This window comes from Ceratotherium simum, chromosome 13 (assembly GCF_057802395.1).
Source record: "Ceratotherium simum simum isolate JZ-2026a chromosome 13, ASM5780239v1, whole genome shotgun sequence".
NCBI lineage: Eukaryota > Metazoa > Chordata > Mammalia > Perissodactyla > Rhinocerotidae > Ceratotherium > Ceratotherium simum.
In genome coordinates, this window is record NC_141912.1 from 38,601,702 (window position 1) to 38,743,799 (window position 142,098).

Here is a 142,098-nt window from a genome sequence, read left to right on the forward strand (position 1 = left end):
TTATATTGGGCTATTTGATTTTGTTGTGGTGGTGGTATAATAACTGTTAAAAAACCTTTGTCTCTTGAAGGATACAAGGTTAATATACAAAAGCCAATCTCTTTCCTATATACCAGCAATTAACAAGTGGAATTTAAAATTAAAAACAATACTATTTATAACAGCATCCTAAAAAGGAAGTATTTAGGTCTAAATATAACAAAATATGTACAAGATCTATATGAGGAAAACTATAAAACTCTGAGGAATGAAATCAAGAAGAACTAAATAAATGGAGAGACATTCCATATTCACAGATAGGGAGACTCAAAATTGTCAGATGTCAGTTCTTCCCAAATTGATCTATGGATTCAATGCAATCCCAATCAGCTTTCCATCAAGTTATTTTGTGGATATCGACAAACTGATTCTATAGTTTATATGGAGAGGCAAAAGACCCAGAAAACCTAACACATTATTGAAGAAGAACAAAGTTGGAGGACTGACACTAACTGACTTCAAGACTTACTATAAAGCTATTGTGATCAAGACAGGGTGTTATTGGCAAAAGAATAGGCAAATAGATCAATGGAACAGAATAGAGAGCCCAGAAGTAGACCCTCATAAAGACAGTCAACTGATCTTTGACAAAGGAGCAAAGGCAATACAATGGAGCAAAGACAGTGTTTTCAACAAATGGGGCAAGAACAACTGGATATCCACATTCAAAAAAATTAATCTAGAAACAGACCTTACACCCTTCACAAAAATTAACTCAAAATGGATAACAGACCTAAACGTAAAATACAAAATCATAAAGCTCCTAGAAGAGAACATAGGAGAAAAGCTAGATGACCTTGGGTATGGCAATGACTTTTTAGTTACAACACCAAAGGTATGATCCATGAAAGAAATAACTGATATGCCAGGCATCATTAAAATCAAAAACTTACATTTTGTGAAAGACAGTGTCAAGCGAATAAGAAGACAGATCACAGAGTGGGAGAAAATATTTACAAAAGGCACATCTGATAAAGGACTGTTATCCAAAATATATTAAGAGCTCTTAGAATTTAACAATAAGATAACAAACAGCCCAATTAAAAAATGGGCCAAAGACCTTAACAGACACCACCGAAGATGAAAAGATGCTCCACATCATATGTTATCAGGGATATGCAAATTAAAACAACAATGAGATACCACTATACACCTATTAGAATGGCCAAAATCTGGAATACTGACAAAGTGTATTCCAAATGCTAAGTGCTGGTATGGATGTGGAACAACAGAAACTTTCAGACATTGCTGGTGGGGATGCAAAATGATACAGCAAAATGGTACTTTGGAAGACAGTTTGGCAGTTTCTTATAAAACTAAACATACTACATGATCCATCATTTGTGCTCCTTAGTATTTACACAAAGGAGTTGAAAACTTATGTCCACACAAAAACCTGCCCATGGATGTTTCTAGCAGCTTTATTCATAATTGCCAAAACTTGGAAGCAACCAAGATGTCCTTCAATAGGTGAATGGATAATCTGTGGTACGTCCAGACAATGGAATATTATTCAGCGCTAAAAAGAAATGAGCCATCAAGCTATGAAAACACATGGAGGAACCTTAAAGTATGTTATTAACTGAAATGTATGTTATTAATCTGGAAAGGCTACCTACTATGTGACTCCAACTATATGATATTCTGGAGAAGACAAAACTATGAAGACAGTAAGAAGACTGGTGGTTGCCAGGGGTTGAGAGTGGAGAGGGATGGATAGCCAGGGTACAGAGGATTTTTAGGGCTGTGAAAATACTCTGTATGATACCATAATGATGGATATACAAGTCATTATACATTTGTCCAAATCCATAGAATGTACAAGAGTGAACTGTAATGTAAACTATAAACTTTGGGTGATTATGCCATGTCAATGTATGTTCATCAATTGTAAGGAATGTACCGTTCTGGTGGAGGCTGATAATAATGAGGGAGGGTATGCATGTGTGGGGGCAGAGAGTATATGGGAAATCTCTATACTTTCCCCTCAGTTTTGTTGTGAACCTTAAACTGCTCTAAAAAAAACAGTTAATAAAAACAAACAAAAATAACCCTTTGTCTAGGGGTTAATCTCTATAATATATAAAGAACTCACACAACTGAACAACAAAAAAACAAGCAACCCGGTCAAAAAATGGGCAGAGGAAATGAACAGACACTTCTCCAAAGCAGATATACAGATGGCCAATAGGCACATGAAAAGATGTTCAACATCACTAATCATCAGGGAAATGCAAATCAAAACAGCACTAAGATATCACTTCATGCCCATTAGAATGGCTACAATCACCAAGACAAAAAACAACAAATGTTGGAGAGGATGTGGAGCAACAGGAACCCTCATACACAGCTGGTGGGAATGCAAACTGGTGCAGCCTCTATGGAAAACGGTATGAGGATTCCTCAAAAAATTAAAAATAGAAATACCCTATGATCCAGCTATCCCACTACTGGGAATCTATCCAACGAACCTGAAATCAACAATCCAAAGAGGCTTATGCACCCTATGTTCATTGCAGCATTATTCACTATAGCCAAGAAGTGGAAGCAACCCAAGTGTCCCTCTACTGACGATTGGATCAAGAAAATGTGTTGTATATATATACAATGGAATACTACTCAGTCATAAAAAAAGACAAAATCGTCCCATTTGCAACAACATGGATGGACCTGGAGGGTATTATGTTAAGTGAAATAAGCCAGAAAGAGAAAGACAAACACTGTATGATCTCACTCATATGTGGAATATAAACCAACACATGGACAGAGAAAACTGTATTGTGGTTACCAGGGGTAATGGGGGTAGGAGGTGGGCACAATGGGTGAAGGGAGACATGTATATGGTGATTGATAAACAAAAATGTACAACCAGAATTTCACAATGTATAAACTATTAAGACATCAATAAAAAATAAATAAAAAATAAAAAAAATAACCGTTTGATAATTCCAACATATGTGTCCTCACAAGGTATGAGGCTATTGATTTTTCTTTTTTTTTTTCAAGTTTAGCTTTTATTTATTTCTTTATTATTATTATTTTTTTTTTTTGGTGAGGAAGATCAGCCCTGAGCTAACATCCATGCTAATCCTCCTCTTTTTGCTGAGGAAGACCGGCTCTGAGCTAACATCTATTGCCAATCCTCCTCCTTTTTTTTTTTTCCCCCAAAGCCCCAGTAGATAGTTGTATGTCATAGTTGCACATCCTTCTAGTTGCTGTATGTGGGACGCGGCCTCAGCATGGCCGGAGAAGCGGTGTGTCCATACGCGCCCGGGATCCGAACCCCGGGCCGCCAGTAGCGGAGCGTGCGCAGCTAAGCCACGGGGCCGGCCCTGATTTTTCTTTTACCTTAAAAAATATTGAACATTTCCTAGTTCTTTGTATATTGAGTAATTTTGGATTTTATCCTTGACATTTTGAGTGTTTCGTTATGTGACTCTGGGTCTTGTTTAAGTCCTATGGAGAATATTGATTGTTTGTTTGTGTGTTTCATAGGTTTTGTTTGTTTATTTAACAGGGAACTGACCCAGTTAGGTCTAAGCTAAAAATTCCTACCTATCTTCTGTGGGCTGTGGTTCTAATGGGTTGTGGGCTATGCTACCATTGTCACCTTGTGACTGCCTGAAAACGGGTGAAAGTGAATCAAAGAAACAAAAATCAGGGGATTTCCCTTACTTTCTCTGATCCGTAGAGACTTCTTTCTTGCTTCCGAGATGAGAAGTAGATGGTTTCTCTTGGAGCTCTATCTGCACCTTTTACACAGTTCTAGGTTTCAGGCTGCCTTTCAGTCCTGGCTGGGAGATACCAGAGGGGGAAAAATTAAGAAACTCACCGCCGATTTGGTAGTTCTGTGACTTCTTGTTTCCTTCCCCAATAATCTGGCTACCATTTACATTTTAGAATCCTCAGGTAGGCGTTCCATGCATTCTGCCCATGTTTTAAATTACATTTAGTGGGAGAAATGAGTTGGAATATGTTTTCTCCATTTTGACAGGAATTGGAATTTTCTGTTTTTCTTTTTATTATTGGGTATTATATATATATATTTTTAGCTACAAGTCATTTGTCATATGTGTATTGTGAATGTTCTTCTCTCAGTCTGTGGCTTGCCTATTCAATTTCTTTTTTTTTTTTTTTTAAACATTTTATTTATTTTATTTTTCCCCCCAAAGCCCCAGTGGATAGTTGTATGTCGTAGCTGCACATCCTTCTAGTTGCTGTATGTGAGACTCGGCCTCAGGATGAACGGAGAAGTGGTGCCTCGATGTGCACCCGGGATCCGAACCCGGGCCACCAGCATCGCAGCGCGCGCACTTAACCACCAAGCCACAGGGCCGGCCCCCTATTCAATTTCTTAACAGTGTCTTTTTTGTGTGTGTGAGGAAGATCGGCCATGAGCTAACATCCCTTGCCAATCTTCCTCTTTTTGCTGAGGAAGATTAGCCCTGAGTTAACATCCATGCCCATCTACCTCTATTTTGTGTATGGGATGCTGCCATAGCATAGCTTGATGAGTGGTACGTACGTCTGCGCCTGGGATTCAAACTCTGGGCCGCTGAAGCGGAACGTGAGAACTTAACCACTACGCCACCAGGCCGGCCCCTTAACAGTGTCTTTTGATGAGCAGAAGCCTTTTATTTTGACGAAGTCTATTTCATCAATTTTTTCTTCTGATTTTATGCTCTCTGGGTCCTGTGTAAAAAAATATTTGTCTACTCCAAGTCTCCAGAGATATTCTCCTATGTTTTCTTTCTTTTATTCTCCCCCCTGTTTTATTGAGATATAATTGACATATAACATCCTATTAGATTAAGGTATACAATATGATTTGGTATATATATATTGTGAAATAATTACCACAATAAGTTTAGTTAACATCCATCACCTCACATAGTTACAAATTTTTTTTCTTATGATGAGAACTTTTAAGATCTACTCTCTTAGCGACGTTCAAACATACAGTACACTATTGTTAACTATAGTCACCTATGTTTTTCTTTTATAAGCTTTATCATTTTAGCTCTTATGTTTAGGTCTAATCCATTATGATTTAATTTTACATATGCTGTAAGGTAGGAATCAAAGTTCATCTTTCCCCTACATATTTTTCTGGTTGTTCCAGCACTGTTCATTGGATTCACTCATATATATTAAAAAATAAATTCACCTTTAACTTTCCTATTGAAAATAAACGTATTCCCTCATTATTTAATGCTTTACATTAACATTAAAAACAAATCACAAAATATGTTAGATATGTTAACTGTATTTCAATATAATTGATTTCCTTTGTAATCCTGTACATTTTATTTTATGACCTTCAAATTATTATTTTGAGAATGGGACCATAAGCTTTATGAGATTACTAAGGTGTCCAAGGCACAACACATGTTAAGAACCCGTGGTGAGGTGGAAAGACTCAGCTTTAGAACCAAAGAGAACTGGGTTTAAGTGCTTATTTTCTGCTTCCTACTCTGTGACCTTGGGCACATCGTTTAACCTTCATTCATCTTCCATACTTCCACAGATTCAATAAACATCTGTTGAACACCTACTACCAGCCACTGTATTAAAGATTTAATACAGACAGACAGATAGAACCTTTCCTGTGCAGAGTTTACAACTGAGTGAGGGAGGCAGATGAGTCAACATGTCATTACACAATACTGGGGTAAGTGCTTTGATAGCTGTAGGACAGTGCTATGCGAGCTCAGGGGTGGGACTCCCAATCTAGACTTGTGGGGTCAGGAAAGATATCCAGAGATAAGGACAGTAAACTGAGATCTCAGAGATAAGTGGACATTAGCTAAGCAAAGAGGGGGGACGAGTAATCCAGGCAGGGGGATGAACACTTAAGAGACTTGTTTGAGAAGCTGAGAGAAAACCAGGATGGGGAGAAGTAAGGGACCAGTAGCACAAGGCACAGTTGCAGAAGGGGTCAAACTGTAGGGTCTTGTAGCCACCTTAAGGACATTAGGTTCACCCTAAGAGAAGTGGGAAGCCACTGATGGGTTTTAATCATTGATGGGTTGTGACAGGATCAGCATAAATTTTTTTTTTAATTTTATTTATTTATTTTTTTCCCCCAAAGCCCCAGTAGATAGTTGTATGTCATAGATGCACCTCCTTCTAGTTGTTCTACGTGGGATGCAGCCTCAGCATGGCCGGAGAAGCGGTGTGTCTGTGTGTGCCCGGGATCAGAACCCGGGCCGCCAGCATTGGAGCGCGTGCACTTAACCACTAAGCCACGGGCCGGCCCCAGAATAAATTTTTTAAAAAATCACTGGTTTTGTGGAGCATGCACTAGAGGGATCATGACTGGAGTCAGGCACAACGATTTGGAGATTATTGGAGAAATCCTGGAGAGAGAGGGTGAGTGCATGGGTCGTGGCAACGGGGATGGAGAGGAATGGATAGATCTGAGAGATAATTAGGAGGTGAACTCAATAATATACACTGGAGGCTCCGGGGAATGAGGACGATGGAACATCCTCAGATTTCTGGTTGGACCAACAGGATGAATGGTGGTGCCATTCATTGGAAAAAGCAGGCTTAGGGGAGAACGTAAGGTCAGATTTGAATTTATGGGTATCAAGTGACTGAGTGAGGATGTTCAGCAGACTTTTGGCCATATTGGCCTGAAAATGGGAAGAGAGTTTTGGGATGGGAAGCCACCTGTGTCCATATGGTAAGATGCCATAGGCAGCATTCCTTCTTTCCTCCCAACTTGTTCAACATCTGGTGAGGATGTGCTATATGCTGGATGTTGCGGATACAGCAGGCAACAAGAAGACTGGGTTTCTGCCCTCAACCAGTTTACCGTTTAGTCTCTAAACTTGTTCTTTATCTGTAAAATGAAGATAATAATGAAATTAAATGAGATGAGGTTGTGTGACAGCACCTGGCCCCTTCAATTTTTATATTTGTTTCTCTTCCCCAGAGCCGGAAGAGAAGACACTCCGTTACTTCTGCTTTTGCATCCGTTCCCGGTTGGCTCTTCTGCGCAGGCTCCCTGGTCCACCCGGGGGCGGGGCGAACCAGCAGCCAAGCGGTCTTCCCCGGGGCCACGACCCGGCCGGGAGGAGGAAGCAGGCTACGCTGTGACGTAATCAAGCTGCGCGGCCCGCAGGGCGGGACAGGAGCGCGACAGCGCGGCCAGCGGAGCGGGGCTGGTTGTGGGGAAACGAAACTGAGGGAAGAGGTGGCGGCTCTGGCGGCGGCAACGGCGGCCTGACCCACCCCCGTCTCCGCTCCCTGGCAGCTCGCCCTCCCCCCTCAGCGTGAGTGCCGGCGCGCGGCCCGGGGGGAGCGAGCGGGCGGGTGCGCGGGCTCGGCATCCTTCTCCCCTCCGCCGCCGCCTCGGCCCCCCAGCGGCGGTCGTGACCCTCGCCTCCCCTTCTCTCCCCCTCCTCCGTTCCATCCTCCCCCACCCCGCCCCCACGCCTCCAGCTCTCTGCAGCCCGAGCTGCCGCTGACATCCGTCTCTGCGCACATACTCACACCCTCACGTTATCGTCAGATGAAAAGCCTGGCCCGGGGAGGTGGCAGCTCGGCTCTTCCCTCTGTGGATAGGGGTGGCAGTGCGAAACCGAGGCCCAGGGAGAGAAGGCCGGAGACGGGACTTGCACCCCTTCTTGGGGGGAACGGCAGGTGGAACTAGGCCTTCTGCCTTCCACTTAGAAGTTCCCTGCGAGAGCACATTCTTCTGGCCTGTTAGGTCGCTTGAGCTGGGCAGTGGTTAGCTGTGCGGCCTTCCCCGCTCGAGCTTCAGTTTTTTCCAGTGGAAAATGAGGGGGTTGTATGAGATAATTTGGAAGGCCCAAACCTAAGGTGGTTTGGGGAGGACATCACTATCTCCTGCCTTTCACACAGCTGTTTTCTCTCCTTTTCTTACACCCACCCCAATACAGTCCACGTTCAGTTTCCCATGCTTCCAGTCTCCCCCGTAGTTGCTAAGAATCAGAGGGCCCTTTTTGCTTTTGTTATGAGCCTTATTGGGGGGGATTTAAGACTGTGGTTTAAAGTGCAGTGTGGCTCAGCCTGGTCTTGCTTTTTGTTTGTTCAGTGTCTCCCCTTCTTCCTACTTCCCCAGGATACCCCAGCCTGTGCCTAGTTAGAGGCTGCCTCTTTCGGAAGTATGAGATTATGTATGGGGTTGACTGGCTCATCCTTGAACTGTAAAGAAGAGAAACATGTGACTCAGGGTTTTGTGAGGTTGAGGGATCAGATATCTTTGGATTTCATTGCTCTGTTGCTGCTGTGACCCATGTTGTAAGCCTGTTCTTGTGCCCCTGCACCTCTCCTTCCTCAAGGGATTGCAGCCCAGCTGGTCACCCACCTGTTTGCTCCTGTGTTTTGAGTCCTCTCTTTCTCCTGAGTCCTCGTAGAGCCAGTCAGTTATGTGTAAACCCACACTGGATTCATGACTACTTGTGCTTGCTCTTTAGCTTGAACACTCCTTAAGATTTCAGGGGCTCATAGTCACTTTATTCCATCTCATTTTTTCCCCTCATGCTTACCTTTCATGTACCTACTCATGGTGCCTGTTTCCATTCTTTTTTGTGGAGGTGGGTTCCTGTTCTTAAAATTATTGTTTTTGTACCTAAGTCCTATGATATGGCTACCTCCAGTCCCAGTGACTTTCCCACTCTTCAGTTTCCTCAGTCCTAAGTCAATCACAGCTTCCATTCCTTTCTCTGGTTAAAAACTTTCCCAATTCTTTCATGTTTTCAAATTTCCTGAAGTAAACTAAAAACCAGTATTTGTATTATATTATGTAATCTCTTCATTATCCTGGTAAAATAATAATGGTGATGGAACAGTCATTCTGGGATGGTCCCTTTACCTTGGAAATATTGGTTGATGTTCATTAGGTTTCATAATTAATTTCCAGTGTACATTGTTGTCATGCTTGGCCAGTACAGTGTTGCATCAAAAGTATAGAATAACAAGTACCCAAGGCCTTTTTTCCCCTGTGGCTTGTGGAGTTGATCCATGGCTTTTTGGTATCTGATACCAGTGGCCCCAGAGGCCTTTGGGTCTGTGAGCACTACATTTTCCAGTAAAACGAACAGCTATTATTGAAAACCAGAGCTTGGCTAGCATCTTTCCTGGATCTCATTCTGAGGAAGAGGCTATTCAAGTGCTGGCACCAGAAGCTGTTTGGAGTTGCCTAATCCCATCCCATTGATGATTTATGCTTTAGAGTCCCTGTTCTGATCCTAGGGCAGCTGACTGTCTGGATTTATGGTTACAGTAACAATGAAGAGGAGAAATGATCCAGAATGCACTGCCCCTATCAAGAAACAGAAGAAAAGAGTTGCAGAGCTTGCCCTGAACCTCAGCTCTACGTCTGATGATGAACCTCCCTCCTCTGTCAATCATGCAGCAAAAGGTATACTTGCCGGTGTGGTCTGAGGCCACTGGCCGGCCCTCTGGTTATTTGAATTCCTGGTGCCTGAATTGGGCAGAATGCAGTACACTGCCCTTTGAGGAAATAAGGCCAATTCTACAGAGGGATGTTGGCTGTAGACTCTCTTCCCTGTTGCCATTCTCCTACTACGAATGGGGAACTTGTTTTAAATAAAAAATTGGAATTTTTACGAAAGTACCTTGGTACTGTTGCGAGTGCTTCAATAGGTGGCACTGTTTTGCTGCCTCAAGCCACTTAGAAATAGTGGTGAGCACTGAGTGCCCTGTGCTCTTAATAGCTGTTAATGATCCTGGGGCTCTTTCACAGGGGATGGACTCTTGGCCACGGTGTTCGGGCCTAACTCCCCTCAGGTTTTTGCATTTTTGTCTTCTCAATTCCCTCAGCAGTTGTGATCACAAACACCCAAATGAATTGGAGCATCCTTGTGTTCACTGTTTACATTAAGCTCAAAGGATTTCACTGATCTGGTTGAGTAAAACTAGCATTTTACTTTGCCTGTTTTTTAGGGTTATGGATATTCACAGTTTCCATAGATGCTTTCAATGAGGAAATTGTAAAGTGTCTAGGAGCTTGCCTCAGATAGCAAGCAATTAGAAGTAGCTCCGTTTGCATTTGCCTTGACTTGCCAGCTGTATTAATTTCCTAGGGCTGCTGTAACAAATTACCACAAGCTGAGTGGCTTAAAACAACAGAAATTTATTCTCCATGTTCTGGAGGCTAGATGTCTGTAATCAAGGTGTCAGCAGGGCCATGCTCCCCCCTCCTGCTCTTGGGAAGTATCCTTCCTTGCCTCTTCGAGCTTCTGGTGGTTGCTGGCGGTCCTCGGTGTTCCTTGGCTTATAGCAGCATAACTCTAGTCTGTGCCTCTGTCTTCCTTCTCTGTCTGTGTTCAAATTTCCCTCTTCTTATAAGGACATCAGTTGTTGGATTAGGGCCCACCCTAATCTAGTATGACCTTAATTTGATTACATCTGCAAAGACGTATTCCAGATGTCATGTTCCCAGGTGCTGGGTGGACATGACCTTTTGGGGCACACTGTTCAACCCAGTACACCAGCAGTTTTGCATTTCAGATCCTCTGCTGCATCACTGGTAAATTGGAATGAAATTTGGTAACAGATTGGTGATGGAAAGAGTGTGAAGCATCCTTTGAGGGTGGAAAATACAGTTTATTTTCACAAGTGGTACGCTAATTGAAGGGCAGTTACTCATCAGCTGTACCAAGAAGCTGGTCCAGAGAGAAGAAGCTTGATAGGCAGTACAGCTAATGAAGCATTTGGTGCGGCTGTGGTCCCAGCTGGATAAGAGACTGTCTTATAACCTTTTTTTGGAGATATGTGTGCCTTTAAAATTGTCACGGTGGGTTCCAGAGTAGGTGAGAGAGGCTATATGTAATTGAGGTTACTAAGTGAGAAGGCAAAAAAATTTTGGGTGCATTGGTTCTAGGGACTGTTGAGGAAAGGGAGTTTTGCTTCTCACCTGGGATTTGAGCAGTATTGGGAGAGATGGCCTGCAAGGGAAAGAGGGAGACCATGTGTGGGGGAATAAGTGATAACCAGGTGGTGGAGGTAGCTAGCTCTAAGCGGATCTTGGGGGACATTGCTCTCAAGTAACATCTCTTTGAAGTAAGGAGAGGACAACTCCCAGGTAGAGGTATATGGTTAAGGATCTTTCAAGGGAACCAGTCTAATTTAAATTTCAAGCTTTTAAAAATATGACTGCAATTGGAGATTATCCCCTCCCCCCTACAAACTCCCTTTAATTGTACCAAATAGCTTTCACCTTTTCTGGAAGTAGCACCATATGACTCAGTCAGGATTGACTGTTGCTGGTGTGTGTACAGAATAGAAATCTAGAGGTGGCCAGTACCTTGTATGTGTCTGGCAATAGGCCATTTGGTCCCTTTCGTTTGCAGAAAGTGAGGTAGGAGGCAGAGGCAAACAAACATTGCTAGATTTCCCTGGAACGGCTTATTTTAGCAAGGAGCAGCTCCATATTGACACAAAAACTCTGAGGGCTAGAGTCTGGTGTCTTTATCGGTAAGATTGCTCTGTGGCCTTCCCCTCCCAATCTCATACTTGGCACTGAGCAAATGCTCAGTAAATATTTACTGAATAGAATGGATAGAAGGCAACAAAAGTATCTTTTCCAAGAAGCTTAAAATGCTTCACCTCTTGCATTTTGCCTATCCCTCCATCTCTGCAGAAGGTCATTTCGTTAAGTATTTAGCATTTATATCAACTCTGTTCTGTGTTGGCTCCTCTTAGACGTCCCCTGGACAGTGTGCCCTGGTAGTTTACTGTTTGACCAGAGACTACATATCCTCTGAGATCTATATGCAGCTTTCCTATTCAAGTCATTGCACTTAAGCAGGTGTATTTCCTTTTGCCTCAACCACTTCTACCTGGGCATACTGTTGAACAAATGATTGAAAAATGCTCTTTAGGGAGTACAAGTAGAAAAACAAAAAAACGGTAGTTACTATTTCTGTCTACGCCTTTTTTGTGTTTCCTCTGCTAGATCAATGTGATGACTCATTAATAGATCTATTTAGTTTAATCAGTTTGTTTATTTTACATTATTGACAAGGTAGCTGCTTTGCCAGGTCAGAGACTGACATCTGACCAGAGTACGGAAGAGATGGGATGTAGTTGTCATGGTCACTGTGGCATCATGTGTTCTTTTGAGTATTTTAAGAGGAGTTTGAAGGCATTTTCAAGCCTAAATAATAAACTCTTGGAAATTTGCTATTAAATAACAACCTTTTTAAGTAAGGAGAGGCAGATGGAGGTCGTTTTGTTCTTTTTGGTTGTTTCCCATAGGGAAACTGTGGTCTACACGCCAGACAATTTCCTTTTCTTCTTAGCTGTGCATCCAGTGTGGGCTCTTGCCCCTCCCAGAGGGTGTTGCTTTGGAAGTTGCCGGGCTGCTTCCCCTCCACCAGGTTTAATTCTTCCCTAAATAGGCTATTTTCCCTGAAACACCATTGCTTTCCTGTCAGCCCAGATTCATGACCTTAATCAAAAACTTCCTTTATCGGTATCTGTTTAAATTGCTCTAACGAGTTACCATTTGTCTGGCATGAAGGAAAAATTGAGTCTTTAAACAGGAATGAGTGTATTCCACAGCAATTGTTAGGCAGGATGTGATGTTTATTAAAATCCATAATTTATTCTTCTGTATCTGTGTGCTGCTCACCTTGGCCATTAGTGGTTGGAGCTGCCCCTCCCTGTGTGTTGTCATTGTCATTTTTAATCTTGGCATGTTTGCCCTACTGTTCTGTTGCCATGTGAAAAATTTTGCCAGTGTCTGGGAAACCTCTGATTCTTTTATAAAGTGGACATTTCTTCTTGAAAATGATTTCTGTCAGGTAGAGAATAAATCTTAAATAAAAACTCTAATGTTTTGGGCTTTCTGATAGGTTTTAGAAGGGAAGCTCCTGGGGAGGTAAATGGGAATGCCACCTAGCTTTGGCAACTTCTTAATGAAACTAATGATTTTAATAGACTGACCTTATTACTTCTGTTAATTTATATCCTCATTACAAGATTGTCTGCTCAATGTTTGTTAAATTCTTATCAATCTTGGGAGGCTAAACCTCCCGTTTAGTTCCTGCTGCGGCCACAACAGTTATCTCCCTTTCATCTAAAAAGAGTGGCCCCAGTGGCCCGGGGGTAAAAATAAGTAGTGGCTGTGGCAGTCTGTGGACATCAGGACTAATCTAGGGAACTTTGTCTTAAATCATGTCAGGCCAAGAATTGGCTTCAAATACCACATGAACTAAAAGAGAGAAATAAGGCTTATTGGCTTATCCAACACACTTCTCAGTATCACAAAGAAATGTTAGTAGGATGTATTTTAGCTTTCATCAGCCTCACTCTCAGAACCTAGACAGGACAGCTGTACACTAGGTAACACCTAGGGAAGAGGAATGGAGGGAAAGATCTTTGTGCCAGAGTCTGGTGCTGGAATTTTGCACCTGAGTCACCACTGATTTGCCTAATGAGTCTTCTAGCCAAATTTGGTTCTCCCTGTCATTTTGGTCCAAAAATGTTATAAAGACAAAACAAAAGATCTCTCTCTGAGATCTGAGGGTGGCAGGAACCTGTGTGCCCAGGATTATATTCATATCATTGTACTCAAGCAAACCTAACAGCCTGATACCTCCATAAAGCTGGACCAAGGGCACACTCTCCTTTGAGAAGGATACCAGGTTTTACTAATCTTTGCATGGATAGACCTATGAATCTCCACATAGCTGGTGAAAGGAATAATAACTGATTTAGCATTGTAGCTTCTGCTTAGTTAGGACCATGGATCCTGGGCTGCCCAGAAGGAAACATTAGGGCCACGCTCTGGTTGCTGCATGCGTTCCTGGTACCACCTGTTTCTACAGAAAGCTGTACAGGTTGAAGGCATGGAAGCAACTGCGTGAAGAGAATCCATATCTTTGGAAGCACATTTCTTTAGCATGTCGGCACTCTGTTGCAGAGTGCATCTCTCCTCCGCATCGGAGATAATAGATTAGAGGCCCAGGCTTAGGCTTGAGCCACTCAGGAGGTCTTTCCCCTCAGAGCTGTCGTCTGAAGATTTCTCTGGAAAGGAGCCAAATTCTTTGCAAGACTTGGAATGGTACTTTATTTCTTTATCCTGATTTTCAAACTAATATATTATCCTTTCTCATACAGAATATTCGGAAAAGTGCAAAACAGAAAATAAATATCACCTCACCTTTCCGTTTCCATGGTTACTCATTGTTAATGTTGTGGGTCTCTCCTGAGTGGTACTCTCTAGTGCTCTGTGACGTGTGCTGCTTGGTCCATGTAAATGAGTCAGCTCCTTATTGAGGAAATTGGATAGCCACCTTAAGAGGAAAGGGCAGATTTTGATGCCTCTCATATAGGGATATTCTTTTTTTTTTTTTTTTTTTATTGCAGTCACATTGGTTTATAACATTGTATACATTTCAGGTGTACATCATTATACTTCTATTTCTGCATAGATTACATCATGTTCACCACCCAGATACTATTTACAGTCCATAACCACATACATGTGCCTAATCATCCATTTTGCCCTCCTCCCTCCCCCCTCCCCCCTTCCCCTCTGGTAACCAGTCCAATCTCGGTCTCTATATGTTTGTTGTTGTTTTTATTGTCTACTTATGGGTGAGATCCTACGGTACTTGACCTTCTCCCTCTGAGTTATTTCGCTTAGCATAATACCCTCAGTGTCCATCCATGTGTCACAAATGGCTAGATTTCATCGTTTCTTATGGCTGAGTGGTATTCTATTGTGTATATATACCACATTATCCATTCGTCCCTCGGTGGGCACTTAGGTTGCTTCCAAGTCTTGGCTATTGTGGATAACGCTGCAGTGAACAGAGGGGTGCGTGTATCTTTACGCATTGGTGTTTTCATGTTCTTTGGCTAAATACCCAGCAGTGGAATAGTGGGATCATATGGTAGTTCTATCCTTAATTTTTTGAGAAATCTCCATACTGTTTTCCATAGTGGCTGCACCAGTTTGCACTCCCACCAGCAGTTTTTGAGAGTTCCCTTCTCTCCACACGCTTTCCAACACTTGTTGTTTCCTGTCTTGTTAATATAGCCGTTCTGATGGGCGTGAGGTGATATCTCCTTGTAGTTTTGATTTCCATTTCCCTGATAGTTAATGATGTTGAACATCTTTTCACGTGCCTGTTGGCCATCTCATACGGGGATATTCTCTACTAAAATCCCTCCTTGCTAACTGCTTAGGAGTCAGAATTTTGGTTTTAAGTTTATTCTAATTTTTTTGCACATGTTCACCTTCCTTTTCTTTTGTAAAACGTTATATCCTTAAAAATGCATATTTGTCTTAGCTGTTAGATTTTTAAGCTCTCTGAGGGTAGGATTGTTACTTTTGCATAGTACCCTATTGTATATAGCATACACCTTTTATAGAACAGATCCTGAACCCAAGTTGTCGTCTCATCTATTAAATCAGTGTTTTGTTCTCTGAGAGATGACAGATGTCCTATTTCAGCCTACGGGGTGGGGAAGGTGCTAACTAATAGTTCAAGGAGGGCCCAGTCCTCTATTTGGATATGTAGTCCATCCTCATGCTTAAACTTTTTGTTGTTGTTCAACCTTTTTTTTGGTTTTTTGTGAGGAAGATCAGCCCTGAGCTAACATCCATGCCAATCCTCCTCTCTTTGCTGAGGAAGACTGGCCCTGAGCTAACATCCATGCTGATCTTCCTCCACTTTATGTGGGACGCCACCACAGCATGGCCTGACAAGTGGTGTGTTGGTGCGCACCTGGGATCCGAACCCGGGCTGCCAGCAGTGGAGCGTGCACACTTAACCACTACGCCACGGGGCCAGCCCCTCAACCTTTTTTAAAAAAAATTTTTAGACTTCATTTTTTTTTTTTTTGAGGAAGATTAGCCCTGAGCTAACATCTGTTACCAATTGTCCTCTTTTTTTTTTTTGCTGAAGAAGATTGATCCTGGGCTAATATCCGTGCCCATCTTCCTCTACTTTACATGGAACACTGCCACAGCATGGCTTGATAAGTGGTGTGTAGGTCCGCCCCCCAGATCCAAACCTGCGAACCCTGGGCCGCTGAAGTGGGGTGTGCCAACTTAACTGCTGTGCCACCAGGCCGGCTCCTAGACTTCATTTTTTTAGAGCAGTTTAAGGTTCATAGCAAAATTGAGAGGCAAGTACGAAGGTATTTTCTATACGCCCTGCCCCCACACATGCATAGCTCTCACCAGAGTAGTACATTTATTACAATTGATGAACCTACAGTGACACATCATTATTATCCTGAGTCCCTAGATTACATTGTGGTTCACTTTTGGTGTTGTACACTCTATGGGTTTGGACAAATGTATGACATCTATCCTTATACTTTTTTTTTTTTTTTTAATTTTATTGAGGTCATATTGGTTTATAACATTGTAGGATGTCAGGTATACATTATAATATATCAGTTTCTATATAGACTGCATTGTGCTCACCACCAATAATCTAGGGGCACTTGTGTGCCCCTTTACCCTTTTTGCCCACCCCCCAACTCCCTTCCCCTCTGGTAAGGACTAATCTGTTCTCTTTGTCCATATGTTTATCTTCCAAAGGCATTTCTGTTTCTCTGTCTGGCTTATTTTGCTTAACATAATACCCTCAAGGTCCATTCGTGTTTTTGCAAATAGAATGAGTTTGTCTTTTTTTATGGCTGAGTAGTATTCCGTTGTATACACGTACCACATCTTTATCCGTTCATCAGTCGATGGGCACTTGGGTGGCTTCCACATCTTGGCTATAGTGAATAATGCTGCAGTGAACATAGGGGTGCATAGATCTCTTTGTATTGTTGATTTCATGTTCTTTGGATAAATACCCAGTAGTGGGATAGCTGGATCATATGGTATTTCTATTTTTAATTTTTTGAGAAATCTCCATACTGTCTTCCATAGAGGCTGCACCAGTTTGCATTCCCATCAGCAGTGTATGAGGGAGTTCCCTTTTCTCCACATCTTCTCCAACACTTATTTCTCGTCTTGTTAATTATAGCCATTCTGACTAGTGTGAGGTGATAACTCATTGTAGTTTTGATTTGTATTTCCCTAATAATTAGTGACGTCGAACATCTTTTCATGTGCCTGTTGGCCATCTGTATATCTTCTTTGGAAAAATGTCTGTTCATATCCTCTGCCCATTTTTTGATCAGGTTGTTTGTCTTTTTGTTGTTGAGTTGTAGGAGTTCTTTATATATTTTGGAAATTAACCCCTTGTCAGATACATGATTTGCAAATATTTTCTCCCAGTTGGTGGGTTGTGTTTTTGTTTTGTTCATGATTTCCTTTGCCTTGCAGAAGCTTTTTAGTCTAATGTAGTCCCATTTGTTTATTTTTTCTTTTGTTTCCCTTGCCTGAGTAGACATGGTATTCGAAAAGATACTGCTAAGACCCATGTCAAAGAGTGTTCTGCCTATATTTTCTTTAGGAGTTTTATGGGTTTGGGTCTTACATTCAAGTCTTTAATCCATTTTGAGTTAATTTTTGTGTGGTGTAAGATAATGGTCTACTTTCATTCTTTTGCATGTGGCTGTCCAGTTTTCCCAACACCGTTTATTGAAGAGACTTTCATTTCTCTATCCTATGTTCTTGGCTCCTTTGTTGAAGATTAGATGTGTGGTTTTATTTCTGGGCTTTCAGTTCTGTTCCATTGATTTGTGTGTCTGTTTTTGTACTAGTACCATGCTGTTTTGATTACTGTGACTTGGTAGTATATTTAAAGTCAGGGATTGTGATACCTCCAGCTTTGTTCGTTTTTCTCAAGATTGCTTTAGCTATTTGAGGTCTTTGGTTCTTCCGTATAAATTTTAGGATTCTTTGTTCTATTTCCGTGAAGAATGCCATTGGGATTCTGATTGGGATTGCATTGAATCTGTAGATGGCTTTAGGTAATACAGACATTTTAACTCTGTTTATTCTTCCAATCCATGAGCATGGAATATCTTTCCTTTTCTTCATGTCTTCTTCCATTTCTTTCAATAATATCTTATAGTTTCAGTATATAGGTCTTTCACCTCCTTGGTTAAATTTATTCCTAGATATTTTATTCTTTTTGTTACAATCGTAAATGGGATTGTATTATTGACTTCTCTTTCTGCTAGTTCATTATTAGTGTATAGAAATGCAACTGATTTTTGTAAGTTGATTTTATACCCTGCAACTTTGCTGTGGTTGTTGATTATTTCTAATAGCTTTCTGGTGGATTCTTTAGGGTTTTCTATATACAGAATCATGTCATTCCCAAACAGAGTTTTATTTATTCCTTTCCAATGTGGATCCCTTTTATTTCTTTTTCTTGCCTAATTGCTCTGGCTGGAACCTCCAGCACTATGTTAAATAGGAGTGGTAAGAATGGGCACCCTTGTCTTGTTCCTGTTCTCAGAGGGATGGCTTTCAGTTTTTCACCATTGAGTCTGATGTTGGCTGTGGGTTTGTCATATATGGCCTATATCATGTTAAGGTGCTTCCCTTCTATACCTGTTTTATTGTGAGTTTTTATCGTAAATGGATGTTGGATCTTGTCAAATGCTTTCTCTGCAACTATTGAGATGATCATGTGATTTTTATTCATCATTTTGTTAATGTGGTGTGTCACATTGATTGATTCACGGATGTTGATCCATCCCAGCGGGCCTGGTATAAATCCTACTTGATTGTGGTGTATGATCCTTTTAATGTATTGATGTATTCAGTTTGCCAATATTTTGTTGAAGATTTTTGCATCTATGTTCATCAACAGTATTGGCCTGTAATTTTCCTTCTTTGTGTTGTCCTTGTCTGGTTTTGATATCAGGGTGATGTTGGCCTCATAGAATGAGTTAGGAGGCGTTACATCTTCAGTCTTTTGGAATAGTTTGCAAAAGATAGGTATTAAATCTTCTTTGAATATTTGGTAGAATTCTCTAGAGAAGCCATGTGGTCCTGGACTTTTGTTTTTTTGGGAGGTTTTTGATTACTGTTGCAGTCTCTTTACTTGTGAGTGATCTATTCAGATTTTCTGTTTCTTCTTTATTCAGTTTTGGGAGGTTGTATGAGTCTAAGAATTTATCCATTTGTTCTAGGTTGTCCAATTTTTTGGCATACAGTTTTTCATAGTATTCTCTTATAATCCTTTGTGTTTCTGTGGTGTCCATTGTAATTTCTCCTCTTTCATTTCTGATTTTATTTATTTGAGTCTTCTCTTTTTTTCTTAGTCTGGCTAAAGGTTTGTCAATTTTGTTTATCTTCTCCAAGAAGCAGCTCTTAGTTTCATTGATCCTTTCTATTGTTTTTTTAGTCTCTATTTCATTTATTTCTGCTCTGATTTTTATTATTTCCCTCCTTCTGCTGCCTTTGGGCTTTGTTCTTCTTTTTCTAGTTCTATGAGGTGTATTTTAAGATTACTTATTTGAGATTTTTCTTCTTTGTTGAAGTAGGCTTGTATTGCTATAAATTTCCCTTTTAGCACTGCCTTTGCTGCATCCCATAAGAGTTGGTATGTTGTGTTTTCATTTTCATCTGTCTCCATGTATTTTTTGATTTTTCATTTGATTTCTTCATTGATCCAGCGGTTGTTCAGTAACACGTTGTTTAGTCTCCACATATTTGTGACTTTCCCGGCCTTTTTCTTGTATTTGGTTACTAGTTTCATGGCATTGTGGTCAGAAAAGACGCTTGATATGATTTCAGTCTTTTTAAATTTATTGACGCTTGCTTTGTTTCCCAACGTGTAGTCTTTCTTTGAGAATGTCCTTTGTGCACGTGACAAGAATGTGTATTCTGCTGTTTTGGATGGAATGTTCTATATATATCTATTAAGTCCATTTGGTTTGGTATTTCATTTAAGGCCACTGTTTCCTTGTTGATTTTCTGTCTGGATGATCTATCCATTGATGTCAGTGGGGTGTTGAGGTCCCCTACTATTATTGTGTTGCTGTCAGTTTCTCCCTTTTGGTCTGTTGATAGTTGCTTTATATATTTTGGTGCTCCTGTGTTAGGTGCATATATATTCATAAATGTTATGTCCTCTTGGTGGAATGTCCCTTTTATCATTGTATACTGCCCCTCTTTGTCTCTCATTGTCTTTTTTATCCTGAAGTCTGCTTTGTCTGATATAAGTATGGCAACACCTGCTTTCTTTGCTTGCTATTTCCTTGGAGTATCATTTTCCATCCCTTCACTCTGAGCCTGTGTTTGTCTTTATAGCTAAGGTGTGTTTCCTGGAGGCAGCATATTGTTGGGTCTTGTTTTTTAATCCATCTAGCCATTCTGTGTCTTTTGATTGGAGAATTCTACCCATTTACATTTAGAGTGATTATTGAAATATGAGGGCTTAATACTACCATTTTATCTCTTGTTTTCTGGTGGTTCTATATTTCCATTGTTTCTCTTGTATTTCTGACTGGCATTTCAGTTTGGTGGTTTTCTGTGATCATTTCCTCAGTTTTATCCTTATTTATGATTTGTGGCTTTGCACTGATTTTTTGTTTTGTGGTTACCATGAGGTTTGTATAAAAGATCTCATAGATGAGATTGCCCATTTTCTGATAGCCTCTTATCTTCATTAGCCTAAGCAGATTCCTTCCCTTTCCTCTTCCTTTTCTGAGTTATTGTTGTCATAAATTGTTCTTTTCTGTGTTGTGAGTTTGTGACTAAATTGAAGTGTTTATAGTTATTTTTGATGCTTTCCGTCCCATTGTCTTTTATGTTATAATTAAGTGTTTACTAACCTATTCTGATATAGAACTACAATTTTCTGACTCTGTCTATTTATCTCCTTGCTCAAGGTTTTGTAAACCTTTTTTTTTTAGTTTCAGATGGAAGGACTCCTTTCAATGTTTCTTGTAAGGCAGGCCTAGTGGTGATGAACTCCCTCAGCTTTTGTTTACCTGGGAAAGCATTTATTTCTCCATTGTAACTGAAGGATAGTTTCACTGGGTAGAGTAATCTTGGCTGATAGTTTTTGTCTTTCAGTCTTTTGACTATAAGTTCCATTCTGTCCTAGCCTGTAAGGTTGCAGTGGTTTCCATCTGCTTAAAGCCTGATAGAAATTCCTTTGTAAGTCATTATCTTCTGCCTTGCTGCCCTTAATATTTTTTCTTTGTCATTGGCCTTTGACAGTTTTGATGTTATATGCCTTGAAGAAGGTCTTTTTTATTTATTTATTTATTTATGTCTTAATAGTTTAAAACATTGTGAAATTTTGATTGTACGTTTTTGTTTGTCGATCACCATATACATGTCTCCCTTCAACCCTTGTGCCCACCCCCTACCCCCATTGCCCCTGGTAACCACAATACAGTTTTCTCTGTCCATGTGTTGGTTTATATTCCACATATGAGTGAGATCATACGATGTTTGTCTTTCTCTTTCTGGCTTATTTCACTTAACATAATACTCTCCAGGTCCATCCATGTTGTTGTAAATGGGACGATTTTGTCTTTTTTTATGGCTGAGGAGTATTCCATTGTGTGTGTGTGTGTGTGTGTGTGTGTGTGTGTGTGTATATACACCACATCTTCTTGATCCAGTCATCAGTTGAGGGACACTTGGGTTGCTTCCCCTTCTTGGCTATAGTGAATAATGCTGCAATGAACATAGGGGTGCATAAGCCTCTTTGGATTGTTGATTTCAGGTTCGTTGGATAGATTCCCAGTAGTGGGGTAGCTGGATCATAGGGATTTCTATTTTTAAATTTTGAGGAATCTCCATACCATTTTCCATAGAGGCTGCACAAGTTTGCATTCCCACCAGCTGTGTATGAGGGTTCCTGTTGCTCCACATCCTCTCCAACATTTGTTGTTTTTTGTCTTGGTGATCATAGCCATTCTGACGGGCGTGAGGTGATATCTTAATGTTGTTTTGATTTGCATTTCCATGATGATTAGTGATGTTGAACATCTTTTCATGTGCCTATTGGCCATCTGTATATCTTCTTTGGAGAAGTGTCTGTTCATTTCCTCTGCCCATTTTTTGACCGGGTTGTTTGTTTGTTTGTTGTTCAGTTGTGTGAGTTCTTTATATATTATGGAGATTAACCCCTTGTCAGATAGATGTTTTGCAAATATTTTCTCCCAGCTGGTGGGTTATCTATTCATTTTGATTCTGGTTTCATTTGTCTTGTAGAAGCTCTTTAATCTGATAAAGTCCCACTTGCTTATTTTTTCTTTAGTTTCCCTAGTCTGAGTAGGCGTGGAATCTGAAAAGATTCCTTTATGACCAATGTCAAATAGTGTGTTGCCTGTATTTTCTTCTATGAGTTTTATAGTTTCAGGTCTCACCTTCAGGTCTTTGATCCATTTTAAGTTAATTTTTGTGAATGGCCATAGCAGATGGTCCACTTTCATTCTTTTGCATATGGCTGTCCAGTTTTCCCAACACCATTTATTGAAGAGACTTTCCTTTTCTCCATTGCATGTTCTTAGCTCCTTTGTCAAAAATCAGCTGTCCTTATATGTATTTATTTCTGGGCTTTCCATTCTGTTCCATTGATCTGTGTGCCTGTTTTTGTACCAGTGCCATGCTGTTTTCATTACTGTTGCTTTGTAGTATGTTTTGAAGTCAGGGATTGTGATGCCTACAGCTTTGTTCTTTTTTCTTAGGATTGCTTTAGATATTCGGGGTCTTTTGTTGCCACATATGAATTTTAGTATTCTTTTTTCTATTTCCGTGAAGAATGTCATTAGGATTCTGATAGGGATTGCATTGAATCTGTAGATTGCTTTAGGTAATACAGACATTTTAACTCAACTGTTAATTCTTCCACTCCATGTGCATGGGGTGTCTTTCCATTTCTTTATGTCGTCATCGATTTCTTTCAGTAATGTCTTGTAGTTTTCATTGTATAGGTCTTTCACCTCCTTGGTAAGATTTATTCCTAGATATTTTATTCTTTTTGATGCAATCGGAAATGGTATTATTTTTTTGAGCTCTCTGTTAGTTTGTTATTAGCATACAGAAATGCAACTGATTTTTGTAGATTGATTTTGTACCCTGCGACTTTACTGTAGTTGTTGATTATTTCTAATAGTTTTCCAGTGGATTCTTCAGGGTTTTCTATGTATAAAATCATGTCGTCTGCAAATAGTGAGAGTTTCACTTCTTCGTTGTCTATGTGGATTCCTTTTATTCCTTTTTCTTGCCTAATTGCTCTGGCCAAAACCTCCAGTACTATGTTGAATAAGAGTGGCGAGACTGGGCAGCCTTGTCTCATTCCTGTTCTCAGAGGAATGGCTTTCAGCCTTTCCCCGTTGAGTATGATGTTGGCTGTGGGTTTGTCATAAATAGCCTTTATCATGTTGAGGTACTTTCCTTCTATACCCATTTTGTTGAGAGTTTTTATCATAAATGGATGTTGGATCTTGTCAAATGTCTTCTCTGCATCTATTGAGATGACCATGTGGTTTTTATTCTTCGTTTTGTTGATGTGGTGTATCACATTGATTGATTTGCAGATGTTGAACCATCCCTGTGTCCTTTGTATAAATCCCACTTGATCACAGTATACGATCTTTTTAATGTATTGCTGTATTCGGTTTGCCAATATTTTGTTGAGGATTTTTGCATCTATGTTCATCAGCGATATTGGCCTGTAATTTTCCTTCTTTGTATTGTCTTTGTCTGGTTTTGGTATCAGAGTGATGTTGGCCTCATAGAATGAGTTAGGAAGTGTTCCATCTTCCTCTATTTTTTGGAATAGTTTGAGAAAGATGGGTATTAAATCTTCTTTGAATGTTTGGTAAAATTCACCAGAGAAGCCATCTGGTCCTGGGCTTTTATTTTTGGGGAGGTTTTTGATTACTATTTCAATCTCTTTACTTGTGATTGGTCTATTCAGATTCTCTATTTCTTCTTGGTTCAGTTTTGGGAGGTTGTATGAGTCTAAGAATTTATCCGTTTCTTCTAGATTGTCCAATTTGTTGGCATATAGTTTCTCATAGTATTCTCTTATAATCCTTTGTATTTCCGTGGTATCCATTGTAATTTCTCCTCTTTCATTTCTAAGTTTGTTTATTTGAGCCTTTTCTCTTTTTTTCTTAGTAAGTCTGGGTAAGAGTTTCTCAATTTTGTTTATCTTCTCAAAGAACCAACTCTTTGTTTCATTAATCCTTTCTGTTGTTTTTGGTCTCAATTTCATTTATTTCTGCTCTGATTTTTATTATTTCTCTCCTTTTGCTGACTTTGGGCTTTGTTTGTTCTTCTTTTTCTAGTTCTGTTAGGTGTAATTTAAGGTTGCTTATTTGGGCTTTTTCTTGTTTGTTAAGGTGGGCTTGCATCACTATGAGTTTCCCTCTCAGGACCGCTTTTGCTGCATCTCATATGAGTTGGTATGGCATATTTTCATTTTCATTTGTTTCCAGATATATTTTGATTTCTCCTTTAATTTCATCAGTGATCCATTGGTTGTTCAGTAGCATATTGTTTAATCTGCACATCTTTGTAACTTTCCCAGTTTTTTTCTCATAGTTGATTTCCAGTTTCATAGTATTATGGTCTGAAAAGATGCTTGTTATGATTTCAGTCTTCTTAAATTTATTGAGGCTTGCTTTGTTTCCCAACATATGGTCTATCCTTGAGAATGTTCCATGCGTGCTTGAGAAGAATATGTAGTCAGCTGTTTTTGGATGGAGTGCTCTGTATATGTCTCCTAGGCCCATCTCGTCCAGTTTTTCATTTAAGTCCACTGTTTCTTTATTGACTTTTTGTCTGGATGATCTATCCATTGATGTAAGTGGGGTATTAAGATCCTCTACTATTATTGTGTTGTTGTTAATATCTCCTTTTAGGTTTGTTAATGGTTGCTTTATGTACTTTGGTGCTCCTATGTTGGGTGCATATAAATTTATAATTGATATGTCTTCCTGGTGGAGTGTCCCTTTTATCATTGTATATTGCCCTTCTTTGTCTCTCTTAACCTGTTTTATCTTGAAGTCTACTTTGTCTGATATGAGAATGGCAACACCTGCTTTCTTTTGTTTGCCATTAACTTGGAGTATTGTCTTCCATCCTTTCACTCTGAGCCTGTGTTTGTCTTTAGAGCTGAGATGTGTTTCCTGGAGGCAGCATATTGTTGGGTCTTGCTTTTTAATCCATCCTGCCACTTTGTATTTTTTGATTGAAGAGTTCAGTCCATTTACATTTAGAGTAATTATTGATATATGAGGGCTTAATGTTGCTGTTTTGTATTTTCCGGTTCTTTTGCATTTCCTTTGTTTCTTGTCCCTTCTGTTTCAGACTGCCAGTTCAGTTGGGTTCTTTTTTCTTGTGACTTTTCTAGTTTTCTCTTTATTTATCATATGTGGTTTTGTTTTGATCATTTGTTTAGTGGTTACCTTGAGGTTTGTATAAAAAAATCTTGTGTATGAGATAGTCCATTAACTGATGGCCTCTTATTTCGAAGAAGGTCTTTTTGCATTGATGTAATTAGGAGTTCTGTTGGCTTTGTGTACTTGTAAGTCCAGTTCCTGATGTAATTAGGAGTTCTGTTGGCTTTGTGTACTTGTAAGTCCAGTTCCTTCCCCAGGTTTGGGAAATTCTCAGCCATTATTTCTTTGTACAAGCTCTCTGCTCATTTCTCCCTCCCTTCTTCCTCTGAAATACCTATAATCCTTATGTTGCTTTTCCCAATTGAGTCAGATATTTCTCAAAGAATTTCTTCACTTTTTTAAAATCTTAATTCTCTCTTCTCCTCCACCTGAAGCATTTTTGTATTTCTTTCCTTTAAATCACTAATTCTGTCCTCCATAATGTCAGCTCTATTTTTTATGGTTTCTAGATTATTTTTTATCTTATTAATTGTGTTCTTCATATCCAGAATTTGTTTGTTGTTTTTTAGAGTTTCAGTCTCTTTGGTGAAGTATTCCTTCTGTTCATTAATTTTATTCCTGAGCTCATTGAACTGTATTTCTGAGTTTTCTTGTAACTCATTGAGTTTCTTTATGATAACTATTTTGAATTCTGTCATTTAGATTGTAAATTTCTGTCACTTCCAGATTGGTTTCTAGAGGCTTGTAATTTTCCTTCTGCTCTGATGTGTTAATGTAGTTCTTCATGGTGTTTGACGAATTGATCCTTCGTCAGCGCATTTGTGGTAGTACTGGGTCACAGATTCTACCTGCCACTGCTGGGGTTGGCAAGAGCTGTATTTTCTGATCCTGCCCCCTCTGCTGGAAGTCGTGCTGGTAGGGCTTCTCCCCATTTGTGCACTGGCTGTGGCCGCTTGGCGCATCACACATGCGTGCGCAGGTGGGGGCCTCTGTGCTCCACCGGTGGGTCGCTCTGGTGTGGGACCACTGCATTCAGCAGGGGACCAGCCAAGCTAGTGCGCTCAGCAGGAGGAGAGGGGCACTTGCTTTTGTGCATGGGCCGGCTCTGTGCTGGTCGGCAGCTCAGCTGAGCTACTGCACTTGGTGGGTGATCCTTTGTGGGGGCTGAGCCACGCCACTCAATGGGGAGCGTTCCCATGGGCGGGGCTGCCGCAGCACAGTGGGTGCTCCTGTGGGCTGGGCTACAACTCTGAAAGCATTTGTGTGGGCCAGGCTGCCCCCACCTCCTCTTACAGTTGCACCAGCTGCTGTGTGAAGACCTGTGACCTAGATTGCTGCTGCCAGGGAGGAGGAGTGGTGTGCTCATCTAGTTCCACTGCCTCCCAGGGATCCATTCCACCTACCTTCAGATGCATGGCTGTGTGGATCTCTCAGACATCCAGTTGTGCTGTGTAGGGAGTCCTCCGCTGATCAGTGAGTGTCTATTTAGTTGTAACTTAGAGGGGGGAGAGAAAGGAAACAACTCACGCCACCATGGTGCTGATGTCACTGCCTATCCTTATACTTCTGCAGGCTGAAAGTCTTGCACTACTTGTACGAGTTGTTGTAAGAGGAAATATCTTAAGGAGCCATACACTCAGTAGGTGCTTAGCAAAGATGACAACTGGGTAACAGTTCTTTAAATTCACTACAGTGAGCACTTAATTAATTTCTGTTAAATGAAAAGCCACTGTCCAGATGTTGGAGATAGTTTACTGTGACACAGTTCCTGCTCTCTAGGAGTGACCCTGTCCAGTGGGGTAGCACGTGGCAGTAACTGGCTCTCAGGCAGTGTGATGAGTGGTGTGCTGATGGGTGAGTACTGGTGCTTCGGGAGCACAGTGGAAGGGAGAATCAGGGCAGGGTGCTGGGGACGGCTTCACTCTTCTCGAATGTCAGCCCTTAGTGAGTTTGTGTTCTCGGAGGGAAATGGATGGATCAGTGCATGTAGGCTTTAGAATTCTGATGTAATCCTCAAGTTATGAATACCTGAATAGTGACTCTCGGGCAGATAAAGAATTGTTTTACATAAAGAATTGTTTTACACGGCTGCCTTCTATGCCTTTCCTCAAGCAGCCAAGCTTTGACTTAGCATCTCTTCTCAGAGACTTCCTTTCTTCCTTAAAGGAACTGGGCCACATTGCTAAGTCATTTTTTCATATTTATTTTAAATTTTAATATATAATATATTCACATGGTTCTTAAATCAAAAAATATAAAAGATTGCCAGCATAAACTCTAGGGATATAAAAATGTACATCAAGTTTCACTTCTTTCACTTTCACTTGTTCCAAGTAATCATTTGGTATTGTCTCCATGCCTCAACCCCACATGTGAGGATCATCACTTCTCTTGGTCTTCTTATGTATCTTTCCTTCCAAATGCTTTTTTGGCAATTACAAGAAATAAAAATATATATTCTTATTTTCCCTCTTTAATACACAAGAGTTAGGATGCCATGCTCATGCGTATGGGCTAGCTCTGCTATTATTCATTTGACAGTGTGTCTTGGTGATCTATCCATTTCTGTATATAGACCAGAGGTTCCCAAGTTTTCTTGGTTCTTGGCACCCTTAGTATTGTCCTAACTTTTTTCTCCATGCCCCTAGGCCAAAAGAAATACCTGACAGTTCAGTTTATTAAGTATTTAGGTCTAAATAGCAAGCATTTATATCTTAAAATCTAATAGATGTTTGAAAGAATAGTGTGCATAAATTGAAAAAAATTTTTATTTTATTCTTAAGCACAATTAACTTATTAATGAGATGTGTATGCTGGTGAGCATGGAACAACTTCTCAAGCTTTGGGATTAGACTGCATACCACCACCCTCATTTCCTGTTCTGCATTCCTCGTGGCTTGCAGTTTATACCATTTTCGATGGGAATATGCAGAAATTGTTGACCAAAATTTTGAGATATAGTCTATTTCCAAATTTGGGTGGGTTTGCTTGAGAAACTACATGAATAAAATTACACTGGATTGAAATAGCTTTTAAGTTAAGAGATTGATGTATCTATAAAGGGGAGGGAAAGAGCCAGTCACAGTGAATATCTAGACTATGGACCATCCCACTTTTGGACAGGAGACAGGTAACCTGCCACTTCTGGCAGGTGCTAAAGTGGGTCTTATTTGAAGTCCTTTGGCAACAAGGTTGTTGACCATGAAGATAATGGCTTAGCTCAGTCAGGCCACCAGCACCCTCCTGGAGTGTTTAGTTGCAGTTCCTCTACTCTCCACCTCAGTAGGTGCTGCTGCCTGAGCGTCTCCCCTCTTTCCTGCCCTTCCTTTCTTTCCTCTTCTTCCTTCTCTCTTTTTTTTTTTTTGGTGAGGGAGATTGGCCCTGAGCTAACATCTGTGCCACTCTTCCTCTATTTTGTATATGGAATGCCGCCATAGCATGGCTCAATGAGCAGTGTGTAGGTCCATGCCCGGGATCTTAACTTGCAAACCCAGGGTTGCTGAAGCAGAGCATGTGAACTTAACCACTGTGCCACCGGGTCGGCCTCCCTTCTCTCTTTTCTTCCTTCCCCTGCCTCTTCTCTTCTCCCTGCTCTTCTCCCACTTCTCCCCCTATGAGCTAGCTTTTCTCTGGGGCTGTGCTATAGACCCACCCTCTTACCTGTAAGTCTGAAGGACTGTGAAAACAAAGGAAACTAGATTAATCAATCAGAAACTGTTAGTCCGATGATAGAATTGTTGAAAGTGGAACCAGGCACCAATGTTTGGAAATTGATGTTCAACTAATAAACAGCAGCAGCAAAAATAATCCTATCTTCAATAAATACGTTTTGTATTTGACAGTATACTTTCAAATTTGATAGTGTTATTTCATTTAATCTTAAAACAACCCCATGAGGTAGGTATTACCATCCCAGTTTTGTAGGGAAAGAAATTGAAAGAATGAAAAAGGAAAACTGATATTTTTGAGCTCCTGTTGGGTATCAAGTACCATTTGGAACTTTCAGTGACTTGCCCAAGATGTACACAGTAAAAGGTAGAGAATACATTTGACCCTGGGTCATTTCATCAACTTTATGTGTGCAAGGCGTGTACCGAACACTACTAGTTGAATAAATGAAACTTAGAGGCTATTTTATGCCATAATTTCACCTAAACATTTTCATTTTTTCTTTTCCAGCATCTACCACAAGCCTAAGTGGGTCTGACAGTGAGACTGAGGGGAAGCAACACAGCCCTGACTCTTTCGACGATGCATTCAAAGCAGACTCCCTTGTGGAGGGAACTTCTTCTCGCTATTCCATGTATAATAGTGTCTCCCAGAAACTTATGGTATGTCAGCACTTGGGTTGAGTTTCTAAGCTCCACTAGCAGAGTGAGAGAAGGGAAATTGGCTTGGTGTGAAAAGAAGAAAGGGGCATGAATTTTTCCTCTGCTTTTCAGCTACTGAAATTTAGTAGACAGAGTATGGCCCCCTTCTTGATAGATGCATCTATCACATTTGAATCATCCATAGGCAATGGCTGCTCAGGCCTGCTTCTCCTGTCCTGTCCACAGCTGGATCACCCTTTGGTCTGCTTAGTAATGAATTCTTATTATGAGCACGTGTGAACATCCTTACACATGGATGTATGTTGATGGGTAAAGAGGCTTCATGCTGTGCATTTTTGCTCTAGTGAGTGATCTCAGAAGAAATGACTAAAATTCTGCTCACTCCCAGATGCCTAAAATAAGTGGGAGTAGTACAGTTTTATGTGTTATTTCCAAAAGAAGGCCCAGTTCTCCTTCTCAACTTCCATACCCTATTGATATACCACAAGAAGGAAAGTAAATAGGAAGACCTGCTCACTTTCCTCATCAAATTTTAGTATATGTTCAAAGGTTAGGGAAATCCAAGTTTGCCTTCCATCTGGCTTCAGGAATATTATAGTTGACTCCTCCATTTTCTGTTGGATTCATTTAAGAATGAGAACTGTCACTTTTTTTTTTTTTTTTGTGAGGAAGATAAGCCCTGAGCTAACATCTGCCAATCCTCCTCTTTTTGCTGAGGAAGACTGGCCCTGGGCTAACATCCATGCGCATCTTCCTCCACTTTATGTGGGACGCCGCCACAGCATGGCTTGACAAATGGTTTGTCGGTGTGCGCCCGGGATCCAAACCAGCGAACCCAGGGCTGCCGCAGCAGAGCACACGCACTTAACCGCTTGCGCCACCGGCCTGGCCCGGAGAACTGTCACTTCTTAAGTCATAGTCAAGATTCTAGTTTGGGGGCCACAAAATTCGGGGAAGTAGAAGATGGAGAGGTGTGTGACTCAGTTAGCCTCTTTGACCTAGGAGAAGGATTTGTGTCTATTGTAGGAATTCCACCCACCTCTTGAGCTGGTATTGCCCCTTCCAAAAGCAATATAGACTCTCTAGGGGGAATTAGATCTTAGGATTGGAGTTCTTTTATTAGGCAAGGGTCTGTGGGGTTTGGGATTCGTGTCTCTGATTTTTGGAGTCTGCAACTGGGCCCATGACTCTAGAGTTTAGTGTGAGCTTATAGACAGTTGTGACATTCAAAAAAATATTTCTGGAAAAATAAGCAAGTGGGACTTTATCGGACTAAAGAGCTTCAACGAGACAAATGAAACCAGAATCAAAATGAACAGACAACCCACCAGCTGGGAGAAAATATTTGCAAAACATCTATCTGACAAGGGGTTAATCTCCATAATATATAAAGAACTCACACAACTGAACAACAAACAAACAAACAACCCGGTCAAAAAATGGGCAGAGGAAATGAACAGACACTTCTCCAAAGAAGATATACAGATGGCCAATAGGCACATGAAAAGATGTTCAACATCACTAATCATCATGGAAATGCAAATCAAAACAACACTAAGATATCACCTCACGCCTGTTAGAATGGCTACAGTCACCAAGACAAAAAACAACAAATGTTGGAGAGGATGTGGAGCAACAGGAACCCTCATACACAGCTGGTGGGAATGCAAACTGGTGCAGTGTCTATGGAAAACGATATGGGGATTCCTCAAAAAATTAAAAATAGAAATACCCTATGATCCAGCTACCCCACTACTGGGAATCTAGCCAACGAACCTGAAATCAACAATTCAAAGAGGCTTATGCACCCTATGTTCATTGCAGCATTATTCACTATAGCCAAGAAGTGGAAGCAACCCAAGTGTCCCTCAACTGATGATTGGATCAAGAAAATGTGGTGTATATATATATACAATGGAATATTACTCAGCCATAAAAAAAAGACAAAATCGTCCCATTTGCAACAACATGAATGGACCTGGAGGGTATTATGTTAAGTGAAATAAGCCAGAAAGAGAGAGACAAACACTGTATGATCTCACTCATATGTGGAATATAAACCAACACATGGACAGAGGAAACTGTATTGTGGTTACCAGGGGCAATGGGGGTAGCGGGTGGGCACAAGGGTTGAAGGGAGACACGTATATGGTGAGGGACAAATAAAAATGTACAAGTGGGGCCGGCCCGGTGGCGCAAGCAGTTAAGTGCGTGTGCTCCGCTCTGGCGCCCCAGGGTTCGCTGGTTCAGATCCCGGGCATGCACCCACGCACTGCTTGGCAAGCTATGCTGTGGCGGTGTCCCATATAAAGTGGAGGAAGATGGGCATGGATGTTAGGCCAGGGCCAGGGCCAGTCTTCCTCAGCAAAAAAAAAAAAAAAAAAAAAGGATTGGCAGAGGTTAGCACAGGGCTGATCTTCCTCACCAAAAAAAAAAAATGTACAACCAAAATTTCACAATGTTATGAACTATTTTTTATTTATTTATTTATTTATTTCCCCCCCCCAAAGCCCCAGTAGATAGTTGTATGTCATAGCTGCACATCCTTCTAGTTGCTGCACGTGGGATGCGGCCTCAGCATGGCCGGAGAAGCGGTGCGTCGGTGCGCGCCCGGGATCCGAACCCAGGCCACCAGCAGTGGAGCGCGCGCACTCAACCGCTAAGCCACGGGGCTGGCCCCATGTTATGAACTATTAAAACATAAGTTAAAAAAAAAATTTCTGTCCAGGATTTTATAGTACCTTCCATACCTCAGTTTTACATGGAGCAATTTTTCATTTACTCTCTTAATCAAGTGGGCTTCTACAAGCCCTCATTGTCCTTGCCTCGTAAGGCTGTTTGAATTGGTTGAGGGTAAGGTAGAAGTTGCCGCTTAAAGCAATTCCATTTTAAATTATGTTCGCTTTGTCAACTCTACTCTAGATCTACTTCTCACTTAATCAGACAAATTAGCTAGAAGGGTAGTTGTGCAAATGTCCACTGAGATTCATTAGGTACTCTTGGTGCTTTTAATTACAGCTGTGAGGTCCCTTCTCATTTATCTAGCTTCTGGTTGCCCTAGACTTTTGCCTCCAGAATAGATAGCCACTGGGCCCACAGTTAAATTACAGTTATTTATTTCTACTTTTCTTCTCTAGGCTAGAAGGAAAACTTTAGACCTTACTCATCTGCATTTTTCAGGGCTTAGCACAATGTCTGGCACATGATAGGGGCTACACAAATGTCTGCTTATTTATGTAAATGCTCATTACTTCTCTTTTTCAGGCCAAGATGGGCTTCAAGGAAGGTCAAGGATTGGGTAAATACAGCCAGGGTCGGAAGGACATCGTTGAGGCCTCTAATCAGAAAGGTCGAAGAGGCTTGGGTCTGACACTGCAAGGCTTTGACCAAGAGCTGAATATAGACTGGCGAGATGAGCCAGAGGTAACTGGGGAGGAGGAGACTGGAAAGCCACTTGTGTTTCTGGGTGCACAGCTTTAAGTAACCATATTAACAAACTAGAAGTCTCCAGAAGCAGTATGATCAGGGTGGTTAGTGGGGATTAAAACTAGTTTCTTACATGGAAGGTAGTGGAGATGTCCAGAATGGAAAACAGAAGACTGTGGGAGATATGATAGGGTGTGGATTTGTTTCCTGTTGCTTCATATAGGACTTTGTAAGACCGATGGGAAGAAGATGCTGGAAGGCAGAGTTTGGCTCCACAAAGCAGTTTAATAGATAGATACAGCTTTCCACTAGTGACTGAGATACCTCACTAGGTGGTGAGTTCACGAGGTACTGAGCTCCCTCTGCTGAAAGCATTCAAGTGGGCTGATTGAGGACCTGCTGTTTCATTGTGTGAGTGATTGGATAAGGTGCCCTCTAAGGTCTTTGAACCTCCACAGGTTTATGACATCCCAGTTGTAAATAGGTGTTTGTTTATGCCATATAGCTTTTCCGTTGTGGGTTTAGTTTGGTTGTCTGCTTGGGTACCAGTTTGATTTAACCTGGAATACCAAAAAAGACTCTTATCCCTTTTCGTGGCACAGATAACGTTGAGATTTTATTTTTATTCATTTATTTATGTCCTACTTTATTCCACGAAGGATGTGAAGTAGGTGTAATAAAAGCACCTGAAAGTAATGGTGAAATATTACAATTACAGAGTCATAACTAGAGAAAATAGAACACAAATGTCTAGCCTTCTACATAGTTGCTATAGTTGAGCTTCAGATGTGGCTTTGAATTCTGGAAAATTCATATTTTATTTGTCTCCTTGATGTTCCAGTTCAGAAAAGAACTCCATGAACCTGTGCCTGATAAAAGCCTAATAAGGCTTCAGAGTAAAATGCTGACAAGCCAGGAGCTAATGGGTTCTGGGAGTGGTCCTGCTGTGTTGCCTTGTAGTTATGAGGAGATAAGACCAGCAGAACAGCAGATGAGATAGTGTGGAATAGGGCAAATATTTGTAATGGGGTGCTAGATGTAGGTTTTCACCTCAGAAATGCTTGGTGCATTTCCAGAAATACTTGGTGGTCCTCATTTGTGTGAAAACAAGTAAAGAGTCCCAATCCTCTCAGTGGGTCAGAATTAGAACTAACTTTGCCAAACCTGAAATCTGAAATTTCCCCATGAAATCTCTGTTTTTAATGGAGACAGGCTATTGAAATTCCTTTTGGAGGCAAGGCTATCCTAATTACCATTTACCATAATTCAATTTTTCTCTTACAAAAGATACCCTATCTTTTGGTTAAGACTTTGGCTCAACTATTAGTTGGTGGCCACTTCTTTAAGGTAGATGAGTCTGGGTGTCCTGAGCTGAAGATATTCAATTCCTGGAGTCACTGCAGGGAAGGTGCTCAGTGGCTGCTACAGCCCGGGAATGTAGAGTGCAAGGTTTGACCTTTCAGACAAAGTCCACTTTGCAGGTAGCCTAAATGTTCAGATGTCCATGGGGAGACTGAGTCTGCTTTTTCTCTCCAAAGGGGCATCCAAAGTGTATATGAGCTTCTTTTTTTCTAGAGTTTATAATTTGCAATGATTTATGCTTAAAGGTGATGGATTTGATCGGGGGAGAAGCCATGATTCACTGCCAGATTCATTGACAAAAGGTTGCAATAATTTTTCTTTTAAATTTTGTTGATGGTAGTTGGCTTGCCCTCAGACCTTGCATTGTGTTACCATTTTATGCCTTTCAGAGCATGTAATATTACCTTTAATCATGTTGCTTCAGTTTGCAATGGTGAATCGCTTCTCCACACTTGCTTGGGAGGCAGTGTGTGAAGCTGCTGTGCAGGTGAGCCACCTGTTTAGGTTTTATAATCCATGTCTCTCTAGCCCAGTGAACTTAGCCCTGGCTGCACGTTAGAGTCATCTGGGGACTTCTAAAAAGTTCTGAGACTTTTAATCTTTTGATCTGAGGGTCCCCACCTCAGACCAAGAGAATCATATACTCTGAAGGTTGGGCCCAAGCATCAGTACTTTTTAGAAGGACTGCAGATGATCCCAATGTATAGCCAGGATGAAAACCACTGTTTTAGCTTGATAAGGAAGGTAATTGAAAAATGAAGAAGCAGCAGCGTTAGAGATGCCAGTTTCTGCTCTGTTTTGGAATGAATAGGTGAGGAATCCTGTTCATTTTGTGAATAACACCTTGAAAGGCATCAGGAGGTGAGACTCACTGCCATTGAGTCTTCCTGATAAAATTACCTCATCATAGACGTATCCCCCGTATGTACTTCTCTGTGTCCACACTGCTCTGATTGTGGGCCCCTCGGGTCAAGGACAACGTCTTTTAAACTCTACATTCTGAGCACTTAGCCCATAGTAGGTATTCATCAAATAATGTTGGAACAAATGAAAGAAACCTTTAAGATTTGGGAAGTTTCTAAGTATTCAGACTAGAATTGAAGCTGGCCTTCAGAAGTGAAACTTTAGAATTCTGGCTCTCAGTTCTCATGTCTGACCACTGCATTTGGCCTTAGCTCTCCAGACCCTTCTCACTTTAAGTGTCTGTTGATTGTTTTGGGGAAGCCCTGGTGAGTTGGGGCATAGCCCTCAGGGTCTGTTTTACTTGACTTACTTGCCTCTCTTTTGTTTGTAGCCCAGTGCCTGTGAGCAGGTGTCTTGGTTCCCAGAATGTACCACTGAAATTCCTGACACTCAGGAAATGAGTGATTGGATGGTTGTGGGAAAGGTAGGATTTCAGGAAAATGTACCCTGAATTCTTGGCACTTACCTCTGCACTTTCTCCTCTTAAAGTCCGGTATATATGTATGTATACTCACAGTTTGAAAAAACTATGACTCTGACCATCCTGGCAGGAGCAAAGCTGTGTCAAGAGGATACGTCAAGAGGGTTTACAGATATGCCCCTGGGAGATGTGGCAGACAGGATTTTTTTTCTGCTAGTCATTTAACTTGCAAGGCATCACAAAATGCCTAGTGTCTGTCTTCCTCATGGATGCTTGTTAGAGTAGCTTATTATACATCTGTGTGTATTCTTGTAATTGCTGGGCACTGTTCCAGGTAGATGAAAAGATACTGTCCCTGTCCTCAGTAACGAGGGAGTTGTTACAAAGGAAATTTTTAATCTCCTTCTGGAAAATTGTAAGAATAAAGTTGATAGCTACCAAATCAGTGTGGACTAGAGAGCAGTTCTCAAAGTGTAGGGGCCCTCAGGGATCTTCAAGACCCTTTCAGGGGGTCTACAAGGTCAAAGTTATTTTCATAATGATGCTGGAAAGTTATTTGCCTTTTTCACTCTCATTCTCTCACTTGTGACCAGTGGAGTTTTCTAGAGGCGATAACACACATTATCACAGCCAACTGAATGCAAATGCGGAGAGGAGAATCTAGCCATCTTCTAATGAGCCAGATATTAAGAGATTTGCAAAAATGGAAAACAGTGCCACTCTTCTCACTAAATTTTTAAAAATGTAGTTATTTTTCATTAAAATATTACTTAACGTTAACATGTTGTTCTTTTACACTGAATTAATAAATATTTTTAAATTTTCTCAGTTTTAATTTCTAATAATAAATATAGATATAGATATACACGCCACATAAAGAAAAGCTCTTTGGGGTCCTCAGTGATTCTGAAGAGTGTAAAACCTGAGAACACCAAGTTTGAACCTCATTGGTTTAGAGGTGGCCTCATTCAGACATGAGGTTGGACTTGATATCTCCGTGAGGCTCCCTTGAGCCGTTATTTACTATGACGCTACCAGGTCAGTTTCTAGTGTCCTGCATTCATACTCATCACAGAGCAAGAGGCCGCCTGGTTGAAGGGCAGGCTTCTGTCATTTGGGGCAGTCCCTAGCCTTCTGCTTCCACGCTCTAGGGGTAGACAGCTTGAATGTCTCCTTCCTGTTTGCTTTTCTCAGCCCCAGTATTCATGAGTCTTGTATCCATATGGTGCTCTAGTCAGAGCACCCAGGGGGCTGCTTCATCTCAGAGCCATCTGGAGTATAGCCAGAGGGACTGAGGATTTTCTCTTTCCTGCCCCTCAGAGATTGATGTTTTTTGGCAGGGACTCAAGCCGCTTCTTGCTCTACTCACTTGAAACCCTAGTTTCTCCATTCATCCCCCCTAAATGCAGTTGCACGTGGTCATTATCTATTGTTTTCTTCTCCCTGTAGAGAAAGATGATTATTGAAGATGAAACAGAGTTTTGTGGGGAAGAGCTTCTTCACAGTGTGTTGCAGTGTAAGGTAAGGCCTTGTGGCTAGAGCTGGAGTTGAAAACCATGTGTGAGGGACTGTGCTGGGCTTTTCCAGTTCTTCTGAGTCAGTCGTGGGGGAATGAAGTTTAACTAAGATTTTTCCTGGAGGTCAGATGTGTAGTTTGGTACATTTCTCCAAGGTGTCCTTTTTCCTGGTGACTGTCCCACCCTGTAGTGTTGTGCTGTCCCTGTGGTCAGTAGCGAGGAAAGGATCCAGTTAACCTCAGTGAGTCGATTTATTGTAATCCTGAGGGGGCCTGGCATAGTGAAAGGTTTGGAATCATTCTTTAGCATCAGATAGACCTGAATTCAAATCCTAGTTTTGCAACTTTTTGCTGCGTGACTTTGAGCTAGTTGCTTTAGCTTCTCTGAGATTGAGTTTCCTCATCTATAAAACGGGGAGAAAATACTTCCCAGGGTTGTTGTGAGAATTAAATGAGATAGTGGGAGTGAACCTCTTAACATGCTGGGTGAATGTCAGCCTTCCCTTGATATCTTTTGGCCTGATTTTGGGTCAGGAAGTGCATTGCCTGGGGCAGAATGAGCCAAGGAAACTGAGGAGGAAAAGGGTTGGCGAAGAAGCAAGGCCTCAGACCAGGCTCACAGAGCTTATTTTTTGGCAGGCAGAGGGTTGGGAATATCCTTAAGGTGACTGGAACTCAGGTGAAGTGAGGCTTTCTTTTTTCAGAGAGAAAATTGGAGAAGGGATCCCTGCTGTGTGGTAGGTGCCATCAGAAAACCCTAGTCTTGTTCACCCTCTTTCTGAGTAAGCCTTAGTATCAGAACTCTGTTCCCTTGGAACGTTGCTGCTGGAGAGGAGAAACAGATTTGTCATGAGGATTAGCAGTGCCAAAAGGTGGCTCTCTGCATAGCCACAGGTGCCATTTGTTAACCACTTACTATGTGCCAGGGACATGTTTACATTTTATTTTCTACCATTTTGCAGGTGAGGTAGTTGAGGGTCAGAGTGATGAAGCAACTCGTCTAGGGTCAGACATAGGGTCATTCAGGGCTGGGACACAGCAGGAGCCTAGCTCTTCGGAGGGCTGTGAGTTGAGCTCGTCAAGCTCTTAAGACCCCTGTCCCGTCCCAGAGGGTGATGCTCACCTTGAGGTTCTGATTCTTTCTGGGCAGAGTGTGTTTGATGTCCTGGACGGGGAGGAGATGCGGCGAGCTCGGACCCGGGCCAATCCTTACGAGATGATCCGAGGAGTCTTCTTTCTAAATAGGTTTGCTGACATTTCCCTCCCCTCCCCTGACATGCCCTGTTCCACTTTTTCGTTTGAGCCTCAGCTTTCCATATGTCTGGTACTGAGTTGCGCTTTTCTGTCTTGCTTTGTTGCAGGGCGGCAATGAAGATGGCTAACATGGATTTTGTGTTTGATCGCATGTTTACAAATCCACGAGATTCCTATGGGGTAAGAACAAGATTCTGCTTCTGAACTCATAGTGCTAAATGGGCTTAAGCTTCAGTGGCTCAGAAATTGCCGTTTGTGCAATGCTAGTTTTCCTGCTATGTGATAGAGATATATTTTATGATAGAGATATGTTTTGCTTTGAGCTCTTCAGATGAGGTCCCATCTGTGGTCCCAGAAGTGCCCAATAAGCAGTTGTCTTTAAGGCTTCAGGCCCAGAGTCCCAGCCCCCGTCTCTGCAGATCCTGCTGCTTGATCCACGAGGAGGTAGGCAGGGCTTGCAGTAGCGGCGAAGGGACATTCCTGGGCAAAATCAGCAGCTGTGGCATCTATAGGCCTAGGGAGCAGGGAGGAGAGGCCGTGAGTTAGAGCATGGGCCCTCCTTCTGCTTTCATTAAACATGTGTTTATCCAGGGCCGGCCCTGTGGCTTAGCGGTTAAGTGCGCACGCTCCGCTGCCGGCGGCCTGGGTTCGGATCCCTGGCGCACACCGACGCACCGCTTCTCCGGCCATGCTGAGGCTGCGTCCCACATGCAGCAACTAGAAGGATGTGCAGCTATGACATACAACAATCTGCTGGGGCTTTAGGGGGAAAAAATAAATAAATAAAATCTTTAAAAAAAAAATAAATAAACGTGTTTATCCAGCCCCGACTTTGTGCCAGGCACAGTGCTAGGCACCAGTATAGGAGTATAATCTTGAATGAGATAGATGTGATCCCTTCCCCCATGGCGCTTAGGTTCTGGACAGTCTAGTGGACTTGAGAGCTGGTAAGGGTGCAGGATTGGGATGTTTGTAAAGCCTTTCTGTGCTCACTGGAGTGTGGAGGCCAGTTGCCACCAGGGAGCTTTAGCCTGCTGCCTTCCTACTGGATGAGGTAGAGTATAAGGGTGAGTATGTAGTCCTTAGAGTGAGTTTATTTTCCAAATCAAAACTTCTCACATTATCTGATGTGGGTGCTGTTTCTGGAGTGAGAGGGGAGTGCTCTGGGAAATGTTTGAGTGTTGAATGAAAGGCAGGCATCTGGGTCCTTTCACTGGTCTATTTAAAATCAGTCTCATGTCTGAAAATCTAGGCTGTGTTGTTCAGTGGGGGTGGGAGCACAGAGAGTGCAGCACTTACATCACAGGTGGTGTCACTTAAGTTCGTACCTTCTTTGGGTCTCAGCTGCCTCATCTCTGAAATTAGCCCTGCTAACCTGCCAGAGGGCCAGGGTAGGACCAAAAGGCGCTTAAGATTTGTTCCAGCTCTAAGATCTGTGATTTCAGATGTGGCCACTTTCCCTTTCTGCCTCTGAATGAGCTTTGTGTGGGATCATAATTATCAGGTTTTAGCCCTTCTCAAGAAGTGGTAGGGCAAAATGATTTTCTTTTTTTTTTTTGTGAAGATGATCATCCCTGAGCTAACATCTGATGCCAATCCTCCTCTTTTTTCTGAGGAAGACTGGCCCTGAGCTAACATCTGTGCCCATCTTCCTCTACTTTATATGGGACGCCACCACAGCATGGCTCGACAAGCAGTGCGTCGGTGCGCGCCCAGCATCTGAACCGGGAAACCCCGGGCTGCCGCAGCGGAGTGCGCCCACTTAACCGCTTGCGCCACTGGGCCGGCCCTGCAAAATGTTTTTCTACTCTGCTACATCTCATTTCTCTGAACACAGGCCCTCCATAATGATAGAGGAAGAAAAAGAGAAATTTCATTCTAGCATTCCCTTCAGGGTTTCAAAGCATTTTTACCCGGTCTTAGAAAGTTAGTTCCCTTTGACAGTGAAGGGGCCAGGAGCCAGCTGTTTCCAAACCTATTTCTGCTTCACTCACCCTCCTTCCACTAGGACCCCCCTGATTATCCACCCACTAAAGAAACTTATTTTCCAAATTCTTTAATGTTTCAAGCTTCACCTGCCTAACTGCTTTCTCTGTGCTGGCAAAACTCGCATGTAGACCCCTCCTGCCTTTGGTCTTTTCTCTCTTCCAGGTCTACCTCCCCATTTTCCAATACCAGCAGGCAGCGCAAAAGGGCTCTTGGAATTAGCGTCTTGAGAAAATTAGGTTGATATAATGTTGGTTTAATTTTCTGCGCTCCAAATGATTTCCTTTAAACCTCTGCCTGGCAGAGGAGCTCTGTCAAGCTGATGGGAAGTCACAGCGTCATTGTAGTGTTTTGGATATAAACACCTTCAGCAGCTGGTATCTGGTTATTGTCTTTTGCTGTCATGAAAATGAAGTAGGCACCAGAGTTGTACCATTCAGGTCAAGAGTGGAGATGTTAGTTACATAGGAAAAAGCAGCCATGTTTGTAATGCCTCAGGCATCTCCTTGACCTGAATTGATTGTTAGTGGCCATGGAGAATTGCTGTTTCAGGGATGTTTCTCTGCACTCCACTATACAAAGTAATTTCTCTCCAGCCCCTAGAGTTTTCTTCTCTCTTTTCATCTCTTGTTTTCTCCTGAGGACCAGAGTGACAGCCGAGCCCAGCAGGCTTGGTGTGTTTTTCAGGCAAGCAGAGACACTTTGGAGTAGTCCCCAGCAGAGATGGGAGTGGCTCAAGCCCCAGGCACACACCCAGGTTTGCTAGGGTCTCAGTGGCTCTCGGGTCAGGCAGATTATAGAATGAGAGCATAGAGAGCTTGAAGCTTAGGAAGTGTAGAGAGGTAGGAGGTGGGTGGAGAGGGACTCTGAGGTTTTTCAATGGGTTTCTGGTTCTGCAGGTTGTGGTAAAAGGAGAAAGAGTAGGGTAGGGAAATAAAGAAATTGTAAACAAGAATTGAAAGAGGCAAGGGAAAGAAGAGAATTTAGATTCTTTGGGTAAATGGAAGCATATTATAAACCATAACATTACGTGAGGGATTTATGTGCCTGGGGATAGGCACATAAATTGACTGTGAAGCATAACAGGAAACAAACACTGAATGTAGATCTTTAAGTTTCAGTGCTGTCTTAGAGCAAATTAGACAGCACTTACAGACTGTCCACTGAGTGGGGAATACTGCACTAGGCATTGGAAAGAGAAAAAGATGGAAAAGGACAAGAGTTTTGACTCGAAGGAAATTGATCTAGTTGAATATAGTATCATCTTTCATTTGTTTAGTATTTTGCAGTTTATAAAGATCTTTGACATATGGTACTTTATTTAATCCTACAACAGTCTTGAGAATAACCTACATTTGTGTCAGTTTACAGTTGAGGAAGCTCGAGCTTAAAGACATAAATTGTGTGCTTGCCCTTGACTGCACAGCCAGTAAGTGGCAGAGGTGAGAACCCCAGCTGTCCTTTCAATGAAAAGACCTTCTGGCCATGGCCATGTGAAGGTTACATGTCTTGAAATCGCAGAATGAAATCGTATTTATGCCCTCTTTTTGGAAGTGAGGTACTTTTATTGATTCATCCCCCTTCCCTCCCCAAGTCTTCCTTTGGGCCATTGGCTTACCCGGGGAGCCACTGGCATGGCCAGTGGTGAGAAACATTGTTTTCCCTCTTTCCATGTGTGCCGGCCTTAAACTTGTGACCCCTGCCTCATTCCCAGTGTGCTGCCTGGAAAGTGCTACATAATGTTCTCGCAAATGTCATTAGGTCTTTTTTTGTGTGCAAATGAATGTAATCCAAAAATATGAATAATTGATGGCTCAGGAACAAAGAATGCTCGGGTGGAGTGGTGGGAAAGGGGAGAAAGAACTGATATATCCCAGCATGCCTGGGTGGGCTTGTCACAGGATGATGAAGTTTACTTTTAGCTAAAGTCACTTTCTCCAGAGACTTTTTCACTGTTTTGATAAAGCTAGGTAGCTATCATCAGAGGCAAGGCCCTTGTCACCTAGAAAGTGACTGGATTGTAAACATTAGTATCTCCATTTCTTTCTAATAACTGTTTCCCTTAAAGCTTTCTGATCTTTATCTAGCAGTTACAGACTTCTGGATAAGCACTCAGCCGTGCCACACCTGTAGAAAGGGAAGGGTGAGCTGCCTGAGCCCCTTCCTGCTGGATATTTCTCAGAGTCCTCTGCAGTCCCCACTCTAGAGCTCAACCTCTTCTTGTCACCAATGCAGTTGGTACATCCTCCCTGCTGTGGAGGGTCGGGACAAGTAGAATTCACCATCTAGGGCCCAGGTGTGTGAGAGAGAAACGTAAACACAATCTGGGCCAGCGCTGGGTTCAGCATAAATTTTAGATTGAGAGTTAAAGCTACTCAAGTGGCCAAAACTATGATAAATAAGACTTCAAATGACTCTTGTAATTTAGTTATTCCTGAGGTGGCTGGGGGCTCTGACGGCTGCCTGGAAGCTGCATACCAGTGTCTCCTGCCCTCTCTGCCTTGTCAGCTCCCAGCTGTGTACTGCCCCAGACCTCGGCTAGCAGAGGGGCAAAGGCAGGAGAAGAAGGGAGTGCAAGAAGGAGGCAAAATGCACTGTGATGTCTTGGATTGGATCCTGGAACAGAACAAGGACTCTAGTGAAATCTGAGTCAGGTCTGGAGTTTAGTTAATAGTAGTGTACCAGTGTTGGTTTCTTAGTTTTGACAAATGGCAACATAAGATGTTAACAAAACTGGAAACTGGGCAAAGGCTATGACTGTCTTTGCAACTTTTCTGTAAATCTCAAATTATTCCAACATAAAAAGTTAATTGGGATAAAAAAGGAGAGCCAAGGAGGAAGGGGAGAAAGGAAGCAGAGGCTGTGGTTTGGAAAGATAGGCCCTGTGGCTGGGAGGAGGTGATGTTAGAGCCCCAGACTTTGGTTGGACTGGAAGACCTGAGTCTAGCGGTCAGGCCGACTGGATTCTGATTTAGCTTTGTTGCAGACTGGCTGTGAACAGGTCACTTTGTGTCTTGGTTTCTCTTTTTCCCTATCTGTAACATGGAGGATACAACATCTGTTATTCTCAGTAGGACTCCTGTAAGGCTGGATATGGTGAGGAAAAGATGCTGAGAGATAAAAACACACACACGCAGATGCGCCTTAAGATGTTTTCATTAAGAGTCTGAACTAGGCCTGGTGGTGTGAAAGGCGCCCGAGGTATTTTGAGGTGGGGGTGGGCATTTCCAGAGGGCAATGATCACAGAGGATACATTTCCTGGGTATTGTGGCCCTGGAGGGAGCTCTGCATTATACTTGCTGAAAGTCTTATTTTATCCTCCTGCTTTCCCCTTCCTGCTCCCCATTGAGCCATCTTTTTTTCCCTTCCTTCCCTCTCCTCCACTTGCCTTGCAGAAACCACTGGTAAAGGACCGGGAAGCCGAGCTTCTATACTTTGCTGATGTTTGCGCAGGCCCAGGGGGATTCTCGGAGTATGTGCTGTGGAGGAAGAAGTGGCATGCAAAGGGCTTTGGAATGACTCTGAAGGGCCCTAACGACTTCAAGCTAGAGGACTTCTACTCGGCCTCCAGTGAGCTCTTCGAACCCTACTATGGTAGGGACACCAGGGGCTATGAGGGACAGTCCTCTGTGGGGACTTGAGGTCGGAAGCAGTTATTATCCACTTACCATGTTTTCTTTCCTAGGTCTCTCAGCCTGGGGTTCTCAGTCCATGTCAGGAAGGTCTCGGTTCCCTCTAAATGGTCCCTTTTTACCCCAGGCCTGCAGAATACAGGTTAAACACTCCACTAGGCAAACTCTCATCAAAGCCATATTAATTCCTCCTTTCTTCTCCTGTGGTGACAGGAGATAATGAGACTGCCTGATCTCTGGCTGAGAACTGGCAGGGTTATTAACAAATACAAAGCCCATCTCTAGCCCTGTGTGCCGGGTGTGGAATGCATTGGGTAATAGAGCTCAACAACTGTACAGATGTCCCTTCCACTCTATCTTGATTGTTATGATTTGGCAGCAAATCCTAAGTCCATTCGTAACAGTTCTTATTAAAAAATTGATACTAGTTCCTAAGTGTAGGTGCTTTCAGTTTCAGTTGATAACTCTTGTCTGATCAACTCCTTTTGGACTCTGTGGTATTACAGCAGGGCCTTGTTTTTGCTCTTGGTCTGTTACTACAAGGCAGCCTTGCAGTGTGGGCCCTGCAGTGGGTTGCTCCTCATGGGGGCTTTTCTGCTGGACCTCAAGGCCCACTTGGTACCTGTGCTCCGTCTCCCAAAGAGCTCATGTCCCAGCTCCTGGGATGCACAGGGCACGTGAGCTCACTGTGAATTTTGTGTCCTGCTAGGTGAGGGTGGGATCGATGGAGATGGAGACATCACCCGCCCAGAGAACATCACTGCTTTTCGGAATTTTGTCCTGGATAACACAGATCGCAAGGGTGTCCACTTTCTGATGGCAGATGGGGTAGGTGACCTCTCCGTAGGGTGATGCTTTAGGGATTTATTATGTTAGACGCTTTTTGTTTTGTTTTATTTGGTGCTTTAGCTGCCCCGTAAGGTGGTAGCTCACTATTCAGATAGTAGGGATGTATGTTTTTATTCTTTTTGTACATATTTTCAATGATAACTTTGTAAAGGTTGTGATATTGTCGACACCTTTGCTTGGAGCAAGTGAGTCTTCTCAGCTCACTTCTTCAAAGGGCCTTGGTTGGCTGTGAGACATGGTGACGGAAGGACCATGACTAAAATGAACGGATCGGGTACTGACTGGGAAGAACATTTCCATCATTTGTTACCGGGTTGACGCTCCTGGCAGAGGCTCTCTATACGTGGCCACTCCTATGCCTCTGGATGGGCTGACAGGGGACCACATAACCAAAGGCGGCAGCTCAGGGGAGTCCACAGGAGGCCCTGTCAGTGGCTGGGCTAAAGTGGATATTCAAGGAGCTTTGTTCCTTGGCCCACTGCAGCTTTCTCACCCAGTATCTGACGCTGCATGTAGTTGTTTCTGGAGCGAGCCACAACTTAGTCTTGAGTAGGGACAAAGAACGTGGCAATTGCTCCAGGGTCATGTGGCTAGAGTTGAGAAAAGCCTCTGGAGCTCCTTGGGTGGCCTCTCAAGCAGTAGCCGTGTGGAAAGGTAAAAGAATGTGCAGTATGTTAGTTAGCACAGCATCTGAAGAGGCACTGGCTCACCAAAGCATTGTGCACAGCAGGGAACAACAGATAGGCTTGGGGGAGGGGGAGGGAGGGGCTGCTCCAGCTGAGCAGCTGTGGGGGTCTGATAGTGCTTGGGAGACAGCAGTTGCAATGTAGCTAGAGTGGCAAACTCAAGGTTGTCTTTCTGCTTAGGCAATGTGGACTGGTGACCTGGGCTTTTTTTTTTTTAATTGACCCTATAAACAGGCATGCATTTTGAGAAGCATCTATAAATCTGGAAGACATTGCTAAACATTTTTGATTCTGAGTTGTTTAGCTGTTACCTTCGTAGGACTGAGTCAGGGAGACCTGGTGTGGCTGGGGCCAGCTTAATGGAGGCCAGCCTCCTTTACTTTTTTATTATTGTGATTTAAAAAACGCATAGAATTTACCATCTCAACCATTTTTAAGTATACAGTTTGGTAGTGTTAAATATATTCACATGGTTGTGAAACAGATCTCCAGAATTTTTTCATTTTGCAACATTGAAATTCTGTACCTATTAAACAACTCCCCTTTCCTCCTCCCCCAGTCCCTGGCCTCCTTGATTTTTATGTGAGCTTGGCTCTCTGCTCCCTGCTGGGATCTCACAGGGAGGGAGACCACTCCAGGTATAGCCAGCTGGAGGGAGAGGCTCTGTGCTCTTGGGACGCAAAAGGGGGTTTGTGACTAAAGCCTTGGTCACTAGAGCAAGAGAGATTACTGTGACTGTCAGAGTTGTGCTAATTTTTCTCCTCTTGCCAGACTGGGGCCTCTTCAGTGGTCAGCACAGCACCTGCATGAGCCCAAGCAGGGTATTCACGCTGCACGTACTTCCCTGGGACTCACTGGATTCATCAGAGCATTTTGTTTCCCGTCTTGTAGTTGGCCTGTGACTAGCCAGTATTTTGCCTCTGTTCTACCTTACTCTTTCCTTGGATTCCCACATGAGTTTTACAATTTTCTGGACCTTCTCCTTGGAAAAGCAGACTCGGTTCCATCCCCTGGGAGTGATAGAGCAGGAAAACAGCACTGGTCCAGTAGTCAGGCCTGTGTCTTAGTGCTGGCTTCATCCATGATGAGCCATATGACTCTGCCAAAGTAATTTAAACACCAAGCTGTATCTGTATCAGTCAGATTATGGATCAGTGAAAACGCTTCAAGAAATCTCAATGAAGATGAGGTAGGGATGGCTCTTTTCATTCCTCATCATTTCTCTTTCCCACCCCGATCCTTGTGCTCTCATTTCAGGGTTTCTCAGTGGAGGGGCAGGAGAACCTGCAAGAGATCCTCAGCAAGCAGCTGCTTCTCTGTCAGTTCCTCATGGCGCTGTCCATTGTCCGGACAGGTGACACTTGCTCAGCTGTCTCCCCACCCCAGGACCCACACTAGAGGCCCTACTGGACAAGAGCATGTATAGGGATTAGCTTGGAAGTTAAAAAAAAAAAAACCTGTTTATATCAGGTAACAGGTGGCTGAATGAGGAATTTAAGGAAGAAACAGCTATAGAATCCCCAGAGTTGCCTCTAAAGCTGAGACCCCTTAAATTGCCTCTGACTTTTAATGGACCCAGGTGTTGGGCCCTTGACTTTGTCATATTTACTTCCTGAGATTACCTTACCCACCCCCTGGAATAGAACCCACTGACTGCTACTGGTGTTTTCTTTCTAATCCAGGAGGCCACTTCATCTGTAAAACTTTTGACCTGTTCACACCATTCAGCGTGGGGCTCATCTACCTGCTGTACTGCTGCTTTGAACGAGTATGTCTCTTTAAGCCGATTACCAGCCGTCCTGCCAACTCAGAGAGGTGAGGCCTTCCTCTCCATTTTAATCAGACTAGTTGGCTAAATGTCAGTACAGCAAATCCTGGTACATCTCTCTGGCATGACTGCTCAAGCTACATTAACATCCTTGACTCTAAAGAAGTGCTTAGAGCCAGTAGGAGTCAGGATTCTTGGATCTTATCGGTCCTGTGATGTGCCAGTTGAGCCTCTGCCTCCTCCACGATCCTCCACACTTATGTGGGGGATCTTTGGCTTCGCCCAGGAGGGAGAAGGTGACCAATAGTAGGGACACCTGGAGGAACATGGGCTGGGAAAGGGCAAGGGGGCTGCCAGCCAGAGGCACTGTTGGCATTCCTGGTGGACACAGTGCCTATGCGCTATGTGAGAGAAGATGAGGCCAATCAGAATTGCCAGGTGGCTTGTTAAAAACACAAATTTCTGGGCCCCATCCCTGGAGAGTCTAATTTTTTTTTTTTTTGGTGAGGAAGATTAGCCTTGAGTTAACATCCATTGCCAATCCTCCTCTTTTTGCTGAGGAAGATTGGCCCTGGGCTAACATCCGTGCCCATCTTCCTGTATCCTCTACTTTATATGGGACACCACCACAGCATGGCCTGACAAGCGGTGTGTTGGTCCACGCTTGGGATCCGAACCCACAAACCCTGGGCTGTCGAAGCAGAGCATGTGAACTTAATCGCTATGCCATTATACTGGCCCCTGGAGAGTCTAATTTAACAGACTCCCCGATGATGGTCTTGAAGCCAATCTGGCACAGGGCAGTTGGGAGCCACTGCCATAGAGAGTAGAGATACAGCCCAATATATGAAGGAAAGATTTGAGGTGACCTTTGCAGCACAGAGTCTCTGCTGTTCTTTGTGTATAGACTTGAGGCTGAATGGGGAAGCTCTTTAGCTTCATGACTCAGCAAGGGGTTGGGGTGGGGGGAATGTGGGAGGGGGAAGCCCTTGGTCAGTAGAGTAACAGGGTATCTCCTGCCAGGTATGTGGTGTGCAAGGGCCTGAAGGTGGGCGTAGATGACGTGCGGGATTACCTCTTCTCAGTGAATATTAAACTCAACCAGCTGCGGAACACTGATTCGGACGTGAACCTTGTGGTCCCCTTGGAGGTGATCAAGGGAGACCATGAATTTACTGACTACATGATACGGTCCAACGAGAGGTAAACAAACCAGGTGTTTTTTTGCTGGCACCACTGGGGTATCAAGGTGGACCAGAGAATGAAGGACTAAATGACTAGCTCTTGGTATCACTTCGTCAGCCTTGACGAATTGGTGACTGGGATTGGTCTGCTGGTGCCACGGCTCCCTGGGACTTTGGGTACCTTGGGATCCTCTTCCTGCTCACATGCCCCATCGCAAGGGTGGCTGGTGGGTGCCTGGCTGGCATAGCCTTGCCCACGGGAGCCTGATATGATAGCGAAACTACCCGACACAAAACAGCCTTGTCCTGTGTCCCTGGAGACAGGAGTAATTTCCCTTTCATTGCTTCTGTTTGTAAAAGGCCAATATGGTTGTTGCCTTGGGAAATCCCATTTGGAGACAGGACATGGCTGGAAAGCGAGTATACAACATGCTTTGGAAGTTTCTGGTACCAAAGCTTTTGCCATTTGGAGTTCCCCAGATGGGTGATCTGAATGCTGTTTTGTTTTTTTTTAACCTTCTTTAATTGTTTCCCCTTTTTATTATTATGCCTCTATTATTAGTGGCAATAATTTAAAGTTGTAACAGTTGGCTCAGTTCTCTAAGTGGGCGAGCCTTAGAGAAAAGTTTTTTGAAGTGGGTTGGAGAGTTGTATAGTAGCAATGAATCAGTAGAAGTGCTTTCTTAAGGGGCCAAACTGGTGTTAGAAAGGTCGTTTCTAAGGATGTAAACCCAAGTCTCCCAGAGAAATTTGAAGGTATAGGTGGCCCTAAAGAATCAGAGAGAGGAAATCTTTATCCATCTTATCCATTATCTCACGGTATTTTAACTTTCCACAGTACTGCCGCATAACCTCTCTTATCTTGATAGTGCTAGGCACCAAGGTGGAGCAGATACCAAGCTTCATCATGTTACAGATGAAGAAACAGGCCTGGGGACCAGCCTAGAATCAGCAAAGCCAGGGCTTTGTAGTATTTCTGGACTTCCTTTTGCTGAGCCATGCTACCGTCTGCTATGAGTGTGTGTGGATGCGTGACAAAACTGGACTTCTTAATGTTCCCGAAAGCACAGGATGTTTAAGCAACCCTATAACCAGTTTCCTTTCTTTTTTTAAAAAATTGAGGTATAATTCCGTAAGTGAAATGCACATCTTATGTGTGCACTTTAATCAGTTTTGACAAATGCATATATCCATGTAGCCTGCATCCCTCTTAAGATAAAAAAAAAATTACCATCTCAGGAAATTTCTTTGTGCTCCTACTTAGTCAACCCTGAAGTAAACACTCCTTTGATTTTTATTACCATGGATTAGTTTCGCCTGTTCAGAACTTTGTATAAATGGAATCATACATATACACTTTTGTGTCTTTTTTTCTCCTCACCTTGTTTTTGAGATTCATTCATATAGTGTTAGTTTGTTCCTTATTATTGCTGAGTAGTATTCAGTTGTGTGGATATACCATAATTTACTCTTTTGGTGATGGACACATGTAATATTTCCAGTTTGTGGCTGTTATGAATAAAGCTAATAAAACATTCTTGTACAGGGCTTTTGGTAGACAAATTATTTTAATTTCTCTTAGATAAATACTCCAGAGTGGAAATTCTAGGTCATAGGGTAGATGTGTATTTAACTTTTTAATAATGCCATATGGTTTTCTAAAGTGTTTGTCCCGGTATACTCCCTCCGGCAAAGTATGAGAGCTCTGATTGCTCTACCTCCTTGCCACATTTGGTATTGTTAGTCTTTTTTATTTTAGCCATTCTAGTGGGGTGTAGTGTTATATCACTGTGATTTTCATTTGCATCTCTGTGATGACTAATGATGCTGAGCCCCTTTTCGTGTATGTATTGGCTCTTTGTATATTTTCTTTTATGAAGTGTCTCTTCAAGTCTTTTGACCATTTAGAAAAATTGATTTGTCTTTTTATTGAGTTGTAGGAATTATTTATATATTCTGAATACAAGTCCAGTGTCAAATATATGTGTTGTGAATATCTTCCCTAGTCAGTGACTTGCCTATTCATTTTCTGAATGGTGTCTTTTGATAAGCAGAAGTTAAAAATTTTTTGAGTCTTTATTGTGGTAAAATATATGTAACATAAAATTTACCATTTTAACCATTTTAAAATGTATAATTCAGTGGCATTAAGTCCATTCACATTGTTGTGCAACCATCACGTGTATACATTTCCAGAGCTTTTTAATCGTCCAAAATAAAAACTCTGTACCCATTAAACAGTAACTCCCCATTCTGCCCATCCCCAGCCCCTGGTAACCTCTATTTTACTTTCTATCTCTATAAATTTGCGTATTCTAGGTACTTCATGTACATGGAATCACACAATATTTGTCCTTTTGTGTCTGGCTTCACTTAGCATAATGTTTTCAAGGTTCATCATGTTGTAGCATGTGTCAGCATTCAGTCCTTTCTAAGGCTAAATAATATTCCATTATATGTACTTACCACATTTTGTTTATCCTTTAATCTGTTGATGGACATTTGGGTTCTCCCCACATTTTAGCTATTGTGAATAATACTGCTATGAATATTGGTGTGCAACCACCAACACTTGTTATTTTCCTTTTTTTTTTTTTATAGTAGCCATCCTAGTGGATGTGAAGTGGTATCTCATTGTAGTTTTGATTTGCATTTCCCTAAGGACTAATGATATTGAGCATATTTTCATGTGCTTATTGGCCATTTGTATATATTCTTTGGAGAAACATCTGTTCAAGTCCTTTGCTCATTTTTAAATTGGTTTGTTTTTTATTGTTGAGTTGTAGGAGTTCTTTATATATTCTGGGTATTAATCTGTTATCAGATACATGATTTGAAAATATTTTCTCCCATTCTGTGGGTTGTTTTTTCACTGTGTTGATTATGTACTTTGATGCACAGAAGTTTTTAATTTTGTAGTCCAGTTTATCCATTTTTTCTTTTATTGCCTCTGCTTTTGATATCTTCTTCAAGAAATCATTGCTAAATCTATCATGAAGCTTTTCCATATGTTTTCTTCTAAGAGTTCTATAGTTTTAGCTTTTATGTTTAGGTCTTTGTTCCATTTTGAGTTAATTTTTGTAGATGGTGTAAAGTAAGGGTCCAGCTTCATTCTTTTGCATGTAGATATCCAATTTTCCCAACACCATTTGTTGAAAAGACTGTCCTTTCCCCATTAAATAGTCTTGGCACCCTTGTTGAAAATCATTTGATCATATATGTGAGGATTTATTTCTGAGCTCTCTATTCTATTCCATTGGTCTATATGTCTGTCTTTATGCCAGTACTACACTGTTTTACTGTAGCTTTGTAGTAAGTTTTGAAATCAGGAAGTGTGACTCCTCCAGCTTGGTTCTTCATTTTCAAGACTGTTTGGGCTATTTGGGGTCCCTTGAAATTTCATATGAATTTTAGGATAGGTTTTTCTATTTCTGCAAAAACTACTGTTGGGATTCTGATAGAGGTTGCATTGAATCTGTAGATTGCTTTGGGTAATATTGTCATGTTAACAATATTAAGTCTTCCAATCCATGAATACAGGGTGTTTTTCCATTTATTTATGTCCTTCATTTCTTTCAGCAGTGTTTTGTAGCTTTCAGTGTACAAGTCTTTCACTTCCTTGATTTAATTTGTTCCTAAGTATTTTATTCTTTTTTATGCTATTGTAAATGGGTTTGTTTTCTTAATTTCCTTTTCAGATTGTTCATTGTTAGTGTATAGAAATGTGACTGATTTTTGTGTGTTAATTTTGTATCCTGCAAATTGGCTGAATTTTATAAGTTTTTTGTGGAACCTTCAGGATTTTTTGCATAAAAGATCATGTCATCTGTGAACTGAGATAATTTTACTTCTTTTTCAATTTGGATGCCTAGGAGTTTAAAATTTTGCTGATGAAATCCAATTTATCAATTTTTTCTTTTTGTTAGTGATGTGTGTTTTCTTTCTAAAGTCTTTGCCTATGCTAAAGTCATGAAAATATTCCCCTGTTTTCATCTACAAGTTTTATAGTTTCAATATGTTTAGGTCTATAGTCCACCTGAAATTAATTTTTGTGTATGGTGTGATGTAGCGGTCGAAATTCTTTTTTCCTTACAGGTATCCAATTGTTCTAGCAGCATTTGTTGAAGATACTTTCCGTTTCCTATTTAATTGCTTTGGCACTCTTGTTGGAAATTATTGACTGTATATGTGTGATTTTATCCAGGGCACTATGTTTCATTAATCTGTTTGTCTGTCCTCTGCCATATTATCTTGATGACTATACCTTGAAAAAAGTCATCTTCAGGTCAAGTAGTGTATGTTCTCTAGCTTTGTTCTTCTTTTTCAAGATTGTTTTGACTAGTCTAGGTTTTTTGCATTTCTATGTAAATTTTAGAATCAGTTTGTCAATTTCTATAAAAAGCTTTTTGGAGTTTTGATGGAGATTACATTGAATTTATAAATCAGTTTGGGGAGAATTGACATATTAACAATATTGAATCTTCCCATCCATGAACAAAAAAATATCTGTATATAGTCATGCACAGCATAATGACATATCAATCAGTGACAAACTGCATATACAATGGTGGCCCCATAAGATTAGTACCATATAGCCTAGGTGTGTCTTAGGCTATACCATCTAGGTTTGTGTAAGTACACTCTATGATGTTCACACAGTGATGAAATTGCCTAATGACACATTTCGCAGAACATATCCCCGTCATTAAGTGATGCATGATTGTATTTAGGTTGTTTAATGTCTCTCAGCAATGTTTTAAAGTTTTCAGTATAGAGGTCTTACACATCTTTTGTCAAATTTATCCCTAAGAATTTTATGGGTTTGGATGCTATTGGAAATGATATTTTATTTATTTATTTTATTTTATTTTATTTTATTTTAATTTTTTTATTTTATTTTTCCCCCAAAGCCCCAGTAGATAGTTGTGTGCCATAGTTGCACATCCTTCTAGTTGCTGTATGTGGGACATGGCCTCAGCATGGCCAGAGAAGCGGTGCGTCGATATACGCCCGGGATCCGAACCCGGGCCGCCAGCAGCGGAGCGCGTGTGCTTAACTGCTAAGCCATGGGGCCGGCCCGGAAATGATATTTTTAAAATTTTATTTTCTGATACTTTTTTTTTTTTTTTTAATTTTTATTTATTTTTTCCCCCAAAGCCCCAGTAGATAGTTGTATGTCATAGCTGCATGTCCTTCCAGTTGCTGTATGTGGGACACGGCCTCAGCATGGCCAGACACGTGGTGCGTCCCTGCGCGCCCGGGATCCGAACCCGGGCCGCCAGCAGCGGAGTGCATGCACTTAACTGCTAAGCCACCGGGCCAGCCCGGAAATGATATTTTTAAAATTTTATTTTCCAATTGTTCATTGCTAGTATATGGGACTATAATTGATTTTTGTATATTGACTATATATCCTGTGAGAATGCTTGATTTACTTATTAGTTCTAGTAGTTTAGTAGATTTCTTAAGATTTTTTATATACGTAATCATGTCTTCTGTGAATAAACAATTTTACTCTTTCCTTTTCAATTTGTATACCCTTAAAAAATTATTTAAAATTTTTAATTGTACTATAGAAAGAACGCTTAGCGTGAGATTTACCCTCTTAACAAATTTTTAAGTGTACAATACAGTATCGTTGACTAAAGGTACAATGTTGTACAGCAGATCTCCAGAACTTATTCATCTTGCTTAACTGAAAGTTTATGCTCATTGATTTAAGTATCTCCCCATGTGCCCCTCCCTCTAGTCCCTGGCACCATCATTCCACTCTTTGATTCTGTAAATTTGACTATTTTAGATACGTTGTATAATTAGGATCATGCAGTATTTGCCTTTCTGTGACTGGTTTATTTTACTTAGCATGATGTCCTCAAGGTTCATTCATGTCACATATTGCAGAATTTTTTTTTTTTTTTAAATCTGAATAATATTCCATTGTACGTGTATAGCACATTTTGTTTAATCATTTATCTGTCAATGGACATTTAGGTTGTTTCCACGTCTTGGTTGTTTTGAATAGTGCTGCAGTGAACATAGGGGTGCTGCTGTCTTTTTGAGATCCTGATTTCAGTTCTTTTGGATAAATACCCAGAAATGGAATTATTAGATCATATGGTAGTTTTTTTCCCTCGCCTTATTGCACTGACTAGTTCCTCTAGTACGATGTTGAATTGAAGTGATGAGAACAGACATCCTTGCCTTGTTCTTGAGTTTAAGCGTAAAGTGTTTAACCATTAAGTATGATGTTAGCTATAGATTTTTTGTGGTTGTCCTTTATCAGACTCAGGCTGACAAAGTTTTGTTCAATTCCCAGTTTGCTGAGGGTTTTTGTCGTGAATGCATGTTTAATTTTGTCAAATACTTTTTCTTTTTTTGTGAGGAAGATCAGCCCTGAGCTAATATCTGCCAATCCTTCTTTTTTTTTTTTTTTTTTTTTTTTTGCTAAGCAAGACTGGCCCTGGGCTAACGTCCATGCCCATCTTCTTCTACTTTATATGGGACAACGCCACAGCATGGCTCAACAAGTGGTGCGTCGGTGCATGCCTGGGATCCGAACCAGTGAACCCCGGGCTGCCGCAGTGGAGCGTGCGCATTTAACCGCTTGCACCACCGGGCCAGCCCCCGCAAATACTTTTTCTTTATCTATAGAAATTATTATATTCTTTTTTTATTCCATTAATACAGTGAATTTCATTGAGTGATTTTTCAAATGGTAAACAAATCTTGCATTTTTTGGATAAACTCCAGTTGGTCATGAATATCACTTTTACATATTGCTATATTTGATTTACTAATATTTTATTAAGAATTTTTGTGTCTGTTTTCATGAAGGATATTAGTCTCTAAGTATGTATTCTTTCGAAGTCCTTGTCTGGTTTAAATATATATATATTTAAATGCTATAAATTTCCCTTTATTACTCCATTTATAATCCCTTTATTATATATATATTAAAAGAAGGGATCTAAAATCAAAGAAGCTAGAAAAAGAAGAGCAAATTAAGCCCAAACTAAGGAGAATAAAGGCAATAATAATTTCCTTTTATTTATTTATTTATAGCATTTAAATAACTATATATAATACATGTGTGTTTTTTTGTGTGTGTGTGAGGAAGATCAGCCCTGAGCTGACATCCATGCCAATCCTCCTCTTTTTTTTTTTGCTGAGGAAGACTGGCCCTGAGCTAACATCTATTGCCAATCCTCCTCCTTTTTTTTTCCCCTTTTTCTCCCCAAAGCCCTAGTAGATAGTTTTGTGTCATAGTTGCATATCCTTCTAGTTGCTGTATGTGGGACACCGCCTCAGCATGGCTGGACAAGCGGTGCGTTGGTGCATGCCTGGGATCTGAACCTGGGCCGCCAGTAGCGGAGCGCGCGCACTCAACCGCTAAGCCACAGGGCTGGCCCCTACATACATGTGTGTTTAAATGTTATAAATTTTCCCTTAAGGACTGCTTTAGCTGAATCTCCCACATTTTGGTATGTTATCTGTTCATTAATATGGTTCAAAATATTCTCTGAATTTCCCTTATTATTTGTTCTTTGATTCATGGATTACGTAGATGTGTGGTATTTGATATCCAGATATTTTGAGATTTTCAAGATATCTATTTGATTTAGTCCTGTTGTACTCAGAATATACTCTGTATGATTTTGATCCTTTGAAATTTATTGAGGCTTTTTTTTTTATGGTCAATCACATGGTCTATCTTGGTGAATATTCCAACTGCTGTTAAGTATAGTGTTCTATAAATGTTAATTTGGGGGCCGGCCCCGTGGCTTAGTGGTTAAGTGCACATGCTCCGCTCCTGGTGGCCCGGGTTCGGATCCCGGGCATGCACCGATGCACTGCTTGTCTGGCCGTGCTGAGGCGATGTCCCACATACAGCAACTAGAAGGATGTGCAACTATGACATACAACTATCTACTGGGGCCTTGGGGAGAAAAAGGGAATAAAAGGAGGAGGATTGGCAATAGATGTTAGCTCAGGGCCGGTCTTCCTCAGCAAAAAGAGGAGGATTGGCGTGGATGTTAGCTCAGGGCTGATCTTCCTCATAAAAAAAAAAAAGTTAATTTGGTCAGGTTGGTTCCTCGTATTTTTCAGATCCTCTATATCTTAACTGATATTTTGACTCCTTATTCTGTCAATTGCTAAAGGAGGGCTGTTCAAGTCTTCAACTGTGATTGCCTATTTCTTTAGTTTTGTCAGTTTTTACTCCATATATTTGGGATCTTTGTTATTAGGCACATGCACATTTAAGATTGTTTTGTCGTCTTAATGAATTTTGTCATTATGAAATATCCTTCTCTATCTCTGGTAATACTCTTTGTCTTGAAGTCTACTTTGATATCACTGTAGCCACATTGGCTTCCTTTTGCTTAGCGTTTGGATGGTTTATCTTTTTATGTCCTTTTATTTTCAACCTGTCTTCGTAAATAACATATGATTGGGCCTTAACCTTTTTATCCAGTGTGACAGTCTGCCTTTTAACTGGGGTATTTAGTACATTTTATATATAGAATGTAATTATTGATATGTTTGGGTTTAAATCCTCTCTCTTGGTTGGTTGATTTCTGTTTATCTTGTCTTCTCTTTGTTTCTCTATTCCTTCCTTCCTTCCTTTTTTTGGGGGGGTGAATTCAGTATTTTTTAGTGTTCCTTTTTATCTCCTTGTTTTTTTTTTCTTTTTTATGCCTTTTGTATTATGTTTTAGTTGTTGCTGTAGGGATTACACTATGCATCTTTAATTTATCATTGTTTACCTTCAAAAAGTATTCTGCTGCTTCATAAACAATGTAAGAACCTTACTACAGTAAACATGCATTTACAGTCCTCCTGCCTTTGTGTTCTTGTTTTATATAAACCCTATTTTACATTGCTATTATTTTTATTTTAAACAGTCTATAGCCTTTAAAGAGATTTAAAGATACACCTATATATGTACATCTAATTCTTTTAAAAAGGTCCTTGATATTTACTGACATATTTATCCATTTCTTCATTCCTTTCTGCAGAACCAGGTTTCTATTTGGAATCATTTCCCTTCAGCTTAAAGAATTTCTTTTAACCTATTTTTGTAGTGCAAGTCTGCTGGAGACTTATTCCTTCAGCGTTTGTCTTTTGAAAATGTATTTATTTCCCTTTCATTTTTGAAGGGTATTTTCATTGGATATAGAATTTGAGTTGGCAATGTTTTTCTTTCAGCACTTTAAGGATATTGCTCCATTGTTCTCTGCCTTCCTTGTTTCTGATGAGAAATCAGCCATTGTTTCCCTGTATGTTAGGTATTCTTTTTCCTCTGGCTACTTTCAAGATTTTATCTTTATCTCTTGTTTTCAGCATGTTGACCATGATGTGTTTATACAGTCATGTGCCGCATAACGACGTTTCTGCCAACGACAGACTCATATACAGCAGTGGTCCCATAAGATTAGTACAATATAGCCTAGATGTGTAATAGGCTACACCATCTAGGTTTGTGTAAGTACACTCTGATATTCGCACAACGATGAAATTGCCTAATGACGCGTTTCTCAGAATGTATCCTCGTCATTAAGCGATGCATGACTGTATATGGCTTTCTTTGTATTGATTCTGCTTGGGATTCTCTGACCTTGAATCTGTGGATTGATTTCATTCGTCAGTTTGGGACAGTCCTTGGCTATTATCTTGTCAATATTTTTGTCCTGTTCTTTCCTCTGCTTCTGAGACTCCAATTATATTTACGTTAAACTGTTTTTTATTGTCCCACAGAGCTCAGATGCTCTGTTATGTTTTTTTCATGTTTTTCTCTCTTTATGTTTACTTTGGATTTCTGTTGACCTGTCAGTCCTCAAGTTCACTGCTTCTTTTCTCTACTGTGTTCAGTCTGCTGACTGATAAGCCCATTAAAATCATTCTTTATCTCCAATACCATATTTTTCATTTCTAAAATTATTTGCTTTTTTAAAATATAGTTTCTATATCTCTGCTGATATTCTCATCTTTTTATGCATGTTGTACACCTTACCACTAGATCCTTTAAAATGTTTTTTACAGTTATTTTATTTTATTTTTTGTGAGGAAGATCAGCTCTGAGCTAACATCCATGCCAATCCCCTTCTTTTTGCTGAGGAAGACTGGCCCTGGGCTAACATCCGTGCCCATCTTCCTCTACTTTTTTTCATATGGGACGCTGCCACAGCATGCCGTGACAAGCGGTGCATTGGTGTGCGCCCGGGATCCGAACCCGGGCCGCCAGCAGCGGAGCTCGCACACTTAACTGCTATGCCATGGGGTCGGGCCCTACAGTTATTTTAAAGGCCCTGTCTGACAATTCCAACATTTGGACCATCTCTGGGTCTTGTTCTATTGGATTGTTTTCCCTCTTGTCAATGGGTCACATTTTCTTGCTTTATCACATCTCATACTTTTTTATTAAATGCTAGACATTGTGTGTAAAAGAACAGTGGAGACTAAAGTAGAAGGGGTAGCTGTTAGTGTAGGTAGTTGAGTCAGTTTAGTCTGTAGTTGAACTGGGTCTGGGCTTTATTGTTGGCTTATTTAGGATCAGTTCACCACTGCTTTCAAATTTTTAAGGATGGGATCAAAACCTTCATTTTAGTAGGACTTGAGATCTGAGTGTCTGGAGGGTTTGACTCAGTTCTGCTTTACCCTCAACCATCGGCAGGCCCCATGTAACTGTACCTTGGTGTGTGGTTGAGGGGATTCTCTTTCAACTTGCCCCTAAATACAGATGGCCACTGCTCCAGCTCAACTTCGCTGTCCTGATGTCTTTGGGTTGTCTTTTTTGGTAATCCTTCTGAAAGCAAATCATTTTTTTTTCTTCTAGCCACTGTAGTCTGCAGATCAAAGCTCTGGCCAAAATCCATGCCTTTGTTCAAGACACGTGAGTGTTGCCCACTTTCCAGAATTCATCTATTTCAAGGGAAGATCTTTTCATTTTGCTCCTCCCCCTGAGCTCTTTGTTTATTTCATTTCAACATTTAAAATGCCTACTCTTTTATCTCATACTCTGCTGTAGTCTGTGAAGGATCCCAGAACCTTGCCCTTAAAGACTTTACAGTGTCTTTGGGCAGATAAGAGTAACCCAGGAGAAGGATATAGGAAAAGTTACTGACAGTGCATCAGAGTTGTGGAGTGGCATAGCGCGAGTAGAATACATAATGTTCAGGGGACACAGCGTAGAGTGATCAAGAGAGGAGAGGTAGGACTGGTCAAGGAAAACCTCTGGTAGGGGGCAAACATAAGCTAATTCAGCTTTCTGGGGCATAGTGACATCCCCTGGATGGACTTAATGTGGCCCGTATTAGCAGAGGAGGAGCCAGAATGTGCTGATGGGTAATTGGAAGAAGGGTATATGGCATCCAGGGAGGTCAGGAGGGCAGTCTTCTCCCTTTCCTTTGTGGTGGGAAGGGGAAGTCCTCCCATTTTGTGTACATCTGAGCTCCCATCTTCAAGAGGTAGAGCCATGTGAGTGTTAAAAGCACCCTAGGCTAATGGCAGCATGGTTGCCAGGTGTGCACAAACGTTCATTCATGCAGGCTTCCTTTCTAGGGTTCTGAGGGGTGCACAGGAGGCACACTCCTTGTGCCTCTTGGAGGTTTTAATCACTTGCTGGCTTCGTTTTCCCAGGACCCTGAGTGAGCCTCGGCAGGCAGAGATCCGGAAAGAGTGCCTCCGACTTTGGGGGGTGAGCATCTCCCCAGGCCATTGTTGCTTCAGGGCAGGGAAGCTGTAGAGAAGAATGGGATTGACTCCCAACCCTGTCACCTTAGGGTCTCTCCCTGTATGAAAATGTCTGTCTACCCTCACAGCATTTCAGAGCTGGGCGTCTCAGCATTGTTGGGAATGATCTCCATGGCCCTTTCACTGTCAGTTTGATCCTGCAGCTGGGTCAGAAAGGACAAGGGTGGTGGGTGAACAGGCCTCATTTTGCTGCTGGTGGCCCTGTGTTGCAGCACTGACCACAGAGAGCCCCAGAGAAAGGGAAGTGGCCTTTGGGGTATGCACCACAGGGCCTGAAAGGGAGCGGTAACTGAAGTATCCACCTCCATCCCCCCTTTTCTAGCCTCCTTTGTTACATGCCATTTCCTCTTCCCCAGTTTGAACCTGTCCCCTCACCTACATAGATTCACACATAGCCTTGGTCAGAAGCGCATTTGAAAGTCAAAGCTCTGGGCTGTCTCGTTTCAGATCCCAGACCAGGCTCGAGTTGCTCCTTCTTCCTCAGACCCAAAATCTAAGTTCTTTGAGCTAATCCAGGTAAGTTTGAAAATAAAACTTCAGAGAGGCCTAACCCTAGATGTGGAAGGGATCACTGAGACCTGCAGATGCCTGGCCTCTAGAGGGCTTGTGCATCCACCACCTGAGCTCCGAAGGGCTGAGCTGAGGCCAGCACAGGTGGGAACCTTGTAGGGTGTTGAGTTCCCCGAGAGCCCGTCTAGCTGCCTGAACATTCTTGTCCTGAGATGTGTTGTGCTCAGCATTCCTACTGCCCAAAAGGAGGTGCTGGCTATTACTCCGGCAAGTTCAGGGTCCCATGACATTTGCCTGCAGGGGAGACATGAAGTGTAGGATGATCTTAGGTAGGAGCTGGGCAGAGGGCCAAGAGAGGCTGCCAGGAGAGCTCTGTAGTGGGGCTGGCCTAACCCTAGGCTCCCTGTCCTGTTTCTGCTGAGCTGGTCCTCAGAATTCTTCTGCCCTGTTTTTTTCTACTATCTGACTTCCAGCTTTTCCCTGGGCTTCATGTAAATCTGGCCCAGATCATGGGCCATTGTGCTGGTTTTGTGGGGTCAGGGACTGGAGAATGAGGTTCAAGATGGCCTCAAAAGAATAGCGTGTGTACATTTTTCTGAATGGGGTGGAGAGAGAACTGCTGTCAAACCAACTGCTGGTGAGAAGTGGCTTTTATATTTTGGTGGCATTTCCTTATAGCTCTGCTAAATCAATCTGTACTCGGGGACTAGGTGTTCTTTCCTTTCCCAGCCTCGCCTAATCGGTCCTAAAGGAACACTCCAAGCAGATGGAATTAGATACCAGTTAGTGCATGGTTATATAGAGCAGCGGGCACGGGGGCATGTTTCAGAGGGCAAATACTTCCTATCTTCGCCTTTCCCAGCCTGCCCCTACCACCGATTCAGGCACCCATGCTGAGCACCTGTCCCTTGCCCCAACCCAGCCGTGTTTTCTCTGACCTGGGTCTACAGGGCACTGAGATTGACATCTTCAGCTATAAGCCCACGCTGCTCACCTCCAAAACCTTGGAGAAGATCCGCCCAGTGCTCGACTACCGCTGCATGGTGTCTGGCAGCGAGCAGAAGTTCCTTATCTGCCTCGGGGTAAGTCTGCAGCTGGCTTCCTCTCCAGCTTGGGGTGGTGGAACCTTACCCTCTGTCTATGGAAATCTGAACAGCTACCTGCCACACTCAGTGTGTGTTCTCTTGGCACTAAGGAGCTGGGCTTTGACCCTAGCTTTGAAATTTCACTTCCTGGGCCTGCCCCGTGGCTTAGCGGTTAAGTGCGCGTGCTCCGCTACTGGCGGCCCAGGTTCGGATCCCAGGCACGCACCGATGCACCGCTTCTCTGGCCATGCTGAGGCCACGTCCCACATACAGCAACTAGGATGTGCAGCTGTGACATATAACTATTTACTTGGGCTTTGGGGGAAAAATAAATAAATAAAATTATTAAAAAAAAAAAAAAGAAATTTCACTTCCTTTCTTCCTCTGAGTTAGCCAAGTGTCATTCATTCATTCATTGTTTCATTTATACGTGTGTTTGCTTATTCATCCCTGTGCATTGCTAAAGGGAACACTGCCTCTTTTCTTGTGATGTAGAATTTCCTAAGCTAGCAGGATGGTAAGCAGGCTAATCTGGCTGGAGCCCATGCAGCTGTTTCTTTGCAACACCCCCACCACCCCATGTCATCCCTTGTCTTGCAAAGACACCACCTATCCTTATTCTGGGGCCCTTGGAGTCTAAAATGAGGTGAGGGAAAGCCTTGGCAGTTCTGTATCTTACTTAATTGGGTAAAGTCATCATTGCTTTCTTTCCACTCTGACTTGTCTTTCTATATAATTTTATCTCTTCTTCCTCACTTACTTTCTGTGTCCTCTCACACTGTTTTTCTCTTTTTACTTTGTCTCCCCCTCTACTCTATGGACCCTTCACCAAACCCACCTCAGACATACACCAAGCTGGATCTTTCTTGAGGGCCACTAATCACAGACTTAGGCCTTTTGAATGGTGCCTTGGGCCTGTTACCGACCGCCAGGACCAAGCCAGATCTCTAATTCTCTTCTGCTGAGGCAGTGGAGGAAGCCCTATCTTTATCACTGAAGTAGAACTGGCTAGTCTCTCCTAGACATTTTCTTCTTACATTTTCCAGCCCTATCAGCTTGTAGCCGCCAACTAAAAGCCCTTTTGAGGGGCTGGCCTGGTAGCCCACGCGTGAAGTTTGCGTGTTCTGCTTCGGCGGCCTGGGGTTCGCCGGTTTGGATCCTGGTGAAGATAGGCGCAGACCTACTCCCTGCTCTTCAAACCATGCTGAGGCTGCATTCCATGTAGAAGAGCTACAAGTCTACAACTATGATACACAACTATGTACTGGGGCTTTGGGGAGAAAAAAGAAAAAAAAAAAGAGGAAGCTTGGCAACAGATGTTAGCATAGGGCCAATCTTCCTCAAAAATAAAATAAATGAATAAAAATAAAAGCCCTTTTGAGAACTAAGCCTCTCACCCCTGACATTCCATGCCTGCCTGACCAGGCCCTTTCTCTCTGTCCGTAGAAGTCCCAGATCTACACATGGGATGGCCGCCAGTCAGACCGCTGGGTCAAGCTGGACCTGAAGACAGAGCTACCCCGGGACACTCTGCTCTCTGTGGAGATTGTCCACGAGCTGAAAGGGGAGGTCAGAGGTGGTTCTGCTCATGTGTTCTGGCCCTGCCAGCCAGGGAACTGGGGCACAGCTGAGCCTGGCCTTTTTCCCTGAGTTAACTGGGTTACATTGCACATGGTGCTTGACAGGGCCCAGGGCCTGGGGAACGCTTTGTAATTATTCCTTCTCTTTGAGCAGTTGCTCTAAGCCACAGTATATTCAGGTAGGAAGGACCATAGTCTCTGTATGTGTAGGAGAAGACCTTGATCATCTCTGTGCACTGAGGGTCCTGGTGGGCCTACTGGGATTTTAGCTGCTGATTTAGTCTTTGACCAGGGATCCCTTAGGAAAGAAGCAACTTGTTATTTCCCATGAGCTTTGGGTATTACAGGCATTCAGATGACTTTCAGAATAGTCAGTGGAACAGTCGGCAAGGGTGGGAAGCCAGGCCCTGGCTGGAACACCATGGTGGCAGCCTCACTGGGTTTGAGGTTCAAGGGGGCTCATCACCCAAAACCTCAGGTCTCTGCCTGCTCAGAAGCCTGGGCCAATTTACTGCTGAGAATCAGTTGAGAGAGGCAAGAGACATATCCTGTGTTTAGAGTCCTTCCCTCCCCCCAGCTGTGGGTAGAAAGGAGGCCAGCGTGCATGGTGGGCAGAGTGGGCCCCAGGCCGATGCCTAGCAGTGTGGGCAGTGTACTTATCTTTCTAGGGGAAGGCCCAGCGGAAGATTAGTGCCATCCACATCCTCGATGTCCTCGTGCTGAATGGCAGTGACGTGCGGGAGCAGCACTTTAACCAGCGGTCTGACCTGGGCCCTGGGGAGGGTGGGAGGGGTGGGCCAGGGCAGCTCTATGGCAGCAACTTCCGAGGGTTGGCCCTCCACCCAGGCCTTCTCTGCTTAAGTTTCCCTCTCCTACCCACTGGCCGGTTCCAAGGACAGGGTGAGAAACTGGTGTTGGCACTTCAGAGTTGGCTAGGACGTGGGCCGTGATTGTCATAGATATCAGCATTCTCCATTTTGCCATAGCTGTTCAGATCAGAGGTGATGTTTGTGTTAAGGTTGAGCAAGAGGGCAGCCTTATGGGGGGAGAGAGGGTCTTCTCCTCTGAAGAACATCTTGTGCTTGGGTGGTCCCATTTAAGTTGGTTCATCTGGATCTCACAATTCCCACAGAGGCACTTTTGTTGGTGGATGGATGCCTAATCAGTTGCTAAAAAAGGAGGGACGTCTTACATCACCATGATGCTGCTGTCACTCCTGAGTTGGTTCATCTGAGTGGGTGTACTGTGGTATTTGTGGTTTGGGGTGATGGAGTAGACATATATAGTAAAGATGATACTTGAAGTTCTAGCAGAGGTGATTGAGCACAGCTGAAGGCACACTTCAGGAAAACCAACCAAGATGTAGCGAAATTTAGAGGTCAGAATCCAGAGAGAGGGAGAGGACATGCATCAAGACGGCAGTGGAGCAGGGCAGGGTGGGCTTCTGGGGCATATGAGCAGTTTTGCTGCAGATTCAGGCGAGTTCTCTCACTGGTGCCGTAAATATGCCCTGGGGACGGGTGCTGGTGGAGGCACCCTTGCTTGCCTCTGAGAGACTCTGTTTGGATTGTAGAATTCAGCTTGCTGAGAAATTTGTGAAAGCTGTTTCCAAGCCCAGTCGGCCTGACATGAATCCCATCAGGTGAGCATATTGTCTCTCTCTCCCAAATCCCCCTGCTTCATTGCTTCTTTCTGGCCAATGCTTGCTTCCCTGTCTTGTGGGGGATGGGAGGGCTCAGTGGAGGGGACCAGGCAAGGTTGGCATTAGAGGTAAGACTGCCCTTGAGGGATGTTTAGGGGTGCTAGGTAGGTGGCTCCTTCATCCCAGAATATCTCCCCATCCTGCCTGCCACAGTGGGTGAACCTCGACAGGAGAGATTCATTCCTAGGGGTTAAGGCGTCCTCATTTAAGATGCACGTGCTTCTGAGAGCGCTAACACACCTTGGGAGTCACACATTCACTCTTGAGTATCATTAGCATATCACCTGGCCTTTTCCTTTTTTTTTAAGGTAAGAAAAGGGTACTGAGGGAATGGGAGTTTTTGAATATGAAGAAGAGAAGGATCGTTTGAGGGAGTGGGATCCTTGATGCTTGGGAAGAAGGCCAGGGTTTGTTGCCATGATAGGTAATGTGAAAGTTCTAGACCCCTGAGGGAGGAGAGGAGGATGAGAAGTTAGGGAGCAGACAGGTGGAGAACAGACTTTTCTAGGCTGGGCCAAGGTCTGAGATTATTGCCTTTGGGGCTTCATGGGACTAGAGACTGAGATGTCTATTTATACTTTATCAAAATCATTTTTAGTTACAGTTAAATCCAGTAGTGAGAATGCACTTTATAGATTTCTTCTAAAAGTCTAAAAGCAGTTTTTTCCTGTGCTTTAAAATGGCCTGTCAAGGCCGGCTCCGTGGCTTGGTGGTTAAGTGAGCGCGCTCCGCTGCTGGCGACCCGGGTTCGGATCCCGGGCTCGCACCGACGCGCTGCTTCTCTGGCCATGCTGAGGCCGCGTCCCACATACAGCAACTAGAAGGATGTGCAGCTATGACACGCAACTATCTACTGGGGCTTTGGGGGGAAAAAATAAATAAATAAAATCTTTAAAATGGCCTGTCTGCCAGGTCCTGAGAGGCAGCTTTCAGGAACCCTGCCTCTGTTGCTTGTGGTCTGGTTGCTGGGTCTCTGGGGACCTTACCCAGTAGCAGTTGCAAAGGCGTGTTCAGGGGCTTCCATTGGTGGAGGGCTGGGCATCAAACAGGAGCCCTGAATCCTGGGTAGGGGTCCCCCCACCCCTGATGGTAATTGGCCTAATAGGACTATTTGGAAGTAACTCTGCTACAGGAAGGCCTAAAATCGATGTAGACAGACCTGGGCAAGAGCCTGGCCCTTGGCCTCTGGCCTCTGGTAATGGTGAAGACCTGGGTGGGAATGCTTACAGAGACATCTGTGTCTGCCAGACCTTCCTCTCTCCCCCTCCCGTCTTCCATAACCATAGTTATGGTTTGAGGGGCTGCCTGGCCGCTCTGAAACCTAGAGCTTGTCTTGGTAAGACATCAGTGCAATGGGCTGGGGGTCCTAGTTCTTGGTAGGTTGGGTGGTGCAGGGGCCCGAGGCTGAGGGTTAGGACAGGCGCAGCCTCCTGCCTACCAGCTGCTGCCCAGACAGGAATGTCCCCCCAGGAAGCCTTTGTCCTCTCTCCATCCCTCTGCCCACAGGGTGAAGGAGGTGTACAGGCTGGAGGAGATGGAGAAGATTTTTGTCAGGTGAGTGACTCAACCGGGGTAGCTCAGGATTTGAGAGCTGTTGGGGTGGGGGTGCAGCAGTGTCCAGGATTCATTCTCTACTTTTTTGTAGAGATGGTTTGGGGGTGGGGCAGTGAGATGGCCCTGGTTGGTTGCCTCTACCCCCCACCTCCTTTGCCTCAGCGTGGCTTCACTGCAGCCAAGAGGCCCCTGGCTGAGAGCTGATTCAGCACCCTGTCAGGAGGAGAGCAGGGCGGGTGTGTGTCTGGCAGAAATACGGGCTCATTGATGCCGTAATAGTTACGATTGTCCCTGCGAGGAGCAGAGCAGCAGGCTGCTTGAAATACTATAAATCCCAGCTCCTGGTGCTGACAGAGAAATTGAACCTGGAGGGGCAGAGGGGGCATAACTGCTTCCTCGCATTCTTAGTGGTGTGCGGGGTGCTCAGATCTGTGGGTTTCATCCTGGGTGTGTGCCCGCTGTGGCCACCGGAGCTGGGCCAGGTCTCATGCTCTCATGTTAACTCTTTAGTGGCCACAGTGATGCCATGGGTGGTAGACTGACCCAGTGGCACCCGTGGTCTCAGATCTTGTCCTTACTGGTTCACCCTGAAACCCCTCAAACAGCAGCAACATAGCAGGGGCATCTGTCACTCCCCTGCCTCCAGTGCTTGGTTGGGAGTGCAAAGCCCGAGTTCTAAACCCAGTGCTGCACTAACTCACTTGCTATGTGGCCTGGAGCAACTCACTTACATCTCTGCCTCAGTTTCTTATGTCAGAACAAGATAAAATATTGTGGTTGGTGTGATTTTGATATTAGCCAGAGACTAGTATTAGGGCTTTCTCTCTCTCTCATGCACACACTCATACTACCTGTTTGCACGCCTGCTCGGGAGATCAGGTTAGAAATGAAGATCATCAAGGGCTCCAGCGGCACACCAAGGCTCAGCTACACAGGGCGGGACGACCGGCACTTTGTGCCTACTGGCCTCTACATCGTCAGGACAGTGAATGGTGGGTGATGAGTGAGTGTTCCCTGTCCACCCTTCCTCAGCCAGGATGAGTGGCCCAGACCCTGCCTGAGCTAGAGTTAAGGGCTCCCTACTAAGATGGGTAGCAGCCAGGCTGGCATTTCTTTGAGGTGTATCTTGGGAGGGACTTTGTTCCCTGAGCTTTTTCTGTACTTTGGTGGGTTCCGGGGATTGGGTTGGGGCTGGGGAGAGAGGAGCCCAACTTACAATATATGCATGCGTGGTGTCCTCATGGTAGGAAAAGGGCCTTCTCAGTGGGCAGCAGCACATACAGAAAGCCAAGCTTGGCCATTTGCATCCCCTGTAGAATTCCTTTTTTTCAGTGCCCTCTGGCTAACAGTCTTGCTACCTCTGCCAGGGTCCCAGAGATGTTAACCTGGTAGCAGGTTGGCAGGACTGGGGTAAGGTTGTTGAGAAGTAATTATTTTAGTTGTCCTCCTGGAGCCCATTTGGGCTGGTGATGAAGGCTGCATCCTCACAGGCTGTTCTCTGCCTGCTTTTTTGGGAGAGGGGAATAGAAGAATGGGAGTGGAAGAAGGCACATCCTTGCGTTGGCCTGGCCTGTCCCCCATGGGGATTTTGTGTCCTTTCTGGGCTTCTTCCCCTCTTCCCCCTGTCAGAGCCGTGGACTATGGGATTCAGCAAAAGCTTCAAAAGGAAGTTCTTCTACAACAAGAAAACCAAGATCTCTACCTTTGACCTCCCTGCAGACTCCATTGCCCCATTTCAGTAAGTAGCCCTCCTCCAGACCTGCCCCCTCAGCAGACCTGGGTACTCCTGCCAGGATGCCAGCCAGCGCTCTTGGGGCACCCCCCGGGTCCTGAGATTGTTCCTCCTGCAGGGGCTCCCCTGAGCATGGGCTGGGCTCCTCCCCACAAGGGTGGGGATGGTGGTCCCCTCCAGGGTGTGGCTAGGCCTGGGTAGTAAGCTCGGTGAGAGGAGAGTGATGCCAGGACCTGCTGTGATGGCTGGGGGTCCTGGGTGTGAAGGGCCCCACCCAGGCAGGGCATTTGCTCCGTGGAGCAGCCACTGCTTACATGACTTTCTGACACTGGCCTGGTGGTGGGAAGTTGCTGAGGGCCCCCAGCGCTGCCCCTCAGGACTCAGGGTCCTAGCTGTCCCTCCTCAGGACCCGGTGTCCATTTGCCAGATTGTTGGTCATAGGTTTTGACAGCAGCCGGCAGCCCTAACGTGCCTGTAATTAGCCAGTGACACTAGTTTCTGTCACCACACTAATATTGTTGTATTAGAGCAGCATAGACAGATAAACCAAGAATATCAGTAATTGTAGGAATCCAGGTGGATGCAATTAGCAGCAGCAGCTATTTGTTGGGAAAAGCTGGTTCTGGAAGGCAGGGAGGAGCGGCCAACTGGGTACCTTTTGGCTGCTCAACTGGAGTCATTGATAGACCTTCCTCTCCCCACCTCTTAACACCAATCCCCTAAGTCATAGTTGCGGGGGGTGGGGTGGTGATCTCTTGGTCCTACTCCACCCAGGTGCAGCCCTCTGACCTCCTTTCTCCTCCCCAGCATCTGCTACTATGGCCGGCTCTTCTGGGAGTGGGGGGATGGCATCCGTGTGCATGACTCCCAGAAGCCCCAGGACTCGGACAAGCTGTCCAAGGAGGATGTCCTCTCCTTCATCCAGACGCACAGCGCCTGACAGCCTGGGGACGCCCGCCCTTGCCGAATGCCCCGTCGTTCCCTGTCAGGGTGCTCTGCCTGGGCCCACAGTACTGGTTCCATCCCCAAAGCGGAAAGGGACTGAGGAGCACAGTCACTGCAGCCTGGCCGTGAGGGGAGGGTGGTCTCCTCTCCATCTCCCCTGAAGAGCTGTCGGGGGCCTTCAGAGGACACTCACGTACCTTCTGGGACACGTTTTGGACTTCCCTCCCTGGAGTCCTGCCTGGGAACTGTCTCCCCTGCCAGGACTCAGCCTGAAGGACGCTGCTCCTACGGTGGGTTTGAGGTCAGGGCCCAGGGCACGTGGGGCCGCTGGAGGATGTGTCAGAGAGCAGCAGGGCTTTGGCTCTGCCTGTCTCTCCTGTATCCTGTAGACTCACTTTTCTGAGTTCCGTGCACTGCCCAGAGGGCGGCCATGCCCCTGCTTTACCCAACTTTTTATTGGGCCAACCCTGATGGGTGGAAGCCCACTGTAGTGAGCTGGCCAGGAGCAGCTGCTGTACAAATCAAGGTTTTGTTGCTTTGAACTTGCTCTGTTTTGATGCCAAGTTGGAGAAGATTTTCTTGTCTCCTCCCCCTAGCCCTGTCCTGTTCTTCCCTGGAGTTCTTCCCAGCCCAGACCTCTGACAGTCCCGCAGGCCGGGAAGGGAGGCATGTGGGCCCCACATCCCTGGCACCACAGTGGGATGCAGTTGGATGTGACTGCCTCCTGGGGTTGTGGAGCCTTCCTGGGCCCCATCCCCTTTTGATCTGAACCTTGGGCAGCTCTAGGCGGGGAGGGAGCGGCCTTGAAGACTTGCCTTTTTCTATGCGCCAGCAGCAATGGCCCCACTGTAACAGAGGATACCTCCCGGGTTGGGTCAACCCAGCCCTCTGGCAATCATGGCACCCCCGTTTGCCACAACCACCTTGCTATACACCCCCCCTTGTTTTTCTTCCCCAGTAGGAGGTACAGTTGCTTTTGCTCTTTTGTGGTCTCTCTATCTCCTCTGCCTTGGTGGAGGGGGAAGAGGGGAAGCTGGGCAGTAGCTTTGGGTGGGGGAGGGCACCTGTGGTTGTTTTTAATGGAAAATACCTCTCAGAGATGCTGGTACAGGCTCCCCAGGGCCCCATGCCAGTGCTACACTGGTTTCCATGGAGACAGGGCACTGAGGCTCCCTGTGAGGTTGGAACTGACTCCACCTCAGGGGTCTCCAGCCAGCATCCAGCCCCTCCCCTCCAGGTTGGCAGCAGCACCGCTAAGATGCTGTATTTCCACCCAATTCTGGGTATATCAGTGTGTCTTGCAGAATCCTGAATCATTAAAGATAAACATATTTTTAATGCCTGTGTGGCTCTGTGCTGGGGCTGCTGCTGTTTGTCCTCGGTGCTTTGTGGTCTGGGACTGGCTTGGATGCAACAGCTTGGGCTGGAGGTGAAGGGGAGGAAGCTCTACTTGAAGAAGAGGGGAGAAAAGAGGGTTTGTTTAATCAGAGCCTTGTCCAAGCTCAGGCCTCCTGGGGCTGCTCCTTGCTGCTGGAGAGGGAGCCCAAGGAAGAGTTGGGAAATTATGCAGCTCCTGTTAGAAGCAGGGACTGGAGAATGAATGAATGAACCGACAGCCCAGCAGGGCAGGGAGGTACCTTCCCCCTTACATAAATCACACAACTTACTCCATGGTGGCACTGTGACAATCCAGGATCAGTCTGTGTGACTAAAATAACAGAGGTGTCAGACCAATTAGTGTTACTAGACTGGGGGAAGAGAGGGAGGGAGAGATGGTTTTGCGGACCCCTGGCCAGCCTCCCCTCAGTTCCATGCCTGCACTGGGGCTGCACTAGGAGTGGGGGACATGTAGGTGCTGATGGCGCATCCCTGTCTGTTCCAGGCTGGAGTTTCTCCACCAGTTCCACAACTCTGGTGCAGGTTTTCCCCTGGAGCCTGCCTACACTTTGCTTGGCTCCTTCACTCTGGCCCTGAGGGTCCATCCTTTGATGTTTCATAGCCTTAGCTCCCGGGCAACTCCTTTCCTTGTTTTTACTTACTTAATTGGTGTAATCTCAGTCCCCAAGCCCTTCATCCTTTTGGTTGCTCTACTCTGCTCTGTCTTGCCCCAGCCTTCCACTCCCGACTCTCCTGGCCCCTGTGCTGGGAGTAGAGTTGGGGGCGCGCTCAGGGGCAGCGGGTGATGTCTGTGCTGCTCCTGCCTCCCCCTCCCGTTGGCCCCGCCCCTACTGCTTCTGCCTCCAAACCCCACCTGATTTACTGGCCACTGTCACCATAAGTCTGCCTGGTCATTACAGTGACTCTTGCTGGCCACTTGCTCTGCCAGGCCTCACTAGCCCTGCCTGCCTCTTGAGGATGGATTAACTCCTTGCTCCTGTGGGACTGCCACAGGACCACTTCAAGTCAAGTCGCCCTTTGCTGCACAGGCTGCATTTTTTTCTGCCATAATTACAGGCAGTGGCACTGACTGGAGGGCAAGACAGTGTGTTTGGTGGGGGTGGTAGACAGGTGGTGCAATGTGTGCCTCTTGGCCCCAGCAATGCCCAAGCCTTGAACATGGCTCCCAGCATAGTTTTGGCTTGGAAACTGCTTCTCGCTGTCTCCTTATTCCCCACTTAAGCTGGGGGCTCACCTTCACAGCCCCCCTTCTCCCTTCCTTCTGAATTCTAAGCCAAGAGCTTTCCCTTGAACATCTCTTCTTCCTTGATTCCTGATTGCTGCCCCCACCGCCCCCCAGCTGCAGGCAGACCATGACATTTACTCAGCAGACAGGAGCAGCCTGGATGTTCTTTATTGCCTTTTCCTTGGGTTAAGGGAAGAGCCAGCACAAAGTCCTTCTGGAGACTCAGGCCTCATAGCAGGACCAGGAGACAAGAGGGGCTGGGCCGACAGGAAGTCCTGCTCCAGTGCCTGGGTCGGGGAGGAATGCCCCTGTATCTTGGTTTTCTTGTCTTGAAGGGCCTGCTTGGTCGTGATCAGGGGGCTGAGGGGAAGTGTGTGCTGACTGGAGAAATCCCAGGCTCACATGGTCCAGTAGGCATAGACGAGGGTCAGGAGGATGAAGATGGCCACAGAGAGCAACATGTTTTGCCGGTTCTCCTGCCGAAGCAACTTCAACTCCTTCTCTGGGAGGACGCAGGGTGGTAGACAGGTAGTTTGGGCCCATCTGCCTCTGCCTCTCCCACAAATGGGTACACACACTGCTGAGGACAGAGGTGTTCCTTCCCAGCCACTTCCTTATCTGTAAAAATGACTCTGTCCTCCTGCCCAGATCCTTACAACCTTTTGGCCACAGATCCTGGCCCCCAAAAGTCCCAACACTCAATGCTGCTCTCTATTCAAATGCAGTTGGAGTTGAGGATGGAATGTGTGAGGGGGTCACCAAAAAGGACACACCTGAAAGCCAAGCCAGGTGGTGGTGTGGTGTCACCAGGTGAGTCCTCTGACCTGTCACTGGTCATCCTCCTAGGGTGTCTCATCTGGCCTGCTAGAAGCTCTGAGGGCAGCTTGGGACCACCTTGGGCCTGACACTGGAGTAGGTACAGGGTGGGGCCATACCACCAGTGCTTCCAGTCCTGCCCGCTGCTGGATGCCCAGCTAAGTAGGAACTAGGGTTACTAAGAGGAGGCAGTTTGTGCCTATGAGGTAGTCGGGCTTGCCTCTAGAGGAAGCCAGTCCTGCTATTCTGCAGCCACACTATACCCATCCATCCCCTCGTATGACACACAGATGGTTGGTGCTCTGTGAAGGCTAAACTGAGTGGCGATTCTGCGATTTTGTGAGAAAATTGCTAGGCTTCAGGGGGGACTGATGTCCCACCCCTCCTAGTGTGGAGTGGGGAAATACCTGCAAACCAGCTCTGGGCAGTTCAGATGGCCCGTGGCCCAGGCTGGTATGAAGGGATGTGTGTGTGTTTACACTATTGATTTAAACTGGTCCCTCTAGGAGGTTTTCTGCCATCTAGACTGTTCTGGGAATGATTCGTGGCCAGGTCTGGCCCCTCAGGAGTAGAACAGAACAGACAAGTCTGAAGAGCCTCTGCAGATCATTTTCCTCCTAGGCTGGTGGTGGTGGAGGAAGGATGATGGTGGACCCAGCAGCCTCCCTCCAGCTCCAGGCCCTGCCTGGGCTCTACCTGGCTCTGCCCCCAGCGCCCAGAAGGTGGCAGCATTGCTCCATTCACAGTAGTCCTTCACGCACCCTGCACCCAAGTGGGAGGTTCATCCTCCTTCACTCTGGCCCCTACAGCCCCCACTCCCATGGCAGAGTTTTCATGGGAGGGAGTGGAGGTTTGGGAGGAGGGGGCAGGGAGGATAGACCTCCCAAGTCAGGGTGGATGTGGGAGTCTCTTCTGGACCGGGCTACAGCCATACCCTTTCATCCCACAGGGGAAGAACAGACCCACAGGCCTCTCCATCTCCCTTGGAACAAAGGAACAAACCTGCTCTTCTTCCAGGCTGCTGGGCCTACAGTGCGTTCCTGCATCCTCCTGGGGGCTGGATCCCTCCTGAAGAACCTCCCTGATCCCTGGGCATCTGCCCCCTCCTGACCCTGGGACTAGGGAGTGGGGCTGGGAACAGAAGGCCCTTTCTTACCGTAGTTGGCAGCTTTGTTCATCAGGCTGTTCTTCTCCTTCTCCAGAGACCTCCTGTGAGGGGGAAGGAGTTATGGCTCAAGCCCTTTTCCTTCATCCCACCTGAGGGGCAGCTGGCACACCAGAGCAGGTTGGACAAGGCCCAGGTCTCCAGTGACAGGGGCAGGAAGAGGGGGATGGAAGCTCAGGGCCAGGGCCCCAGGATAGATGAGGGGCCGGAGGAGGTTGGGGGGGCAGGAGCATTACCTGGCCTCTGGGCTCAGCTCCGCCCCATGGAGCCTAGAGTTCACAGCCTCCAGGTCTCTCCGACAATGCGACAGCTTTTCCTCCAGCCCATCGATCTGAAACATACAGTACATGGGGCAGATACAGATGGGCAGCAGAGCCTTTCAACTTTCAAAACAGTTGGGATCCTGGGATGGGGAGGAGGGAGCCTTTAGGAGGCTTCTTGGACAGCTCCCCTCCACCCAGCATCATTGTTTTGTTGTTCTCGACCTCTGGGCCCGGCTGGAAACGGCTATGGCTGTTGCTCAGGTTCTCACAGGTGCCCGGACCCTCCAGGCCAAGCACGGGTTGGGGACAGATAGGAGCAGCCCTCAGTCAGCTCTGTCTCCCCAGCACACGCCCCAGTTGGAACACACAACAGGAGCAACCAGAGCTCTGAACATGCAGGCGCCTGCCACGCGGGGGTACCATAGAATGAAACGAGATGCTGCAGCGAGGCTCCGCCTTTCCAAAGCACTCCATCCGTGAGGGACGGGTGATTAGACATCTGGGGGCCAAAAAACAGAGGTATTTTTCGCATTGACACACTTCATCTTAAAGTAGTCTAAGTTGTAAAAAAATATACGTTTTCCCATGAGAATCAATAAAAATTACTGTAAAAAACTGCAGCTCAAAAACACTTCTATTTTTTTTGACTTGGTTCTTGTGCAAAAACATTGCCCATCACCAAGGTAGCTGTAACTTGTGGAGCAGAATAGCTAAGCTCCTGAAAGGCTGGTTGCCAAAGGTATCAGTTTTCCCATTTGTTTTGATTACAGCTTCAGAGATGTGTTCTTGGGGAAATAATTTGAGTTGTGAGAAAATGTTCTGTACAATACTGGACTGGATCATCCAAGTCTGGGTCCTGGTGTCACACGTTTGGCTTTGACAGTTCCTCTGTCTCTCCATGTGTCTCCACGTGTCCGTCTAATCAGCCATCTCTGGGCCTGCTCTGCTTGCACCGCCACCCTGCTGGCGCTGGCAGGAGCCTAGATTTCAGTGGGTGGGAAGGTTCAGAGGACCCTGTGTCCCTCAGAGCAGCTGACTGAATAGTGCCTTGGGTCCCCATAATGCTTGATTTTCCATCTGACTTCACTCATTCTCACCACATCCCTGCGAGGGATGGCAAATATGACCTTTATTTCACGAATGGGAGAACACGTCCCCCAAATGGAATGACATCTGAGGAGTCAAGAGTGGAGTACCCCTCTCCTTATCGGTCTCAGCCAGTTTTCTGCTCCAATCCCTTCTGGAGTAGCCCCTGCAGAGACGGCAATTAATGATCGCAAGTACGAATCCCAGAGTCCCAGGCAGGTGTTCTGGGGCCAGAGTCAGGAGAATTGCACTTCTCTGGGCCTTTTACCCCTCTCCCTGGCCACCACCCATCGCGGCCACTTCTGGGTCAGCCACTTTCCCTCATCCCAATGCCTGGGCCAAATGACACACCATCTATCCCCTTCCCTGCAGCCGCAGCCCACTGCCAACTCCAGCTCTGGAAGCAAGGCCCTGTGGGAGGGAGCAACTGCAGAGCCTTGAGTTAACTGCCTGGTTAATTGTGTCATTTCTCTACTAATGGGCACCAGAAGGAGAACTGTCCTGGCAACAGTCCCAGCCAGGACCTGGGGCCTGTACCTGGGAGGCCAAAGGCTGTCCTGGGACCTGTGCTGTAGGGAAATGAGCGCTGGGGAGCCAGGCTCAGGGAACAGCAACAGCCTGATGCCACCATTAGTGGAGCCGAACTGGGAGGAGCAGGTGCTTCAGGCCCCAATGTGCCCACCCTTCACAACAGCACCCCCAACACACACAGCCCAGCCCCTCAGGACCCTGAGACTCACTGTTTCCACCCCATGGTACAGAAACCACAATCAGGGTACCAAATTCCATGCTGGGTCCCAAACAAAGGCTAATTCTTGAAGCTCTCCCTCCTCCATAAGGCCGCCTCTGCTGCCCTTGGCTGGAGGGGTACTGCCTCCTTCCCCTGGGAAATTAATCAGTCCTTCTCTCACGAGGCTGAGTGCACACTGTGTCATCCCAGCTATGTGTGTCCAAACCTCATCTTCCCAAACTCTGGGAGTCCCTAGGGCAGACATTGTAAACTTGCAGCCCAGGGGTCAAGTCTAGCTCAGATTGGCTCATTCCACTTATGAATGTGACTGCCTAGCCCCTAAGGATGCCTGACTTTGTCACTCCTGTCCTAGAAGGCATGGTGGCCATCATTCTCTTCTTTGTGCCCACTGCAAGGCCTGGCCAGCTGCAGTCTTTGTGTTTGTAGCCATGGAGGAATGGGTAGAGTCGGGTGTGGGGCCGAGGGGCTGAGAACAGATTTAGGCCTCATGTAGCAACTGGAGTCTGAAACACTCCCCTCGTGCCCACAGAAGCTGGAAGAAGCTAGGAGAAGTAACTATACATGCACATAGATTATGTATTTTGTGGATTACCCAATGCAAGCCTTAGTCCTAGGTTAGATTCCTCCCTGTCACCCCTTGGGCCAGACCCTGGTTTGCATTCTGGGGAGGAAGCAAGTTGGGGATTTCTATCCCTAAGCACTTCTGGAAGGCTACCAGGTGCCCAAACAAGTGGTAATTGGCCCAGAGCAAGGCCAGGAACTCATGCTAAGCAAAATCTTTAAATTGAGGTTGGCAAACCACAAGTGGCCAAGCCAATCTGCTGTCATGCCCTGGGCAGGGCCTGTGGAGCTGGCAGTCAGAGGCCTTTATCTGAACAAGCCCAATTTATCTGTAGTTCCACTGAATATCCCCACTTTCATTTACCACTTTTTAATGAGGCTTAAACGGACAAACACAAATCAAGGTTTTAGAGACTCCAGTTCTAACCTCCCTCTATGAATATTTATGTCCTGCTGACAGCTCTCTCTGATTCCTTTCTAAACAGCAAGCTCCCCTTCTTTATAACCCAGCTGCTTGATGTGGGCTGAGTGAGGGGAGGCTGAGACTGTCAGGAGGCTCTTCAGTAGGTCACAAACCCATCCTCAGAAGGTGACTCCGCTGGCAGTCAGACACCCTGCAGCATTTGCTGAAGCAGAAGCCGGCTCCGAGCAGCTATAATAATGGGTGCAGAGAAGGCAGGGAGGGAGGGTCAGGATGCATCTTTTAGTTGTGACTGGGTCAGGAGTGGTGGCTACAGAGCGGCACTGGCTCAGCAAGATGGGCCCAGAGATGGGGGAGAGGACTCAGAAAGGGGGTCTTAAAGGAAGCCCCTAGTTGGATTTTCAGTCAACTCTCAATGACATGCACGTGGATTATGCACTTTGCAGATTCCCCAGTGCAAATATATAGTCCTTGGTTCGCTTTCTCTCTGCCACTAGGCTAAAAGCAATGGAGGACAAGATAGCCAGGACCAGGAGAGAAGACATAGGAGTTAGGACCAGAATAAGGAGACAAATGTCAGGAAGATTCTGGAAGCATAATGGTCAGAGCTGGGCAAGAAGCTGGGAGCCCAAGTGCCCAGAAGACTGCAATTGTGGTTCCTGAAAAGTGTGGTAGTGAGGAGTGTGGGCTGTAATCAGGTGCTCAGCTTGCCGCTCACTTGCCGATATCTAGGTGACTTCCTTAATTCTGTGCGTCAGTTTATACATGTGTAAAACAAAGATGATAATGTTTCATATTTCAGAGAGTTGTTGTGAGGATGATATGAGGCAATACGTGTAAGGTGTTTAGAACAGTGCCTAACACACACAGTAAGAGTTCAATAAGTGCTATCATTATTATCAGAGAAGGTTTTCACTGGATCTTTGGGGAATAAAAAGAAAATTGAGTTAATTTGTGGCGAGAGTAAGAGAAGGAGATAGAAGTGGGGGTATGCAATGGAGAGAAATCTCCATTGGTCACTGGCTGGCAGTGGTGGGCAGGGGAGCCTCTCTGGCTCAGATATGGTCATCCTCTGAGTCTATGGAGGGATTCGGCAGCGGGGGAGGAAGGGAGCTGCAGGATAGACCATCAGAACAGAAACGCCTCTACAGGCCAGCCCATCCAGCTGGCTCAGGACACAGCGTGCTGGGAACCTCGTGATCCTGCAGGGGATGAAGGTTGGTCCAGAACCAGCACCAAATTATAGAGGCTGGGCCTGGTGGAACCTGAGGATGAGGCCTAGAGCAGTGTCCAAGGGCAGACCGGACTCAGGTGTGGTCTAGGCACCAGTGGGCGTCTGAGGATACCTGGAGCAGCAGGAGCCTCGCAGTTGGAGACTGGATTCACCCACACCATAGCTCATAGATGCCTGGCATCTAGCTCAGCTGGGAGCAGGAATGCGAGGTTCTAGGACTAAGGCAGAAAGAGGCCCCATCAAACAGATGGGACCAACTCCAGTGGGAAGAGAAGGTTACACTCTGGAGGCTACGGAGGCTCCCAGGACTCGTGCCCGACAGGCTGGATAGAGGGTCAACTGGCAGAAAGAACGTGGCTGGTCTGAGACTGGCTCAGGCGCTGGGACTCTCCTGGAGCTGTAGGGGGCAGCACTGCTGGTTGTGACTGTCACTGGCAAATGGTTACAGCCAAGGTGGGGACTGAGACAGGGCACTCATTCAGGCACAGTGTGGGGACAGAGAATGGATGCCCCTGATGTACAACAACATGAGAAGTGTCCCTGCATTACGTTTATATTCACAAGACCAAGTGTCTGTTTTTATACAGGGTAAAAGAACATTGTGTCTAAGTCACTGAGATGACAGTCAGCAGGTGAGCATGGCTACAAAGGGACTCAAGGAAGTCAGAAAGATGGTGGTGTGAGCTCCCTACAAGTTAGCTAACTGTGCCCTCTGGCACCTCACACAGAGCTGAGGACCTGGTAGGTGTTGTGTAAACCCATGGGCAAGCGGTTCTGGGGACCGAGAAGTAGGGGGTGAGCATGCAGGATGTCCTGGTGGGAAAGTCTGTTCTTGACCCCAAGACCAGCAGTGGCTAAAACCTGCCCGTGGGGACTGCTGGTCTGAGCCTAGGCAGGGAAGATGCAGAGCATGAGGGAAGAAGGGAGGAGGAAGAGGGAAAAAGAGGTTCACAAGGTAGGGAGTGCGAAGGAGCGTCCAAGTAGGAGGGAGTTAAAGGTCCCAGGGAGGCTCTGGAGACGGGATCCAGGAAGTCTGTACTTTAACAGGAAAGGCCCAGGAGGGATTCCACCATAGTTAAGGATGAAAACTGCTGCCTTTTTATCCAAGCAGACTGGGGAATCGGAGCCTGCTGGGTGGCTTCAAGAGTGGGCAGAGGAGCGGGCTCAGTGACGAGAAGTATAAGACCAAGGATTCTCCACAAAGGTGGGGATGTTTCCTGCAGAAGAATGTGAAGATGTGAAGTCAGCCTGGCAGTCAAGGTTGGCAGAGGCCTAACCCCAGCCAAGCAGGGCCCTCGCTCATGCTGGCAGGTACCAAGGGAAGAGAGGGCTTCTTCATTTCCAGTCTTCAGGGGCAGAGACTCTTCCAGTGGCCTTCCTCGAGGGCCCCTCCCTCAGATGCAGCTCTGAGTGCTGTGTGCTCCATGGTGCTCCGCTAGCAGATCAGCAGCCCTGAGCCAGCTAAGCAGAATCCCCTCTGCCACCTGACTTGGGGAATAACACCTTATTCTCAGAGCTTTAGGGAAGTCTCCCTGGGGTCCTATACGCCATAAAACTACTGTGTTAAGAGAAACTGTAAAATTCGTCTGAAATCCCCATGAGGCATCTTTTCAGGAGTATGGAGCCTCCTGGAATTGAAGCCCCGAATGAGGCCTCTTTGGGGGCAGGGAACATGAGTGCCAGCTCACATACAGATAACTGCCCAGCACACCGGTCAGGTCAGGCCCCTTGAGGGGCCAGCTCCAGGTCTGGCTGCTGCTGCAGGGGCCTCACCTGCAGCTTTTATTCTGCCATCAAGAACGAGCCACAGGCTGTCGCTCTCCTGCTGAAGGTTCTCCTCTTGAAGGTGGCTGAATGGTGCTACCACAAGCATCCTGACAGCCTGGGAGGTGGCTCTCCACTCACTCCCTAAGGAGCCACTGTCTAGGGCCAAACTTTCTTCTGGGAAAGGGCAGAAGGTACCCACGGGGCTTGGCTCTGGGTCACGCAGGCCTCTCTGCTTTCTGGTTTAGGAAGTTGTTTCCAGTCTTGCTGGCCTTGATCTCAGGAGCTGCTGCCTGACGAGTGATAGAAGTTGCTGGAATGGGTTAATCTCAGGAGTCAGGGAGCAGTCATGGGGCATATCCTCCACCTGCCTGGCTAGGTCCTTGCTGGGCACCAAGACCTAATAAAAAGCATGGTGTTGGGGTATCTGAGTCCAACTCAAATCACAGAGTTTCTTGTGTCTGGATGGGACAGCATGAGTCAAAGCAGCCTCCTGAAGCCAAAAGTCCATGCAAAACTAGACCACAACAATCCCAGTAGCAGCCAGCACTTCTGGAGCATGCACTGTGCCAGGCACTGCTCTCAGCGCTTCACACCGATTCACTCCCAGAATGCTCACACTAACCCTGTGAGGTGAGAAGTATTCTCAGTACCCAAGTTTTGCAGATGAGGAAACTCAGGCCATGGAGATGAAGTAATTTGTCCAGGGTCACACAGCCAGTACGTAGGGGAGCTTGCCAGTCCAAGTCTGTGCTATTAGCCACCACCCCACATCGAGAAAGCAGAGACCCACCAGCTCTGAGCCACTCTTAGCCCCTGGGTGCAATCTCCACTCCTATACCCTGGGCTGGGCAGTCTGTGGGCAGCTTCATGTATGCTACCAATGTCTCCATCAACTCTGTGGGGAAGGGACAGTCTCTGTCTTACAGAGGAGCAAGATCCCTGCCTAAGGTCGTGTAATTCGGAGGTGGCAGAATTGGGGTCTAAATCTGGGGTTTTCTGCTTCAGAGCTTATGCTCTTTCTTTCCAACACTTGAAGCTCTTTCTCCAAAATCCCTCATGAAAACATTCATGACAAAGAAGGGTTCTGTGGAACTAAGTCATTCCACATCCTGGTCAAAGCCCATCTAAGCTTGTTGATCTGGCTTCAACAGATGCTCTGCTCTGAATAATCTTGTACAAGGGCTTTGCTTGGTCTCTGTCGCATAACCGATACTCTCCGTGAGGGAAGAACCTGATTGAAATCTGCTTGCTTGGAGACAGGGAGACAGGAGCCGAGTGTCCATGCTCACATTGAAGGCAATTACCTTCCCACTCCCAGCTTTACAAACATCCCAGGCACCCTCCTCCAAATCGCCTAAACTACCAAAGCACCCTCCAAAATTCACAAAATAGACCCAGTTTCTAAAAGGAAAAAGGTGGGCTAGCTGGGCCTGAGAAGCCCTTCTTTCCCCAATGGGTATCAAAGCCTTTTTTTTTTTTTTAATAATTTTATTTATTTTTCCCCCCAAAGCCCCAGTAGATAGTTGTATGTCTGCACATCCTTCTAGTTGCTGTATGTGGGACGCGGCCTCAGCATGGCCGGAGAAGCAGTGCGTTGGTGCACGTCCGGGATCCGAACCCAGGCTGCCAGCAGCGCAGCGTGCGCACTTAACCACTAAGCCACAGGGCCGGCACTAAAGCCTTTCTTTTCACTTGCTAATTCACAGCCCAGAGAGTGGTGTCAGCTGTTTCATCTCCAGCCCCAGCAGCCTGGGAACTGGGTTTCTGGAAATCCACTCGTTTTCACACGTCAGGGAAGCCCCAGGACGTTTATTATAACGGGTAAAGCAGCCAGAATGCCTGCCCAGATGGTCTCTGGCAAGAGCGCTGGGGCTTTCCATCTGGGGCCTTCAGGCCACGTAGCCAAGTCACACGGGGGTCATGGGCCCCGGTTTTCCAGATGACCAGCCTCAAACCCCAAAGGGCTGATTACTCTGACTCCGCTTAAGGGGTGTTTTTCTGTGGGGGCAGAAAACAAACCTCTGCCCACGGCTCCCCAAATCATCAGGCCCCATGAGAAGCTCCTCTCCCGGGCTGAGCAGACGAAGACAGTAAATCTTCCCAGTTTTTAATCAATGACCAATTTTCAGGAAAAGCAGAGAGTCAAGGGGCTTGTCATTTCTCTGGAGAGTCACCCCTGCCCCAGGTCAGGAACATGAGGGGCCCTGCTGAAGCCCAGGCAGGCTCCGAGACATTCAGAGACGCGCTGGCGCGCTGAGCAGCTGTGCGAGTAGAGCCACGTCCGTCCTCGCCTGAAGCCTTCAGCTGTCCCTGGGCCAGAACGTTGTTTGGGGTTTGTTTTCTCTTCTTTCCTCCAATATATATTTTTTGATAAATTAGCAAAAGCTTCTTCATCACTGAAAGGCTCAAAGCACTTTTCAAGAACTGGCATCCACCCCGCACCTTATGAATTCATTAATTAAGATGCTGGCAAACAGCCACTCCACACACGCTGACATCCAGCCACGTTAGGTAATGAGGTTTTAGTCTCCTGACCCCCGTCAAGTGGAGCGGAGCCAGACCCAGGCTGCCGAGAGAAATCACCAGCCCAATGGCGACCTGTCGCTTGCGCCTGGCAGCAGGTGAGGCTCATTTATTGGTCAGTGGCCCTTGAACAGTCTCCACACGCTGTGAGCCTTTCCCCAGCCCCTGGCCGGGCGGCTCCCCAGCAAGGTGGCATCCAATCGCCGGCTCCACTGTGGCCACCTAACCTATGACCGGCAAACCACTCAACTGGGCTCAGATGTCAGGGGTGAAGGTTCAAGTGCCTCCTCCAGCCACTCAAGCCAATTCAGTAAATATTTATTGACGATCCACTAAAGCTGCTTCTCTCCCTTGTCTCAGAAAATTGGTAGTTCCCCTCAGCCTTGTGCACAGCCTGTTCCAGAAGTGAGACTGTCTGCATCCACACTCAGTGCTGCTGCCACCCCATGCCCTCAGGGAGCCGACAGCAGTGGCTGACATTAAACAAATAATCACAAGTGTCCTTTCCTCCGGGTGCTCACCCACCTAGGCCATCTTCTTCCCTCAACCTACCACCTCTCCTTAACCGTCACTCAGCCGGGCCCCTTTTGCTGATAAGGATTCCAGTGAATTTTACATGACTCCCATTAACCTTTATTCCTTATAGCAGATACTATTAGATGGCCAACACATCATCAATTCCCCACCCCTCCTCCTTTGCCTGCCTCCACTATAGAGGCTAGAGAAGCTCAACAGATGCTTTCCCAGCCTCACTGTAGCTAGGGGTGGTCATGACCCAGTTCTAGCCAATGAGATATTCCAGAAGTCAGCTGGGAGACTCCTGGGAAAGCTTATACTTTGCTGATAAAAGGGACAAAGAGTGTTGTAGTTCCTTTCTCCTTCTTCCTGACTTAAGGTTGGATATGATGACTGGAGCTGTGGCAGCTATCTTGTGACTAAAAGGAAACAGCTAAGAGAATGCAGCAATACCAGCCCTGAAATAGCTGAGCTTTTCAACCAATACCAGTAGCCACTTACCTCCAAATTTCTTGTTATGGGAAAATAAGTATACTCCTATTTGCTTAGGTCACTGAGGCCAGTTTTCTGTAACCTGTAGCCAAAAGCTTTCCAAACAGATAGATTTTTGTTCTAGGGACCAGATCTAACCAAGGTATCCCCTTTAAGATGTCAGCTAAGACACTGGGCACATCTGTCAACTTAAAACCAACTGGCTTTTGAAACATCTAAAGACAGCGAGTTGAATGGGCCAGCTGTGAAAGAGAAGTGCAATAACCAAGTAACAGCTCCTTACTATCAGAGATTAAAAAACAAACAAGTTTTACATCAGCCAAAATCCTACCAGTTTAGACTGAAATGCAACTTTTCCCTCAGCCAGAATTCTTCTATCAGTTTAGACTGAAATACAATCTTTCCCTCCTCCCACATAACATTAAAATCAGTACCAGAGCTGGTGATTTCTCATCTGAATTGCAATTCTCTCTTGTTATTCAGAATTAACTCTCAGAAGCTAAAACTCATAGCCAGCTTTTTCCAACTCTGAGATCTCACAAGGTGGCAAATGAGTTGGATAAAAAGGCCTTGAGAGAAGGCACGAGTGGAGGAGGCTAGGAGGTGCTTGGTTGTCCTGGGAGGTGACTGCCCGGTACAGCCGGCCTGAGCCAGCCCTCAGGGTGAGCGCCGCCTGCTCAGTAATTGCTTCATTATAACAAGTGAAGGCTGTTTGCAGGTGCCGAGATCACCCACTTGTGGGGGTTTTATTGCACTCGTCAGATTAACAAACATTTTTGATTAAATCACCACTTCACTGGCTCTGAGCACATGACTTTTAATAAGAGGACAGTATCTACAGCTACTGAGCATCAGTGCACATTCAATACTCAGATCCTCTGGGGGCGATGGAGGAACAAGGTGGAGAGACAGCCAGACGTCAAGATTTTTCTAAGGCGCACAGTTACAGATCTCAAATCTTAGAATATCCAAGCAGAGACCAAGACAGCAAATGTAAATGTCTATATTGGTATTGATAGGGTAAAAAAAAAAAATGGGCAAATGTGACCAGTAAAGGCACTAGGAGAGCACATGCCCCACCAAATTCAAAACGCCTTTAAAACCCATGTCAGCCAAACAAGACATCTGTGATCTGTATTTGACTAGTCAGTGAACATGTAACCCCTGGTGAAGTTCAAGTCTTTCATGTTACGGATGAGGAAACTAAAGTCTAAACAAGAGGGTTGACTTAGCCATGATGGAACTCTGAAAAAAAACTACAAAGGCTACTAATGAGAAAGAGCACTGTTCGTTCATTATCCACCCTGTGCCAGGCACGTGCCACGCATTTCACACATACCATCTCATTCAATCCTCAAAACCACACTGGGAGGTAAGCTGCAATCTGCGGTGGAGACTGCAGGCCACCCACTAAAACACGCTAGCCCCTTCTTCCTCAGTGACAGAGCTGTAGCTGAGCCTGTGGCCTCCTAGCCAATGGGCGCGTTTCCCAGCACCCCCTGGCAGTTAGGTGAGGCCTCACATCTTGGCTCACATCTTTGCCAATGGAAAGTGGGCACTTTGGGCCCAGGACTCTTAAGACAGTTGGTGTGCTTCCTCCACTTTCTCTCTTTCCCTGCCAGTGGACACATCAATGGGGGGTGACCTGGTTTCATTCATGAGGTGACAATAAGGCCCCGAGGATGGCAGAGCCACAAGATGGAAGGAATATGGAAGATAGTCCTGGTACTCTAGACCAAGGGCTGGCAAACGACGGCCTATGGGCCAAATACAGTCTACTGCCTGTTGTTACAAATAAAGTTATATTGGAACACAGCCACACCATTAATTTACATACTGTCTATGGCTACTTTTGTGCTAAGATAGCCTACCTGAGTATAGCTGATTCTCCTTATTCGTGGTAGTTATGTTCTATAAAGCTGCTGCCAACAATGAATTAGCAAATACTGAACTGGGTTAGGTTCCTGCGAGCCTCTGGTCACAAAACTTTTATCAACTGATCGATACAAAACCTTGTTTTTTTTGTGTTTCTGTTTAAAGATACCTTATTTAATATATATTGTTGACTCATTAACCTTGAACTCACAGCCAACAGCACTATAAGTCACCACTGAACAAAGCTTACCTAACACACTTTCTCTGTAAGGCATGTACGGCCTTCCTGTACTTAGGAAAATGAGATAGTACTTCAGCACTACACTTGAGGGCCACTTTAAACAGCAAAATCACCAACATAAAGCACAAAAATGCAAAAAACATGAGACTAAGTAGACCACAAAAAGGACATGTTTATAGTATAAGAGCTGAAACAAGAAGGCAGAGCATTGCCTCGTTCGACCTTAGCTGGATATGCAGGCGTTGGCTTTGAGTTTGTCCGTGAATTACTACAAAGGCGTGGCGATTATCGATTTTGGGGTTACAAATACATGTTAGCAAGTAGGCAAATTCACAAACACAGAATCCATGAATAACGAGGCTCAACTGCAATGTAGTTGCAACACAGACCATACGGCCTACAAAGACTAAAATATTTACTATCAGACCATTTACAGACATCCACCAGTCCCTGCTCTAGCCTGTTAGACAGAAAATATACTTTCTTGTTCTTGAAGCCACTGAATTTTCAGGCTTCTCTGTTATAGCAGCTCATGTGTCCTCATACAGGCTATAAAGTCTCTGCTCTTCTCACTACATAATGCCATCTCATTTTACCATGTGCATTCTTTTAGGAGATTGACATTTCCATCAACCTTTTTTCCTACCAAGTAGGCCAATATTTCTCAAGGGGTGGTATTAAAACCTCCTGCATCAGCACAGGCGTGTGTAGCTTGTTAAAAGTGTAGATTCTTGTTAAAAATGCACACCCAAGTCCTACTGACTTACTCAGGGTGGGGGAGAATCCAACTCTTCATTTTTAACAAGCCTACAAATGATTCTATTCTTACTGCATTCTGAAGTTTGAGAACCACTGAACTGGTAGTAAGCTGAAGACGACTGTTACCCTGTATGCTCTAAGGGAACTGTCACACGGAGACAAGGCGCACTAGGAGGCAAATTGCCCGTGTTTGATTCCCAGCTCCTCCACCGCTCCAACCTGGGCTCTCCTTGAAACCTCGGTTTCCTCATCTGTAAGAATCTCACAGGCTTGTAGTGAGACTTAACTGAGATGCAAATAAAGCAGCATATAGCAGTTGCACCCTATGCACCAATTTTCTTTCCTTTCCATATGCGGTACATTATTTTTAAGCTCTTTGGGAACATCACCATTCCAGATTTCTCTACAAATTCCCACAGGTCCCAAAGTAATTTTCAAGCAAGGAGCTTCAGGACGCCAGAGGAAAAATTTCCCATCTCAGGGGACATTTAAGCCACTAGTAATATACTAACAGTATGGGCTCCCTCACCTTTGGGGGTCCCCTCATCTACAGGTGTCTACCCCTTGAGGGTCCCCCTCACCTCCGAGTACCGCCCCTTTTGGATCTTCTTCATTTACACTTCTCCCCTCAGGGCCTCCTTATTCTCGTGTCCCGTCCTCTTTGGGACTCCCCTTCACCTCCCAGTCCCTTCCCCTATGGAGGTCCCCTCACTTCCCGCTCCCACCTCTGGCGCCCCCTCGGGCTCTCCAACCTTCGGGTCCCCCACCGTGCCCCTCACCTCCGGGTACCACATCGAGCCCTCTCACGAACCTCGCGTCCCTCTCCCAAACCCGCGTCGCCCTCACTTCCTCCCCTCGGCCCCTCCTCCAATCTGCAGCCCGGCCGACCCATTACCTCGCCACGGGGAGAAGGCAACTAACCATATGGCCACCTCCCACCTCTCCCCTCACCTCTAGAGCGACACCCAGATTCTCCCGCTTCTTTTTAGTCATGTTACTTGCCGGGATCCCCCAGTCATTATTGGACTCTCCCACTGGTGGCACCACGCATGCGCAAATACTCGTGCTTCTCCCTCATTGGCCACCGAGGCGGCGGGAGGTGGGGTTACTGATGGTCGCCATCTTGGTGAGGGGCGTGGCTAGCTTAGACCGGCCATGTTTATGAGGGGCAACCGGTAGTTTGAGGCTTCAGCTTAGGGGTGGGGAGAGAATAGCTGGATTGGTCTAGGGGGAACAATGACCCGCCCAAGGGGTGGGGCTGGCCCTTTCTTTACTAATTCAAAGCCACTTTACAACACTGAGAGTCTTTTTTTTACCCCATGTTCTGTGCCCTTCATCCTTTTAGTGACCACCCTGCCCAGTTTGAGGCCAATCCCCACCCCAACATTCAAATTCTGCCCAACCTTCAAGGCCCATCCTGAAGGACTGTTCCTCCGGGAAGCCCCACCTTTAGCCCCTTGGCCCTTTGGGATCTGATAATGACCTTCTATTGTTATTCCTCCGTTTTCTCTTGTGTTCTTACTCATTTTTCTTGTTTTATTGTAAGAACAGCCTACAAACATCACAGAAAACTTCTAAATGAAAAGCAGAATCTGTTATCAGACCGCTCTTAACGCGGTTCCTGTGTTTGTTTCTGTGTATTCCCTTCCAGGCTTGGTCTCAGACATAGTATCTCATCCTGTTGTAATCTGTTATACTGTACATTATAGACCCAGCTCTTCGAAATGTTTTGACTGTGACGCCCTGATAAAAAATATTATTCTGTATCATGGCCCAGTTACCCATATAATGGAAACCAAAGTTTCCTGATACAAACACCTTTAACTACCTATGATGCACTCTGATATTTTCTATTCTAGTCTATTTCATCAAAAAAAAAAAAGTTGGTGGTCGGAGACCTATTAAGTTTATTTCATGACCTGTTAATGGATATTGAACTACAATTTGAAAAACACTGTCATAGACATTTTCCCATGTCTTTGAAGTCATCATTTGTGATGGCTGTATATGCCACCGAGTGAATACATCCCATTCTTGTATTGGAAATTATTTTATTGGACATTTCATCCAAATAATGCTAAAGCAAACCTCTTTGCATACATAGCTCTGTCCTTCTGAATTCTTTTGTTAAGATAAATTCATACAAGTGGAACTGTTGGGTCAAAGAGTATGAGACCAGAATCAAAGCTCCTTATTTTCTGACCAGTTATCTCTCCGTTGGAGCCTGTGTTTCTGTGTGTGAATATTAACCCCGACTCAGTATTTGGGGGAAAAAAATGCTTTCAGATCTGTGTTCTCTTCTTGATAGAGTCATTGAATGATGGAGCTGGAGGGGACCTGAGATATCATCTCGCCTGGCCACCTGGCTGAGGCCCACAGAGGGAAAGTGCAGTAAATTCTGTCTCAACAGGAAGCAGGCCGTTGAGCAGTTGTTTAGTGCAGTTCTCAGTTTAACACCCAGCACAGGAAAAACTTACTCAAGATCATTGTCCATCAACTGTCAACCAACAGCATTTATTGTCAGAACACTCTTCGTAGCATTGGTTCCAATCCCAGAAAAACCAGACTCTGTGCTTCCCAATTATCACAAGGCATGGGCCCAGAGGAGGTGAGAAGAGGAGGAAAAACATTGTGTTCTTTTCAAAGTGGCTCCGTCTGCGTTTGTTTGGCACCGAGAAAAAGCTACGGAGATCTGGATGCGCCTCATGTTGGTCCCTCGTCTCTCTCCTCCATTACCCCCTGAAATGATGGGCGAGCTGTCGTCCTTCTCCTGGAAGAGACTTGGATTTTCCAAACTAAACCTTGTCCCATGGTTCTTATAATGCAACGAATGCTTGAAATGGGGCTGGAATGAGAGCCTACGAGGATTGTAGTGAAAGAAGGGGCTTTCAGAGTGAGACTGACCTGAATTCCAATCCCAGTCACTTAGCAGCAGTGTGATTGGGGCATGATACTTAAGCTCGCTGAGCCTCCCTTTCCATGTCTGTAAAACAAGTTTGTTGGGCCAGGCTTGCAGGGTCATCGTGAGAATTACTAAGTGGTGTGTGCTGTGGCTTGTGAGTGACCAGGAGAGCTCAGCGGACTGATGCACTTGCTGCGAGCTTTTCATTATAGGATTTCACTTAGCAATTGTTGCCATTTGTACTTTTTGTTATTATTTTGATATTGGTTTCTATCAGTTTTGACACTATCGTAAAGTATCTGTAGTTAGGAGTTTTGAGCAAATACTTGCATTATTTCCTGCTACCAAGGGTGCCTAGTTCACTGCAAAAGGCACCCCCAACACACAAGCATCTCTCCGTAGAGAGGAGACCCTCTCTCCACCTCTCTACTCGTCCTTCCAGCTGAGACCATCATCAAATCATGGGTTTCGTGTGCAGACAGTGGTGACCCCCCGTGGTGTCAGAGAGGCTGAAAGAGCCCCAGGTAAGCCACTTTCATCCCCCTGGTACATACAAAGACCAGCTTTGATTCCCACAGGGGCTGTTTGCTGAGCCTAATGCAGCTTGGCCTGGCTTCATGCTGGAAATTCTGCCCACACACAGATGGATTACTGTGGGCTGTCTGTCTGTCTGTCTTTGTTCTCCAGTGAGCTGTGGTTCTGAACTGGCTATTTGGGAGTTTTAGAGCTAAGTGTTTAAGGGAAATAGAGCACTGCATTGGCACACGGGAGAACTGGGTTTGTTCCCAGCTAGGCCAGGCTCTCGCTGCATGACCTTGGGCAGGTCAAGCTTCCTCTTTGGTTCTCCATTTCCAAGTCTGTGAAATGGGCACTGGCGGGGGTGGAACTAGACTGCTTAGACACCCTAGAATTCTGTTTTTAATGACCTTGTTATTTGTAAAGTGCCCAGATGTAAGGCACCCTCGTTGGCTGTAAGGTAGACATATAAAATAAGAACCAATCATTACCCTCAAGATATCTTCAGTCTAGTTAGAGAGACAGACTGACGACAGGAAATAGTGAATGCCAGACATCATACAATTAAATGCCAGCTGTCTGGTACTTACTGTTGATGCATTAGGAGCTCAGAAAAGAGAGAATGCTGTGGGTATTGGGGGCGGCTCTATGGAGGCTATGGGTCCTGGAGGATAGACAAGATTGGGTTAGGTGAAGAACAGAGCGAAGGTACCCCAGGTGGGAACCCAGGGGGCTTCCTGTGCCTACAGGGGGCACCCTTTTCAACTTTGCGCAAAAGCACTGCATAGGCTCGCCACAGCCCTGGCTTATCGGTCACGGAGACCCCTGGGTCCATTCTTCTCTCCCTTGTCCCATCCTGGGCTTGCCTGACCTGTGGGGCCCAGACCTGGACCCCCACCATTGCCCCGAGGGCACCTCAGAGCAGGAGTGAGGGAGAATGGAATTGTTCACCATCAGAAGCATTTCAGGCAGGAAATGAAGAATTTCGTAGGTGGTTAAAAATACAGTGGAGGCTGATTTATGTTTGAATTTTGTTCCAGGGCAGCAGATTATAGCCCAAGTGCTGAGGCAAAGGCAGCAGTGTCTTTATGGCCCGCTTGGATCAGTTTTATGTCTTCGTGATTTTTATATGTTTCAGCTAAGCCAAGATGAACTTTTTTGTCCCATACTTTGCTGGGGACCTCACGTACCACCCCTTGCACCCAACCGCATTTTACCATAAAAAGAAAACAAAGTAAAATAGATGGAAAAATGTTTCTGCCTGCTGTTTAGTTGGTATCCAGTACTTTTAGCTAAATTAAATCAAATCATAAATAGGTGATGAATCCACAAGAGACCCTGAAGTAGAGGTCACATGACATTTGGAAACAAAAGTACAGGGATCTAAATATTGCGAATATGCAGGTCACTCCATCCCATAATATCTTCTTGATGAGAAGAAATTTCTATCCGACATTAGTGCCAAGGTAACCTACGTGGCCTTTCCCAGCGTGCTGATATATTTTTACCTTATGGCTACTGGACCGTTGGTAACTGATCATGCTTCCCACTTTTTTGTTCATGAGGAAGCTCAGATCTGATCTTGTTCAGGGATTCTGAGCACAGGTTTCCATGTACTAGCATTTTCCCTGGCTTTATTTTATTTTTCTACCCTTGTTTTCCCTTTGCTCTATCACTTTGTCTATTTTTATCTCACTGTATTATGTGCATTTTGGTAAACTACCTCAAATCCCTTTTTGGAACACAAAGGAGCATAAATAAATCAATAAATGCATCCTGTGTTTGTAAATACGGCACTTTGTTCTTTCTAAAGCAATTTTCACATCCATTAGCTCTTGGATCCTCACACAGCTCTGTAAGGAAAGTCGGGCAGGCTCGATCACCCCCATTTTGCAGATAAGGGAGCTGAGGTACATCTGTGAACGAAGTGGCTTACAGAAGAGCACGGGCTCACCCCTCCATCTGTATAGACCACCTGAACCCCTCTGAGGAAAGAGACAGGAATATGAAACTAACAGCCCATTTGGTGATTTTTATTAGCAGATGTGGATTGAGAAGGAGGAAACGAAGGTTGGAGTCGCCAGTTGGAGAGGACACAAGTGCGGATGACCACTGGCTTCAGAGATTCCCCCAGAGTCCATATCTGTGTTGCCATCTCCATACCCCCCTCCTTTCAACAACAGACCCACTCCCACTGATCACATGGGTGGCATATGACCCAAGCTGGGCAGCCAATCATAGAACTACATGCTCCTGGCCAGAGTGATTTGTTCAGAGGGGAGAACACATGACCCGAGGTGGACCAATAGGAGTTCTTCACTGAGATTTTTAATCTCTAGCTGGATATGAAATCCCATCTAAGGTCTGGTTGCAGAGCTGTTGGGATGTGATCCTGGAACTGCTGGTAGCTGTGTCCCCTTCCATGAGAAGAAGCTCGTGTGGAGTATGAGGGAGGCAGGCAGCATGCATACAGCAGCGGCTTCGAGAGACGGTGAGAGAGAGTGCCCTGTAGATGTTTGCAGCTCGGGTTCCAGGTTCCTCACCCTTGCCCCTCCCAGGAGGGGCCAACCAATCCCGTTTTTTGAATAAGCTATTTTGAGCTGGGTTTCTTTCTCTTAAAGCCCAGAGAGTTCTTAATTTGTATAGTTTTTAGACTGAGTTTTTTGGGTTTTTTCCCTCAGGGAATAAGCCCTGAAGTTCTGCTTCCCTGGAGTCAAAGTTTTGGTCTTCTAGGTCCATATGTCTGGAACCTCAATGTTTAGCTTATCCAAGGGGGCTTAGGCCCTGGGAAGTAATAATAATAATTCCCACCACATGGTTCTATGTCTTTCTCCAATTGGGCCACAAACAAAGGCAGTAGAGTGTAATGGTTCAGAGTGTGGCACCTGGCTCTGTTGCTCATCAACTGTGTGACCTTGGGCAAGTTACTTTACCTCTGGGCCTCAATTTCCTCATCTGTAAAATGGAGATAATAATAGTAGGTAGCTCATAAAATTTATGTGAGTATTACACAAAATAATCTATTTTGGCCCATAATGCTATGCCTGGCACCTAGTTAGCACACCATAAATGTAGTTCAATTATTTTGGATAATTTTATCCACAATATCCTTCAAGCACTCCTATGAATGAGGCAGAACAAATATTCTCATATCTGTTTGGCCAATGAAGACTCTGGTATTCAGAGGGGTTAAGTGATCCACTCAGGTCACATAAGTCTGGAAGAGTCTGGGATTCTAGACATTGGTGTCAATCCAGGGTCCTCTCCTTTGGACCATGTTTACCAGATGGCACTGTGCTGGCTACTGTCAGGAAACAAATTTAACTGCTAATAAAAGGCACTATCCGTCTAGGCACAGAGTCCATTAGAGAAGCCTAATTCCATCCTGAAGGCTGCTTGATGAGGACAGAGGATTGGCACTGGAGGGATGCCCAGAGAAAAGACTGCTGAAGTTCGCTTCCCTCGGCACCTGCAGCAAGTGTCTGTCCACCCTCCTCTCCCTTTTCTTCCTCACTGTCAGCTCCCAGCACCCACACATCTCACACAGAAGAATTCTAGAAGACAGATTATCAGAATCAGAAGGCAATATAGAGATCACTCAAGTCTGTTCATTCATTCAACAAACATTTGTCAAATATCTACCATGTGCCAGGCATAGTTGATGTAATGGTGAACAAGACATAGATAAAATCTATCATTTTACAAATGAGAAAACCAAGCCCCAGGAAGGAAGATGGCTTCTCTAAGATCTACAGTGAATCAATAACTTTGTTAGACACCTTCTAGAGATATCTGCCTAGCTCACAGTGGCCCCCCTTTCCTGAGGTTTATATGATCTCGCCTTCCTCATTACAGCTGATTGGACCAGAGAAAAACACCTAGCTGAAGCTGGGGCCAATCAGATTTCATCCCCCAGGAATTTGACCCTGGAATGAGATGCTGGTCTTAGCCCAGAGAGAAAGGGACAGAATGCATGCGTGGTCCTATCAATGATCCAGTTCTTGGATCAACCTTTGAGTGTCTGATCAGCACCACCCATCGCTTACAATACATCTTTCCTCTTCATTTTGGAGTTATTAATGATTTTTTTTCTTCTTGTAACAAAAATAACCTAAACTAAGACTGTGACTGAGCTTGGATTAAAACCTAAGTCTCCTGAATCCCAGACCTGTGTTCTTTCCATCACGCTGCCTGGCAGCAGAGATGCCCTTCCCAAGGATCTCTCAGACCTCTGACCTTTGGATATGACCTTGATATAATATATCAAACAAAACCATGCCATCCAGTCGAGTTCTCAGCGTTCAGAGAAGGGGTCTCTGGAAGGTGCCAAGTTCCTTGATCTCTAAAGCAATTGCCTTGTGTGCGTGCGTGTGTGTGTGTGTGATGGTTTCCAGAACAGCAGCAGAAGATGGTGATTAAAAGTTCAGGGCCTGGCGGGGCCGGCCCCATGGCATAGCGGTTAAGTGTGCGTGCTGCCCTGCAGCCGCCCGGGGTTTGGATCCTGGTCGGGCACTGATGCCCCCATTGTTCAGGCCATGCTGTGGCGGTGTCCTGTATAAAGTGGAAGAAGATGGGCACGGATGTTAGCCCAGGGCCAGTCTTCCTCAGCAAAAAGAGGAGGATTGGCATGGATGTTAGCTCAGGGCTGATCTCCCTCACAAAAAAAAAAAAAAAAAAAGTTCGGGCCCTTAAGCCAGACTTGCCTGAGTTCAAACCAATCCAGGTCATCCACTCACCAGCTGGGTACCTTGGGCAAGTCGCTTTTCTCAGTTTCCTCCTCTGATATTTACCCCCCTAGGGTTGTTGTAAGGCTCCATATATGTATAAAGCTCCATATATGTATAAAGGGCTTAGAACAGTGTGCGACAAATGCTAGCTCTTTACTATGTGAGTAACCTGCTTTTTTAATGTTGCATTTGCCCACAAAACATTCCCAGACCCTCAGGGTTCAGCTTTCACTCACTTCTCTAGCTACTGCTAGTCCCCTGAGATCCACCTTGGTCTGATCACATTTTTAGCATAAAAACAAGTAGCATTCAAAGCCCAAGTCGGATACCCACAGGAAAAGCAATCAGTCTCTGACATCTTACACACCTTGATGTGTGGATTCTACCTGTGATGAGTGTGTTGTGTCAGCTCGTACACTCCCCCAGGGCAGGGGCTGACCAGCCTGATTAATGTTTCTCATCAAACCTTCATTCAACAGTTATTTGCTAAGTGCCTACTATGTGCTGAGCTTTGTACTGAGGCTGAGGGACAGGGGTTTTCTGGCGACAGGCTAAAAGACAAGTGCTATATTACTAGCACTGTGAGAGAGGCAAGCATAAAGAGCTACGGATTTGGGAATGTGGCGCTAGTTCAGAGCGAGGAGTTAGGGAAGGAGGCTCAGAGAAAGGGAAAGATGAATAAGAGTTAGGCAATGCGATTTCATACCATCAGATCAGCAGACATCTGACAAAACCAAGTGTTGACAAGGATGTGGAGCCGTGGAAACTCTGATGCACTGCTGGTGGAGTGTAAATTGATATAAAACTTAAAAAAACAAATCAGCGTTAACTAGAAAAGTTGAAGATGCACTGGTGCACCAGTTGATGTATTCCAGGCATGTACTTTGTTGCAATAGCAAAGAATTGGAAACAACTTAAATGTCCATTGTATTCGTCAGCTACTGCTGCAATAATGCTGTATCACAAATAATTCTAAAAATCTCAGTGACTTACAAGCACAAACATTTACTTCTTGTCACTGGATTGCAGGTTAGCTAGAGTGATTCTGCTCAAGTTCACATCTGCTCCATGTGTCTCTCATTCAGGGACTCAGGCCGATGAGATAACAGCTTGCTGGGAGCTTGCTCTTCTTGTGGCAAATGGCAGGACTGCAAGAGGCCAAGATAAACCATTTCAAACCTCTGATTGCATCACATTCTTGAGCATTCTGTTTGTTAAATTCCATTAGACCAAATCCAAAGTTCATGGTGCAGGGATATATTCTCCATCTACTCCACATGGCAAAGGGTGTGAATGAATAGTTCTAGACAGCCATGGGGTAAAGCGTTAGGAACAATAATTCAATCAACTATATCCATCAATAGAAGAATGGATTGATAAATTGTGGTGTAGTCATAGAAAGAAATATGCAGCAATGATGGTCTAAAGCAGTGATCAGAGAACTGTGGCCCACAGGCCAAATCTAGCTTGCTGCCGGCTTTTGTCATTACAGTTGAATGGGAACACAGTCACGCTCACTCATTTACATATTGTCTATGGCTGTTTCTCACTCTAATGGCAGAGTTGAGTAGTTGCAACAGACTGTTGGGCCCACAAAGTTTAAAATATTTACTATCTTTCCCTTCCAGAAAAGTTTGCCCACCTCTGATCTAGAGCTACACACATCTACACGGATAAATCTCACAAACATAATGTTGTATTAAAAAACAAGTTGCAGAGGCATGTAAACCATCTGATACTATTTCCCTAAAGTTTCAAAACATTCAAAATATTCAAAACAATACTGTGTATTGCTTAACTATTCAAATATATGCTGTATAAACAGTAAACATCAAAAGCAGAAGAATGATCATCCTAGTAATTGGGGAGAGGGATGAGACAAGGGCCAGGTGCCAGGGGACTTCTACTGTATTGGTGATGTCTTATTTCTTAAGCTGGGTGATGGCGGCAGTACAAGGGTGTTAGTTTCATTATTATTTATACTTTTTATGTAGGTCTTAAATATTTCACAATAGAAAAAATAGAGTTAGGGGAGCACAGAAGATGGGTAAAGGGTGTTGTAGGATGCACCCAGGGTGCAACGAGGACGGCGTGAGGATGACTAGAATGACTGAAGCATGACGTGCATGGGGAAGGAGGGAATGGGAGAAGAGGCTGGGAAGACAGGTGGAGTCTGCAGATTGTTCTAAGGAGTTTGATTTCTTACCAGGGCAGAGGGGAGCTCCTGGGCAGTTCTGAGCTTAAATGGCCTCGTGATCAGATTCGTGTTTTAGACGAGTCAGCCTGGTTGCAGCGTGGAGGATGGTGGGGAGCAGAGCTGCAACGCGACCCTGTGACTGGGCACTTCCTTACATTTTGCCCCCTAGGGGCCTCGCTCACCTCACTTTACTCCCAGCCCTAGTGTGGAAGGGGGAGAAACTGGAGGCAGGGACCAGGTTAAGAGGCTGTGGCAGTGGTCCAGGGCCTGAGCCAAAGTAGTCACAGTAAGGATGGAAAGAGAGGTGACATCTTGAAGAGCTACGAAGAAAAAAGATTAAAGAGGGGATGTGGAGAGTAAGTGAGGGGGAGAGTCTAGGCAGCCACCTACTTTTCTGCTCAGACTGATGGATGGTGCCATTTGCTGGGACAGGAGAGCCAGGGAGAGTGCCTGATTTAGGAAGAACGATGGTGAGTTCAGTGGAGCGGTAACCTGAGGACTGGGCTCCAGGGTGCAGCTGGAGGGATCATAGATGGGGTGGGAGGTAGGTGGGCGGTTGAGGGAGCCTGAGGTCTTTGTTTCCCTTGTGTTCCAGAAGGGGAGCAGTGGGGATTGGGGTGGGCGTGGCAGATACGTCCACCACCTACTCCACAGCATTCCTTCTCCCTTGCTAGCAGAGCCCCAGTTTTCTCCAGGAGTCAATGCTCCCAGCCCCAAGATGAATCATGATTGGTACAAATCAGTTATGACCATCTATTCCCCTCTGCCAGTGATTGGCTTAGGAGTAGATGTGTGACCCCATTATGGGCAATGGGATATAAGGAATAGTCTGCTGGGTCTTCTGGGAAACCGTTTTCTTCCATGATAAGAGACATACATGAGGAGAAAATCTTCTGTCTTCTCACTCTACACATACGTTTTTCTCTGCCTGACCCCTTCATTTCTACTTGGGAAGTTGTTGGGAGAGGGTGTGAGGCTTGGAACTGCAGCAGCTGTCTTGTCGCCATGAGGAGACACTTAAGGACGGCAGAATGGAAAAACAGGAAAAGCCTGGGTCCTTGATGACATCTGTGAACTGTTATACTAGCTTTGGGACCCACTACCTTCAGATACTTTTCCAGTACATAATATATGTCCTGATGGTTTGAGCCACTGCCAGTTGGTTTTTCTGTTACTTATAGCGGAATGCACCATAATTGGTACAGGGAATTTGAAATTTTGAAATAATTGAAGTGTGGCTGGAAAGAAGGAAACCAAACACAATGTTGAGGGTCCAGTTGAGGATGAGGATCTTACAATAGACTACAAGGCCCTCCACGACTGGATTTTTCCACTAACTCTCTGATGTCACCACCTATTACTCTCCATTCTCACTCTACCCCAGCTACACTGGCCTTTTGTGTTGCTCAGACGTGCCAGGCACACTCCCACCAAGGGTCTTTGTACCTGCTGTTCCCACTGCCTGAAATGCTGTCCCTCCAGATGCCTACATGGCTCCCTCTCACCTCCTTCAGGTCTTTACTCAGAAGTCACTTTCTCCATGAGATCCTCTCCGACTCCTCTCTTTAAATTGAACCCTCTCCCAAGGCCCCTTTTTCTCCTTCCTTTTCCCCCATAGCACTTACCATATATTTTGCTTATTTATTTTGTTTATTGTGTCTCTACACTAGAATGTAGCTCCATTTAGTTTACTGATGTGTCCCCCAGGGCCTAGAATAGTGGATATAAATAGTAGATGTTCAATAAATATTGTTGAATGAATGAATGAATGAATTTTTTTGTAGGGACTCCAGGACCGACAGGAAGGTATCATTTTCTCCTGCTGATCTCAGCATCCTGGAGAATGAAAGCAGATGGCTGGACCGATTCAGGGATGGGGCTCTGCTTGGAGTGGGTAGCAGAAAGACAGCAAGAGGGGCAAGGGCTTGGAGGGGCTCCTGTGGGGTAGGGTCTCTTCCTCTGTGGTCTCTTCCTCTATCAAGATGCATGGTGTGTATTTGAGAGCACGGACTCCGGGAACCATATCCGGCCCTTCCCACCAGATCGCCCCAGCACACAGAGCTCCCTGCCCTGCCTCCCTCCTTGGGGGAGGCTCCTGCTTCTACCTGGTGACTCCTCTCACTTGGAATTCTGACCTCTCCAGCCCTGCTTAGCCACACTTCCTGCCTCTCCAGCCCAATTCCCCCCTTCTCAGGATTCCTATAGGCTGAAACTATCCTGCTCCCCTCACAGAGTCCTCACGCTCTTTCCCATCCGGGTTTGTTTGATCTCCAACCCATCTGCCAGCCTCCATCTCCTCCGTGCTCCAGGGCAGCCCGCAAGGCGGTTTACACTCAGCAAACCCTTGGGCAGGGAGGGAAAGGTCCTGTTATTTCAACAAGACACATTTGGAAATGAGTATTCCTTTTGGGTATTCCACGAAATGGCACTAGCCCACCATCCTCCGTTTCTTCTGGTGAGGAACATATGCTTTCACACATGTTGTCACATTTGCTCCCCTAAGAACCCCGGGAAGTGGGTGCTATTCTTGCCACTTTCCAGATGAGGACACTGCGGCCCAGAGAAATGCAGGAACCTGCCTGGAACTACACGGTTAGAAGGAAGCAGAGTGGGTCTGAGCGGTTCTGAGGGAGCTCCCCTCCCCTTCTCCACCAGCACCTCCGCCCCTCTCCCCACCTCGTTCGAAGCCATAAACACCAGAGCCGCCTGCTCCGGAGGGGAAGCAGAACCTGATCTGTGTGTTTTGCAGTGAACAAAGGCTCAGGGAGCGTGGAACCGGCTTGCTGGAGGCACTAGCGATTTTATCCATGGCCTCCCGTCTCCCTTGCCTCCTCTCTTTGAGGCTGTAAGGAATCGGAGAGAGCGCGCGCCCCTCCTTCCACCTCCTGCCTGGACTCCCTTGTATGGTGGGTGCCGGCTCAGGCCTGGAGTCAGCTGGATCACTGCCCAGCTGCCTACACTGCTCTGCCTGCGGGGAAAGCTCAGACTTCCTCTGACATCCCACGTGCGCCTGGATACCCCAGCTCACTCCTCCAATCTCCTCCAATTTCTCTCCTCTCCTCTTGGGGTCAGAGTCCCTCCTGCTCCCGATACCTGAAGGAGGGTTGTGTGGAGCTGGGCTGTGGTAACCTCTGAGGGCCTGAGGGACAAGGAGCCCTCTGGGTGGAGGCAGGGCCTTTCCCAGCAGAGGTCACTTTCCGTGCTGTGGGGGAACCCTTCCTTTTGTCCCTCCAGATCTGCACCCCACCTTTCAACACCCTGCTCCCTGCTGCCGGGGATGTGATGTTTCGACACCCTGTTCCCTGGCCTCCGGATGCATCCAAGGGTTCCCTCGTCCTCTGGCTTCCAGCGGGGTTTGGAGGAAGGGAGGGGAGTGAGGACCAGGAATGTATTACTTCACCTCCGTCGCGGTGGGTTGGCTGTGACACAGGTACCTGCCGTCAGGCAGCCCTCTCTCCAGCTCCCACTCTCCTAGCCCTTGTCAGTTTCCTTAAACCCTGCCTACACTTTTGTAAACAAACCCTTAATTAAACGCTCCTCATGTTATCCAGGGTGAGGCTGTCATCACGCTGCTCCCAGGACCCTGAATGAATGAGTGCAGCCACTTGAGAAAGAGCGAAATCCCCAACAGGAAATGGGCACTGGGAGAGCACCTCACACCTCAGGGAGCAGAAAGGTGTGGCCACCACTCCCAGGGCTGTTGGTCTTCCGGAAGGAGGAGCCCCTGGTGAGCCACAGTGGGAGTTCAGTCAGCTCCGTCTATAAAGCCGACTGTTTGAGTCCCTGCTGCTTCCAAGCGTGGAGGGGAGAGCCAACGCTGAAAATGCGGCCTCCCCTCCTCCCCCAGGAAGAGGAAGACTGTCCTCAGGGGTCCAGATTCCAGGGCGCCAAGCCCTGGGCTTGGGCACCAGACTGTGCAGGAGACAGTGAGCTCCAAATATTTCCATTACACACCCCTGTGGGTAAAACATTTTTGAGGAGGGTCCCAGCAGGCAACAGATGTCTCATTTAGATTAGGGTAATCCAAGAAGGTTTATTTACAAAGGACTCTGTGAAGGTGTGGGTGTAGAGGAACCACAAGGGACGGTGCACTACGCAGAGCTGTGACCACCCCTCAGTCCAAGGCGGGGGGGGGCGTGGGAGGCGGGAGGGAGTGGTTATCAAAATTTGGAAGGAGAGAGCCTACCTGTGAGGAGCTTCCTGGTAAAGGAACACAGCCACCTGAGGTGGCCCCAGGGAGGGAGCCGGTGGGGCATATTCCCGGACTGCATCTTCCTCCTCCCAGCCCTAGCCACATCGAACCTGAAACCCCATGGCAGGGAGCCCAGGTCACCTCCCGGCAGAAAGCCTCAGGTGGAGGAGGGCCCAGGGAGCCTGAGGACAAGCAGGAGATATTCAGCTCGTATCCCCAGCAAATGTATGTTTATTTATTAATAAATTCTAAACATGCACAACTCTGCTAATATATTATGTACACTATAAAGCACACACAAAAGGGAAACTGAAAAGGATAAGATAAAATAGATAGAAGTGGGAGTTCGATTAGTTTCCTCTGGCGCCCCAATAGATTCTTTCATGCGCCCTTGGGGTGCATGCTCTTTGCTTTGATGAAGACTGTTGAAGACCAGTGTCCCTGAAGGAACGTTCTGGGGTGATGGAAATGTTATCTTGACCTGTGTGGTGATTACATAAGTGTACACAAAAAAAAAAAAAAAAAACAAAAAAAAACTGATCAAGCTGTACACTTAAGATTAGCGCATTTGACTTGTGTAAATCACACATACACACATGCATGCGCGCACGCGCGCACTCACACACACACACACACACACACACACACACTCACACACAGAGGTCTGGGCCCAGCCAGTTCCCACTTTTCTTCCTTTGTTCATCCAGGAGGCTGGAGCAGTCTGTTGCTCCCTTTCTTCTCTTCTCTCTTTCCTCCCTGTCCCCACACTGCTGAATGGCCGGCCGAGGGCACCTTCCTCCTGGAGGAAGCCGGGCCACCCTGTTCTCTCACAGTAATAACGAGTCCCACTTACGTGGCTCTTACCACCTGCTGGGAGCCACTCAAGGTGCTCAAAATGCATGAACTCACTTGATCCCCACAACAACCCTGTGAACGTTGGTACTATTTTTACCTTCATTTTACAAACGAGGAGACTGAGGCACAGAGAGGGGAAGTGACTCACTCAAGCCCACACAGCTAGTAAGGGGTAGAGCTAGGATTTGGCCCCAGGGTCTGTGCTCTGACCCACAGCTATGCAGCTTCTCTTAGCTTCTCTGGGGCCAGGAAGGAAGCAGACTCAGGCCTGTCCCCTCCAAGCTGACCACTTTTTCTCCCTCATTTTCTCCACATCCCTGCTCTCTTCCTCTCACATGGTAATTGGTATGGGACCTGAGTCCAGGCCCGGGCTAGCGTGGCAGTTAATGAGCAGCAGACGAGGGCGAGTGGCCTGGGAGGCAGAGTCAGGGCCTGGGCTGGGCCTTCTGTCGTCCCACCAGGCCTGGAACTCACTCTCCAGCAGGCTGGCCTCCTCTTCTCCCTCCCTGGCTGACTGGCTGCTCTGAGCCCTGCCCTTTGCCAGCCCCCTCTCCCCCTCTGCAACGTAATCCTGTCTCCGGCCCAGCCAGACCCTCTCTGGCCTTCCAGGCCCAGTTGAAATCCCATTCTCCCTCTCGAGAGTCTCCTGCCCACCCACCTTTCGAATCTGAGCACCACGTCCCTCCTCACTGCAAGCTCAGGGAGGGTCGGAGCCGCCCGTCCTGCTCACTGTCACCACCTGGACGCTTTCCTCAAAAGTACGTGGGGCAGAGCAGGCATCCAATGATTGCTTGAATCAACAAAGGAGTGTTGTGATGTTCATGAGTTTTGACACTGTTCTGTGGCCAACAGCGGGTCATCCGAGGGTTTTCAGCACATGCATTTCATGATCAGAATTCTCCAGATTCCCCGGGTGTTTGGGGCTGGCATCTTCCCTCCTCTCTGAAGAGTGTTTGCCTGTTTGCCGAGAGCTGTAGCAGCTTGACAAGACCCCTCCCCAATGGCTGCAAAAGAAATGGTGGGCCTAGGCTCATTAGCAGCAGCAGCGGTGAGCAGCCAGACAGGGCAGCGCTGACAAGGCCGGCTTCGCTGACTGCAGGCACCAGAGTGCCCACCCAGTGGGGGAGAGCCCCCGGCACGGGCCTCGTGACAGCCTCGTGTCAGAAGGCCCTGGGCAGACGGAACTGTTGCCTCACAAGACAGGTCATTTCCCTCCCCGGCTTCCAAGCCTTTACCGGAGCTGTTTCCTTGTCCCCTCACTCTGTTGGTATTGCAGTCGGGGCGGCCTGACAGCCCTGGCAGACAGCCCAGAGGCCAGCGCCCCAGGCAGACACCCGCTCTGCCTTATTATTCAGCTTCAGTGGCCTCGCGGCACCACTCACAAATGGGTGGCATTTGTGAGCACAAAAGAGAAGACGTGGGCAGTCAGGAGACCCTTTCAGAAAAGGGCTCCTCAGGCCCCCTGGCTGGAGAGTCTCCTGAGGTGCGGTTGAGGCTATATTTCCATTTGCGTCCTGACCCTGGCTCCCCAGGCACTTCTGGGGGTGGGCCTCTGCGTGTGCACGGGGAGGGGCTGGTGCGGAGAGTTTCGCCAGGGCCTCCCTGCCCGGAGGACCCGGTGCTGGCTGCCTAGAGTTGGAGTCATGGTGTTCTCCAGGCCCAGGTGCCCTGCTTGCCCACTGTCTCACAAATGGGGTGACGGGGTGGCATCCACGGTCAGTCCCCTACCACAGCACCTGCATCCACCTGGCCTCCAGGTACCTGCCAGGCCCTCCTCTCCCCTTTGCAGGCCCTGCTGAGAAGTGAACAGAAGCAGCTAGGCTGTCACCACAGTGTAGCTGCAAGTCAGCATTAAAGGGCCAACTCCCTTAATTGGTGCCTCGTGTGATTTGGGCTCCTTTGTCACCCACACCATCATCTGTGGTACCCAGATCAAAGCTCCTGCCAGCTGCGCACCGAGCCTGCTCTCGGCAGAAACAGCGGACAGGAGCAAGTGAGGATGAAAGATGAAGCTCAGAATGGAAGGCGTTTTCCCTGACAACAGCCTCTGTCCCCCTGCTGCTCCCTGCTGGCCCCCACCCCCAACCTTGTTTCTAGTCCTGGGAGCAATGGGGCTTTGAAAAATCCCACGCAGAAATGGTGCCCTTGTTCCCGGCATGCCCTGTAGCTCTCTGTTGTTGGTTTGAAATCTGTTCGCCCGGGAGTCCCAGCTCGGCTCAGCAGACAGCAGTATTTGCTTATTAATTTGTTTATTGATTTACTGGGCAGGACTTGGGGCTTCTCCCGGGAAGAACTCCAGACGTGTGGGCCACCCAGCATCCAGCCATCAGTCAGACTCAAGTTTGGGCTTAAGATGCCACAGGCCTGGAGCAGGAGGGCCTGGAGCCAGTGCAAAGGCCCAGAAGGGCTGACAGGCTGCGCTGTGGGGCACTGGAGGGCTGAGGCCAGTGATGAGGAAGTGGGCTGACTGCAGCAGCCAGGGGCATAGGCACGCTGCGCTATGTGGGAACAGCGCCCCCTGGAGTTGTGCAATGTGGCACTCCTGCTTTGGGCCTCTCCCCATGGAGAGGTTATTACAGACCTGTGGCCAGAGAGGGGGAAGCGCACATCTCCATCCAGGGAGAGGCCCTTCCAGCTCAGCTGGTATTTAAGAGGCCTCCTTCCCAGAGGCAGGGGGTGGAGGAAAGAACTAGTCCAAGGTCTTCGGTGCCCGAAGGCGCTCAGATTCATGTCTTAGGATGGGTTTTCCGAACGTGCCAGGACTGAGTAAGGCAAGGGGTGTTTCTAGCAACGATTCTCTCAGCTCTTGCATAATAATACTACATTTTTAAAAACCTCTGAGGACGTCTGCAGCTTTGTCGCCTTTTCAAGGCATATGTTGACTACAGATTGTGGTAGCAGAATGGAAGGGGGAGGGGAGGACAGGGAGGGAGGAGGCGGCAGCATCTGAACAGAATTCTGTCATGGATATAAAGATCCCTGACAGAGGACTGTAAGAGTGAGGCGACCGTGAGTGAGGGGCTGGGGGTCACACAGACTGGGGGCCATTCCCGGCTCCATCATTTATGAGCTGCGCCACCTCAGGCAAGTTGCTTACCATCTCTGTGCCTTGTCTTGTCTGTAAAATGAAGGTGAAAGCGTCAGCCTCATAGAATTGATGTGAGTTATAAATGAGATAACATAGGAAACATGCTAATATATAGATGGTTGTTATCTCCCTAATGTATACATGAGATTAGAGACGCGATGTTCCCCAGGGGAAATCTCACCCCTAAAAGGAAAGGAGGCCCCTGTCTGAGTAAATCCGGGCCTCCATTTTCAGACATGCCTTTTTCCAGCAGCTCTGGACTCCCTGGGCCTCCCCGATGCCCCTTCTCTTCCCTTTCCCTTCAGGACCAAGATCAAAATCTCCCCGTATCGCTGTAAGCCAGCCCTCAGAGGATGCCGGGTGTGCGCAGGGGTGAGGGGCAGGGCAGGCGGAAGGAAGGGCTGAGTGGACCCTCTGTGAAGCCCACAGCCCTGTGAGGGTGTTGGGTTCTCAGGGGAGCGTGCAGGCTGAGGAGACCCACTGCTCAGACTCCAACCCCAGCCCTGCCTCTCACTGCTGTGCAGCCTGGAGCGAGAGGTTTCATCTCCTTGGGCCTGGTTTCTCCATCTGCAAAAGAAGATTCTGAGAGTACATGCCTCATAGGGCTGTTGTGAGGTTAGGTGAGTTTATACATGTTATATACACTTAAAACACTAGGTGCCTGGTACACAGCTTCCAAGTCTTACTCCATACAGGGTCGAAAACACACGTAACTCATCTTCCATTATTCCCACCCAATCCCTGTGCACACGATGCTCAAACCACACCAGACTGTCCCTGCCGTTCACTCACGGCCTCTTTGCCTTTGCACTTGCTGTTCCTCAGCCAGGAATGCCCTTCCTCCCAGCCTTGGCCTGTCAAACTCCTTCTCATCGGAGTCTGGCTGCACTCACTGTGGAAAACCTTTCTTGGTCGCTCAGGACAAAATTTCTCTCCCTCTATCTCTGCAGACTCCCCAAACTCTCAGCATATGTCTCAGTTACAGCACATTCACCACTCTCCCTCGACTCCCACCATCTTGAAAACTCCTACCCATTCTTTGAGACTCGATGTAGGTGTCACTCCCTCCAGGAAGCCTTCTGGGATCTCTTCCCCACCCCCCTTCCTCCTCTGTGCTTCTTCCCACAGTGCCCTGTGCATATCCGTTACCACCACACTTGGCAGAGTTGGTCTGTTCCTTGTGTCTCCCCCAGCTGACTGTGAGCTTCCAGTGATGTGGTCAGTATCAGTTAGGATTGAGATGAGCTGCAGATAACAGTAAACCCCCAAATATTGGTTTATAGGATTTAAAAGTTTTATTTCTTTCTCTCTTGAAAATCTGGAGTCTGGGGCTCATATGGTGGCTTTGCTCTTGGGCCTCTGGGACCCGGGCTCCTACTATCTTGTTGCTCTGTGGTGGGTGGATTCCATGACCAAGGTCCCCTCACAGTCCAACATGGTTGTTCCAATTCCAGCCATTACATCCACTTTCCAGTCAACTGAAGGAAGAATGAGTGTGAGCTATCTCTTAAAAGAGAGTTCCAGAAGCTGTCATTTGACGCTTCCCTTTACACTTTATTGGTCAGAATTTAGTCATACGGCTATGTCTAGCTGTAAGGGAGGCTGGGAAATGTAGTCTTTATGTTGTTTGGAACCCAAAGTTCCAGGACTAGGGGAGAAGAGCAGAATGGAATGGAGACAACTAGAGCCTCTGCCACAGTGCCCTGACGTCCTTCATCCCTGAGTTGTGCTCGTGCCACCCCATAGCACATTGCCCGGCACGCAGCAAGTGCTCAGTGTTTGGGAAAGACAGACCTGTTTAGACAGTCAGTGTGTGTTTGGCTCCCCCGCCAGAGGGGGCGCGTGGCAGCCTCTGATTGATCTGTGTGCTCCCCCACCCGCATTCGCTCATTCAGAAATATTTATTGACGCCTCCTCCTTGCTGGGCGCTATTCTACTAGCAGGGATAAAGCAGAGAATAAGAGACAGTCTGCACCCTCCTGAACTTACACCCCAGGGGCTTCTCCAGTGATAGGAAGCCCTACACTAAGTTCTTTCTGAAGATTAACTCGCTCGAGAGGGGTACCCATAGTAGTCATCTCTGTTTACAGATGAGGAAACTGAGCACAGACAGGTCGAGTGAGTTGCCAAGGTCACGCAGGTGGGAAGAGACAGAGCTGGGATTTAAACCCGGGTGGTCTGGCTCCAGAGCCTGTCCTCTTAGCTTCTACTGGACATGGCCTCGCGATGTTTCCACGCTACGGTGCTCATACTGCACGTACTGTGCTGTGTCCCGCTTTCTGCACTTACCTGTGCCACACACATTTTCCTGAGATCGTTTGTGGTGGCCACATGGGGATGGCGGGGCAGAGCAGCTGCGGTCTGTGTGTCTGGGGGGAATGGAGAGGGTTGTGGTCCCTGTATGGGGTCAAGAAGGGTCTTCGCGCATGTGACTGGGAGGGGCCGTGACTTATGGCCCCAGGGCCCTGCTGGCCTGGGTGACCTTTGCTCCCTATCCCTCTTTGACCCTCCAACTGGGGTCTGTCTTCTCAGCCCCTCTCCGCTTGACCCCCCTTCTCAGGGAGGCTGCTGAGCCTTGAGCCTCCCCACCTCCCTCGTCTGATCCTGTGACTGACTTCCAGGCCTCAGAGGCGTCTCCCCCATCAGCTGGTGGAAGCCTGAGGCCTCCCCCACCCTCACCTTGTGGGCCCTGTAGAGCACATCTGTCTCCCCCAACCCTTTCCTAGCCCAGGGGGAGAGGGGAGCGAGTAAGAGAGCTCTGAAGGCAGGGGTACCAAAGAGAAGATTCTGGGGCCCACATCTCTCCCACTCATCGCCCTCTACTGTGCTTCAGGGAGTGGAACCAAAGAGAAGAGAGCAACACCTAGTCCCCATGAGAATGTTACAGTTTACAGGGGAGGACACTGGCTCAAGGATGCCTGGTCCCTGGCCCTGTGTCCCTGGCTGGTTGGTGGCAGGGTGAAGATTGATACTCTGCCCCTTGCCTGGTGGGCAGGGAGGGAGGGGGCAGAAAGTGGCTGCCCATTTTGCAGATGTGCACATCAAGGCCCAGAAATTTAGTTAAGTTGCACCCAGGCTACCGGTTGCACAACAAGTCAGGGATGAAACTTGGGTCTTGGGGACTGCGGTTCAGGGCAGGTCCATCTGCCTCCAGGTTCAACCCCCCAGGTTTGGTTTCCCAGACCCCAGAGATCTCAGAGCACCTGTTTAACCTGTGGAGGGCCTCGTAAGCAGCAAGTGCTGGTGGCCAGGCTGGGTAAGGGCAAAAAATGTGTGAAGTGCTGGGGGGATGCAAAAGAAATTAAGATGTGATTCTTATTTGGAAGAGATGGTGGGGGGGGCATTCCAATTGGGTTGGAGAGATGAGCACTTGGAAATAAGAATTATGTCTAACACTCAAATATTTCAATATACATAATGCCCTTGAGTGCCTGGAGAGGCAGTGTGACTGAATCTATAAGAAAGCTTAATGGCAGAGGAGGATTTGAGCTGGACCTTAAGAAGCAGTAGGAATTAAACCATACGTGAAGGATGGAGAGATGGCAGGAGGGTAGGGGTACCTGCTTGAGTAAAGGCACAGAGGCTGGACTGAGGGGACACATGCAGGTACAATGTGAAGCCTGGCGTGAGTGGGGTGGCCTTGGAGAGGAGAGGGCGATAATGCTGGAGAAAGGCCAGACAGTGGAGGGGTTTGAAAGAGCAGCAAAGGTATTCAGACTGAGTTCCGTAATCCAGGGAAGTCAGCCTCAGCATGGGTGCCTCCAATTCCCCTCCTTCGCCCGTGGCAGACACTGAGAATCAATCACTACACTCTCCCTGCTGAGCCACACAGGGCCTTAGAGTCCTTTTCAACCCAAAGCTCCAGGCAGCCCATGCCTATGGTTTGTGACTAAGAGGAAACTTAGTTACTGTGGGTAATTGGGAGCCACCGCAGGTTCTTGAGCAGGAGAATGAGTGCCAGAACGGGTTTTGTATTCCTGGAGCCTGTGTGGACTGCTTGCCGTGATCCCAATCAGCCTTGAGTCACAATTGTGGTGAGGTCGGGGCCTCTGATGACCACAGGGCAGTGGGGCCTCTGCCTTCACCCCTCCAAACCCACCTAGCCCAGGCTTGCCCCCCTGGGGAGAGGGCCCAGCTTTTCTCATCACAGGAACTGAGCAGAGAAGAGAAGCAGTCGCACCACTCAGGAGAGATTGAATTCAGAATGAGGCCCTGCTTGGCTGCTCCCCTGCCGAGGGAGAGAGGAGGCCAGGCCAGGGCTGGGCGGGTGCCACCACCGACCCACATTCTAATTTAGTGAGTTTAAATGCAACTTTAAAATGCATAGAGGTCCGAACAAAACCCATCCGTCTTGGTTTTCAGGGTGAGAGGGATCCATCCACCACCATATATATATGTGTATATGTGTGTGTGTGTGTATATATATATATATATTTTTTTTTCTCTTTCCCAAAAGTAAGTATCGATTCTCAGCGACTATAAACAGGCCATAAGAATGCTCTCAGGAGTCCCGCCCTCTGATTTCAACCATGCAGTTATGACTCTGAGATGACATTCCTCCTACAGTTCTGGTTTGTTTGTCATCGCTGGTGTGTGTGTGTGGTGGGCTGTGAGAAGCACAGAGACTAGAAAGATGGGGATAAAAGGGGAATCATTCCGCTGCCCAGAGCTGCTGTGGACGCTGAGGGCAGGTGTCTGTCCGTCGTGGGTCTTAGGAGGCTGGTGGATGGGAAGGGAGTGGGGAGCTGAAGGTCCCCTGCTGAAGGTCCCGGGACCCCCACCCCACCTCCAGCCTGCAACTTTATCCCTGGCTGGGGAGGCTTGTTGATAACCCAGCTCCCTGGTGAGCGCCAGGTCCGGGAGCGGCTGAGAGATATGTTTATTTCCTTTTAATGTTGTTCAAGGTTCAATTTACCCAGTGGCATGCTAGTAAATAAATAAGAAAACCAAACCTTTGACAGGGGGAAATATAGAGTTTTCTTCCTACATTCCTGCATTCCTGAGTAATATCTCAAAACTTTTGTGACTCACGAGGGCCTGCAATGTTTGGCTAAAGGAAAAAAAAAAAAGAAGAAGGAAAAGAAAACCATCTCATTTCATATATATTTGTCAACAGCTTTACAGCAAGAGGAGAATATTCTATATAATGTAGCCCCACGCACCATCTGCACTGATGCCAGGTTCCCCAAGGTCTGTGGCTGTGTCTGAAGCCAGAGAAATGTAACCTGTATAACTGTATCTCTGTAAAGGGGGTCGTTTCCTCCTGCCCAAAACCCATTACCCACAAAATCTCCTGACACTAATCTCCCAGGCCTCCAAGATCTAGGCATTGGGGATGGGGAGTTATTGCACAAAAATGGTTCAAATGCTCTGGCTCTGAACACAGCGGCAGTTAAGAAAAAAAAAAGCAAATGAGGGAGAAGTCGTTACAAGTGAATGAGGCGGTAGGAGGCGAGACCAGCAAGGTGAGAATGACAGCTCTGCATCCCATTACCTGTTTACTGGGAAGACTTTATTGAGACCCTATGTGCCCAGCACTGGGCAAGGCACAGGGAGAGGAGGTAACAATAACAACAACAGTACAATCATGATAAGTGTAATAAAGGGGCTGTTTACTGAGCATTTACTAGGTGCTGGGCGCTGCTGAGCATATTACCTCGGAGTGGAGTAGTCCAGCTCCCTGTTCTCAGGAAGTTTACAATCTGGTGGAGGAGAGGGGAGCTGGATCAGCTGCCCACTGAAAATCTAAGGAGGGTTCTGGTCTTGAAGGATAGTTGGGAAAACCCCCAATTGCGAAATTTTTATAAATTTTGAAATTTGGTCTCTGACTGATGTCAGCCCTGTTTCTTTGAGAAACTAAAGGCCAAGGTTACCAGGAACTATGGTAATTTAGGTTTTCCTGGGAGAGAGCACCAAATTTAGCATAAATGGGATGGGCTAAAGGGTGAGGAGGGGAGGGGGCCTGGGAAATATGACAGGGAGAGAAGGGGACATTCAGAGCTCAGAGAAAGGCAGGGGGCAGGAAGAGAAGGAAGGGCTGGGGAGACATCTGACCACCAGGGTGTGAAATGAACAGGGCCTGTGACATGCGGATGAAAGCTGGGGACATAGAATCCCCCAGCCCAGGATAGTTTTGAGAAGGAGGGAGATGAAGGCTGTCAGCTGGCTGGATGGGAGCCGGGTGCAATGGTAACTTGGGTCTTCTGCATCCTGAAAAGAATCAGTGAAGGCAACTGAGAGTGAGGTCTGAGTGGAATCCAAGGGGTGGTGGGTGGAAGGAGTTGGTGGGGAAACGGTTATACTCAGTGGGCTCCCCCGTCTCAGGCCTGGGTGGAAGATAAACACAGAAGGGAGATGCTGGGAGCTGTCCAGGATCCCAAGTGCTGAAATAGATTCACCGAAAATAGCTCTTTGGGCCATAGAAACTGAAACCCTCCCACCCAGTGGTTCTCAAAGTGCGGTCCCAGGCCCAGCAGCATCAGCACCACCTGGAAATTTTCTAAAAGTGAAAATTCCCAGACCCCACCCAGATTTACTGAATCAGAATCTGTGGGGAGGGGGTGTGTGTGCAACAGCAATCCGTGTTTAATGAGCTCTCCAGGGGATTCTGATGCCACTGGCTTTGGAGTACTGCTGATCTAATTGATAGCTTTTCCTGTTCCCATTTCCAGGCACCCAGTCCTTTCCTCCATGGTCAAACCCTGAACACAGCTCTACCATGGCACCTGTTACCCTGCCTTTAAAACAGCTCTGTGTTTGTTTTCTCATCAGTGCTGGGCTCCATGAGGGGAGGGTGACATCCTACTCAACTATGAACCGCCAGTGCCTGGTACCGATGGCACACAGTAGGTGCATAGTAAATATTGTTAGTGAACAGATGGAAGGATAGATGGATGGATCATAGAGAGGCAGCTAAAGTGACCCTTAACAACATAAGTGAGATCAGGTCACTTTCTTGCTTAAAACCCTCCAAAGGCTCCCGGCACATTTAGAATAAAATCCAGCTCCTTTACCACGGCCTATAAGGCCTTTTGGTCTGGACCCTGTGGCTTTGCCACTCTCACTTATCCTGATATCCCCCTCGGCCACTGCTCTCAGTCTTCCAAACACCCCAAGCTCATTCCCACCTCCAGGCCTTTGCATAACTGTGCCTTCTATCTGGAGTGCTTGCTGCTCAGATGGTCACAGAATGGGCTTCCTCTCATTTCTCAGGACTTGGCTCAAATGTCACCTACTCAGAGAGGCCCTCCCTGACCACCCATCTAGAGTATTGCCTCCCTCCCCATTCCATTACCTTGTTGGTTGGTTGGTTTTCCTCTTCATGGCACTTGTGCAGGTTCTAAGGGCGTATTGAGAGGGATTTCTCCACTATTTCCATATGTCCTTCCATATAAAAGAAAAATCATCATTCATGTAGACAATCGACATTTCCACAATTTTAAAAAACTTTCCTATATTTATTTAGATTTTAAGTAAAATTGTTGTGTATACTTAGCAAACCCATCTTTAAGATGAGTTTCCTTCTAATCATCATGCTGCCTCTAATCATCATACTGCCACTCCTTTGGGTGGGACTTCTGGAATAGCCAAGGACTGAACCCCTTGAATCCCACCATGGTGGGAGTTATAGACTTAGGGCAAGATGGGCCCTGTAATCTGGGGTGTTCCACTGAGCAAGAAGAAAAATGGGCCACCTGAAGAGGACACAGAGATTATGGATGAAGACTTCAACACATTCGGAGAACTAAGGGAAGGATGGGTGCTTTGGACTGGAGCGCAAAGTGTGTTACGGCTAATCAGAGAAGGCTTCCTGTGTGACCGGGCATTTGTGTTGCACTGGGAAGATTTTAAAGGGATCAAGATGACTAAGATAACCATAATAATATTTATTCTGTATAGAGCTTGACTTCAGGCCAAGCACTGTTCTAAAGGCCCAAATTCATTTAATCCTTATAAGAACCCTATGAGGTGGGTGCTATTTTCACCCCCATTTCACAGATGTAGAAACTGAGGTACAAAGAGGTGAATCAGCCTCTCCAAGATATCCAGAGAGTAAGAGGTTGAGGCAGGAAATCTAGTTTGAGTCTTAACCATCACACTCTACTCCCTCTCCAATAATGACGTCAGTAGTACTTTAAGTTTCTGAGTTTCTGTAGGTCTTTACAGTTTCCCAAGCCTGTCCTCACACTCTAGCTGGTTCTGAGTGCCTACGAAGTGGCCAGGGCAGGCATTTCATCTCCATTTTTCAGGCGAGGGTGCTGAAGTTGGTGAGCCCAAGCAAACCACCTGAGGCTCCACAAAAAGGAAGAGAGGCTCACATCTCCGCCACAAAGCCTGGCCACCTGCCTGCAAGAAAGCCTTCGGGGTGCCCGTCCTCCAACCACAGTGAGCAAGCCCTGGCCTGGGTGAGCGGAGGGCATTTGGGAAATGACATTGACAAGCCAGCAGGCAGGCAGCATTCCTGCTCCTTTCCCCAGCCCACCCTCCTCTCCCAGCCATAAGATATATATAGCGCCAACGGAGAAATGAATCCGTGTTTGTCTGCAGCCCCTTCTGCAGATCCATCACGGAGCAGCGCTCGGTGCAGATTTTGCAAACAGCTTGAGATTACTGAATTAATTAGAATAAAATTAATCAAAACACCCACCACAAAGGAATCTGAGTGTGTGGAGTGTGACTTGGGTGAGGGAGGAGGCGCAGCAGAGAGATGGCACTACAGGCTGGCCTGGCTGTCCGCCCAGAGCCCACTGGGGCAGGCCAAAAGCCGCTGGGGTGGGCCTCCAATTCCTGCCAGCACTCCCACATGCTCCCCAGCCCCCACTTCTGTACGTTGGGCCTCAAAAAGGAGAGGACTCTGCCCCTTCTGTCCAGGCCGTACATTTTGCAGCGACTGAAGCTTGGGTCCTGTTGGAATGTTCAGGGAGGTGATGAATGGGAGGGAGGTGACCAGGCAGGGATAATGTAACAGGTTAGAGGTCAGAAGACCTGTAGTCTTTGAGTATCATTATCCCAGGATGAATGGTTTTGACTTGACTCACCTGTTTCAGCCCTTGTAAGTTGTACAAAACAGACAAGAGGTTAAGAGCATGGACCCTGGGCTGGGCTGTCTGGGTCCAAAGCTCAGCTTTTCCACTTACTAGCTGTGACCTCAAGCACTTACTGCCTTTGTAATCTCTCCGAGCCATAGTGCCCTCATCTGTCGAATGGGGATAAAAAATAGTACCTCCCTTATGGGGTCTGTATACAGTAAGTGCTATATAAGTGTAAGCTGTTATTATTATATCTAACTAGTCAAGAGGCCTTGTCCATCCTCTTTCAACTGACTTCACATTTCATTTTTCTTCCTGCTGCCACTGTCTCAGTCAGGCCTCCATCACGCCATTCATACATTCATTCGTTCCATAAGCATTTGTGTTGCTCCCTCTGTGCACCTGACGCTGGACCAGAGTCTGGAGATGCAAACAAAGATAAGACCCACTGCCTTCGAGGGTCCCCCATCTAACGAAGGGTGTGGCTGCACCTGGTCAAACTCTCAAGGGTCAGGAAATGCTTCACAGAGAGCTTTCAGCTATAGTTCTCGGGGTATACGAGCCTGGGAAAGGCATTCCAGGCAGAGGGAACAGCATGTGCAAAGCATTGCCACCAGAGTTAGTGTCGTAAAACACAAATTTGATCACATCATGTCCTGGTTCAAGAGCCTATAATCAGCCCTGTCAGCTCACTGCAGTCCATGCCCTAGTCAACGGAAAGCCCTCTACTTGGGTTTTGGGCTTCTCCCCAAATCTGCTTCCACTTACTTACCCCCCTGCTCTCCAACTCCCAGCACACCCTCTTTAGCTGGAGACTGTAAAACAATAGGGTTATGATGGAACTTAAATGATTATGTGTATGTAGCAGGTGCTTAATAAATGACCCCCCTGACCCCCGACTCCCCCCCCCACACACACCAAGCTGCTTGCTCTGGTTCTCTTTGTTTTAAATGTGTGTGGAAGGCGGTGCCATGCAGCGTTCAGAGCACCTCCAGAGCTCTGCTCCAGGGGTCAGCAGAGCGACTTCCAGTCCTTACTACCTCTGAGTGGACCGACCAGCTGTACTCCCATCCCTGCCCCAAGCGGACCCTCCCACTAGCTCTTCATCTGCAGAATGATACAGTCCCAGAGTTTCCCAATAGGGCTGCTGCGGGTATCTTGGGGGGAACAATTCTTTGTTGTGTGAGACCCTCCCATGCAGGCAGGACAGTTTAGCATCCCAGTAGGGCCCCCAGGCATCGAAGCAACCAGAACCAGCCCCTCACATTTCCAACCCTGGGGCAGAGACCCCTTTTTGAAAAGCATTTTTGTGGTCTTTTCCAGCTCTGACCTTTTTGTGTGTGTGTGTGAGGAAGCTCAGCCCTGAGCTAACATCTGCCAATCCTCCTCTTTTTGCTGAGGAAGACTGTCCCCGGGCTAACATTTGTGCCCACCTTCCTCCACTTTATATGGGACGCCGCCACAGCGTGGCTTGACAAGCGGTGTGTTGGTGCGCGCCCAGGATCCGAACCCGGGCTGCCCTCAGCAGAGCATGCGCACTTCACCGCTATGCCATGGGGCCGGCCCCTCTAGCTCTGACCATCTATCGGTCTCTGGCTCCTCAATTATATGTCTAATGTCTCGAGGGGACTCTGCTTGTGCACCACCCACAGTGCCTAGAGGAGCTGGGGACACACCTTAAGGCAGTAAACAGGGAGTCAGGGATAACCTCTTGGGAGCAGCTGCAGCCCATGCTCTGAAGCCACAGTGAGAAATTTCAAATCTGTCTCTGTCACTCACTGGCTGTGTGATGCTGGGAAAGCTTATAACCTCTCTGAGTTCCAACACTTGGTTCTTCTGTAAAATGAATGATGAAGGTAAGAGTACCTGCCTCGTAGTCTTATTAAGAGGGTTAAACAAGATATTAAATGTAAAGCACTTAGCACAGCGCTGGTGATTAAATGCTCAATAAAAGGTTTATTGGGTCATCTTGGGCAAAATTGAATCTCTCTCAATTTTCCCTTCAGACAAAGATAATAACGCCACCTTCCCAGGGTGTTGTGAGAACAAAAGTCAGCAATGCACATCCATGCCTGGCACAGCGGGCCCTCAGCAGGGCACATGACTGGTCGGGTGTAAATGATTCCCCATCTTTGGAAGTCAGTTGGCAGCATCTTTCAGAATTACAAATGCACATATCCCTCGTCCCAGCAGTTGCATCTCTAGCTATTTTTCCCATAGACATACTTCCAAGTGTGAAAGATAACTATGTATAAGGTTTGTATTAGCAAAAGACTGGAAATAACTCAAAATATCCATCCATGGGGACTGGTTAAATCAAATACGGGACATCAATACATAGGAATATTAGACAGCTGTAGAAAGGAACGAGGAAGTTCTTTACATGCTCGTATGGAAAGATCTCCGAGATGTACTGCGCTGGAATGCTTACATCTGTGTGTCTGTCTATCCGTAGACTACCTCGGAAGACTTCCCAGGAAATCAGCAGCAGCGGCTGTTGTCTTCAGGCAGGGAAAGCGGGGTGCAAAGAAGGGAGGAAGGCTTTTGTGAATTTGGAACCACGTGCATATAAAAGCTATTGGTAAGCATGAAACCTGACTTCGAACATCAGGGACTGTAATGAGCCCAAGTCTGCAGTGAGGCCTCTGCTGGGGCTTGTCTGTGAGGCGGGGCTCCTCCAGGCTCAGGCATATGGTCCATTGCTCTTGCCATCAGGGCGCACTTCCGGAGGCTGAGGGGAGGCTCCGCTGGGGGCCGGAGGCACGGCGCCCCCTCGGGGCAGGCAGCGGCTCCGTCCATCTCCAGCACCTTGGGAGGCCGCTTTCCCCCAAGGGGCCCCACATGTTTGCACTTAAACTGGGGCTGTGGCACCCAGAGCCTGATTGCTCTGCCCAGGACCGCGCCCCGCAAGGGCTCTGTGGGAGTCTGAGTGATTGGAAAGGAGTCCTTGGGTGGCCTCTCAGCGGCTGCTGGGGAGGAAATTTCATAGATGCCCGTGTGCACCCCTTATCCCCGCTGCTGTACTCTGAAGGAACGAGGTGTCTGTCCCTGAAGCAGGGCTCAGCCTCTCAGAGGGAGAAGAGGGAGGCAGATGGAGATCTAGAGCCGATGGGGTCAGACGCACTTGGATTCAAATCTCAGCTGCCACTTACCGACTGTGATCCTAGGCAGGGCACTTAACCTCTGTGGGCCTCAGTCTCCATATCTGTAACACGGACAGATCACAATCAATTCACAGCTGTTGCCACGAGTCAAGGTAATGTCTGTACAGTGCAATAGCACAGAGTAATAACAGAGGCAAGCATCTGAGTGCAAGCCGTTTATGTGGAGAGCGATCTTGGGATGCACTGGGCAAGGGAGATGGAAAGGAGGACGAGCAGTTACCATCCTGGATCCTGGGCTCAGTGCTGCTGGACCTCCAGGAGACTGTGCAGAACAAGCCTCCGTTATCCCAATGAGGGACAAGGGTGCTAGCGTATTGATATGCCAACTCCCTACTGTCATCGGTCAAGGGCTGCTCTGGGGCACTTAAACTCCTTGCACATCCAGCCTGCCTGGAGCTCAGGGCGAGCAGGCTGGGGGCGGGCGGGGGGATCAAAGAAAGCTGTCAGGCAGAGAAACTCGGGCGCTTGGAGCCGGAGGAAGTCCAAGAGCCACACACGGGACTAGTGAGCATGGAGGGCATATGGCAGGGGCACCAAGGTCTCTAACACAAGGGCTTTAGCATGTGCTGGACACTGTTATAAACACTTTACAAATATTAACTCACTTAATCCATACTACAACTCAGTAAGGTGGATGAAGACACTGAGACACAGAAAGGTTAACTAACTTGCCCAAGTTCACCCAGCTAGAAGAGGGAGCCAGGATTTAAGCTGAGGAAGTTTGGTTTATTAGGTGTATAGGAAGCTTAGAGACCACCTAGGCCAACCCCTTCATTTTATGGATGAGGAAACTGAAGACCAGAGAGGGGAAGCAATTTGTCTGAAGTCACACAGCTAGCAATTTGTCCCAAGACAGAACCAGAACTTGTACTCGGATCTCCCGTTCCTTCTCTGACACTCCCCCCGACTCCCTTAACCTTTTCTCCTCTGGGTTACCAGTCTCGGGTGGGGCCAGAGGCAGGGGGGTGGGGGGTGGCAGGTGGCATTCTGCAGAACACTGGGTGCTGCAGTGCGGGGCCAGGGGGCCATTCATTGGCTGGGAAGGCGGGCATGGCAAAATCAGAGGATGATCTTTAAGAGGCATGATTTGAATCTCAAAATCAGCAAAGGAATCAGGACCCAGGGGAGGCATGTGTTGCCTGTCCCTGCTTTTCAACCCCAGGCTGGCATCAAAGAGGAAGAGAAGAGCTGGGCTCACCAGGGTGTGAAATTTCCTTTTTGTCTCCTGAGGTGGGGAGGCAGAGATGAGAAATTGCGATGCATCCCGTGTGTAATTAAAGGCTCTAGAATTTCTTGAGGATTATGTTGCTCAAAGAGGCACAGGGGCTCTGGGTGGTACATCTGGGCCCTGGCTGACGTGCCTCTAGATAGACTAAGGGAGGTAAGGAGGGGTGTGTGTGTGTGTACGTGGACTGAGGGGAAATCACAACTGACAAGATGTAAATTAACTCTTGCAGCTTCACACTTCTCAGAAAAGCCAGAGCAGGGGCTGGCTGTTCTTGCCTGGAGACAACCTTCTAGAATCTTCACACTTGGGTTGCCAAAGGGTGTCGTTGCCAAACTCTCAGTGAGTTGCTGCAGACGTGGCCGGCACGACAACGGTGACCATGTCCCAGTTTTCCTAGGACTGTCCCAATTTTAGCACTGAAAGTCTCACATCCTGGGAACCCTCTCAGTTTTGGACAAATCAAGAGGGTTGGTCACCCTAGGCACGACCCTTCAGTCCCCACCCCTGCTAAGGCTGACCAAGAGAAGCCAGCTGTCTCAGAAGACTGGGCCTGTGGGGGCTGGATGAGAGAGGGCCACGGGCAAGAGCAGGCCACCCAGCCAGGTGTCCAGATCTGTCTCCAACTCGTGTCCTTGGTTCCCTCTGTTGTTATCTGACTGCTCCCTCAAATCAGGTCACACTCCTGTCAGAGGCCCTTCCTGCTCTGGGAAGGGGGTCCCTGATTCCCTCGTGTGCCTACTGACCTGGCAGGGCTGTGTGCCAGGGAAGGAGCCTGATGTGGGGACAATGTAGGACAGGAACTGAGGCCAGGCTGTGAGCCCTGTGCAACCTGAGAAAGTCCCTTTCTCTCTCTGGGCCCAGCTGCAAATGAAGAGGTTAGACTGGAAGATTTCTTTTTCTTTTTCTTTCCTTTCTTTTTTTGGAAAGAATTATGTTCAAATTATGAAAGTAATGCAATTGTTTGTTGAAAAAAATTTAACAGTACAAAAATTTAGGAGAGGTTAAAGTCCCTTTCTCCTCCTCATCCCGTGGGACAACCACTGTTAACGCTCTTTTTTATCTTCCCAGACATTTTCTATGCATATGCAAGCATGTGAGTATATATAGCCTTTATTTAAAATGTAACACAAATGAGATTGTTTTCTACATGCTGTTCTGCAACTTGCTTTTTCTGTTCAACAATATATCCTGGACATCTTTCCACAAACACATAAATTTCCTTCATTCTTGCCGGCTGTAGAATGTTCTGCTGTAAGGATGCACCATGGCTTGTTAGCCAGAACTGCTGGTTTCCAAGGGCCCTGCTGGCTCCCAAGCTCACTGCCCAGGCAAAAGAGAAACAGCCAGCAGGTGGAATGTGGCTGGGGGCTCTCAGCAGACTGTGAGACCAGGAAAGCTCGGTGTCTGTTGCATCTCTTCACTCAGAGATGAGATGATTTGGAGAGGGGTGAGGAGCAAATGGGAACTCCTGGATAGGGACAATTAGGCATGGGGGGCTTCTGAAGATACAGGGAATAGCCCCTCCGGCACCAGGCGGGGCCACAGACACAAGGCTCTCTGCTAATGCAACGTGACAGGGCTGCAGGGCCCAGATAAGTTTTTCCATTTCTTTGTCTTTCCTGAGAGAAGCTCATGATTATCACCTCCTAGGTCACCAGGAGTGGAGCGCAGAGGGACAGCACAGTTCGCGCGCTTCCAGCTGGCTCCCATCTAGAAGTTAGAGGGAAGCCTGCAAATACATTTCCCGTTATGGGGAGGGGGGCGGGGAGGCGGGCAGCAGGCCCCTCAGGAGACTGGGCAGGAATATTAATACCCCGACGACTTCCTAGCGCAGCGGGGAGGAGCGGCCACGGCCCAGACGAGTCCTGGGAGGCGCTGGAAGATGGTTGCCGAGCAGCTCGTGGGAGGGCCTGATCCGCGGGCTCGCGGCAGGGGCCGCACAAGTCCTAATGAAAACATCTCGTCGCTCCTGGCAGGGCGCCCCCGACACACGGCCGGCTTCTCTCTCGGCCACCTGGGAAAGAGTGGGCGCAGCGCGCGGACACCCAATGTGTCTGGCTGTGCGCGCACAGCGGCATCGCGTTACTCCCGGCCGGGCATCCGTCTCGCTGGGTCTGAATAGATAATACAATCTCTCTGCCCACACCCCATTTGCTGGGAGACAGCCTGGGCTTCTGAATTTTTTATGGCCTCACTTAGCTTGGAGGAAATCCAGAGGTCAAAGCCGGCGCGACGCTCCAGTCACCTTGCCCGGCCGGGCGCGCAGCCTTTCCAAAACGGGCTCACCCACGGGGCCCTAAATTACGGCGATTACACTGCAGTTCGCGGCGCGGTATTATTTTGATACACTACCTGCTGCAGCCGGGACCGAGAGGAGTGCGTTATTTACCAGGGAGGCTGCCCTCGCGGCGCGCCAGAGCCGCCAGCGCTCTACGGGGTCCCTTCTGTCCCTGCAGCCCCGCCCCCGCCAGCAGGGTGCGGGGTCTTGGGGGGAAAGGCCTGGGGCAGCCCCCCTCTCTCCAAGTGACCCTTTCCTGACCGCAGTATAGGCCGGGAGAGGAAGGAGTGACAGAAGTGGCAGCTGGCGATGAGGTTGGGGGTGGGTGGGTGGGTGGGGAGAAATGCTGAGCTTGGGGCTCCTCCTGCTTTTAAGGACACCCCAGGTCCCCTTTAGCCAGCCTATAGGATCCCTTGTCGCGGGTGCCCCGGGAACCGCCCTGAGGGCACGCCCAAGGGGCACAGCTGGCTCCCAGACCCTGGCCAACTGCTAGCAGCTCATTAACCCCTCGGCCAGGCTTGCTGGTTTGGCCTGTCCCAGCAGGTGACCGAGATGGAGAGAGATCAGGCTACTCCCTTCCCTGGGTCCCTGGGAGCTGAATCTGCGGCAGCTGATGCCTGGTTTCACCCTTGCTGGGGGCTGGGGGCTGGGGGCAGGGGGCTGGAGATGGGCAGCCGGCCTCTCTCCAGCTCCCCGGATATAGCTTGGCATCAGCATCTAGATTGCAGGTTACTTCTGCTTTTCTCCAAAGCGGTCCTTAAGGGAGATGGATTTCTGATTGAAGTCCAGTCAATTGGCTGCGAGGCTCGCAGGGCTCAGCATGAGCACACTTCTGGGGAAATTGCCCTGGGTCGGGATGGAGGGGCGGGAGGGAGGAGACAGGAGCGGGGCTGTGCTCCCGGCCCTGCTCTGGAGCCTGTGAACAAGCTCCCGTTGGTTGGTATCTGTAGGAGTCCCCGACAGAGAATCTGCTCTGCCCTTCCGGCTCCCCGGGACTGATGGAGCCAGAAACCTCCCGCAGGGACCCCCCAGAGATGACCGCATCCAGTCTCTGGCAGTCAGACAGTGTGTGGTTAATGAGCCCGAGGAGGGCACCCAAGTCAGTGAGGTGGCGTGTCTGTTTTGGGGGATGAAGGAGGACGGTCTGCAGTGGGTCATAGTGGTTCGTCTGTCCAGATGTGGATTGCTGTTGAACATCCTAGTTCCTGTTCTCCAGGATTTACCAGTAAACAGGGAGAGGGAAGTGGTCCCTGCAGGATACTGCTGTCTGGGGACGGTCCTGCAGTTTGTGTTCCCAACCCCCCAAAGTGTGCCCAGGTTCTCTGTTATCTGCCTCCCCTCCTGGATAGCGCCTCCCACCTCCAGCCCAGCCTTCCTTTCCAAGCAGGGAGTAGCTGAGGGGCCCTGGGAAGGCACCTCTGAACCCTCCACATCTCTCCACGTCATCCTGCAAGTCCTTCATGTCGAGGTTCTGGATGCCAGATTAAGCCTTCCCCTCCAGCAGAGACTGACTTAAAAGGCAAATTCTCCAGGAGAGGTGCGGGGTCGGGGTGGGGGAGGTGCAACACTTTGATTCTCCACTGTCTTCTGGAGAAGGAGTTTATCAGCCCAGCAGGCAGCTGGAGGAACTAGGTGTGGGGGGGGCTCCTGGAGGGAAGCACAGGGGCACGGGAAGGTGAGGGATGACAAATGCCCGTGCTTCCCAATTGCCGGGGAGAGAACGCGGCGTGGGGAGGGAACGTGGAAACCCACGTGTAACGCAGTCCTGGGTATCCCAGAAGTGTCAGGAGCTCCTTCTGCCTGCTCTTCTCGGTCGGCAAAGAACGTATACATCATCTCTGTCTGCTTTGGGACTTGCCTGAGATGAACATATTTTTGAAAATGAATCCCAGCTGCGGCAGGAGCAGATGGTGCTGTGGGGGCAGCCAAGGGCAGGACAAAGAGACTGGCAAGGGAGGGCTTTGCCCAGCCCTGTACCCCACTAGCTGTGTGACTGTGGGCAAGTCACTCCCCATCTCTGGCCCAGGTTCCCTTGTGGAGAATGAGTGGGTCCCCTGCACTGCGCTGGGTGAGCTGAGGCCTCGCTCCCCTGCCGTAGCGAGGACCGAACACTAGCCTGGTCAGCAAGGAAGATTTATTTTCCTATTATTTGTCCATCCGGCTGCAGACAGCAGGGCCCTCTTCCAGGCCTAGCAGCCACTGCTGTGTTCATCCGTCTCTGTTGTAGCTGTTTGCCTGACTAATCTATTTAGTGGCCTCCGTGGCTGTGGCTAGGTCCCTGTGTCCTCCTGTCCATTTGCCTCTGGCCCCTCCCTGGGGTAACCAGGAGGAGCGGCCCCAGGTGTGGGGGTGGATGAGACCAGAATATACACCATGACTCTTGGGTTTGGAAAGGCTCTTGAAGGCCCCCGGGTCCAGATGCCACCTGGTCTTCAGGCCCCTCCTCAGAAGCTTTGCTTCTTGTGGTAGGAGGCTTGCTATCTCTCACCCATCCATTCTCTTAGAAAGTTCATTCTTTCCTGGAACCAAAGTCTGGTCTCCTGTATCATCTCCCCTTAATTCTAGCTCTCCTTCTTGGGAGCAGCACAGAGGAGTGAATTCTACAGGATTCACAGGACAGCCCCTCCAATATTTCAGGGCAGCCGTCTTGTCATACCCCCCCGTCTTCTCAGGGCTAACCCTGCCCAGTGTCCGCACACCGCTGCTTCTGAGTCCCCTCATGATCCCAGCTCTGACAAGAATTGATTGAGTTTCCAGTCTGATGGCAGAGGCCTTGGTCTTCAGGGAGCTCCCAGTCTGGGAGATAGACTTCCCAGGACCAAAAAAATGAATAACAAAATTACAGAGGCGTTTGGGACTGCTGGATTTCCCACTGGTGTGGCTGCTAGTCTAGGAACTTCCTCAGAGGTGAGTGGGTTTAGTCAAGTCTACCAGGGAGAGGAATTTTCCAATTCTCTCTGAAAGCTGTCCTGCCCTCTCTCAGAGAGTGTGGGATCACCAGGTGTTCTGAGAGCGTCTGGGGTCTACTCTAGTGCCCCCACCTCCATCTCCAGGGAGAAAGAGAGAAGTGGGAGAGAATGCTCTTCAATTCTCCCCTCCCCCACCTGGCCATCCTGTGGCCTGGGGACCCACTGGCTTTGGTACCACAAAGATCCAGGGGCCAATGGCCATGTGACCTTGGGGAAGCTACCTCAGCATCTCAGACCCCAGCACTCCCATTATTTCTCCTGACTCCTAGAAGATGTTTCTGGAGGGGCCGGTCTAGGCTGGCACAGAGTGGGCCTCCACCTCTAGTCCTCCTCCACCCGCCCCCAGCTCTTAATTTATTATTAACTCTGGAACTGACTTTGAAATTATGGAAGACCATGTTGTTTCTTTCCTTGGCGTCTCTTATGGTCCCCGAGGGGAGGCGAGCTGAGAGAGCTAGATACACAAATATGCTGTGAAAACCCTGTGGTGCTGCAGTTCTAGCAAGGGGAAGGGAATTAGCTGTAATGAGCTGCTGTCGCCTCACCAAGAGCGCCAGCGCAGACCCTCAGAGGAGCTCCTGGCCCCCTTCCTTTGCTCTCCCCACTTCCCGGTCACCTGGCTGGAGACCTGTGTCTTCATGTCCCCCTGCAGGACAGTGGCCTCCTCATCACCCAGTGCTATGACGTCCCTGATGGGGATTACCAATTTCCCGCAGCCCGTGAGGAGGAGGCCAGAGGCACACAAGAAGCCGTCCTTGGCCTCTCCCTAAGCGATTAGCCTGAAGGGTGGTAGGAGAAGTAGGTGGGAGTCCATTTTCATTCTCCTAGAATTACTGGAAGGGAGAGGACTATTTGGAAATTTCTGAGAGGTGAAAGGGATTCATTGGCCCCCAAATAAAAGTATCAGTAGGCATCTGGCCTTTCCTTTTTCCTCTCCTGAGGAGAACCAAGGGCTAAAACCCTTAAGTGACTACCCCACAGTGGCAGCTGCTCTTAGGCAGAAAATAGACCCAGGCTGGGGCTGGGGCGATGGAAGGAGCTGGCTCTAGCCTTCTGCTGGCTAACAAGTTGCCCACCACAATCTGGCCTCCAGCTTCTTGTCTGGCTCCTAGTGGAAAGAACATAACTCAATCATGTGGCAGATGTTATACAAATGCTCATTGAACTGAGTAGGTAGGTTCTCCCACTAACTTGCTGTGTGACCTCTGGCAAGTCACCTAAACTCTCTGAGCTTCAGGTTTTTTATATATAAAAGGAGAACATTGGAGAGATGAGTGTGCCATTCCTGGCATGCAGGAGTAATCACGGCGGTTCACAATGTTTGAACTGTGACCCAAACACACTTTCTGCCGCGTCCACCAGCCAAAGTGATGTGCTGTCTGCTGCAGCCTCACTTGCTGATAATGCTGTTGCGAGGAAAGTTTACACCCAGTGGGACAATCATGATTTTTCACTACTATTATCTTTGTGATTTTAATACCTTGTCAATAAAATGGATTCCTACCAATATTGCTGTATCTTTTTACTTCTTCGAAAGTTACTAAGATGTTTTTCCCTTGGAGAGACAGGAGGAAGAAAGCACGAAGAGCATGAGCTTAGGAGCCTGACTACTTGGATATGAATCCTGGCTCAGCCACTTACCAGCTGTGTGACCTTGAGCAAGTTCCTTGACCTCTCTGTCTCCTCCTATAGAAAGTGGGAAAATGATATATCATAAGGTTGTGACCTGAAGGGCTCAGAACAGTGCCCAGAGTGCTAAGTGCATACCTGATAAGTGTGGGGTATTATTACTATAATAACAGAATGACTTTAAATGCTTCTCAGGAAAGGTGGGCTCTTTGTTTTTATTGTGCTGGTCCTGAATCTTTGCTAGAGTGATCAATTAGAAACATAATTTCCTCAAACCCAAGGAGTACCCAACAGGATCTTTAGAGTATGCTTCCAGCTGCACAAAGTGTTGGGGTGGGATGTGCGTATGTTCCTGGTTAGTAGATTATTCTGGTTAACCAAGAGTAGCCCATTCCTTTTAGTTTCATTCCCTTTGTAGTTGAAAATTTATTTGAAATGCACAAACCCCTCTCCTTGCTTTAGTCAGCAGGGTAATTAATATTCCTTTCTGCGGAGCCTCAAGGTATTATTAGAAAGAGCCTGGCGAGGCTGTGGGAAGACTGGCAAGTCTGTCATGTCTGTCTGTCCTGTATCCCTCTGGCTTCTGTGTCTATAAAATGGGGTCATGACACCCAGATGGACTGTGGGCTCTCCCTTCTCACAAGGAGATATCAGGTGGGATGAGGGATCCCAGAGCACTTTGTAAACTGGAAAGTCCTGGGCACCAAAAGGGTGCCTCGCCCTCACCAGGGAGCCTCTGCTCCAAGGGGGCCCATTTCCAGGACAAGAAGTCACCTCATCCCTGACCCCTGGAGGGGAGGCCCAGGGGATGGTGTAAGGGCATTGAGTCTGTGACTTTACCCCAAGGAACAGAATGTTGTTTTGTTCCTTTTTCCTGTTCTTCTCTGATCTTGCTTTACCCTAAAAGTCAAATCAAGAATCCAGTTAGGGGCCGGTCCCGTGGCTTAGCTGTTAAGTGCATGCGCTCCGCTGCTGGCGGCCGGGGTTCGGATCCCGGGCGTGCACCGACGCACTGCTTCTCCGGCTATGCTGAGGCTGCGTCCCACATACAGCAACTAGAAGGATGTGCAGCTATGACATACAACTATCTACTGGGGCTTTGGGGGAAAAAAAAAGATACAGAATGTTTCCGTCACCCCCACCAGCTCCCCCACGTGCTTTAAAAAAAAAAAAAAAAGAATCCAGTTAATGGACAGTCCCATGCACTGAGACTGAGGAGGCTGAACGTGTGTATATGAAACATGAGTACATGTATGTTTCATATTAACGTACATGAGCTTTCAAACCGACCCTGGCTGACGGTTTCCAGGGTTCATCCTCACGTCTGTCAACAATGCATGTTTTGGGGATGCAGATGTCCATTCACTGGACAAGAATTTACAGAGAACCAGCCAGATGCCGTTCTAGGCACGGGAGAGACAGCCGTGAACAAGAATGACAAGGTTCGTGCCTGCGTGGAGCCCACAGCAAGGAGACAGACCAACAATAAACAGAGAGAGATATAAAAAGGGGGGTAGGGGTCGTGATAAGTGCCTCAAGGAAAATAAACCCGGAGGTGTGACAGTGACTTGGGACTAGGGCACTTTCCGGGGCGTGGTCAGGATGGGACAGATTCTCCTGAATGAGCAACTGTATGTAAAAGATTGTCCTAAGTGCTTCCTCTTTAATAGAAACACTAGGACCACACATAATAATAATGACAGTAGGTAACAATTCCTGAGCACTTGCTGGTGCCATACCTTGTTCTGAAAGGTTTGCAAGAATTGACCCATCTAATTCCCCCAACAGCCCCATGAGAGTATCATTACTTCCACTTTACAGGTGAGGAAACTGAGGCACAGAGAGCTTAAGTAACTTTCCCAACATCGCGCAGCTAATAACAAAAACTGGGATTTGAGGGTCCTGACGGATTTATGAATATTGTTGCTTTGAGGGGCTATGGGATAAGTATTTGAACTGTCACTTGAATAGTTATGCTCCATTAAGTATTCTTCATTCAATTTGACCCATTTTCAAAATGCATTTGGTAATTTATAGGTTTTATTTCATTTAAGTGAAGTGGGCTTCCCTTGGGAATTGGGAAGCTGGTGGTTCAGGGAGGTTTGTAGCTTCTAGGATGGTAGAGAAATCACGAAGTGATGGATAGGAGTGCTGCAGAGGCCGTGGAGAGCATCTGGCCCAGGCCACTTATCGTGTAAATGGAGAAAGTGAGTCCAGAGAGGGCATGAGTTGCCCAAACACACACACACCACCCTTCGGTTCCCCGTGCCCCCAGCCTCCCACACATTTTGAAGAACGTGTCAGATTCTATTAAGAGTAACTGAGCGCAGCGTTCAAACACGGTCTCGGCCTATTTATCCAGGGACACTACCGCTTTGGAGGCAGCGAACATGCCCATTTGTTACTATTTGCAAAGATGGTGTACACCAAACATGGGCTTTCTGTAAACAAATTAAAAAGTAACAAAGTGGCCCCATCTGCATACTGGAGCACCGTGCTTCCATTTTAATGAAGCTTGCCATCAGAAAGCCACTTCGATGGCTTGTCAAACGTGCGGAAGCCCACGGCTGAACGTGGAAATGTACTGTCATTCCTTCCCGAGGTCCTTCCTCCCTCCAGTGTGTCCTGGGCACCTGCTGTGCGGGCTGCTGAGGAGCTGGGCTGGGCCCCTAGGCCGTCTGCTGTGCTGGGAGAGCCGACCTGTGCACACCATACTGTTGAACATCAAGGTCAGACGTCGGGAGACGGTCCACCCAAGCCACATGAACAGCAATAATGATAAAAATCAGCGCTTACCATATGTCAGGGTGCTGGGTGTCTTCCGTCTGCTCCTCCAGATCCAGTCTCTGACCTCTTCCGCCCCGCGCTGTGCCCCGGGGAGGCTGACCTCCGTGGATTGCAGCCCCTGATCCCGTGACCTCCTCCGGTCGGCATTGTCCAACGGCAGGCACCACCAGGAGACTGGGGGGCAGGGTGGTGGTGTGTTGGGGGAGGGATGATGGGACGCAGTGGCTGCTTCCTCAGCATTTGCGGTGCCTGTCTCGGCCTCTTTCCCACAGCACAGCTGTCCCTGGGGTTCCGTGACCATGTCCCCCACCATGTCCTAGGGGTGCTAACAGCACCCCAGTGCTGCCAGCCCTGGGGTCCTGCACCGTCCCTCGTTGCTTCCCTCAACCCCGCCCGCGTCTTTGCAGACAACCCCTTTGGTGAACTCTCCTCCGTGGTCTGAATGAACCGTCTATTTCCCGCCAGGACCCAGGTGAACACAAACAGCTGGGGCTGAGCCCTTGCAGATGTGCTCTCCATCCCCCCCAAACAACTCTGCAAGGAAGGGGCTGTTATTAGCCCCATTCACAGATGAGAAAACTGAGGTTCCACTTACCCAAGGCTGAGGAGGTGGCAAAATTTGAACCCAGTCTTTAAGTCAACAGAGATAAGCTCTTAATCACTGCCTCACCTGCAGGAGAGGAAAGACGACCCCAGTCCGGTTGACCTTCAGGGACCCCCAGGGAGGGGACGGGCCTCATTGAATCATTATTAACAAGCATTTATTGAGCACCTACTATGAGCCAGACATGGGGCTAGGCACCGGGATTTAGAGATGAATGACTGCCTCCCTTCCTCTGGAGGAGACCACAGCCTGGCCCCTTGGTCCCTTGGTTCTCAACCTTGGTGGCACGTTAGCATCACCTAGGGAATTAAACAGAATCAATACCCTCCTGCCCCACCCCCAGCCAATTAAATCAGAATCGCTGGTGCTAGAGCCTGGGCATTAGGGTTTTAGGAAACTGCCCTGGTGGCTTTAACATGTGCCAAGGTTGAAGACTGGAGTCAAGGTCCACGCTTGAGCACAACAAGGGGTCAGAGAAGGTTGAGAGAATCTGTGCCTGGACTGGTTGGGAACGTGGGCTGGCACTGGAGGATTTAGAAAGATGGAGGCTGGTAGAGGTGAGCCATCTAGGTTGGGGAAATGACTGGCCAGCATATTTGCAATTATTCATTCAACAAACACTAGTTGGACAGCAACTCAAACTCAAGCAATCTGTGTGGTTCATGTGTAGAGACGCCCCTTGGGCTCCCACACCATGGGAGCTTCCCTCTGGGGCCATCCACACTCTTCCTGCCCCCAAAGCCAGGGATAGGTCTGTGAAAGCTGCAGTCTGAGGGGAGACACAGCCCTGTCCTCAGGGAGCCCCAGTCTGAGGGGAGACACAGCCCTGTCCCGAAGGAGCCCCGGTCTGAGGGGAGACACAGCCCTGCCTCAGGGAGCCCCAGAGGGGACAGAATAGTAGCCATTTCTTCAGAGAGCTGGAAGTCTGAGTGGGGAGACCCCACCTGTGAGGGAGCCGCACCCCCATGTATGGCTGGGACAGGACGCCTTCTTATGGGGGCCCCTGCTGGGCTGCTCCTCGAGTCCGCATAGCCTCTGGTTCCTGCTCTGTACTCTGCTTTCCCTAGGGCAGTGACCACACTGCCCTGATGGAGTCCTGGCCAGCCCAGCCCGGGCGGAGACCCTAAAGGAATGGCTGTGGCCTGAGGCCAGCACTGCGAGCCTGGGACGCCCGACAACAGGTGAGCTCTCAGTGCGTCCGTCTCTCCCTCAGGAGCGGAGCGGAAAGGGAAGAAGGAAGGAGGGAAAGGCGGGAGCCAGGCCGGGCAGTCAGCCCAGACTTCCAGTCCCCTTCCCTAGAAGACCCCTGACTTCTGCTGCTGCTCTTTCCAGACCCCCCCACCACTGTGTGGCCCTTCTCCCCTAATCCTGACCCTGCTACAAGTCAGATGCCTCCCCTGCCCCTCAGGGAGGCCTCATTTTTATATCTAGACCCCCCCCCGCCCGCCCACAATGATGCCGGATGCACAAGCAGCTGATAACGACAATTGAGCATTTACCACTTGCCTGGGATTGTTGGAAATCTTTATCTGCATTGTTATTTAATCCTCACAACAGCACTGGGAGGTGGCTTCTGTAATTATCTCACTTATGGATGAGGAAACAGAGGCACAGAGGGGGCAAGCAACTTGCTTGAGTCTGCAGAGCTGGTAAGCACCAGAGGCTGGACCCAGGCAGTCTGGCTGCAGAGCCCCTGCTCTTGCTGGCTCGCCTTCTGCCTCGCAGCAAAGTGCTGGGATTAACCAGGTGTAGACATGCGACCGAGGCTGTGATAGATGGAGTTAAGGGAAGCAGCCCTCACCCCCACGCCCCTGTGACTAACCCTCCCCGGGAAGGAAGGCCTTCAAGCTGGAACTGGATCCCAATTCTGCTCCCCTCTCCTTCTCCTGCTGAGCGGCTGGGGCCCCTCTGGCCCGGTGTAAACGGGGAGCAGGGCGGGTTATAAATGAAGCGCGCTCTTTGACCGGCAGGTCCGGCCGGCCCTGCACAGATGGCAGCCGGGGAAGAGGGCAAGAAACTCTACCAGCAGCTCCGACTCGGCTACATCTGGAGCCAGGGGCGGCCTCCTTTCTGCTCCCCGCGGAGAGGAAGGTGAGTCAGGCTGGCTTCAAAGTGGCCCAGGGTGGGCCAGGAGGAGCGGACCAGCCCTCCTCAGGCAGCTTCTGGGCTGTGCACCCAGCCCCCGCCAGGGGGTCCCCCATGGCTGGATCTATAGGAGGATAAGCTGCCACCCACCCAGGCCGGCCCTGTGCTAGGATGGGTGCATTAGCTCACTTAGTCTTCGCGACAACCCTCTATGGTGGGGACGGTTGTTTTCCTGGCTTTCCTGTAGGTTCAGAAAGGCCGAGTCACTTGCCCAAGGTCCCACAATGTCCTTGACTACTAGACACTTGTCTTGCCGCCTGGTCCAGCCAGCCACGCACCTGCACCTGTGCCTTGGTTTCTTCCCTGAGTCTCCATCCTCCAGTGGAAACAGAGCCCTGCCTGGAACCCCCACCTCTGAGCTTGGGGTCCTGACCCTTTTTGCCCAGCTCTGCCTCCAGCTTCCCGTCTTGCTCCCCAAAGGGATGGCTTGTGGCCTCCTCAGACGCCCTCACCAGGTCTGCAGGTGCCTGAGACAGAGACTGGCACAGTGGTTCAGAGCTTGGGCCCTTGAGTTACATTTCTGCTCTGCTGTGTGGTCCTGAGCAAGTTACCTAGCCTCTCTGGGCCTCAGTTTCCACACCTGCCAAATGGAGATGATAACCTCTGGTGGAGTGGCCCAGGAATCTGAATTTTTAAATTAGCTCCTTAGGGGGATCTGAATCCACTAAAATCTGAAGCCTCTGTGGGCGGAGGGGAAGGGTCGGGTCATAGACTGGTTTGGATGGATGTCGGTCAGAGGAGATCAGATCAGCTAACCCCAAGATTCCCCGACCTCTCACCTTTTCACACTGAGCTCTCGCTGAGGAAACTCTAATCCCGCTTATTCTCTCTCTCTTTCTCTCTCATTAGGAGGCGGGCGCAATGGTTCCCTCTGACACGGCTTTGCAGGGGAGTGAGTAGGCGTGTGAGAGTGTGTCTGCGCTCGTGTGTATCCCCGTGTGTGTGTGTGTATTTATCTCCTGTATGTGTGTCTGTGTGTGTCTCTGGATCTGCGTGTGCGTATGCTCCTTCAGCAGCAGCGTCTCTCTGGTGATGAAGGGGTTCGGGCTGATGTTTCCTTGCCTGAGTGGTGGCAGCCGCCCTCCCCAGCTCAGATCCATCCCAGCCTTCCGGGACCCCACAGACCAGAGGCCTGCAGACCTGCTCTGGCTTCTGTGCCCTCGGGAGCTGAGGCTACTTTTCCTCAACCGTTTCCTGCCTGAAGTCTGGAGTAGCACCTTACTATTTACTGCCCAACAGGCCAGCACAGAACCACAGACTGAGGCAGCAGAACTGGGAGCCCCTGGAGGTCGCCCAGGCTGAGGCCCTGGGAGCAAAGTGTATGGGCCCTAGAGTCCACTTTTGAGATCTGATCCCTGTCTGGTACCAGCTGTGTGACATTGGGGCAGGCGGCTGGTTAATCACTCTGAGCTTCAGTGTCATCATCTTTAAAATGGGGACAATAATAACTATGTCATGAGGTTGTTATGAGGACATGAGAAGTCCAGAGCCCAAGGTCTAGTTGGGGAGACAGACTCATCATCAAATTATAATATAATATGGTAAGGGCCGAACTGGTCTTAATAATAATAAAAAACAACATTTATTGGGGCTTACTCAGTGTCACACACTGGTCTAAGCACTTTACAAGCCTCATTTAATCCCCACACTGATCCTGTGAGGTGGCTTCTGTTATACCCCTTTCACAGATGATGACACTGAAACCTGGAAAGGTGAAGTGACTTGCAAAAGGTCACACAGCCGGTGAGTGGCAGAGCTGGGATTTGAACCCAGGCAGTCAACTGTAGCATCAGGAAAGAAAGAGGCAGGTGGGAACAGTTCTGCCTGGATAGGGGAGGATGGAGGATGGCAAAGGTCAGGAAACTCTTTCTGGCCTCTGCTGTTGGGGTGGAGGGTAGACATGTTCCCAGAAGGACAAGGATGAGGAGCAAAGAACCTGCTGAGTTGGATTCATCTCCCCACCTGCGACCAGAGGTTGGTGGAGGGTCGCAGCCCTGAGGCCCACTGAGGTGGGCTCTGTCTCCTGTCATCGGGATGGGAATTCCAGCTCTGAGCATCCCTCTTTGCGCAGCGATAAACCTGCCTCCTTATCCTCTCCAAAGAGGTCGTTTGTTACTCCTCGGTTCTCCCGACACCACAGCGCCAATAAGCCACGTCTTTATGGCCGACGGCAGGCACATTGAGCTGGTTAGAGATGCTCCCTCGCCTGGTGTTTGCCCAGCGTCTAAGAGGAGGCCTGGGCCCCATTCCCACTCCTCCGTGGCAGAGCTGAGTGGCTTCTTTCTTTTTTAATAGCTCCACTCTAGGAGCTGAGTCCCCTAATCTCTCTTCCAATCTTTGGTTACAACGCTTTATTAATTCTACAGCCATATGGTGTGTAAAAGGCCTCCTAGCTCCTGGGAGTCTTGGCTGTGTTGACAGACTCCCAGAAGATACTCAATATATTGGGGGACGGGGGCACTGATGCTTAGGGAGTGCCCGGCCCACTGCGTGCCAGGCACTGGGCTATGCAGTGGACAATGAACCCTTCCCAGTGACAACCTAAGAGGTACACGACCTTGGGTAAGTTACCTGACCTCTGTGTGCCTCAGTTGCCTCATCTATAAATTGGGGATAATAATAGGACTCACTTCCCAGCATTGTCGCCAGGAACAAATGAGTTCATCCAAGTAAGGTGCCTTAGAATAACCAGCAATGCCCAGAGAGGGTTGGCCGTGGTGACGGTGGTGGGAGGGTGAGGATGGCTCAGGGGGCTGCCATTACTTGCCCAGGTCATAGCCAGGATTAGACCCAGGTCTCTCTGGCTCGTCTCCCTACACGGCTTTGGCATCTAATTCAAGCCCTTCATTCTATGCGGAAGGAAAAGCGGAGCCGGGAGAGGTGCAGCGACTTCCCCAAGAACACACAGCCGCAAGCCAGGGGACATGTGGGAAAGTGCCCTGCATGGTGACAGACAGCCGGGTTGGAGTCCCAGCACAGATGCCACTCACCAGGCACTTCCCCTCTCCAGGCCTCAGTTTGCTCATCTGTAAAAGGGGTGAAGGGGTCAGTCAGACCTGATGGGCTCTAAGGCACCTTCAACGTCTACATTTGAGCAGTAGAGGTTGGATCCAAACCACAGAGATTCTTAACGGTAGAAGGCACCCTAAAGCTCAGCCAAGTTGAAACAGGTGGTCCCAGAGCTGTGTGTGGCCCACATGCCCATTTTGTTTGGCCTGCAGTGTTTTCTTAAATTTACATTTGAATTTGTTTACCGGCTGCTGTCTTGAGTTTGTCATAGGCTGCCCCACTCCCTGTGGTCTCACACCTCCTCTCCTCGCACACTCATCTCCTTGGACCCTGGGTGGGTCTAAACCCCTCACAGTTCAGAAAATAATAATACTTATTCTTATTGTTGTTGTTATGGCTAAATTTCTCGAGCTCTTGTGTGTCAGACCCTGTTCTCAGCCCCTTTCTATGAAGTGACTTATTTAACCCTCACAACATCCCTGGACTGTACCCTGAGCCCCATTTCACAGATGAGGAACACGAGATCCAACACCCCCCAGCAGGACGGAGGCAGGACATGGAGCGTAGTCTGCTCAAACTGGCAAAATGGATTCTCCTGATTCGCTGTACAACGCTCTCCACAAAATCGCGCCTCGGCCAGGGCAGGCATTATGTTGGGGGCTCCCTCCGGCCCTGCCCTTGGAAAGGAGTGGAAGGAGGGAGGAGAAGGGGCCCTCACCTCCACACTCTCTTTCCACAGACAACGACCTCCCACCCCAGGCTCTCCAGGGTCCTCCATTCTGACGGCTGGAAAGGATCAAAACAGCGAGTTAAAAGCGAAAACCCACAGCATTTTCTTCACGGTTCCCTCTGCTCTTGAGGAAGGAGGTGCCGTGTTCGCCGAGCTTTCAAGTTGTGGGGAGCAGAAACCGGACCCTTTCATGGCTCTTCCTCTGCATTTGTGGCCCTCTGTGCAAAGCGCTATTATTAGCATTGCCTCCGCTATCTGCCGAACAGGCGGCCCCTCGAAGAAGTAATTAAATGCGTTATTTGGTTCAAAATAAAAGTATATATCCGCATTTGCAGCCTCAGGCACCATCATGCTCATTTTTGCAATTTTTACAGTTGGAAAGTCTTGTGGCTACATCACATCTAAATAAGATGATGAGCCCTGGGGGAGGGCAGGATGGAGGGCAGAGGGCAGAGTGCAGGTCCTGGTGAGGTCCTGGCGGTGGGATGGGGTGGTTTGTTTACGAGTTTTAAGGCTGGAAATGGGGCCATTGGAGAGCCAGAAGGACTGGGGTGCGTGGGGTTGAGCCAGGCAGGGCCGGGCCATCCTTCTTGCTGGTTTGGTGGAGAAATGGATCAGAGGGTGTGGCCACCGGCCCCCAGGTGACCTGGACATCCCCCCGGGACCTGGCCTTGGCCTCCAGAGGCTCTGCTCCTCCGAGCTGAGTGATCCCCAGCAAGAAGTCTCTCTGAATCTTATCTATGGGAGCCAGAAGCTGGGCCTCTTTCAGCCTCTATACCAAATCTGTTCCTAGCCCTGCTGGTTTGATTTACTAAATAGTCTCAAATCCATCTGCTCCTCTCGCCGGCCGCCAGGGCCCTTGTGCAGATCCCGTTGGAGCGGAGGGCAGGGGCGAGCTGGGGTTTGAATCTGGACTCAACCATTACTTACTGGTGACCTTGGACTAGGGTTGCCAGATTGAGGAAATTGAAAATACAGGATACCCATTTGAATGCAATATGCAACATTTGGGACATATTTATACTTTAAAAAATTCCTTGTTATCTGAAATTTAAATTTAACTGCTCATTCTGTATTTTATCTGGCAACTCTACCTTGGACAAGTCCTTAACTTCTCTGCAACCTGCTCTACAAAGTAGGGATAATAATAGTACCCACTGCAGGGGTGGTTCTGAGGGTTAAATGAGTGAAAAATGTAAAATGCTTAGAACAGGGTGATAATAACCATGCACACTAATTAGTGTATTAGCAAGTGCTTCATACTTTGAAAAATGGCTCACAAATGCAGTTCATGTGTTATTTTTGCGGTACCTTCCCTCTCTCTCAACTTCATCAGAGCCAGCAAAGCAGCAAAGTCGGGGTGGCGGGACAGAGGTTACACCTGAGCAGAATGTCCCGGCAGGCGGGGGTGGGAGACCTGCAACAGGTGACAGGTAGCAGTCCATATAGTTCCCTCTTGGGCCCAAGAGCAGGCAGTCAATAAGTGCAGAGCAGTTAATCTCACCCAGAGGGAAGGCAGGAGGGAGGTTATAAGTCTGGGAGAGCTCTGCTGGCCTGCAGAGTCTCAGAAAAAGATGCAAGGGCCAAAGCTGGTATGCTTGGCAGCTGGGAGGAAGGGAAGGACTGATCACCTAGAAGTCTGGTTTGAGGGAGGGCGGTCATTCAGTTACTCAGCAAACATCTAACAGGCAACAATTAGGCACTGAATGCTATTTCAAGTTCTCTCCCCAGCTACTGGTGCCAGTGCCTCGTATGCCACCATTAGAACTTGTCTCCATGGGTGCCAAAGTCTCCCTAGGCTCCCTGTTAGCACACAGCACCCCTAGGAGGGTGTGAGAGCTTGGGTGCGTGGCCCAGAGGCTGAGCTTCAGTTCGGCCCCTGCCCTCCTCACTGGGCGATGGAGCCACTGGACAAGACTGTCTGCAGAGGCTGCGGAGGACTCTGCCTGGCCAGGCCTCAGGTTGCGTGAGGATCAGCCACGTCCCCACCTTGCAGGTGGCCCGAAGCTCTAAGGGGCTGCAGCCGGTAAGGCCTGGGCTGGGGAGATGAGTGGTGGGGCTTTGACTGGAAGACAGTGACAATTTCTCTATGATGATGAGAATGAATGAACTGTGACTACGCCAACCACACAGATGAGTCGCACAAACACCACCAGGTTGGCTGAAAGAAGCCAGACGCAGAGGAATACATACCATACGATTCTATTTATGTAAAGTTCAGAAACCACACATATTGTTGAGGGAGCACACAGACTCTAAAGAGAAGCAGGAGGCGATGGCCTGGGACCTCGGGGGAAGCGGAAGGTGGATTGGGAACGGGTTCACGGGGTCGCTGGGTGCTGGTGGTGTTCTGGTCTTTGGCTGAGGTGGTGGCTACCCTCGTGTTTGCTTTAAAATAGTTTGTTAAATGGAACATTTGCTCATACCCTTTTCTGGATGCGAGATTTACTTCTCAAGGAAAACAAAGGTCACGGCAGAGAGAAGGGGCGTGAAGGGTCACCGCTGGGAGGGACCCGAATCTCATGGTCCACGGGCCTCCAGGGAGAAGTTCGAAGCTGACCTCTCCTTGCCCCCAAAGTTAGAAAGTGGAGCTAGAAAGCAAAGCTGGCCCATCTCTCTGGCGTGGTGCCCCCAACCTGGGCCCTCCGGCTTGGGTCAGACTCATTAAGATTCGTCTTCAATTACGCCCTCAAGGTCTACGGGGCAAAGAGAAACCCTGACCCACGCAGGCAGCCTGAGTGAGGGAGAAGATTAGCAGGAAGGGCTGGGGGAGAGGGAGGCATAGAGAAAGAGAGAGAGGGAGAAATAGAAAAGGAGAGGAAGGGGGAGAGAAAAAAGGGGGGGAGAGACAGATACAGAGAGAGAGAAAGAAGGCAGGTGAGGCTGAGGACCCCAGGCCCTTGTGCCGGGTCTAGACTCCTAGACAGTCCTGTCTAGTGACAGCTTTTCAAGTCTGTCCCTGCCCCCACCCCACCCCCAGGAGCAGGGATAATGGTTGGAGATAATGACGCCCTTGGGGGACAGGGGGCACTTTTCATTAACCCCAGACCTAGTGTCCGACTGCCCTTCCCGAGCAGGCTGACTCCCACTCCATCAGCCCCAACCCCGGGCTGTGCCAATGGCAGGTCCCTCAGCCTGTCTTCACCTTAATTCCCGGATGAGTGACATTTAAGGGCGAGCTCTTCATTGGGCCATAACAATTTATAAGCCATGCAGTGGCGGGTTGTTCTGGGACCTGCAAGGGGGAAGCAGTCACTCTGTATCATCTGATGGGGTGAGGGGGTCAGGTGATGCACGGCCCCCATTAAGGTCCCCACTCCAACGATGATGATGCAGCCAGGGAAGTAAAACATTTCAGCAACCCATTCACTCTTCATTTCCCGAGTCACCCTCCCTCTCAGGAAAGCAGCTCCTGACTTAGGACAGCTGGGAGACACAGCGGCCTCTAAATGCCCTACTACATCCTGCCCTCCCTCCTGCACTGTCCAGGGCAGGAAGCCTGCAGTCCCCAGGCTGCTGCCCATCTTGCTGCTCTTTCTGGCAAACCCCTCAGAACAGGCACCCCAGGACCCTCTCTTGTTGGTGTTTATAAAGCACTTTCACCCACCACATCTTCACTGAGCCCTCAACCAGTCAAGATCCAGTGCTAGTACGTGCAGAGGCAGGATTCGAATTCAGGCCTGAGGGGTTAGCTAAAGCCATATCCCTTCCTCAAAGCCCTGAGGCCAAGCAGAGAAGGCACACAGAGGAGGGGGCATCAAGCTGGCCCAGAAGCTGGAGAGGCATGACAAGGGGAAAGGCCTGGCCGGACTTTCTCTGCGAGAACAGCTCATCGTTGCAGGAGGAGGTGGGAGGGCTTCTGGACTCTGTCTGGACCAGGCGCTTCCTGGCTTCTCCTTCCAGCTCTTTCTGTCTCAAGCTTCACCACTTGTTCCCCTCTGTGGAATCTCAGGTTTTCTCTTTCTACATGTGCCTCTGTCTCTCGTCCTCTCTCCCTTGTCTCTTTTCTTTACTCCTCTCTACACCCACTACTTCCCTCCTTTTTGTCTGTCTCCATCTCTGTCATTTTCTAAACAAACAGCTTGGTGAGTCGGGAAAAGGAAATGCCGTGGGCCTTGACATGCAAGAACCTGGGTTCAAACCCAGGCTTCACCACCTCGGGCTAAGCCTCTTGACTTCTCTGAGTTTCCGTTTCTTCTTGTATAAAATGGGTCTAACAGTCTTCAGTGTTTGGGGTTGTTGTAAGACTAGAATAAATCACACTTCATAAAAGGCCTGTCCCGGAACAGATGTCCAATAACTGCTAGTAACGGAGGCAGAGCCGGCCAGCAGTCCACCACAAATTCAGGCCCCTCTATCCACGGTGAGGAGCTTTTGGCTGAGAAGTAACTGTCCAGCCGGGGACCCCCTTTTTCAGACCATTTTGCACCTAGGTGGGGTCACACTTCTAGTTCTCACCAATGGAATGTGCGTAGGGGGTTGCATGCCACTTCTGGACGGAAAGATCAAGAATTGGGTGCACCTTCCCGGGTGTTTGTCCCTGTCTGCTAACTGAACAAGGAGGAATCATGGATCTTAAAGGAAGGCAGAGCCCCAAGAGGGAGGGAGCCTGGGCCCTAACTGGCCACACAGCAGGCCACCCCAACAGCAACACTTGTGTTGGAGGGTGACCAAGGAAGAAATGAACTTTTATGGGTCAGGTCATTGAGATGAGGGGGTTTGCCTATTACAGCAGCTCAGGTCATTGAGATGTGGGGCTTTGCCTGTTACAGCAGCTAGCGTCGCCTCTTCTTTTTTCCTCTATCCCTCCCCTCCCCACACCCAGCGCCTGTCTCTATACCTGTCCATCCTTCTGTCTAGGCCTCATGGTCTGGAGTGAGTCTGTGTCCCCTTCCCTGCAGCTGCCATGTCCCTCTGGGCCAGGCCACTCCATTCAGGCCCTCTGACTCAGGGCCTTTCCCCTCACTTAAGGCCCCATCACCCTGCTGTCCAACGGGGCTGAATGGAGCTGTCTTAGCTGTCAGGCTCAGGGCAGAGTGGGGCCTTCCCTCCAGGTGCCGAGCACAGTCCCAGACTCAGTTGATGTTGACAGGGGTGGTCTGGCCATCCAGGGATCTGGTTTAGGTGTATGGTCCTCTGGGGACTGGTTTATGGGAACCCAAACTACGCTGGACTTCGGAAATCCCCCTTCCCCCAGTACTGCTCAGGGAGAGAGGAGCCATGGAGCAGTTAGCCTTGGCTTCTAAAACCTCTGTCTCCAAGCTTTCCATCTCACAGGGGCAGGCCCTCGATGGGCCCTCCTCCTGTGGCCTCCCAGTGCTCGGGGGCTGGGCCCTCATGAATTTACACCTTTTCTGTGCTATTTCCTTCTCCGCAGGTTCCCCTAGCCCCTGCCTTGCTTCTCCTGACCTCTCCCCATCTCTCCCCAACTTTCAGCTCTGCCCCACATCACCCATCGCCAGGTCCTCCCAAGGGGATGCTGTGGCACGGAGGCCTAAGTCCTCCTTGAAATAGAAGCACAGTGGGAGTCTCGGAGAGGTCATCTCCTGGGGGATGGGCTTTCTCCTTGCCTCTGTCCTGGCAGCACATGAAGTCCCTGGAGGAGACGATGGCAAATTGGATAAAAATCTCTCCGTGGCAGATTCACTTTCCTGGGATTAGGCAGACTTTCATGCTGGCCCTCCCGACACTGCCCTGAGTCATTCGCACCTGACAGCAGAGTGGGCAGCATCTTCCCTCCCCGAACTTCTCCCTGGATCCCTCCCTCAATTGCCCAGAATCCTCAGCACACCCCTGCCGCTCAGCCTACCCCATGTCCCAGTTCAGACCCCTGACCCCCTGCTGCCAAACCACAACCCTGCCCTTTCTTATGAACTTGACCCACATTCATTGCCTAAAAATATGTCTTTTTTCTTAATCAAAAAAATTTTATGCACAAAGAGCTAGCATCATTTCTGCCATTGGGTAGATGTCTTACTTGATCCATTCAAGGAAGATCACTTAGTCCAACTTAATGAAGCTTATGTCCCTTGCGTACTGACGGAAACACTGGGGCACAGACTGAGGCTGTATTTACAGGTCAGACTGTGCTGGTTTGAGCAGATGCAGCAAGAGCGAGAACCTTGGCCGAATTTTCTCGGATGGCTCCAGTAGAGCCGCTGGTGACCCGTCTTGCTTTCACGGACCCAACGAGGCAAAAGGCTTGAAAAATGTCTTAGACTAATCTCCCAGACTCTGGTGCCCCATCTCTTCTCCCTACAGACAAGCATTCGGCTCCAATTATCCTGAGGTGGTGTTGGGGAGTGGCAATTGGAACAACCCCTTTGGACCAAGAGCTGTAGCTCTAATCAGCAAATGACCACAGGTAATTCATCTGGGGTTCTGAGCTGACCGGCATAACCCAGCTCTCCATGACTCCATCCAGGAGACAGACGCACAGACAGACGAGGGCAGTAAAGTCCTGAGTACCTGGTGTGTGAGGCCCGAAGTGGGAGTGGTCGGGTTCATTGGGGAGGGGACCAGGCTCAGCAAAGTCTTCACCAGGAGGAGGGAGACTGGACTGAGCCTGGAAGGACGGCTAGGAGCTGGGCAGCTGGAGGGAGAGAGCCATGGGGAGGGCATTCCAGGCAGGGGGCATTGAGTCTGAGGCAGAGGAATGGCAGGAGGGGAGGAGACAGGGAGGAAGCAAGGGTTGGGGTGGGGAGGGCCCTGCTAAGGAGTCTGGACTTTCTTCTGAAGGTGGTGGGAGCCACTGAAGGGAGTCAAGCAAAGGAGTGACACGATCAGAGTGTTGGTTTCCTCTGCTCCACAATCCTTACTCCTATCCCAACCTCTCAGCTGGGTTCCAGCCCCTAGCTCAGTGCCTGGCATGCAGTAGTGCCAGCACACGAATGGATGGATACCACTCACGTCTCTCCCCATTGTCCTTAGAGTAAAATCCACACTCCACGGAGGCCTTGCCTGGCAGGCTCCCGCCCGCGTGGCCGCTCTCACTCCCCCGGCTCACTGCTCCCGCCATACTGGCCCTCCTTGGGTCCTGGAGTAGCGCCCAGGCTTGGGGTTGCTTTGCGGCCTGTGCTGGGGCGGTTCCCTCCATCTGGGCCCTGTTTCCCCGCTCCCCGCCCCATGCCACCCCTACTTTTCCTCTTGGTTGGCTACTCCTCATCAGGAAGGTCCTGGTCACAATATCACCCACTTGGAGCGACTTTCCTGGGCACCTCGTCTAAGGGAGCCCTGGTCGCCATCATTCTCTCCCACGTGACTCTTTTCCGCAGCATTTAACCCGATTCGTCATTATATAATTGCAGGAGTTTCTTTGGAGTCTGCCTGCTCTACTAGATTACACCTGTGCAGGGAGCACACGGCTTTTGTCCTCCCCATCTCTGGGCCTGGCACAGGGTGGGGTTCCATAACCGTTTCGTGAAGGAATGAATG

General features: G+C 47.4%; 2 protein-coding genes across 9 annotated transcripts; one reads left to right on the plus strand and one right to left on the minus strand.

The window, feature by feature from the left end:
• The first annotated feature begins 7,161 nt into the window (after positions 1 to 7,161).
• CMTR1 (cap methyltransferase 1) lies at positions 7,162 to 75,009 on the plus strand. 5 transcript variants are annotated; one of them, XR_015554121.1, is made up of 26 exons: positions 7,180 to 7,319; positions 9,265 to 9,433; positions 29,464 to 29,615; positions 32,880 to 33,038; positions 35,698 to 35,790; positions 37,237 to 37,308; positions 38,454 to 38,548; positions 38,665 to 38,737; positions 43,940 to 44,138; positions 44,886 to 45,004; positions 46,969 to 47,065; positions 47,394 to 47,526; positions 48,503 to 48,682; positions 59,498 to 59,554; positions 60,301 to 60,358; positions 60,862 to 60,930; positions 61,875 to 62,006; positions 63,456 to 63,578; positions 64,258 to 64,349; positions 65,163 to 65,231; positions 66,798 to 66,845; positions 67,725 to 67,837; positions 68,475 to 68,583; positions 69,385 to 69,812; positions 72,871 to 72,955; positions 73,911 to 75,009. XR_015554121.1 is itself a non-coding variant. In XM_004424190.3 (24 exons), the coding sequence occupies exons 2-24, from the start codon at positions 9,301 to 9,303 to the stop codon at positions 69,515 to 69,517; spliced, it is 2,508 nt and encodes an 835-aa protein (XP_004424247.1). In that variant the 5' UTR covers positions 7,162 to 7,319; positions 9,296 to 9,300; the 3' UTR covers positions 69,518 to 70,860. The 5 variants fall into 5 exon arrangements, 3 of the variants coding, with proteins under 3 accessions (XP_004424247.1, XP_087294665.1, XP_087294666.1); XR_015554122.1 differs by lacking the exon at positions 72,871 to 72,955; XM_004424190.3 differs by lacking the exons at positions 72,871 to 72,955; positions 73,911 to 75,009 and having other exon boundaries at positions 7,162 to 7,319; positions 9,296 to 9,433; positions 69,385 to 70,860.
• CCDC167 (coiled-coil domain containing 167) lies at positions 72,298 to 88,141 on the minus strand. 4 transcript variants are annotated; one of them, XM_087438543.1, is made up of 4 exons: positions 88,019 to 88,141; positions 74,363 to 74,457; positions 74,118 to 74,170; positions 72,298 to 72,647 (listed from the first exon to the last, which is right to left on the minus strand). In XM_087438543.1, the coding sequence occupies exons 1-4, from the start codon at positions 88,139 to 88,141 to the stop codon at positions 72,544 to 72,546; spliced, it is 375 nt and encodes a 124-aa protein (XP_087294669.1). In that variant the 3' UTR covers positions 72,298 to 72,543. The 4 variants fall into 4 exon arrangements, with proteins under 4 accessions (XP_087294669.1, XP_004424246.1, XP_087294667.1 ...); XM_004424189.3 differs by lacking the exon at positions 88,019 to 88,141 and adding an exon at positions 87,567 to 87,660; XM_087438541.1 differs by lacking the exon at positions 88,019 to 88,141 and adding an exon at positions 87,567 to 87,660 and having other exon boundaries at positions 72,298 to 72,725.
• Between the last annotated feature and the right edge of the window lie 53,957 nt (positions 88,142 to 142,098).

Coding starts and splice junctions, on each gene's coding strand:
- CCDC167 (XM_087438543.1), bottom strand. CDS start 88,141: ATGAGTAAGAACACAAGAGAAAACGGAGGAATAACAATAGAAGGTCAT. Junction 74,458..88,018: donor CTTCAGGATGGGCCTTGAAG/GTTGGGCAGAAT, acceptor TGTATGTTTCAG/ATCGATGGGCTGGAGGAAAA. Junction 74,171..74,362: donor GAGCTGAGCCCAGAGGCCAG/GTAATGCTCCTG, acceptor TCCCCCTCACAG/GAGGTCTCTGGAGAAGGAGA.
- CMTR1 (XM_087438539.1), top strand. CDS start 9,286: ATGGTTACAGTAACAATGAAGAGGAGAAATGATCCAGAATGCACTGCC. Junction 37,309..38,453: donor ACAGTGTGTTGCAGTGTAAG/GTAAGGCCTTGT, acceptor CTTTCTGGGCAG/AGTGTGTTTGATGTCCTGGA. Junction 59,555..60,300: donor CATGCCTTTGTTCAAGACAC/GTGAGTGTTGCC, acceptor TCGTTTTCCCAG/GACCCTGAGTGAGCCTCGGC.